Raw genomic sequence first — 144,179 nt, forward strand, 5'->3', positions numbered from 1 at the left:
ATATTCCCTTGTGGGCATGCAAAAGGACAGCTGTGGACACCACAAATGCACAGTTGTTGCTATTATTCTACTTTTCTAGTCTGCAGGAGGTTGTATCTATGTCTTCTGTGCATGCACGCTACTGCTGAGCATGTGCACTGTTGCTTTTGTGGCATATTTGCTGCAAAGACACTAATTTTGGGGTGCAGGTGGATGTCTGCCAAGTGGATAAAAGTGATAAAATTTTCGCCATGTGGACCCTAGCAGTAAAGTCCAACACCAGTCTCAGATGAAGAACTTTCACTCAGGGGGTCGGGATTCTAATCTTGTACAACAGAGAGGGAAGAGATGCAGGAGGAAGGCTGTGTATTTTCAAATTCTGGCAATTTTTTTTATTGGTTTCTAGATTTCTGCATCCTGCAACTTTAATTTTGTTCAGTAGAAAGATTCATCACAAAATGTCTGCTTCATCCACATGAGGTTTCACTGATTTAGAGTTGTGAAACCCCCACACTGACTCCCGTAGTTACCGAGGGGCTACGCTGGTTACCATGGCTGAGAACCAGAAGTTAAACCGCAAACACTTCATATATGACCTGCTGGTACAAAGCAAAAGTCATCTTTCATCTAACTGTATTTGTCTGAGGTATACGAGTGAAACTGAATTCATTGTTCTCAATCAGTTTGCTTATTTTTAGCTGTGCTAGCGGCTCCACAGATGACAAGTCAATTGATTGCCAAGACAACTGACAAAGTTAAGTTCCCCTCAGGGATTTTTGGTGTTTCGAACAACTTTTTCATGTCGTGTTTGCATGAAGTGAAAGTTATCATTTGTTCAATAGTGTGGTTTGTTTTGGCAGTGGATCAGAAAGTCGAGCGGCACATCCACTAATCACAGGGTGGTAATTACAGAGCGGCCTGATCTTCAGCTCCTGTTGTCCACAAGTGCCGTTGAACAAGGTGCTGAAAGCTGAGTTTCTACCAAAGGACTGAACATTTACATAAAGCATATGAAGATTTTCTTCATGAGCTTGCAAAAGGGAATATCGTTTATCAAATATTGGACTTTGACATTAAATTGATCAGCCTGTAGATGGCACTATAGCCCACCCCAGTCTTGTGTGCATTATGACGGCTTCAGGATGCATTCCTCTGCTGAGTGTGAAGGTCTGTGGACCACAGCTGCTACAGATAGAGATCTGCAGGATGAGGAAAGGACGCTCAGGAGGTCATTCACACACACTCTCACTCACTCACTCACACACACACACACACACACACACACACACACACACACACACACACACACACACACACACACACACACACACACACACACACACACACACACACACAGTCGCGCTTCCATCAATTCAGAGGACATTACATCGACTTAGATTCATTTCCTGGGGACATACCCTAACCACTACTCGCCTTACTCTAATGATTTACATTATGAAGACTTGCTTTGTGCCCCCAAAAGTCCCACAATGTGACTTCGGAAACAGTTTTATGCTTCCACAACATGGGTAATTCAAATACACACACACAGTTCTGTTCACATCTGCTTCTTTTGTTGAGGCTGAAAATGATGACATGGAGGAATTGTCGCACACACACACACACACACACACACACACACACACGCACCTATAGGCTGTTTTGTAGCATTTCAGCGGAAGAGAGTTGAATAGGGGCAGTTTATGAGTCAGAGAGGAACAGGTGAGGGTTGGTGACCTCGACCACTCGTATATTCTTCAACACAGAGACACACAAACACAGGCATCCCACATGTGAAGGCAGGCAGGCGGGCTGTTGTCTTTGAGAGGGGGCCTCCTCCAACTGTCCCATGTATGCTGGAGTGATGTCAGCACCACTGTGGAAAGATTCCTTTCCTGTCATACACACAAACACACACCACTTCCTTATCGGACACAATCTCTTTTCACAGAGACGCACGTCATCTTGCCATTTTACCACTCTCCGAAACAAATACACTCTCGCTTGTATAATCCACATCCACTGTTAGCTTCTTCCCCTCTTTTACTCTCTTGCGCACGCACGGACACAAACTTGGCAGGATGTGCAGGGAGAAAAAGGGGCCGAAAGACAACACCGAGATTAGGAGGCTTTTGTCACGGCTCTGTGGCAGACTTTAAAGGCCTTGGCTCCCTTCCCCTCGGCCAGATTTCTTTCTTTTCTCACCCTGTCTGTCCACATCCCTCGCTTTTCACGGGGGGGGAAGGTAAACATTTGGTACAGAGGGAGACGGAGAAAGGGAGGAAGGGTGGAAGGGTGGAAAGGGAGGGACGGGTGGAAGAAGGATGGAAGCAGCCTGTTGCCCCTTTTTTGTGTTTTTGTTTTCCCAGTTTTAATGGTGGCTTTGTGGCTGTGTGGAGGATGATTAGAGAGGGAGAGGTATGCAAACAGAACGGCGCTTCAATGCTAGCCAGGTGTTTGTGTTGTTCCCATCTGTGAGTGTGTGTGTGTGTGTGTGTGTGTATGAGTGCGACACATGCATCTGGACTTTTGTGTTTGTGCATCTGTGTGCAAATTTCCATGAGTAGCTGAGTGCACATGTTGCAAATGAACTTCACTGTGTTAGTCTGTTGTCCAGATGCGTGCAGGTATCTTTCAGGTCTCTATGAGCAGATGTGTGTGTGTGTGTGTGTGTGTGTGTGTGTGTGTGTGTGTGTGTGTGTGTGTGTGTGTGTGTGTGTGTGTGTGTGTGTACTTGTTTCTGCTATACCGGTGGGGACTTTGACCTGACTATTTGCTATAAAGGTGGGGACTTGTCTTACGGTGGGGACCTAAAATGAGGTCCCCACGGGTGGCAACACCGTTTTCTTGGCCATATTGTTGTTAATAAAAAATGTGAAAGTGCAAAAACGTTTGTTTAGGGTTAGGCATTGATTTGGTGATGGTTAAGGTTAGGGTAAGGGTTAGGAGTTAGATATGAATGGGAGTCAATGGTAAGTCCCCACCGGTATAGAAAAACAAACATGTGTGTGTGTGTGTGTGTGTGTGTGTGTGTGTGTGTGTGTGTGTGTGTGTGTGTGTGTGTGTGTGTGTGTGTGTGTGTGTGTGAGCTCTTCATGGTCACTGACTCCATTCACCTGAGTGCTCCTTTCACATTGAAAAGGCACTTGCTGGTAAAAGCCTCTTTGGACAGCGTCTCTTCATCACCAACCACAGCTGCTGTTGACTCAAGCGCCCAGGAATCTCCTCCGTGGGTTCACACCCTTTTAACCAGCCAACCGCACACCAGAACCCTCCGCCAGCCAGCAAAAGGTCTGTCAAGACAACAAGGTCTAAAGGTCTAAACATGTGTCCTGGCAACGGACAAGTTTATGGGGAAACGCAGCCATCGTATTGGCCAGAGAACGCTGGGCTGCAAAAGAAAAGAGAAAACCTTCAACCAATGCATGATCACTCAGAATGCTCATTTTGAAATGAACCTGGTTGTGGGAGCAGCAAGCAAATACTCAAACCCACATTTTTGACCTTTGGTGTCTTGGTATCCCTGAAGCCAGCCTCATACTGATATAAAGCTACTGGAATAAAAAATTATCATTTATTATTATTTACATTTATATGTTCTGCTTAACAGGAAACAATAGATTGGTTTTTATCTTTCTTTAACTGTCCAAACAACAAGCCTTCTTGGGCAAAAACAAAACTCCAGATAAGATCATTTAAAGTATGCAAGTCAAGACTACTCCAACAAAAATATTTCAATATTGAGAAATTGAAGAAATTTCCACGTTGTGACAAGCTGTGCATGTTTTCACTAAACATTTTTATTTCTTGTGGTTGAAAATACCTGGTCCAAGGATCATAAGAGAGACTTTTCTCAACAAACAGTCAAATCACATTCAGTAGATTTTGAGAAAACAAAGCTTCCTGTCTTGACTTTAGTGACACTGGATATGCTGTGGAGTAGTTGATGTTTCTATTTCTGATTTATTTAGACAGTAACTTGATGTCTGCATCAATCCTTTAATCGCTGCTCCTTTGTGTAATGAAATCCTTTGACAGATATTTAATGTTTATTGTCACTTTTACTGTATATTGACTTTTTTGCCAGATCTCTTTTGGAGAAACTTTTAATCCCATGCTTGGTTGAACAAAGGATAAATGAAAACACAGAGAAAATAATTCAATACGCTGCACTAGAATCATACATAGTACTTTTTCACTAAGTAATTTGAAGTCATTTCCTGTTAATTTCATACAAAAATGTATGAAGACTGCTTCATGTTAGAGGAGTAGATAAGGAATTTTGTGTGAGGTATTGAAGTACCAAATCAAAGTGGAGACAGATGGGACAGACGGATCGTCCCTCTGTGACGTTTTCTCCTTTGTTTCCCGTCTCGCATATTTCTTTCCTCTCTTATTTGACACTTCCACACTCTCCACTGATCTCCATGTTCTCATCTCCTCTCATCAGGGCAGAGCAGCAGTGAGCTCAGCACATCTGTCAGCAGCTCAGCTCCGTGTCATCCTCCTCCCCGTTTCTCTTTATCTGTTCCTCCTCTGTCCGTCCTCCCCATCTCTTCAAGTCAGTCACAGGAGATAACAACAAAAAGCAGGACATGGTTAATCTTTCAAATTAAACCAAAAAACTTGAGTTGACTGTAAAGGATGGAAACAACCCAAGGCAGTCACCCATTTGTCAACATCTGTATCATTTCATTCCCACATTTCAATGCTCTTATCTCATATTTATACAAATGTAAGATGTCTTTCCATAACTGCTGCTCTAGGATTTGTAAATCTGCGGTTGAGGTCATGTGAACACCAGTTACTGCAGACTTCTGCAAAAAATTTCAAAACCACAAATTCCTGTGATTTATTTTCCTTCTTTGTATATTTTCATTGTTATTTTCTCTGAACTTCTTTTCCATTCCTTCCATATATAATATCCCCTCAACCTTCTGCTCGATCTTTACTCAGTCCAAAAGGTTATGAAACAGTATATCCATATTATTGATCCTGTTTTGGGTTAAAACACGCAGCGTTCACAAAGTGCTTTGACAGTTAAAACATGCAACACAGACAATCAAGCAAGATATAGGACACAAGTCGGAGCAGTCAGTTAAAATAAATAGTAAAAATCACAATAAATCAAATGAATAATTAGCTAGATTAGCACACAAATCACACAAGAGAACTAGGCAGTTAGAAAATTAAAGAATAAGATTGAGGGTTAAAATTAAAAGTCAAAAAAATTGAAAATTACAGAATTAGAGAGACATCATCACACCAAAGAACCAGAAAAATTAAAATAAAACAAGAGAGAACATCTAAAATAAACAGGACATAATGCAGAATAAAACACTAAAACTAAACAAAGCTAAAAGTAAACTTCACATAAAAGCAAGTCTATAAAAGTGGGTTTTAAGAAGCGACTTAAAAGAAGTTACTGGCTCTGCAAGCCTTTTCTCCTCAGGCAGGTAGTATTTCCAAAAAATACAGTGTTATGAGAGTACAGAATACTAAAAAAATGATTAAAAAAATTATAATGTGCAATGTGAAAAAACAGTAATAATAAATGTATACAGGTACATGGTATTTGGTTTACTGCACAGTTGAACTGAGTATGTGTGCTTAAGGGTGAGACTGCTTTGAAAAGATGGCAGCAGTTGGAACCATTACATTATTTTTGGTTTTCATTTTTACCAGTGTCAAGGAAAAACACTGATAAACTTTGAATTAGTTTCCTGCCTAACATCAAACTGCAATGAAGATGGGGTTCTGTACAAGCTGTTGAACATACCAGAGTATTAAGCAGATAAAACACCACGTATCTCAGAGCTAAAAGCAAAATGGAAATTGAACGTTCATTCATCAGATGGACACAAACACCACTCAAAGTAAATAGTAGTGCTGCTCTGTGTCTGTTTGCAAACAAATTAGCTGTGCTGACTATTAATAGCATGACAATATGTGCATGTTGGGTCATGGGGTTGTTATGCTGCCCTCCAATGGCTAAAAAATAATTCAAACTGTGTTAATATGTTTGCTGGAGAGGGATAGATGGATGATGTGTGCCTGTCACTAGTGCTAAACACACTATATCAAGGACGCCGTCTGACAATGTCACAGTCCAGCAGCCTTAAAGAAGTAGAGCTCCAACTAAACAGACTGAAAAACCTGAAGTTTTCGCACGCAACCATTTCCAGTTATTTATCTGTATCACTGGCTGTTCCTGCCCTATGGCCACCTCTAACCTTTAGCAATGCCCGGTCCTTTCAAAAGAGTTTTCTTTCATCGTCTCGAATGAGTCAGAGAGCAGCGAGACGTTTGCCTTCACACCCTCCGTCTGCACGCAACGCTTGTCCATCTGTCATCCCTCCCTCCAGACACGCTGACAGACCAAACACTGGCTGCAGCTCTCACAACTGAAGGACTTCAACTATTTCGAGAAGGACGTTCACTTAAAGACAGTCCCATGGTACGGAGATTTATTGTACACGACTAAACTGGAATCCCTGCCTGTGTCTGTGTGGCAGCAAATGGATGCTGTGAGACAGACGGCAAAAGATCAAAATCCATCATAGGAGCTTCAGCAGAAATCAACTGGAGTTCTCTTGTAGGTTCTTCAAAGTACAATTACCATGATCTGAATGACTGAGAATCTACAGACATCAAAATCCTTCTTGGGAAGCATTTGAGTTCGGGAATATTAGATATGATGGAAGAACAGAGACAACAGCACTTAAGATTTGACTTTTTTTATGGCACCAATAACATGATTACAATGGGAGGACACAATTTGAAACCTAAATGACGATAGACTGTACAAGATTGTCGATACGAAGATTATCGATAAAATTTCGTATATTTTGTCAGCACGTATAAATACAGTATCTTACAATGACATGAAAGCAGTATTTGCTACACAGCTTACATTATGACTATAACACAAAATTCATTCATGCAGTATAATGCCCAATTATATGAAAAAATATACATGTCAAAAAGAAAATAAATTAGAGGCATACTTTCTTTTTCAATCTCTCTTCAATTTAGCATTTACAATGTTTCGTGGGCCGACGTGTTGCTCAACTTTTGCATGGTCCAAAGCACTCTCACTCTAAATCCTCTAACAGCTCCTATGATTTCAACACTAATGCCACTCCATTTAGATACTAGTGGTAAGTGCACATATACAGTCTGTCTATTGGCAGTCCATTAGCTTTTACACATAAAACTTTGACACATGAAAGAGTGAAAACTGATCATTGAAGTACCAGTGATTGGATGAAATGTTACTGTTTGGCAATGTCGACTTTGCCAGCAAGATGTTTTAAAGGAAAAAAGACAGGGAGAGGAAGAGAAATGCTATTTAAAATATGTTTTTGCAGTTAAAGCTGCTACTGGAGAGGCATTTAATTAAACGCAACAATTTACAGAGCAGAAAAAGCACACTTTCTTCTCTGTCCATGACTGAATTTAGTAGGTTTATGCAGGACGTAAGAGGGGAAACCTGATGGAAGGATGAACAAAGGAGACAATATGATTAAAATGTGTGCATTGTACACTGTTAATTTGGACTTTGACGCCTTCAGTAAGTGTCTGAATCGATTTTTGGACAGCCGCACACTGATTAAAATCACAGAAAGAACTTCACAGGTATTAAACTTTAGGGGACTTATAACTTAATAAAGAAGTAACGAGTAATATTTCATTTGCATGAATTTAAAGGTGGAGTATGTGATTCTGGAGAACAATTACTGATACATATATAGTATGTGCACACACATAACAACCAGACCACGAGGAGATGTTCACTGCATTTGATGGAAACTGCTTTGGATTAGAATTGCTGGCTCCACCTTTAAAGCTCCGACCTGCAGACCTACTAGTCCATCTGTGGAAGCAGATAACATGCCAGAGAATAACATGAAAATAAAAACAGGAGTATAGGAATTTGCTATAAAAATATACTGTATGTGTACATTGTCCTTCTTGAGTTGAAAGATTTATGTGCAAAAATAAATGCTGAAGAACAAGCACCGAAGTGACCAGGTGATGCCAATATATCACTTCCTGTCACATGGTTGTTTAAACACACCCTCGTAAAGTTCTCACAGTTGTGTTCAGCGAGCCGTACGAAAGGGGCGCAGGCTGAAACGTAATACGAATAGTCAAATCCATGGCAAGTGTATGGTTTCTTTCACATTTCACTGAAATACATTTCTGAACCTTTTATTTTCTTTTTTATGTTTAAACATTTGTGGGCAGAGTCACCCCGCTGTTTCTACCATACACATGGCGGCCTTTCAGCGAGCCATGTGTAACGCAAAACAGCTGTCAACTAAATCTTATCTTCGCATATCATTTTACAAAGTTTGCATGTAGCAGTCAGATTCACAGAAACAAGACGGACACCTGAGAAAAAGCAAAAGTCTGTGGATACTAGTTGGTTTTCTTTGAGGTTCTATTAAGGCTGAAAGATTTTATTGCAGGATGGTATCAGGAAACATCTCAAAATCTACCAGAACCTCAGAGAGCTTTTAATACACTGATACACGGAGCGATAAACGACAAATAGTCCTTCTAAGAAATGTACAAACAAAACGAGAAGAACAGTCAGTATGTGTTGAAAGAGAAAATCCAGGAAACTACTGCTCATTTTGCAGATTTAAAAACAATGTTTAGATTTTGGCTTTTAGTACCTATTTTAAAAAATAAGGGCATAAAACATTTTCCCAATTCCAAATCATTACTTAGAAAATGTTGCATTTCTAACTTGAGCTTTAGTTGATTTGCTAAACAGGAATGTCTGGCATCATTTATACAATGTTCTAATTGTGTTAGAACAGCAGCTGGTGGCCCTGTTTCCAGGTGTTTCCAGTTAAATTAGACGATTAAATCTCAAGCTCAGCGTATTAATGAGAATGACAAACTCTCTAGTTATCTGACCATTAAACTTACAAGAAAGTGACCGAAACATTATTCAAACAAACTGCCAGGAAGAGCGAAACACCTGTGGAGCTGCACTGTGCGAGTGTGGGCTTTCGATTAGCATTACCGTTAGACTAAACTGGAATCAAACAGGCCGAGGCCTAAAACGCAGACGCAAATTTAAGACAGATTTGTAGATGACAGTATTTGAAATTTCTCTCTCAACAAGATCATAAAAGTATTGTGAGACAAGTGAAGCAAAACATACATGATGCATATTCAGATTTTTGAATGCATCAAGAAATGATTCTAACTTATTGGCATTGTGCAGCACCGTGCTCGTCGTTGAGTGCTGTAATAATGATCAATATAAATTTCTGCCCCTAAACTTCAGACAAATACTGACGTTTGATTCAGTTTTATCCCATCATGCATCCCAACATTTAAACTTTTTCACATCTTCCGTTTATCTCAACAGGGTGACTCAGGGCTCTGCAGGGGATCCTAATACCTTTCTTAGAAACAAGAGACAACAGATGAGGCCTTCTCCTTTGTAACAAAACCAGGTGTGGAGAGAAGAGCACATGCAAAGCCTATTCCAATCCACCTCACGTCACATTGTGTTGAGCTGAGGACTTAAGAGTCTCATCCTGAACAATTTCAGACAAACTTCTTTCTCCTTTGAGCCCTCTAAGTCTGGAAACAGATCACCACGAATCTGCGACCTGTCTGAAGATCCAACAATGATCCATGAAATCTGGAAATCATTTCTTGAAGGCACCGATGTACATCGAAGCATTGCTGATGATCCCTTTGTGCTGTTGGCTACAGAGTGATATCCTTCATGGTGCTGTTTTTTTCTCCAGTCAGTGAGCATCAAACAAAGGCGGAAAGGGATGTGATGCAAAACAGAAAACGCCACCAGTTTCCAGAAAGTAAAGGCGCTTTCAATGACGGGACCTGTCGGTACTAACCAGAAAAGGAACAGATGGAGCGATCGCTGCTGCAATCTATGTTCTGAAAAATCACACCATAGCTTTGGCTAAAATGAATCCACTGAAGGAGATCCAAACTGTAGCTCAGTTTGACATCTGCTCTTTTTCACAAAGCACCGAGATAGCAGCTGGACATTCATCAGAGCAGCTGTCAGCCCGGTAGAAGCAAACACCAGCGGCTCTTGTCCTTGCTGAGGTTGTGGATACAGCGGAGTTTGCCATGATTTGTGTTTTTTTTTTTTCTTTCTGTGGCTCAGTTGGGCTGATGCCTGAGATACGCTCCGATATTTAGCTGTTACATTACACATAAGCTATATTTCTCTCTATAGATTACCCAGGGTGAAGTAGCATGCTAAATGCCATATAATCATTTATATACATAAGTAGCTATATTTGTAAGCCAAGTGTATTTCTACTGTTGCACAGGAGGTTGTGGTTGTGTAAAAAGTACTAAGAGAGTAGAGACAGATATATTATTTTAAGTTACCTCATACCTGCACAGTTTATTGTAGCTTCAAATAAGAGTTTTCATAGAATAAAGACTAGATTAAAACATATTTGGGGATTTTTTTTCTCATAGGTTTAAAGTGATCCAAATTGGCTGAAAATAAAGTCTTTCTTTCTTTACATTCTTCATCGTCCATGTCTTGAGTAAGTCCACACCGCATGTGTCTGCAGCAGAGTTGCACGATCCCAAACTTCTGTATGTGAATCTGCATGGTCTCTTGCATGTGCTTTCCTTGTTCTTTGCTCTGTATATCAGCTCTGTCTGGTACGAGTCTCTATGCACAGGAACATGTCCATGTAGAAATGTGAAACACCAAAGCTAGCCGCCTGCCTCGCTGCTAACACTGGTAGTGAATGTGCTGGTGCTGGTGCACTTTGCCGTCCACGTGCGAATGCGTGTGCGTGTGAATGTCCGTGTAGATCTTTGGGTAGACCTTTGGAGCCAATCCAGTGCCTCCCTGAGACAGGAGCAGCTGCTGATGGGCGATGTAGTCCTCGTAAGAAAGACAATCTTTATCCCCGTTGGCTGGCTGAGGAGCGACCGTCGGACAGGCTCGATCGCGATTGGCCACAGGCAGACGCTGAGCGGCGGGAAGAGCAGAGGAGGAGGATGAAGAAGAAGAGGAGGAAGAAGAAGAAGAAGAAGAGGAGGAGCAGGTGCGTTTTGACTGGCAGAACCAGAGGAGGGCAGTGCCTAAGATGAAGGCGACACCCGCAGGTATTCCGATAATGACGGGCCAGGGGAGGCTGGAGGAGGTTGCTGTGGGGATAGCGTTGGGTTGAGGCTTCCGATCTGCAATAGAGCGAGAGAGGAAGCTGTTTAAAACAACTGAAAATACATCATGATCTTCTAGCTAGAGGTTAAAGTAACACTTTACTTGGTATGTTATTATTTCAGCATTGTAAATCAACATGTTTGGTGAAAGTGTTAGCTGGTGACATCCCGCTCAATACTTAGAATAAAGGCATTTATCCAACCCAGTAAAAAATAACTTTAATAGATGCAACAATGCTTCACACAGAGGTGGGTCTTTGCTTGTCAGCTGTTTTTTCATAAAATATGAATTATAGGCTTATATCATCCACTGGAATGTAAAAGATGTGAAGGGATCGCAATCGTGACATTTCTACCAAATACTGATACAGAAATGGTGCCAAGTGGTGCACAAAAATTCACCATAACCCAAAAAATGAAGTGTTCGAAACACCAAATTACCTAAGGGACTACCCCAACATCCTTTTATTTTATGTGTCTCCCCCAATATTCAAATAAAGCCTTTGCCTGTGGCTGGTGACACTACCAAGACATACTGTATGTATGCTTTGTCAAGTCCCAGAGGCCAAGGTTAGCTAAACAGCTGAGGGGCTTCACAGTTTCAAAATACTTTGATTCACAGAGAACTCTCCCTGCATGTTACTTTTCTTCCGTTGCTTCCTCTGACCTGGCAGCACAGTGAGGTATGCACTCCTGAAGCTGTAGCCCATAGTATTGGCTCCCAGGCAGATGTACATGCCAGCATCTTCCTCCTTGGCTCTGGTTATGAGCAGCTTGTTGAGGTAAGATCCATCAGGACGCGACCAAACCTCCCCTGTAGGCAGGACCACAAAGCGATGGTCTCCCACCTTAAAACACATAAGGTTATTGAGTAATTCAGTTCAATACTAAAATACATCATTAGTCTGAGGGAATCTGGCAGTGGGTCCTTGTACCTCTATGGTGGAGTTAAATTTGTTCTCGTCTCCAGGTTCAACCCTTTTAAGCCACTGGATAACTGGCTTGACGTCACTGCGAACTTTACATTGGAAAGATGTGGTTCCTCCGTAGTCCACCGTGGTGTTGACGGGGTGGGTACCAGTCAGGATGGGTTTAGAGTTGGTGCGCTCTGGAATAAGAGACACAAAATGGTCAAACAGGCAGATAGACACAGAAAGACAAAATACATTCAATGTGTAGTAATAATACAGTCAGAAAATATGAATCCTTTGATTATTGTATTTTGTAAACTTGTAAAAACCAGCATTAAAACAGAAGAGTATATGCTCTTTTCTTGCAGGTTACGTGATCTTAATGAAACTAAAAAAGAATGTGTCAGAACAGAGAGTAAAAATATGATCTGAAGATGTTAACGGCTTTATTCAGCATCTCATCCTCCCTCTTTACTGTAGATACACATACAGATCCCTTTCCTTCAGCTCCCATTTCTTTCTCAGTTTATAAAGCAGAGACATATAACACTCTTTTTTTCCTCTTTTTCAGATCTGCTACAGGAACATAATCTGAACAGGTTAAATTTTTCTTTTCAGATTGACATTACTAGTCTCAAGCTTAGGCTGTATTTAGTTATGCAGCTATCAAGTATTTCAATAATCGAGCATTCTATTGATTATTCTGGCAATTAATTAATTAATTGACTGAGTAATCGTCTGTCTGTCTCCATTTTGCATTTAGCATGCACGATACAGCATCAAAAGAGGAAGTGAGCGCACTGTGCAACAGAAAGAATCGTCCAGGCAGACATCTGCGCTGTATCATATATATCTATATAGAACAGAGTAGATTTTATAAAAGGCTTGAGGAAGAGAATTTTAATAATCAAATTACTCAACGACTCATTTCAGCCCTAGCTGTATTACAGGTTCAATTAAAGATATTATAAAGTGAAAACTGCTTATTAAGGTGGCGATGTGGGAAAGTTGTAAATGCATGTATATCTCACAGCTTTCTTGGTTGTTTTCAGTGCATGCGCAGTGTTACAGACTTTGCTGCTCAGGTGTCATTTAACTATTTGAAAATGTTTATGTAGTCACACCTTGCGTTTGTAAAGACATGACAATACACTGGAAAGGAAGCTCACTACCGCAATTCATTCAGCTGACTTACAAAGATCAGAAAGGTGTGAAATCTGGGCTAATTTATGTTCCTGCTGTACTGGAACTCAAGTATGTCCATTTATCGATTGTATATGTTTTATTGGCTCTCTGACCTGGACTCCTTCTTTCCTGTTTTCTTTCCAACAGCTGTGAATGAATGACAGCAGATTGAATCTCCACTGATAGAGAAAAAGTCACATTTGACATAAGCAAGCAGCGGTTTGATTTACTTCCTTCTCATTTGTGTGTGCGTGACTGTGTGTGTGTGCATGTGTGAGAGTGTAGCCGCCTTTCAGGAAAGACTACAGCTGTAGTTTAATGTAGAACAGATGTGGCAAGTAAAGCGAGAGTCAAGAGAGCCAGTTTGAGCCTCTCAACAGAGCTATAACATTTATTTGCACACAGCTGAGCACACGCATACGCACACGTACACACCAATCCAACACCAACTCTCCACCAACTAGTTCAACATTAAATCATTCAGTGCCAAAACAGCTTTTGCAGCCTTCCTGCTACATCAAAAAACACCCACAGGTCATCATAACACACATTGTGCGCTCAACAGTAAAACCCGACCTTTTTAAGACTAAAACTGCCGCCAGCTCGCCTTCCAAACTGAAAATCCAGCTAAACATTTCTCGCCTGCTTGAATGATGTTTATTGACAACACTGGAGGAGAACACTGAATGGCACTAGGAGAAGGCTTTTAAAAGCTATTTTAAACTTGCTGCAGCTGCTAAACCTTAAAGACGTGAACGTAACAAGAAAAGATCTGCTGTCACGATTTTCACAGTATCTACCTCTTCTATCGCTACTACAGGTGAACACTTTGACATAGAGTAGTAAGAGAAATCTGCTGATGACTAAGATATACGACTTCAAGACTTTTACTCATCAAAGAACAAGTCTATACTCCTTTCCAAGAATAAGAGATTGCTCCCTGGCAGCAGACTCTCTGCCAACAAATCATTCAAATGCTTGAAAAGTTAATTATGGTGCTCTTGAGCATATGATCTTAAACGTTCTACATAATCATCGTATTGTGAGTCAGAATGGAAACAAAACCCATTTCAGACCCTGCTATTTAGGCACACAGGCCTCTCAGTAAAACAATAATAAACATACTGTGTAAAGCATAATGTATATTATTGTTTGGGTGAGAAGCATTCCTGCTGGTGCAGCACATACGAGCAGGAATGCTCAACAACTCACACATCATAATTCCACAAATGTTCTGTCCGATACGTCACGGCACGGAATGACCGCATGCAGCCACGTTTCACATATATTAAACATTTTTACAAGAACGTATTTAGGATGCTATGTCTCTTTAATGTAACACTGAACACACTGGATAAATGACTTAATCAGCTGACCACAAAAAAGGCAAACAAGCCACCATTTTTCTCGTTTGTCTAACCATAAATAGAGGTTCTTTGGGTTTTTGGCTGTTTGTTAGGCAATAGGAGTAATTTGTTGTGCCACATTGGACTCTGGGAACTTCATATGCCATTATATAAATTAAATAATAAATTGATTCACTGACTAATAATGAAAATGAAAAGTTAAGTGTCCATTGCTGTTCTACTTACAGTAAAAAAAACAAACAAACAAACAAACAAATTTGCCTTTATTTAAATTCATCCAGAGGCAACATTTCTTAATAAAAGTAGTTATTTCAAAGACTAGTAACATTCTGGAAGGAACAATGAAGAATTCTGAGGAAACTCAAACTCTATTGAATGCAATTTAAAGTATTTATTTTCTTATTACATCTAAGGTATTGTAGTTTAAGAGTGAAAATCCCAACCTGCTTAAAAGTATGTCTGTTCAAGCAAATAAATGAGTGATTTGAGAATGTAAATCTGAAAATTACACATAGAACTCTATACTTGCATTGCAATTACGAAATTATAATGTCTCTCTACTTTATTAAACCTGTTTGATATGGTTCGAATTGCTTTAATGCACCCCATAACGACAATGAGAAAAGACCCGTGATTATTTTCCCTAGTCTTGTTTATGATGACATTACAACTTTTTTAATACCTCCATGAAAAGTCTCAACCAGGACATTTCAACTAGTGGGTACCAAAGTTTAAAAATGTGGCACAGCATTACCTTTTTGTGGTTTGATAACTCTTAGCCCTCTAAAGGTCCAGATTGAGACCTAGTTTCTCTACAATGCACTTACGTATGACTTCCACTTTGTAGGTGGCGTTGATCTTTCCTGCTCTGTTGGAGACGTGACAGGTGTACTTCCCGCTGTGCTCCGGCGTCAGGTTCTTCAGACTCAGAGTCCACCTCTTCTTCTTCCCTTCTCCTCCTGCTCCACCTTCCTCGTCCATCAGCGGCCTGTTGTCCTTCAGCCAGATGATGTCGGGGCGAGGGTTACCGCTTGCCGTGCACTTCAGGCGCACAGAGCTGCCTACTGGGCGAGCGATGACACGTTTCCTCATCTTTGCTGGCTGTGTGAAACGTGGACTAACTGCAAGCATAAGAAGGAGAATTAGAACTAATGATGTTGACATCTAGTATTTGAAGAAGCATTATTGTGGTGCTGGCTATTTGTCAAATATAGGAGCTTGATTTCATGCTGCTCTGGATAAAAATCTAAACTAAAACTGCCACTGCAGAGGTAGATAACAAGAAGAAACTTCCTTTCTCCGTCACATTCAGCTGCAGGTGGGAAACAAGAAGGGTGGGAATGGAAAAAAAAAGAACAGACAGTTATTAGTAGAGGTAAACGGTTTATGGAGCAGGTTTATATTTACAAGCAGTCCTCTGTTCTTCAGACCACTGAAAGGAGAACAGATTGAGGAAAAAGGTGGAATTTTGAACATTCTTCTGTGACACTTTTATTAGACAAAAGGAGCAATCAAAGCCGTGTTATCTGAAAAGACTGTGACACAGAAAGAGGGTTCAGAAATGTTTCAGGCCTCCTGAGTTACAGTATTTATTAGCTTTCCATGTCAAAAAAGAAGAAGCTATACTTGCTACCAGTATGGAAAACTTTCAGCATTTTGATGACTGCCTTGATTTTACTTTTAACCTATTTTCTATCTCTATTCCTCCACATTTTTGGAACTGTAGCAGTAAAACTATGCTGCTGCAAAACACCAACTATCACAAGATGGAGCACTGTGTACTCTCCAAAGGGTCTTTGGGACTTTTAGAAATTCTTATTATCACTTGCAACGTACGCCTGTTTGTTTGGATTCATGAACTGTGTGTTTGCGTTTCCTAGTTACTAAATTGGATGTTTGGCTGTTTGAGCCCTTGTTTGTGCATGAAGGCATCTGCAGCAACTAATGTGATTACAAATATTCTGCAATGGTGCATAACCTTCCATTATGCATCATGAAATCAATTTCTTTTCAGTCACTTATAATCTGCATCTACACGCAGCTGAGTCTTTTTCACACCAGGCATGAATATGCTCATGAAAAAGACCTTGTTTTTACGCGTTACGACACAATAACATGTTTCTTTGAAGTTTGTGAACAAGAAAAATGGAATTTGGAACAAATTGATTAAACTCAGCATTTAAATAGATTTGAGGAAACTTAAGGCCCGAATGCATAACTTAAAAATGACATTTTTTACAGTGTGAGGAGCGACACACAGGCTGAGGTCACTGCCGCGGGCGGACCAGGAATTCCGTGTTGTGCTACAACAACAAATGGCAGCGTGCCTCTTGGTATATACAATCTAATTTACTGTAATAAACCATAATTGTTTTGTTTGAGAAACATTTTTGAATCACTTCCTCTTCCCCCTGACACAAAGCACTTCCATGACCTGGGACACACACACACACACAAACACATGCACAAACAGACACACTGAATTCCTTATTTTCCACTGATCAAGCTTCTCTCATGCCACATTTAGATGCTTCTTCTGCTGTAATAGTAGTATAAAGTCACAAAATAACTCTCTGACATCATTTTAAATACTGGGTCATGAATGTACAAGCCTTCAAAAGCTAAGCAGTGACTTAACATCACACCAAACATGCTTTAATCCATGCAAATACTCTCTTACAAAGCTTAAAATGCCAAGTTAACCCCATACGTCTATTCAAACATCCACAGCCCTCCACCAGATGCATAGCGAAACTCACTGAGCCATTCAAAGTTACATATTCCTCCTTACAAATAAGAAGTCTGGAAACCAGCTCAATCTAAATGCATGAGTCTTTTTACATGCACATATTCTCTTTAAGAACACAACAATCAGTGAGCAAAGACGGAAAAAACAATCCAGTAGGGAGGGAGGAGAGGAAATCATTCACAGGAGCGCTTGATTTTATGGCCCTTGTGTTCTCGCCACAGCAGATAGCCATCAACCGGGGCGATAAATCACCCTGAAACTACTGCAGTTGCATCTCTTTCTTTGGACACAGTTATTATTCCAGCTCTGGGTAAACAAACGGGAGAAAGAGTTACGTGACGGGTTTGTGAGCTCAAATTTGGAGATTTCACTTCAGCTGCATTACTCAGTGGAATATAGCTCTCTGCAGACAGGCCCGAAGCTGGGCAGGATGACAAAACAAACATACCGGAAAGGCTTTTAAGTCGCGGCTTTGTGCCCCCTGAGTCTGAGAAAAGCTACTGGACTACAGCTGAACTGTGACCAGACAGAGTCAATAGATCTAACAGAAAGCAGAGTGGATGAGACACTGATTCCTAGTTTAAGGTCTGGCTTTGATAATTACATAAATTCAGTTGATGCATGGGCTTAGGGTGAAATTAAACGTAAAGAGAACAGAGGAGCCAAAGCAAAGCACAGCTGAACAGGACTGGATGAAGCCTGGAGACGGAACATAGAAAGGTGTAACTGAAATCAACTGATTTATACTGCCTAAGCTGAACCAAATCAAACAAAAGTAAAGAAAAAAAACAGATGGAAAAAAGGGCAAGTGAAGTTCATGTCAAGGTTAGCACCTACAAAAGACTGACGGATTGCTAAAAAAAAGACAAATAAAATTTGAAGTGATGGCAGAAAAATTGAGAACAAAGAGAGAGAAAGAGGCTGAGTTAAAACAATAAAAAGTAAAGGTAAAAGAGGGGGCATGCGAGGAAGTCAAAAGAAAGAAAAACAGAGAGAGAGAGGAGATGCAAGGGCGAACTGAAAAAGCGGTGACAGAGAGAGGGAAGAGGGGAGAAGGTGAGAGCCAGAGTGAGCGAAAGGGCAGGCTTGTTCTGGGTCTCAGGGGCCACTTCAACGCCACACTTCACAGTGTAAAAATACTGCTGACCCTCCAACAGGCTGCCTTTGATCAGACGGTGTGCCAGAGACAGACCGAGAGGAAGAGAGGGAGTGTGAGAGAAACAGCCTTGTGAAATCCAGCACGGATTTTAGATACTAAGATAGTGGAGATTTTTACAAACTGAAGTAATTTTGTCTCGACTTGACTCCAGTAGTTCTGATGAGGATTTGAGCAGTGCTATAGTAAGAATTAGGATTACATTTATCTTTAGTTAAGGTGCAGATTTAGCTCAGGATTTGGACTTTGGTTAGTGTTTAATACACCTTATACTGTATTTCACCGAGACTTTACAATTGATTGTATTTCCGCCTCTGTGCAGTAAATATGGAGCCAAGAGGCAGTTAAACCCATGAACCCTGTTTTCAGGATAACTTTGCTACATTTAAGCTCTTATCTCGGTCATTATAGGGGCTACCCATACATGTTGTATCTTGTTTTTATCAGAATAGTCTAGACTACCCAGATCTTTCATCACGCTATGTGATAACACTTGCAGTTTTTTTTACATTAGCTTTTACATCAAAGAAAAAAAATGCATAATATGAAATCCTTACATTCTTACTTGCATATCAGAATGAAGCACTAACAGCACAGATATCTTTTCATAATTGTTTAGAGGAGAATGTCTGGAATCTGGTGATACTGGAGCCATGATGGTAGGACACTGCATGACTTCAAAATGCAAAAATATATGTCTAGTGCCTAACGGAAATACAGTCCCACACAGTTGCACCAACCCCCCACATGAGGTAAACTTTGGTTGTCTTTTCACCACAACTCTGCATCGTCGTTATCATTTCTATGAAAAGCCAAGTAATTATTTTATGTTTACTGCACATCCAAAGTGGGATGTAATGTCAGGAGTATGAAGAAATCAACTGTAATTTCAAAACCAGATTATTCTTTGACACACAGACAGAAACAACTATTATAATCGGAAAGACTAAATTCTGTAGTTAAATTATGTGCAGTACTTTGTCAAACAATAAGGACTTTGTGACTTATTCTAAGAAGCAGGAGTGAAAACTGATAAAGAAATGAGGAATTACTCTGCAGAAGTTTTCTGCAAAGCTTATTTAATTTTACTTATTCTACTTTCTTTATTTTAACATGCATCAACGTGGGACAGTTCATTTATGCGTATTTATTTATTCTTAACTATGTGAATGTATTTATGAGTGTTTCAATGTTTTGTTAACAATGAAATTCTTACCTGTATGTCTTGATGGATTGAAAGTAAGTTGGTTAAATTTAAGACTATTTTGTCTCCTGGTTTTTAATTAAAAAAAGGTCATTAAAGAAAAAACACATTTTATGGTGATAAATGTCTATTTGCTCAGCTAAACTGACACTGACATAAGAATGGTGTCAGTACAATTTTTTACTTGTAGAAAGAAAAGTGAATCAGTGTCTTATGGAAATGGTTGAATGGTTGGGCTGATAAGTGTGGTTAAGACGATTTATGGTCGTCACTGTAGATGACATGCAATAAAAGGTCCTTGTAAGACATAAGAACAAGAATGTATGTGAATACCGGTGTGTGCTTGTGTAACCAAAATCAGTGTGTTTGAGTGAGTACAAAGATAAATTTGTGAAACTAAACGAGAGTGCAGTATAAGAAAGTGTGCATCAACATTGCTGATAGACAAAAGAGAGAGAAGAGAAGGAGAAAGAGCTTTATAAAAGGACAACAAGCAAAGAAAGAACAATTAGGCTATGTGACAGGAGGGTCCAGGGAGCCTTGGGAGGGGGGGAAGGAAGGAATGTGTCCCACCAAATCACACCTAACACAAATAGATTGCTCTCCACTCTATCAGAGCCAATTACTTACACAAACAGCCACCCGTTGTGTGGCTGTGTGTGGGCTTATACCCTCACCTTCTCCAAAGTGCTTATTGTACAATCTGCTACCATACTTTTTAAAATGTTACACAGTCTCAGATATCTCAAGTGTCCCTTCAAGGCTTCTTTCTAATTTTCAAATGGATATGGTGATGAGATCAGAAGTAATGAGTGGTTACCCAGTTTCCCTGCCAGCTCTGGGGTGTGCTCAGAGTCACCGGTGGCTGCTCCCGCTCCATTTCTTGAACTGGAGTCATCTGATGGGAGAAAGAGAAAGAAAAGAAGAGTGATTGGTAAACTTGTAAATATATACTCACGTGTCATACTCAATTTTTATTGAAAATTGTTTCTACACCTATTTGTTGGAGTTAAACATTATTTTGTGCAAAAAGCTGAGTGTCAGAAGCTAAAAGATTAACATGAGTTGGAAAAAGGAGGGAATTTTTCTTTTTCTTTTTGTCAGCATCTGATAATTGTTTTATACGATGCAGCTGCTTCAGCATGGGGCCATGAGGTATGATTGCTCGTTAAACATAAAAATCAAGAAACTTTTGTTTGATTCCTGCAAATTGGAAGCAGGCTGCTACGGGGTAGAATGTGGATTGCAGAAGCATCCCTGTTATCGTTTCTGAAACTGTTCAAACTTCAAGGTTTTCAGGTAGAAGTTCTGCAAGAGTAAAAATGAAAATAAAAACAGGTGCATGAGCGGTTGAAAAAGCAGGCTGATGATGTGCAGACGGCTGACAAGTAGGTTTAAGTCAGACGACACACTGATAAAGTTACAGCTCTCTGAAACTGAATGTGTGAAAGTTTGGGAATGGGGATTTCTGTCATACCAATAATGCAGAGAAATAACTGCACAATGCACTGTGCCTCTGGATTCCCACCCCACCATGCAATTTTAAACAGCACAGCAACGGACCAGCAACCGCATTTCTTGTCAAACCAGAAAACCAAATGATAAATAATATGATACAGTATGTCTGTCCATTTGTGTCACTGTGCCAGAGGCCTGCTGCTGCAAATCACTGGCGATGAAAGCCATAAAATTAACGCTATTCAACAACCATGCCTCCACCCTTAACCCTAAAATGATTAACTCATGTGTAGGAGGAAGTACGGTCTTAAATTTTGTCCTCAAACATTATTGCAAAATGTTTTTTCAATCGATATACACTATGTACATTAAATCACACAATACAGTATAATATCGCCTTCACGCTGGTGTATTAGGTTTCATCCCTCAGCACGTCTTCCCACATTGATTATCAAAAAGATACAAACATCTGTCTGGACCTTCACGCTACGAACCACTTCAAGATGGAGCCAATGCAATCCAAGGGGCCCTTAAAAGGGATGGTGTGGAGGTAGGAGGGCTCGTACAGTCTAATATCAGGTCTGTCAAAATGCATGCGGTTAACTTGGCTTGAACCTGAGACTTCAACCAAAACCTGATGGTAGTTACTGAGGGAAAGAAAAAGGAACCAAACAGTCTCAGACCACCTGCAGAAAGTATGCGTGCAAGTGTGCACGTAATTGTAAATGGATATGTTTACCGTGCATGCCGGTACATATAACGATCTTTTTAGGATTTTAGAACAGAACCTGAAGGCGCCGAGCGTTTAATGCGGTGCCAAATGTCTTTAGAGCATCACTATTTGGATGATGGAATAAAGGATGTATTTGAAATGCAAATACGAGGCACGACTTGCATCCTCAGGGCTGGTATTAATAGCACACCGGCAGGCCACGTGGTGCAGGCCCTCTGTATGTGTGATATGAATTCCCCTATGGGTGTGTCAGTGCATGTGTGGGTGTGTGTGTGTGTTCTGGCATTATTTAACTAAATGGTAACTTGAGGTGCCGGTATTCCCGTCAAACTTCGCTCCTGTTTCTCCCTTTCGAGCCCCTCCCTTCATCCCTCCCTCCTGCCACATGCACGGCGAGTTCTGAGAAAGGGCAGCGCGTTTGAAGCAGAGTTCCATGGGGGTCTAACCTAAAGGGGGAACATGGTTTAGCACTCGTACCAGAAAGCAAACCCTTCCCCCTGCCGTGTGCGAGACTGTAAACCTCTCTTGGCAGACCTCCTGCAGACAGAGGCTGAACCGCTTCTACTGCCCACACAGTGCAGCCACGTATCGGCAGTTTCAAAGTATTTTCCCAAATCAAATCATATATCAACTGACATGCTGACTTTGTGTGCTCGAACGTGTGTGCACTCAAGTGTAAATACATAAATCAAAGAAGAGGTGTGTAAAGCTTGTATTTGAGTTTTTTCTTACTGTAAACATCATATTGATTTAGTGAACAGGAGGAAAAAAGCATTTTTTTTTTGCTCATTGTGGGCTAATTTTTCACTGCAATATTAAGTCACACACCTCATTGGAAACAGCACAACTATGGCTAGAAGTCAAGAGAACTCAAAAATGTCTTCAATGCAGTATGGCACAGTTAAAAAGCCACACACATTAAAAAAGCAAAAAAACAATAGTTGAATTTCTTTGAGTGTTACTACAAAACTTTTTAAAATGTGCAATCAACATGTCGACCTGTTTTTCAAATACCCACTAGGTGTCCTACATACTACAGACATCTTGCTACCTACGTTTCTAATTTGTTTCCATAGTGTTTCTTATCTGCTGCGTGTAAACACAGCCTGCAGTTCAGCCCAGTTCAGCTGAAAGTTCCCATAATTTGTGTCGCATGAGTGTTGGTTACAGTTGCATAACCAAAGTCTTCCTGAAAATTTTGCTTTTACAGACTCAAATTATGACAAAATGGTTTATTTTTTGGCAAATTGCAAGTGAAAACTAATTTGAATAAAATAACCCGATGTTAGGCTTAGATTAGTTCACAGACAGAGGCAAAACATCAGAAAATATCTGTTGTGTCATTCAACAATCAGCATGTAGCAGGAGTTGGTCCTTTCGATTTTCAAACAAGTCCAAATATGAATTCAGTGTTTCCAAAACCCACCTAATCTAATAACTTAATAACCAGAATCAGGACCCTGTTTGATCCAAAAATACACAAAGCCCGACAGTGGAAACCAGGCAATTGATACCAATACAGAGTTAATGTCTATCAATAAACACACAAAGTTGCACAGATGGCCTGCTGACTCCTCCATTATCACTTCAGCTTTGACTTGAAGAGGAAGCTTTTATCTAAAGATGTTCAGAGAGCAGAGAGAGCGTACTGAATATGTGTGGTCTGGCTAATTATAGCAAACTTAACACTATGCTACTACATGCCCAATACTCCTGCTATAAACATCATTGCTTTACATATATATAGATACATATTGTTTTGGATGCGACACCTTTTAAACTCTTCCTGCCCTTTCGTTAGTGAAACTGTAGATGTATCTTCCAGTGTGTAACCTGCAATCTGTCAGCATGTTCGACATCCAGGCTTTAGAAAATGTTGGTGCCAGTGGAGCCAGTTTTACAGCTTTCTTCAGCTCCGTTATACGAGTGAAGGGTTGGGGGTAACGTTTGGCTGTTTGTTTCAAGTTGAACACACACATCGTAGAAAACGTATACCCTCCCCGCTTCAGCTGTTTTTAATAAACAAAATGTTTTCTTCTGATCTTGTTCCACCTTCTAATGTTCAGCCAGATACTTTGCCTGGTGCCTACAACAACTAATACACACTTGCTCATACACATTGTCGAAAATACCCTTTTTCAACAGCAACTGCGCACATGATGTGGGTCAAAAAACACATGTTCAACTTTTATTAGACCCATTCATATCAAACTGCCTGTTGATCGTCAAATTGACGTCTTTGCCCTTCATGCAAGACTGTAGGTCCAACTCAAGTCCTCTACAGAATTATCCATGTCTGTCTCTGTCCAGCCCTGCATCCAATACTCTGACAATGAACTTGTAAGCTTTGGGGATGCCATTTATGAAACAAATCCACCATCGTCATCCAATTCTGGTTGAGAGGGAGATGGTGAGAGCCGGTCAGTTGACTTTTGCTGACCCATATAGATGGTCCCCCTACATGGGCTCAAGGCAGCTGTATACTACCTTGACCGGTTGGGATGAGAGTGGTGGTGAGGGGTGATGACCAAACTGAGACAGATCACATGTAAGGCATTGAAAGGAGGCAACATCAGTTAAATACACACAATACATTCACCAGTGAAGCTGCTCCTGCTGGCCACACAACAACACGAATATATTCATCGACAAATTGGCATGGCAACATCAAACTTTATCTGGATGCTTCTTGGGGAATGATGGAACACAGATGCCAAAAGTTTGAGACAGTTCAGACTGACTTAGATGAATTCTGCCAACTTGTAATTCACTTTGAACAAAAAAATGTGTAACTAATCAAGTTATGAGTCATTGCTTTATCTTTTTTGAGGGATAGCAGATAGAGAGTGAACTCGCTCTTTACAAAATGACATTTCTTGATAACAAAACTGCATTCTTGGTTAAATTTTAATGAATTTGTTTCTGGTGTAAGCATCTGAAATCAACACATCTTTGTCATTCATTTTATTCGATTTTTGCCACTCTTTTTTAGCCAAACAGTCATATATATAAGATGAGGAGGGACTCATCACCCCGATAAATGGAGGAGAAGCTTTGTACATGTTGTTAAACTGACATATTTTAAGGGACGTCATGACATTTGAATTTTAGTGCCTAATCTTAACTAAACTTCTACATGTACTTATCAGTGTAGAAGTCTTATCAAAAGCTTGATTCTTCTAAACTTAACCACATAGTTTTGCTGTCCAAATTAAACCACACAGTGAGTGAAAGGTGAAAGTAGACCTAACCCTATAACAGTCCTACATGGCCTAGTTTTGTGCCAACTTATGCCTACATCCTCTCCTCCTACCTTCTTCCACAGACTTTGTGGCTCTTTCAAGTTGGAAGTCTTTTCTGGTGGGTTTTAATCTGACTAGTAGCTGATAAACAAGTAAAAGCAAAGACAAACAAACATAGTGTGCCTTCTTTCAAACAACTGAAAGCAGATCTGGAACAAACAATGAAGTAAATATGAACAAAAACTCTCAAAAACACAAACACCATATCATTTAATGTTGTAGATTTGCCCTGTCTTTTGCTTTTCCATCTATATTTGGACACGTTTCTTGTTAATACTACATGTGTAACTATTATCTTTAATCCTGTCCCAGCTTTATCGTTCTTAAGATTTACACTCATTGCAAAAGATGTTATTTTTATGTCTATGCAGGCACTGAATATAAAGACTTTAAATGTCCCCTAAAAGCACACAATTTGCAAAGTAAAAACATGTGTTCAAAACTGCAAGCAGTATAAAGTAATTTGCCATCATACTTTTATTAGTCATGAGTGTTGTGCTCCTCTCCTCACGCTTGTACTTTCCATCCCCTTTGTTTCTTTTCATTTGCCCCTCTCTTAATCTACGGGGGGGGAAATGGCTCAACAGCGTGCTACATTTCACACATTCACTGGCCGGGTACCCCTGCGTGAGTCTGTGTGTGTATTTGTGTAACCTCTTCTTGTATTTGCTTATAGGTCTGCAGAGAAAAAGGCAGCAATTGGACGTGAGCACGCTCAGAAATATGAGTCTCCACAGTCCAGTGTGTGTCTGTGTTTGTATCTATGAGGGTGTCCGGGGGGCAGTGTTTTCCTAAAGGGTCATGTCCTCCCAGGTTTTAATATAGAGACACTGGATATGTGGACAGAACCTCAGTGTGTGCAAGTGTCAAAGCTGATGTGAGTGTGCACATGAGGGAGAGAACGAGATGTTTCTCTGTCAGCTTCTACTGACCGCCGGTTGTTGCAGCATCGGGCGCCAAAACCAGCAGCCCCGAAGTGAGTTTGTGTATCCGACAAACCCTGTAAACCACTGTTAGTCCTCTAAAATTGAACATGGTCACAGATTCAGGCTTTACATAGCCACAGCTGCCTTCACAGACTCACTGGTTTACTTCACAATTCAGACAGGAGCTACCACATCGAACAAGTTTGAAAGAAGACGCATTGTTCAGTTAAACCTGCATCCCAGGAGGGTTTATTTTTGCTCAAGCGTTCTTTGAATAGTTAGTGGTTTGCAGTTTTGACCAAAACACGAATTTAACCACACTGCATGCTGGTTAAGCCCAGAAATACCACAAAGTAATCTTCAAACTTTATATAGATTGTTATTTGGCTCCAACTTTAATTTGATAAACACTGTGAACAAACATATTGTAGCAGACTATCTGACAATATACTTGTTTGCCTGAAGTGCAAAGTTGATTCTTGATCAGGGGAAATATTATCTGAGAAAACAGTATGAGCACATAGTCCATTTATTAGCTGTAGCTTCCAATCATATCTGAAAGCTTTTGAACATTTCATGCTATTTTCTTCAACAGATGTAGTTTGTTTTGGTATTCTGAATATGAGACTTATAAGACCTTTGATCCATGTTGCCTTAAAAGCTGAAACTTTCACTTTTCAAACAGGTTTTTGTGGGTTTATTCTTTTGCTTTTTCACCTATTAATACTGCTGTACAAATAATCAATTTGGAGTTTTGAAGATGGTAACTAAAAGCCACTATTACAGAAGAGGCTCTTCATCACAATTATCAGAGTAGATTTTGCACTTCAAACATTAAGTAATACATTTTAATGTTTTAGGAGAAGCGGTTCTGTGCCTCATCTAAAGTAAAAATCTTCATTGTTGCTATTGCCTGTATATGACAGTTTTGACAGGAATTTTCAAAGTCTCAGACTTTATTTAGCAGAATAGCTCCACAAAAAAAGAGAAAACACAAGTCAGTGGGCCTTTAAATCTGGTTAACAAGTAAATCCCGGATTACTATTCTGAAAGAACATGCGTAAGAGGGTAAACTTAATAATTCATGCATTTGGGTGTCCGAAAGCTGAACTCTCAGTACAGTTCTGCTAGGATCTATCCTCCAAACCAATATACTATGGCAACCGGCAGAATAAACATCATTTGTCCCTCAGCAGTTGGTTGACTTGTCAGCTCACTGACCCCCTACTAAAACAGACACTGTCATTATAAATCCATCAGTTCAATGATACTCTCAAAACAATCAAACCATATGTGGCGTGCTGCTTTTTTAGTCTAATATGTAATGCAGGTAATGGAATAACACAAGATCTCACATTTTTAGCTTTTTTATCTGGAAAAATAGAGAGAAAGACAATCCAAAATCTCTCTCTCTCATTACAATCATGTTTGTGTGCCTCTCTTTCACAAACTATTGCACCACAATTGTCCGGCCTTTTGACCCCTCATTCCAAAGACATTTTTCTAACCAGCAACAGTCAGTTTTAAGAACATTTATACAGATTTTATTGCAGTGTGTTGCAACATAGCACGGTCTCATTGTAATAAATGGATTGATTTACACACTGTAGCACCAGATACCAGCTCTGGATACTCAGTCTGCACTAAGGGGTTCTGTTTAAATATGTAATTAGCAGCTCATGTAACGCTCCGTCATCAGTAAGTGTAATATACAAAACCTGGGAACAGCCAAACCTGACCACAGATATCAATCCAAAAGTTATCCGTTTAATCGTTAGTCTTCATTAGCCAAAAAACTAAGTCAATGAGGCAAAGCATTAGCACCAGAGTTCAGGTTTATAATACCATCCATCTATACATCTATTAATCAGTTTTCTTCCACTTATATGAGGTTGCATTTGAAGCATACATCCCTCTCCCCAGCAGCATTTTCCAGAATTCCAAGGTCTCACCAGGTAAGATAAGATAAGGTAATCCCTCCTGAGAGTTCTGGGTCTACCCAGAGCTCTTCTTCCATTTAGATGTGCCCTGAAAACCTCCAAAGGAAGACACTTAGAGGACATTTTAATTAGATGCCCAAATCAGCTCAGGTGGCTCCTTTTGATTAAGAGATGTAGCGACTCTCCTCTGAGCTCCTTTACCTTTAGCTAAGGCTGAGCCCAGTCAGTCACACTATGGAGGGAACCCATTTTGGCAACTTGTATCTGTGATTTCATGCTTTCGGCCTTTTGCGATAAATCATTGTTAGAACGTAAAGCGACCAATAAATTGAGAGCTTTGTCAGCTCACTCTTCACCAAGATGCCCACACTGATGCTGACGCTGCACATCTGTCCACCTCAGGCTCCATTTTCCCATCACTTGTCAACAAGAACCTCAGATACATAAATCCTTCACTTGGGGCAGCAACTCACCCCCAAACCAGAGGGAGCAATCCAATGGTTTCCAGCAGAGAACCGTGGCCGCAGACTTGGACGTGCTGACTCTCATCCTGCTGCTGCTTTACACTCGGCTGCCAACCACTGGCTGTGCAGCAAACGTCGCAGTTTGATGAAGCCAACAGAACTATATCATCCGCAAAAAAGCAGAAACACAACTCTGAGGATCCTAAACCAGGTACTTGAGGCCTAGAATAACTACCCTGTGGTTGTATTTCACCACCAACCAGTCAAGTAGTAGTTTACATCCGGGTCATTCCAGGTGAAATGACCAGATATTCCTTGGGGGTGTTGCTGCACCATCTTCAAATTAGTCCTAAATTTGTATGCCATTAGATAGTCACAAAAGTACTTTCTATGCAAAATTGTAGGGCTGGGCGATATGACGATAGATATCGTCTGAACGATAGAAAATGTCTATCGTTTTATGTGAAGATCCTATCGTTTATATCGCAGTGTCGCAAAACACGCTTTACGGCAGTATTTTATGTCACCGGCGTGCCTTACGGCAAGCCCAGACACGCAGCAGTGTTGCCAACTTAGCAACTTTCTCGCTAAATCTAGCGACTTTCCAAAGCGTCCTAGCAATTTTTTTTTTGTCAAAAGTGACTAACAACAAATCTAGCGACTTTTTGTGCCGTTTTGGAGACTCTGACAGGAAAACTCGGATCATTCTGCAGTTACTGTCCTCAACAAGCAGCAGGTGCTGCTGTGAGCTCCTCCCCGTCCCAAAGCACAGGCTGTCAGTCCAGTAACCCCGCAGCAGTCCCAGTGTCTGATTAGAGGAGATCCATATCACTCCGCGGCCAGACGGCAGGTGAATCGCGCATGCACAAAGTCACTACAGATCCCATCCAGACTTACGGAGCGGAATATAAATGAAAATGTTTTCTTCACTCTCATACTAAAATAAACCACATCATTTATCCTCTAGTTCAAAAACATATTTTGGGTGTTTTGTACTCACTTTTTGGTCTCTTCCACAACGTTATTCCTCTCTCCTACAACGTTGATTACAATTACATGCAAACTGGGAAATATGCAAACGAACAACCAGCTCAAACCGATGAGCTTGTACCTAAAAGAGGGGGAACTTCTGTCATATGGCGGTGGTTTGAATTTTAAAAGACCGACAAGGATCAGACTACTGTACTTTGTAAGGTATACCGCTGCCCGGTCCCATTCATTCATTGAATTTACCAAAAATATGCTATATCGTTATGTATATCGTATCGGGATATAAAATAAGCTCTATCGGGATATAAAATTTTGGTCATATCGCCCAGCCCTATCCATGTCTGTCTGAACTTTATCTTTAAAATGTATTCAGTTTATCATTTTATTCTATTTGACATTTGTGAAATTTGGAGAAAACTGTCTCTAGATGTTCAGGAGATATTGCGTTTGCAGGAATGGGACTGGCAGACATACACACGTGGACAAAATTGTTGGTACCCCTCAGTTAAAGAAGGAAAAACCCACAATTCTCACTGAAATCACTTGAAACTCACAAAAGTAACAATAAATAAAAATTTATTGAAAATTAAATAATCAAAAACAGCCATCACTTTTGAATTGTTGATTAACATAATTATTTAAAAAACAAACTAATGAAACAGGCCTGGACAAAAATGATGGTACCTCTATAAAAGATTGAAAACTATTTGACCAGAGTGACATGATTAACTCAGGTGTGTCATTTAATTGACATCACAGGTGTTTCCAAACTCATAATCAGTCAGTCTGCCTATTTAAAGGGAGACAAGTAGTCACCCTGCTGTTTGGTGAAAAGGTGTGTACCACACTGAACATGGACAACAGAAAGCGAAGGAGAGAATTGTCCCAGGACATCCGAAAAAAAATGATAGACAAACATCTTAAAGGTAAAGGCTATAAGACCATCTCTAAACAGCTTGAAGTTCCTGTGACAACAGTGGCTCATATTATTCAGAAGTTCAAGACCCACGGGACAGTAGCCAACCTCCCTGGACGTGGCCGCAAGAGGAAAATTGATGACAAATTGAAGAGACGGATCGTTGGAATTGTATCCAAAGAGCCCAGAGCAACCTCCAAAGAAATTAAAGGTGAACTCCAAGGCCAAGGTACATCAGTGTCAGATCGCACCATTCGTCGTTGTTTGAGCCAAAGTGGACTTCATGGGAGACGACCAAGGAGGACACCACTGCTGAAAAAAACTCATAAAAAAGCGAGACTGGAATTTGCAAAAATGCATGTTGACAAGCCACAAAGCTTCTGGGAGAATGTCCTTTGGACAGATGAGACCAAACTGGAGCTTTTTGGTAAGGCACATCAACTCTATGTTCATAGACTCAAAAACCAAGCATACGAAGAAAAGAACACTGTCCCTACGGTGAAACATGGAGGAGGCTCAGTAATGTTTTGGGGCTGCTTTGCTGCATCTGGCACAGGGTGTCTTGAAAGTGTGCAAGGTACGATGAAATCTGAAGACTATCAAGGCATTCTGGAGAGAAATGTGCTGCCTAGTGTCAGAAAGCTTGGTCTCAGTCGCAGGTCATGGGTCTTCCAACAGGACAACGATCCAAAACACACAGCCAAAAACACCCAAGAATGGCTGAGAGAAAAGCGTTGGACTATTCTAAAGTGGCCTTCTATGAGCCCAGATCTGAATCCCATTGAACATATGTGGAAGGAGCTGAAACATGCCATTTGGAGAAGACACCCATCAAACCTGAGACAACTGGAGCTGTTTGCTCATGAGGAGTGGGCCAAAATACCTGTTGACAGCTGCAGAACGCTCATTGACAAATACAGAAATCGTTTAATTGCAGTGATTGCCTCAAAAGGTTGTGCAACAAAATATTAAGTTATGGGTACCATCATTTTTGTCCAGCCCTATTTCATTAGTTTGTTTTTTTAAATAATTATGTTAATCAACAATTCAAAAGTGATGGCTGATTTTGATTATTTAATTTTCAATAAATTTTTATTTATTGTTACTTTTGTGAGTTTCAAGTGATTTCAGTGAGAATTGTGGGTTTTTCCTTCTTTAACTGAGGGGTACCAACAATTTTGTCCACGTGTGTACATAGGTAACTTATGAACAACACAAAAACATAATGTCTCTCCACCTGTCACCAGTGGAGGCATAACAATATTTGTCAAAATCAACCTTTTTCTCCTGTGTGATTTCATATCAATCCATATCTGCCCTTTTCTGTTTAATACAATAAAGAGTTCTAGATGTTAAGTTTGCTCTTTTGTCAAGGAGATACATCTGACAGATCTACAGTAGCTTCTTGAAAACTGATTAAACCTGATGAACACCATGTAACACAACAGAAAATCTCAAAACTTCAAGTAAGTGGCACCTGGAATTGGGACATTTTTTTCAGAATACTGTAGGTGAGGTCAGAAATGAACTTGGTGCTTAAAGCTCGTGTCCGGAGTTTCCGTTTGTTTTCAATTTATGTATCATTGTTTAACAAAGCTTAAATGTGTTAGTCTAGTTCGATACTATAATATAATGTTAGTATGACGCGATATGAAAATTTATTCATGAGCTCCGCCTTCCTCTCATAGACCCCCATGTTATTCCAAAAAGCGCCGGTCGCTGCCGACCAATCAAGTTCGAGCTTCAGCTTTGTCACGCTGTCAATCAACGGTTACGCGCACAGCAAGCAAGCCCATGCAGAGGTGGGCGAGCTACGCACTACGCAACCGCGGACACATTTGTTTTGCTTGTGGAGGAGAGAGCATCAGGGCTCAGCAACTTCCAGAAAAGTTACCAATCCCACGGCTTGTCAGGCCAAGAGACTGCAGGACGTTTTTGGTTCGGGGTGCTCGCGTCGCTCCCCGACCACGGCCTCCATAGCCCGGCTGACGGCTTCGTTTAGATGCCCGACCTCTGGAGGAAGATGTTGGGGCGTCTGGGACATACTCTTCGTCAGAGGAGTCATGCAATTCTGAACTCTAGATAGAAATAAATAAACAATGTAACACATATACACGCGTAAATGCACTAAGTTTGATAAACAACGTCATCGAGAGGGATACACGAGTGTAATCACATATTGAAACTTTACTAGTTCGTCCTAGCAGATTCATGTTATTTTGGTATTAGGACAAGTTAGACTCAATACAGAATTCTAACGTAATTCCTTTATTATTTACTAAATGTACTAAATGTAGAAGAGTGGAAAACAGCAAAACAGGCAAGATGCTGCAGCACTCCGGGCACTCCTTTCAGGTACTGCGTGCGTGCACAAATAAAGGGGCGAAATCAGAGGGAGGGAGGGTGGGACCAACAGTGTTTTGGGAGACGCTACGATTCAAACTCCGGACACGAGCTTTAAGGATAATGCTATCTGGAGCTGACTGACACTGAACCAGCATCAATGTTGATCAAGTAAACTATAAAAATTAGCTGCTTTCAACTTGTAAAATGTGATGATTTGCTGCTTTTTCTTTTTATACCATTAAACATTTTCTCTTCATCATATTTGATGTTCTCTACTTTGTTTTGGACCTTTGTCACTAATTGGATTATTTGGACAATGCAAAATCATTAGTTTCAGCCAAAAAAAAATCACTATGATTAAGGAGGAACGGTTCTTTTTATGCGGCCTTTATGTTAGAATACCGTTAATCTTGAAGCCATTGGAGAGTCTTTGATTTTCTTTGCCTTTGTACGATAAAAAATTACACATCCATTGCTTTGACACACTGTCCACAGGAAAAGTGACATTCTTTATGTTTACGGTTGTCATGTTCTCCAGAGAAACTGTAAGATGGATATTAAATGCACACAAGCGCCCACGAGTGCACACGTGTACTTTATTCTGCAGTCCACACACACACACATGTCCCTGTGATTTACACTCTTGGCTGTCAAGAGGCTGTGTAGCCTTATGGAAATCATTATAACTTGTGCTGCTACATAGTCGTCCATGAACAGCATGAGAGAGACACTGAAAGGGGCTGTGATGGAGAAAGAGAGCGAACAAGACGTGCTCTGCCTGACTTCTAGAAGAGGTCAAGAGGCAGCAGGACAGAGATGAAAAGACAGAGTGGGAGAGAAAAAAAGCAACAGTGCAGAGAGATTTATTAACTGTAAGCACAGAACAGACAATCACACACTACAGTTAACTGCTACTCTCTATGAGCGACAACACCGACTTACATGACAGATTAACTGCTTGTATGTGTGCAAGCCCAGAATACTTAGTGGCCAATGATCACATTGGTGACGTGTGCTTGAGGCGAAGACATTTTTCCTGCAGTCACTAAATCCCTGAATCACACATGTACGCACACAGAGCACTAATTTCGGAGTTAAATATCCTCATAAGGTAAACGTCTTTTTCTCTGAAATGTTTCTGGAACATTTGATCTCATTACCCCTCATCATCATACCCATGCACACACTAACACCTGACAGCGTTTTCAGTTCCAGCTGCTCCCACCCGCTCACCCCTTTCCCTGGGCCCCCTCGGACCGCGCCAAGACAACAACAAGCATTTTACGAGTGCAACTTTACAACGCTATTTACAAATGTGATTACACGACGTGCCATTCTGAGCGCGGGCTCTCTGAAATATGATGAACAGACGTCAACGTTCGGCCGGGAATTGCTTCCAGCTTTCTGACTTATTTGGTGCAAACCTACGTGTGTGAGCAAATCGCACACACACAAACACACACATATAGCACACATGCATACTTCATATAGTTATCTGGGTATGTGGTTGATTATCCAGCATTCTTTGCTGACAGGAGTTTCAGAGCAAAGGCAAGTTTGAGGAGGCTCATGGTGTGTGTGTGTAGATGAGCTGACATCTAGAAAACACATTCAAATCTTATACTTAAAAGACTAAACAACACAAAGGTCTTCATGTCCTGACCAAGTCCGGACTAAAATGAAAGTTTTTAAACGTGGATCTATACCTGTGTGTCCTGATTTGGAAAAGAAGTGTAGGTGACAGGTCGACTAAGACACCAACAGCAGCAATTTTCAGTTAACAGAATGCAAAAAGATTGTCTATGTTGATTCATATCAGTTCTTCAGTGGAATAAAATGCACCACATCAACTCACAATTTAATTATAAAACAGTTTCATAAGAAGCACTAAAAGTCTGAAGTCATATTAAAATTTCCAGCAGCTTAACTGCAAAACAAAAAATGCATTGGACTGGAGACAGAGCGAATGGAAAGCCCACACATAAAACCATTCTAATACATGCCAACCAATACCCAAGGGAAGTGGTTAAGTTTTTTTTCTTCAAATATCGCATTAACTATCAGAAAGACAGATCAAAAAATGAAAACAAACAGAAATAAAACCTTCTTAGCAAAACCCAATATTTACAGTTGCGTGCCAAACATATGACATTAAATGAAGGACGTGTAAAGTTTAAATGACTACCATATGTGGGTTTTTTTCTGGTGTGGCTCAAACTGTTAAACACTGTTCATAGTTCAAAGTTCATAGTTAAAATTAATGCATTTTACACATACGGATGGAGAACAAAAGCAACACGGACTGGAAAAAGAGGCTGTCTACCAAATGCTTGACCATTAAGGTCTTCACCAGGCTCACAAAAACAATATTCAATCCAAGTACTATTTCTATTGCTCAGTCACATGGTAAAACCACTCATTATTTTATTAGAAAATGGCCTATTCTTTTGTCTTTAAGCACTTCCAGTCACGCCAGTATATGTAACAGCCTGGAAAAGGTCAGGGGGGACACAGGGAAACCTGCCTGGTCATCAATAAGAAAAGCTGACCAACCACTCATAGCTTCTGGTTTTTCCTCCAGCAGCATTATTCCTGCTTTTATAACCTTGTGTCCAGCTGCTCCGTCTGTGCAAGTCCTGCTTACATCCGCAGCAAAAACCAAGTGTGTGTATTCTTGAGGCTGATTGGGGATGTTGAACATTTCAGGCTTATCTGACCCCTAATCCCCTGCTCTCCACCTTCTCCGTCTGTATTCTCTCCCTGCAGAAGTAAACACTGAGGGTGCAAGCTTGTAAGTTTCTGCACTGAAATCAAACAGAGCTCTGTTTCACTTGCAGACTAAACAAAAACAGCTTAGGAGGGGAACCTTTTGTATGTCGGCATCACGTTAAAGAGAGAGCAGGAGAAACAAAGAGTAAAGGTGCACGCATCTTTCAATGTGTGTGTGTGTCTAACTCTAAGCAGAGCTCTGTATTTCCTGCAGCTGAGCGGCTCGCAGTTTGATCTCGTGCCATGAATGGGCTCTACACACTAATTACAGCCACCTGTGTGTGTGTATGTGTGTGTGGTTTGAGTGGCTGCATGAAGGAGGCGGACGACTGTTTGGTCATGAATAAAGGCAACCTGCTGTTTCCACCACACACACACACACACACACACACACACACACACACACACACACACACACACACACACACACACACACACACACACACACACACACACACACACACACACACACACACACACACACACACACACACACACACACGAGCAGTTATGCACACATTTTTCAGAAAAAAACAGCATAGCGTCATACTTTGAGGAGGCAGAGGGACTGTGTTGCAGTCTTGGGCTTACTCATATGTGTGTGACTGGTCCAGGTCAGGTCTGTTAGGTTCACTCGGTTTTGGCTGTGACTCACAACCAGGCATGTCTGAGTCTGTATGTCCAGCTGTCAGTCACTCACCAAGGCCAGGAACACACCAGAGGATGATTAAAAGTCTAAACTCAGATTGATCAGGCACAGACAGACACAGAATTGGACCACAGCTTCACCATTTCATGAAATACATATTTTGCTAATCAGAGTCTTTCCAACTCTTGGCAGCAGTCTAGTTTGAAGTTTTATTTTACATGTGTGCAATAAAAATAAATGGCTACTATTTTTTCTTAACTAGTGTGACAAATTGCCTTATTTCCCAAAAGCAACTGCTGGAATAATATCAGATAAACTCCAAGTCTAGGACAATATGACATAAATATTCAAAGTATGCTGACATCTTACTCTTAAAAATGCCATTTTTCTCTCATTTTATTAATCTATCATCATGATATTTGTCTTTATTGGCTTCCAACAGCCTTCCTGCCATATGCTTTCACTTCTCACTTTAAACCTCTGAACACCAAAACCCACTAGTGGGTTTAAAAGGCATATTATCTTTAAGAATTTGCCAGAATTGCAACATTTTTTAGAGCAGGAAACTGCTAAAACAGATAAGTGTCACACAAAAACTGGGATATTTCATCAAATTCACCATGGTCTACGTGAGTCATTTAAAGATTTGCCACAAAAAACTGTTTGTTCTGACCAGATTTTTTGGGAAAAAAAAGCAATAAAAAAATGATGTGCTTGTGAATGCAACCATGAAGCTGTAAGTAACTCAGCTGTCACCAAGTACAATGACAAAAAATCTGTGTATTTTTGGATGAACAAGCTGAAACTGATTGATTCCATTTATTTTCAAAAAACTAATCAAAGAAATGCAGCTTTTTTTTTTTCCATACTCTGATTTCTGACACTGCATTTTGAGTTCTCTCTACTTCTAGTCATGGTTGTGGTGTTTCCATAGAAGTGTAGGACTTTATATTGCAGTGAAAATGAGCTGACAGTGAGCAAAAATGTGACAGAAGCAGAAAACGCACAGATACTGCTCATGGTTCACAGGGTTAAAATCTTCTCTCAACTTCAGGTATTTTCACTTCACTATAACAGATTTAATTAAGTCAACAGAGTATAACATTTACATGTGTTTATCTTTGGGCCAGTCAGTTATTCAGCCAAAGTATGTTTCTCCTCATACATCTTCATTTGTCTCTGTTCTTTTCGTGTAGCTGAGAAAAGCTCTGTGTTTTATAATAAAGACAGCAGGCAAACACTTGTGCTGTTGATTAGGACACTACAAATTACCGGCATACAATGTCTTTGAAGCTAAAACAGGAGGCTTATAACAAAGGTAGTTAATATTAGTCATCAGCACATCTGGTGTTCTTGTGTTTCACCCCTCAACAAAGTAACTGTAAAGTTTTATTTTTTAGGTTGAGAATATAAACTGGCTTGTGATGAAGGTGGAGCTTTCAGAAAAAAAAAATGCCACTGAGAACAGAAAAGCCCCCAAAGTTCTCAGCTCCATTTGACAAAATACTCAATAGACTGATGCTTCCAGGTAACTAATTTAAGCCAGAGAGCTGAGTTTGGCTAAAACAATAAAACCCTGTTCCAGGAAGTAAAACCTACCACGCTACAGGCTGAAAATAGTTTCTAGACCGCTCAGCAGTGCAACTTTTATAGATCCTCAATACAGCTGTATTATATCGCACTGCTCTCTCTGTTACCATGGCCTTTAATAAATTAATTCATAATCATTTTTAACTCTGCGTTGGCCATTTAAGAAGATCAAGCAGTACTCATGAAGTGACAGCTTCTGTCAAACAGGGATTCCACATTGATCTGCATTTATTGGCCTGTCACTACCAGCTAATGTTTGCTTAGTAACTTTACCCCTTACAGAGTGTAATGTAATTTGTAGATATTAACTTGCTCATATGATACAAACTAAGTGGAAAAAATTGTGAAAAATTTCCACAGTGCTGTGTGGGATCCGAAAATTGAAGACAGAACAATCTGGAAATTAAACTGTACACTGTGTAGGAGGCCATGCTACTAAACTCAAAACTAGCTTCTACTTTTACATTTCATCATGGATTCTCCTGTGTATGATAGCGAATGCCTAAGAAATGAAGTGTCTTCCTGCTTTCCTATGCTGACACCTGTCTTTGCTGGTGGGAGAAAAATAAATGAGATTATTCAACAGGGAACAAATAAAGCATCACATCACTGTATATACCGATTCTTAGTATTTCAGTTAATCATTTTGCATCTGCTGCTTCACTGTAGCATTGAAAAGAAGGAAGAAAGAGCTCCACTATGTCACTTCCAGCTGACAAAGCACAACCCCTGCTGCAGTCAATCTCCATCTGATATTGTCCAAATACACAATATGTGATTAACATGTCACGTTTTTACGAGGCGTTAATAAGTCCAGATCCATTTTCCAACACAATCATTCGAAGGTTCAGCTCTGGTATATTTTCAGACGCTGTGGCCAGGCACGGGCAATTTACCCTCTGTGGTCAGCTTTAGGTTAACAGTGAGGCCTGGGTTTGGTTATGACAAGAAAAATGCACAGAAAACCAACAGTGAGGAAATGGATGAAGCACCTTGGGCTCCTCCAACGCTGAACATGGACTGTTTCAGAGTGCAAAATGTCAACAGAGCGATGAAATAACATACAGGCACGAGGCAAAAGCGGTTCCACACACTGGCTCATAAACATCACACAGCTATGGGGTTTATAAGTTCTGAAAATATACAGTTAGGGATCAGGATTTTACTTTTCTGTGTGCACTCCTATTGAGATATATGTGCGTGCGTCTGTATAAAAGCAGTCTACTAGTCTTCCTCCTCTACTTTTTACTCTCTTCTGTATACACATGTGCTGGACTGTGAGAGTGAATAAATCTCTGCATGTGCAGTGTGTGCGTGTTTATTCACGTAGCTGTTTTACATCACTGTTCACATTTCACTGGTGGAGCAGCGGGGTCAGGCACTGAACACAAACTGAGATTAGCCTAAAATGGAGACGATATGGATGCCACGCAGGAATCTGGCAACACGCATACAGCTGCAGCCTAAAGCCTTGGACGAGAGGGAGGCGATCCACCCAAGGTCAGAAATGATTCAGTGGAATTTGTGAATTACTTCATGTCCGCTGCCCACAGTGGGGGGGCTCTGAGATCACCGAAGTGGAAACAGAGTGTGTCAGTGTCTTATATAGGCACTACAGGTCATGCAGGTTACATGAAACATTTCACGACACATGTGAAGAGCTGCACATAGTCGTGTGTGACTAAAATGGAAGGCAAATCTCAAAACTAACCAAAGATGTAGTTTTAAAAGAAGATTTAGATGTTAAAGAATACAGTGGTACTAAGTCCTGCCCAGGTGTGACATACACTATGTAACAGCACTCCAAAGCATAAGAATTTATGACTGGAAGACTGCTTTTCAAAAACCTTGACAGCGTGAGATGCTACATTTTTCCCAGCATGACTTCCTTCTCCTACGCAACTGTTGACCAGGTGTAGCTCACACGAGCAGATTTGGGTCACAGTTGAGGATTTTCATCCATTTTTTTTTAATAGAAATATCATCTGTAACTGGTAACAAGGCAAAAACTTTAGTAACCTCTGCTACAGAGCGTAGTGTAAACCAATAAATCAGACAGACAGGGAGAGATCTGATAGGATGCAGAAGGTGCACTGGCTCTTGAAGTCAGATATATTTAGTAATTTGCTCCAACCTCAAATCATCCTGGCACATAAAAACTACTGTCACCACCCAAAAATAGATGATGTCCCCATCAGTGAAGTATTGCTTCTCTGCCATGTGACGGCCCACTGCTAACCAGAGGGCGGGAACGTTGCAGTAATTCCTTAAGAATGATGGATGCTGAAACCACTTGTGACCTCTCTGTTTGTTAAACTGCTGTGTTGAGTTAGAAAGCAAAGATGTTTGGTCAAAAAGCAAGTCGATTAATCTTTATACTGGCTGCAAAGTGAAGGATTTAATGAAGCGGGCAACAGTTGTATAAAAATGTGTCCTTCGTAGATCCACATGGCTCTATGGTTTTGCAAAAAACATGTGCGAGTATGACTGTGTGTCCCAGATCTGCAAGCACCTGCATGTGTATTCGTGCATCTGCCTGAAGTAAGGATAAAATGCTATAATGTGTCCTGCAACTGTACCTGTGTGTGTGCGTTTGAGTGCATGTGCGTGTCCGTCCAGCTGCTGCCTGTGTAACTTTAGCAAACATCAAGGCAGTGCTCTGGTTTGCTGAATTAACGAATCTCTCACATCCATCGCCACGCGCCGCCTTTGAAACACACACCACCGGCCTCAGCTCAGCACTTTGAACTCTCAATCATTCTCTCGCTCACCCACCCTGATCTTCCCTGTATCGAATTATACTCCAGTTAAATATCTTCTCATTAGTACTATTTCTTCCCCCCCATTTGACCTCTTCCTCATCTTACTTCACTTAATTCATTTTTGCAACAGGCCATAGGCGGATCACAGCTGCTGCGTGGCTCCGTGAGTTGGAGAAGACGGAAAACAACATCTCTGCTTTCAGGTTCCTCCTCAAATCTCACCTTCTTCTTCCCGTACTTACTAAAACTGCTCACTCTTCTTGAATCTTGCGTTCAGCCTTAATATGTTAAACTGATAAACCAGTCACCAGATGAATCAGTGGAAAATCCAGAGAGAATCTAGTTTGTTTTTTTTAACCTTGTTAACATGTTCATGTGGTATTTTCTGAATGCTGGAAAAAAGCAGTCAGCGTCTCGTCCGAGTATTTCCACCTTAACACTGCAGCCTATCTCAAAAACATAAATTTAGACTAACAGAGATTAACATATAACAAACCTAAAGAACCAGTCGAGTGTGTGGCTTTCTGTATTATTGTTTTTTTAAGTAATTCAAATTAAATTAAGTAAGATCTACCATCAAATAGGCCAGTGTGCCAAGTGTATATGTTTTTAACTGCATATGATCGGGTATATTGGTTATTTTTTTAGAATTATATCTATATAAAGTAACACATATTTTCCTATATGTCACAGCTTACTTGACATCTCCTGACACATGCATTTTAATATTGAAATGCTAACATGCACTCAGGTCTGCCTACTGCTGCTCCACTGCTATCCCTGCAGGAATGTAAGAGAGGCCTTAAAACAGCCACACTTCAAAGCAAATACTGAACCCGTGAAGTGTGAGGATGTCATGAGCATGCAGGTGAGCGTGTTTGTTATGCACATACTGGCATGAATGAGAGTTTCTGCAGAGATCTGCATGTGCGCTCGTTAAGTGTTTGAGTCTCCTTTGTGCATGTGCTGAACAGTGTGTGTGTGTGTGTTGAGAAAATGTGGTCGTCTTGTTGAACTTCAAAGATGCTGGCGTGCTCTGCTGTGTAAGGCAACATGCTGACAGGCTGTCTTTGATGAACAACTATTTACAACAATGTAAAACTAACCCGCTCATCATGATGCGCCGCTGGGCCATGTTTCAACATGACTCACTCCGATCCCTGCTTTGTTTAACGCTCATTCGTCTCACTCAGAGCTGTTTGTGGATTAATAATAATGCTACTTTTTATCCGCTCCCAGTGGGAAGCTCTCTTGCCGATTCTGTCCTGTTGTCTGTCCAAGTCGGCACCAAGCACACAATGCATGCCACTCCCAATCGGATACATACTGCAGTACATTGCAAAAGTGAAAATAAAGGCATGTTTCTTCTTAGCGTCCCAGATGTCTGCAGTAAAGCGGCAGTAACACAGTAGAAGGAGAAAGGTTTGATGGGCTGACAGCAGCTTAACTTTGTGGCTTGTTCTCATCGTTTAATGACATGTCTAACAGCAGCAACATATTCTTCTCTTTCCCTTCCTTTCTAACTTCTTTTTTTCCCCGTTTGCTGAGTATACCGACCTTTTGGGCCAAGAAGAGTCGCACCAGCTTAAATCGGATAAATGTTGGCGTGAAGGGCTCCAAATACGCATCAAAGCAACGTTCGTGGACACAGAAATTGCCTAAGAATGTTGCCCTTGACTAAAAAGCGTGGACAATCTTGCAACCACTCAGCTGAAAGTAATTTAAAAGGTGTTGAATTTAGTGTGCTCAATTTGTATAGAGCCACAACGGGCACAGAACAGAAACTTGAATAATGCATTCCAGAACCTAAACATGTAAAAATGCACATACAAATACAAACTAATGTCAGAACTGAGGAATGTAGAGAACATATTGTGGTCGAGGCCACAGAGCGCGTGTGTGTATTTGTGTGAGTGTATCAGTTTTCAGTGTGCTGTCACACTGATCAAACTTCAGGCTGATAGCAGAGGCGCCGCGGAACGACTGCTGTGCTTGTCTAAGAACTGTAGAGAAAACCTGCACATACACACACCTTATCCAAGGAACACGGCGAAAGCATACTGTGCATGCATTTATGTGAAATATAATGCGGTGGAATGCCGCAACATTATGCAAGCGAGTGCATGCAGACGCACACTTAATCTGCTCCAGTCTGTTGGAGCTAATTTTGTGTTTAACAGTGACATTGTCTGTTTCAAATTACAAAGAAATCTCACAGGATGTGTCTCTCCGCAGTGATTTTTTCTCTAATTACATTGTTTTGTCAGCTTATTTCAGCTCAGCTGTGTCGGACATTTGGAAGCATACAAGCGATAAAGTATTTTATCAAACTTCCTGGAGCTTAGATATGGCATAGTGGGAGAATACGGTTTAGTCTACAATCCTTTTATAACTACATGGCACGAAAACTGAATAGACAACAAGGCTTTATCAAAACCAGATAAAACGCAGGCTTACACTGGAATACATAGCTGAAACTGCGATAAACCTGTTGATAAGTGAACTGTTTTTTCCATGCCTGCTGCTTTCTCCTGCTTTTATCGTCCTTCTGAATGTGAGTTTTTCCGTTGCATCCCGCCTGGTTGTTGTCAGTGAGGTGAGATTGGAAAAGCCAGATGTAACTGCTGGAATCTGAAGAGTGACAAAAGGAGCATGAAAGGGGGAATCTCTGAGCAGAATTCGCTCTTCACGTTGTCATTAAGACATCAAAGCGGCTGCAGGAGATACAGGGCTTTTCAGCGCTGACACAAATACATTCTCGGGGAGAAGAGTAACGAATAAGAGAAGAACAGAAGAGGAAAAAAAAGAAAAGTGGGTGAGGGAAGAGGAGGTGGGACGTTGTGTGTTGAAGAACCAGTCTTTGGCTTTGATGACGGCACAAGAGCGAAGCAGCTAAAAGCAGACAAAAGTTTCTAAAACTTCAAAAGGAAGCTTTTTGTAGCGCAGGTCTGCTCTCTCTCCCTCTCTGATTCTTCCATTCTTTCCCCTCCCTCCTCTCTTTAAACATGTCTTTGCTAATTGCCAGACCCTGCTCTGCCCTTCTTAGGCTCTCCACTCCTCTCAGGTCTATTCAGCAGAGGGGAGGCGGGTACAGAGGGGAGGCCTAATAACTCGCTCTGAGTGGGACAATGGAGCCTGCAGGGCCAGCGACAAAATCCCAGCCCTAATGAGAAAAGACTCGGCAGGTCTGTCAATAGACTGGCCTATTATGGAATTACAGGTTGGGGGGTGGGCAGGAGGCTTGGCGTGTGTGTGTGTTTTTGGTGTTTAGGATATGGGTGCATCAGTCTATGTCCATCTATATGACAGAGACGGGGCAAAGGAGCACAGAAAAACTACTGTATGAAAGACAAGAAAAGTAAAAGAAAGAAATCGTGTGTGTGTGTGTGTGCCTGCATGCATTCATTTGTGTGTGTGCTGCTACCTCCTGAGGGTGAACAATGGTGAACAGCACTAATCCTCCAGACCGTATAATGGCCACTAAGCTGTCTATTCAGAAGTACACAGCTCCCCTGCTAACTGCTCTGATCAGACACGAATACCCGCACTCACTCATTTTCCTTCCTTCCTTCCTTCCTTCCTTCCTTTCACAGAAACCATTTTTTTTTCATAAAGTCTTGCTATTTTACCCACTAAACTGCCCAAATCTTGGGTTGAAAGGCATGCTATTTTTTTTTTTTTTTTTTACCTGTTGCGCTTCACCGGCCCGCCCGCGGGACGCTTTGAGATCTGCATAAGCATTTCCTTAAATGTCTGAAGCTGCAAACGCAATTATACAAACACTATACACCCATGGAAAGCTTAGATTCTCATGAATCCGCCGGTATAAACCACTTTCAGATGTGATTACCATAGCGGGTAATATAAACACATTTGTCCAACAAATAACGTAAACAGCACAACTCACCTTTGAAGGCTCATAACTGGTCACAGATGAAAATATTTCACAAAAAACGGCCATAATCCAACCTTGGACATCCAGACAAAACAAGCCAGTAAAATATTTTGTCCAAAACATGTCTTGAAATCAGTAAACAATCCACAAATAGCTAGTTTTCGTGAACGTGCACCTCGCGCTGCGCGTCCCATATTTGGGATAGGCTACAGCACCCCCCACAACCCTAGTGAGGATAAAGCGGTGTATAGAGAATGGATGGATGGATGTTAGCGAACTTCAGTAGAAATTTCTGGTGGAATTGACTGCAGTATATAGGGCTACACAAACCAAAAAATACACCATTTATCACAGCAACAGAGTGTAAACACAAACAATTACTGAATTTTAAACAACAAACTTATCATGTGTGACTTTCAGTTTTCTCAACCATTCTCAACTATATCTCCAGAGATTTTATCAAAATCATATATTCTACATGTCATGCTTAAAAATGTGCAGAAAATAAATATTTGCACTAACCAGATTCTGGAATAATTAAAAAAAAATATCTCCACTATGAAGCTGTAACTGACAAGAATTCTGGGAATTTAACCCTGAACTAGGCTGAACTGCAGGCAGTGTTTACACAGAGCAGAGAGGACACAAGGATGGAAGCAAATTAAAAATGAAACGGTAAGCAAAGCTACCATTTTACCCCCCAGTACTGGCAACTCTTCTGGCCACTTGGAAAAAATGCTGTGAGTGTTGATTACAGTTTTTTGCTCAACTTTTGTAAAACTATTTATCAATCATAAAAGTGCAACTTTGGTTTTAATTGTTTTTACAATTTAGAGCATTATAACTTTGTATAGCTGCACAAAGGACATGTTTGACTTGAGTCTACTTATAGCCATAGTTGTGCTGTTTCCAATATATGCACAGAACTTTATACTGCAATAAAAAATGAGTCCACAGTGACTAAAAACACACAGTAACTGCTTGGGGTTCAGAGGGTTAAAATACTGTTTGTGTATATAATCATTACAATACATAACTTTCAAATATCAAGATTAATATTCCTGGTAAGTATTTGATGAAGCTTTCCACTCAGTTTCTCCATCTGTCATGCTCCATGCCTCTCTCCCTTGTCTTTCTTAATCCTTCCTTCCCTCTCTTCTTTTTGCCTCTTCTCTTTTCCCCACCTTCCCGCCATTTCTACAGCGAGTGTTTGCCCCAATGAGGTTTTGGAGAGGTTACCCCACTGCTGCAAGAAAGCAGATTCGTTGTTGTTGCGTGCAAGCTATGCATAGAAGGAAACTGAAGCACCTTGCTTCTTTTCAGTAGTCGGTGGCGTGAGGTTTTGGAGTGGTGGTGGGAAGTTGTTAAGAGACGGGGGTTGCAGGACGCATCTCCCCAAAACCAGCCCCTCTAGGAACAGTGAGTGTCTCCTTGAGAGGATTTGTCAATGCCCTTCACATGTCTCAGAGTTCTCCCTGCTTAATGACCTGCTCACATCTTAACATGCTCATTATCCAACGCTGCCATTCAGTTTTTCCTGAAATTAATTTGCTGACTTATAAAACTGTAGTTAGATTTCTTGTATTTCAGCCTGATCCTATTTTTGTTTGTCAAGTTGTTTAACTGTCTCTGTGACTTTTGATATTTAGGCTAGGTATTGTTGAAAATTAACTAGCATACTACTGCCGCTTGGATACCTGAGTTTCTGTACTGATGGCAAATAAATAAAATAATGAGTATAAACGAAAGAAGATTTCGAAATCCTCAAATACTATGTAAATGTTTTCAAACATCTACACAAATATCACTTTTTTAAAAAACTGATTTACATATCTGAGTCCCAAAAGTCATTATTAGAATTATTAGAACTAGTAATTGTAAAAAAAAAAAAAAAAAAAAAAAGGAACTTTGACAACAGTCTGTAAACACATCATGTGTGGCATGCGATTTCATTTAAAAACAAGTTAAAATAAAATGGGCAAAAATAAAATATTCTGTCAAAAGAATAAATAAATAAAAAAATTGGCATTCTTAGTGTAATGGAGAAGGCATTGGTGACTTCTGATACACCAAATAGTATTGAGGTTTAAGTAAACTGGTCAATTTAAAATAGTTGAAACATCATAAATTACATCAACATTCATAATGATTCTTATGTTTGCCAATTCTTCAACTCAAGGCTCACTTTGAGCTGAGGCAGGAGTTGACACCTCCTCCGTATGACCCCCTCATATCTTGTAACTGAAGCTCGATTGTTAGCGAAATGCATCCTCAATTTGTTTGTCATAACCTCAGTTCTCCACTCCTTCACCTACCAACTCAACCTCCGCAGCAGTTTTCTCACAGTCAGTTATCACAGTCAACTCTCTCTGCCATTACTTCCTCACCCCCTTCTGCTCCTGCTTCTCCCTTTCTCGGATCTTTTGTTACTGTCGGACTCACACTGAGGAGGTCAGTCTTAATTGCATTAAACAAACTGAGAAACTTTGATACTTTGAAGCAGCAGCATTCTAAAATATTCTTTTTCACATAGTTTTACTCATACTTGGGGATTGAGTGAACTTCATGACATGAGTAAAAGGGCACCAAATGATACGTGCTAAATTCTGCTACATTTGTTACTTATTAAACGAGTATTTTTTTTCACTCGGAGAATGCAGCTCTGCCAAAACACACAGAGAAGTAAAGTTACACCTCATATTAGCTATGGGAGAGTTGCTGTGGCAACCCAGAGTGAAAACACGTTCACTTCTTTAGACTTTGTGAACAGCTGGCAAATAAAGTTAAAGGTAAATTCCACCTTAAAACTGAACTTAGAAAGAATGGAAAACGAAGGATGAGACAGAATAAAGGACAACTAGCAAGGAGAGGTGAAGAAAGTGAAGAATTTAGGTAATGCTAAACTGCTGTGCAGTACTGTGTTGCATTTGCTGAATAGTTGCGGTACACTCTAAAAAACAAAGAATCCTGAACTACATGTTGCAACAGTGAAGCCACGAGTGAGTGCTGTGACCAACAGTCATGTGGCAAAAATGCAGGAACTTCATGAACTGTAGGACGTGCTGACACACAGTAGATATGAGACAAGAACAGGAACAAAGCACTCAAGTGACGTGACACTCGTAATACTTACACACTTTAATTCAAGTGACAGTTTCACTGTAGGAGTACTTTTTACTTGCACGTGTTGCTACATTAAATGAGGTATTTGAATACATCACTGCACGTAGGCGACAAGGCAAAAGCAAAAATATGATGATCTTATCTTTACAACCAGGCACAAATTCTTTCAACTTATTCGTGATGCATTAAAGTAATTTCAAACAGAAAAATAGAAACTACATTAGTGTTAAAAAGTGGGAAAAACTAGAAGCAGATGTGAGTTTTCCTTGTTTGACATCGTGTCTGTACTTAACTCTGACACACAACAGTAAAAAGAATTGATACTTAATGAGATTTCAAACTTCAATCTGAGCCAATAGAAATGAAACTCTCCACAATCGAAGAAAACGCATGCCACACTTCTGTTTTTCTGGTAGGTTCCCGTTCAAAATGAGTCACTACTTGGGCCTTGAGAAAAACCCTCGCTGACTGACAGATGGCATCTAGTATGGGGAATTGAAGTGAAAGCTAGCAGAGGTTATTTAAGACCCATTAGGGGTCTGTGAGAGCTTGACTTGGCATACAATCAGTAGAGAAAAGCCATACTCACTCACACACATACACATACACAGATGGAAATGGAGCATGAAAGCAAACAGGAGGGATAGAACGAGGAGGTGAAAGACACTCTACAGAAAAGACATCTCCTTTTGACTGGTAATCCAGAAGGAATACAACCACAGGAGGGCTGTGGGACAAAGACAGAAGAGTTGACATGGATGAGAAAAGGACAAAGAGAGACAAAGCTAAGAGAAGGTGTGAAAAATGAGATGTAGTTGTAGCAAGGAAGTGAAAGAAGACAACATTCTTAATGTTTTGGTTGTGGTGATATTATCCAACATTTTCCAAAACCACCTCAGTGCCAGGTAAGAGATAATACGAGTTTCTCTCGAGACAGTCAGCACATGTCTCTTTATCCCTTCAGTGTTTTGGCCCTTAGCGTGACATCTCAACCTGTTAGAACATGGACTTCAGCAACTTCCATTATTAATCTCTTTTATTCTTCAGACTTGTTCGTGACTTTAGACTAAAGCCAGGAAAAAACACGAGCTTTGTTCTTTTCTGTTGCTGTGTCTCCGTCCTGTCCATCTTCTTTCCATCTCTTGGCTGGAAGTGAAACGAGGCAGAACGAAAGGATGTGGAACAGACAGCCGTGAAATGGAGGCCAGGGCCCCTGAGGAGTGTGCGACCGTGTGGATGTGTGTGTGCATCTGTATTTTTTTTTTTTCACATCTGTCAGTGAGGTGTGTACGTGAGTTAGTGGACAAATATTTTCCCGTCCTATCTTGCTGATATGTATTTGCAAAAAGATACAGTAAATATATCTTTGTGCATCTGTGTTTACTGCATAACAACAAGGTGGAAAACAGCTTTTGAAACTTGACTCCACTCTGTCTTTCCCCCATACCCTTTCATATGTGCACGAACACACACACACACACACACACACACACACACACACACATTGTACACACCAGCATGTTTACATCTCAGTTTTCCACAGTGCCACCCTGATTTCCGCAGGAACAGCTTTGTCTACCTCACTGTAAGGGCGGCATGTTGTTACAACGGCGGGACCAAAGAGATTGGAAAAAATCTGATGCAGAACGGCCCAAAATGACTGTGACAGGGGCAACAGATACATATACATTCGCTCTCTCAAAGCTGTTTTAACTGTCTTCAACTGTTAACAAAATCAATCACTGCGTTTTGCAAAATTCTGGCCAGTCATAAAGCAGTCGTGGTTTTCAAAGCTACATTTTTGGAAGGCTGGTTTGATTACTGGCTTGTCATCTCCCATGTTCTCTCCTTTTGTTTCCTGGCTGTTTGAAATAAAGTCTAAATGGCAATTAAAAAAAGACAGTTACACATTTTCTTGTTTAGCTTTCTTATCAGTAAATATTAGGAAAGTCATTGCTTCATGAGATGCAGACTGTTGAGGCACAGTGTAACCTGTATCCTGCAGTCTTCTTACAAGGAAGTGAATCTGATGATGTTTGTTATGAGTCTCTAAGTTTTCTGTTATGAGAATGCAAAGAGCATCTTTATTCGAAGGTTGTGAAACGTTGCACATTCCCTGTGACTTTATTTCTGTTGCATCAAGTTTGGTAGAGTTACAGCTGTTTAGAACACCAGGGTTTACTGATTTAGTTGTATAAGTATGCTACTCTTTGTGAATGGGCAAAAGTTAAAAAATTTTGCAGGTGTTTTTCAGACCTACTGAAAAATCTTGTGATGGAGCAAGGAGACTTGCTGTATTTCAAAATTCTCACAATTGTCTCTGAACTACACAGTGATTGATCTTACATTTGTGGACCTGTTACTGGCAGACTGACAGAGTTGTTTTGTCAGGTGAGGGTTTAAGGAAATAACCATTTTTTTTAGACAGCCTTGATCTTCCTTCTCCCTTTAAAAGCCTTATTTTTCAATAATGCTTACTTCTTTGAATGACAGAATGTAACTGCGAAAGTTGAATTTTTCAAACAAAATAAACTTCTATTGAGCTTTATTAGTTTTAATCTAAGTGGCAAAAGAGAAACAAAGGCAAAGAAACAAAGGAAGGAAACCTCTACTGGGATCTGATCCCAGACTAGTAAAGGCAGCCGTAGAAGAGAAGGTGGGCTAGACCACTCGATGATTTCTAGGCTCCATTTTAAAATAACATCTTTTTCATGTTCTGTAAATCTTGACTGCGACCCCCACAAAATATCCCCTGCGAGGCCTCAACCATCTGAGGAGTTCCTTCAAACCCTCCAAAGCTGCAGCTCCAGATTCACTCCATGCATTTTTCTACGATTAGTGAGAAAGTGTTGAGTGTAACCTGAGCAGAAGTGGTACGTTTGCGAGTAGGTGGGTGAGGTTGTGTGTGAAAGACTCTGGGTTATTTGAGATTCATTTTAGGCTCTGTGCAATCACACACTCTCATACAGTTCTTTGTGTGTGACTCACACCAATTAGGCTGCAAACCTTGGCCACCTCTACATCCTCTCCAGATGAGGCACCAGACATCTCAATTAAAAACTAAGAAATCCGAGAACACAAAAACAGAGGAGGAATGAGGATGGAAGAACTGATGGATAGACATGATGTTGTTCTGCAACGTGATCTGATGCGTTAGCTTCTGGCCGGAAGACAGCTGCAGTCTCACACATGCAATGCAGTTAAATGAAGAAAGAACAAACCTGGGAGGAGGAGTGTGGTTTGCTTTCAAAGAACTGTACATCTACCGGGAAACAAAAGCGGTCTGAAGCAACAGTTTTAAATCATTTAGTCTGCATGCAACTTCACGTTAAATTGTCATGACAAACAGGACTGAGCTGTGTGACGTGAGGATGTCAATGCCTATTAAGTGAAAGTGATTTTAGTTGAGATCAGCGGTGTTAGCAGACTAATCCTGGCAAACAACCACGGAATATCATTACAGAAACTATAAAACAGAATTATTTTTCTAAAGCAATCCTCTTCCAAGCCCTGCTTTGTCTTTTTTCCCATTTGTCATGTTTCATGTTGTGATTCCATTTTTCTTATTGCAGCATTCATTACATATGTGCAGCATGATGAATATGAATCACGTACAAGTTCGTTTATTTAAACATACAATACGCCGAGTTTCGTTATCTTTCGCTGCCTCTCCTTCCTCTTTGTTCTCCAATTATGACCAGATGTCAGCTTCTATAGTTGAGCTCTTAAATCACCTCAAATCATCACACCAGTCACTTATGAATGGCCCTGGTCGCGTGCACAGATAGTGTGCAACTCATAGACGCATTTTTACATTCACTACCTTCAAGGCATAGACACATGCACAAGCTGAAGTTGAAATATACACACACACACACACTCCAAAACCGCTTCCTTCCTTCCTCCCTTCTTACGCACAGCTTCCCAACTCTGCTTCAGACACGCTCCCATTGTCATCACATCTGGTTTGAACTATAAATCTTCTATCATTCAGTCTTCTGGGAGGAGAGAGAAACATTCAGAATTTCATACAAACGATTTGGAAAGACAGACACCAGAGACAAAGAGTGAAAAAGAGTGGGAAAAGAAAGAAAAAGAGTAGGAGGAAGTAATGGGAGCTCGCCGGGCATTTTCAGTTTTTGAAGGACAATGAGCAGAAAAAGAAACATCTTTTTCATTTTCACTTTACTGGTGGTCCCATAAATCTTCTCACACCAACGCATAGACACGCATACGTACACAAGCTCTCAGATAAACAAGCATGTGCACGCACACACACACATGGGCTATTTACTCACGCAAACATTTGCCAACCTACACACAATAAAAGAACAAACACTTCAAGGAATCTTCAAATTTCCCCCGCCAACAAAAGCCTGCCTTCACAAAACGTCTCTCCATCACTTCCAAGCGCTGGGCAGGAGTACAGTGGATGTTTTACGGCAATAAAACGCTATTACATCTGGGGAAAATGGGAAACTGTGAAAATATTGGTAGAAATTAAAACGCGGTCAGAGAAAAATGAGCCAGCCTATTGAGGAAGGAGGAATGAGGGCCTGAGATTGAGTGCTAATAGGAAAAAGGTGTTAAAGACACGTTGGGTTAGAAATTGAGAAGGAAAGACAATAAGACGCAGGTGTGGGCTCATTACTGTGAAACGGAGCGGTCATAGAATAATTACCACTGGACCACACAGGAGAGGAGGGCAGAGGAGATGAAAGCAGAAAAGAGGAGGAGAGAGGGATGTGAGGAAGCAAAGCAGAGCAGCAAAGACAACAAAAAAATCATTTTCATCCACCTATGAGCAGAGCGAGAGTGTCCATCACTTCGTAGACGGGGACAACTGCACCCACACATGCATGTATCCCTCCCCGTGCTTTGAACATCACTGCAAATGCAGATTGTTCCAGCTATGAAAACACTGCTTTCCATGCTAACTGCCTCTCCAAGGAGATGCTGTGGCATGATTCACGGCTTGAATTACAGGGAGGGGTCATCTCTGAAGGTTAACTTGGTGGACCACAAAGTATATCTGGGCGCCATTTGTTTAAAATAGTTCAAATACTCTTGATGCCAGCTTGCCAGGGATATGAAGTCAGTGTGGATCGTAATTAATCAGATTTATAAGCTTTCTGAGGAAGTAATTCTGACTGATAAGTTTTTAAGTGAACCATGAAGCACTTCAGGACTCCTGTTGTCTTTACAACATTGTCAAAATTACACCATTTATCAGAGCCAGACACCGATAAAACAGAAAGAATCTGACAGTCCGGTTGTTTGGGAAGCTTATTCAAACTCAGTGTAGAATCATATTTCATCTACATCACTTCATTCTACCCGGCTCATTCGAAAATATCCCAATAACTAACCATTCGCTGTAGTCAGGGTTAACCATGAAGCTATTAATGACTCAACAGTGGCCTACAGGTGAAAAAATATGGGACATTTCTGCTGAGCTGGGCTGAACTGTAGGCTGTGCATGAGGAGTCCCCACTTTATAAGCATTGGTAAAATCTCTGAGAACTTGGAAAAACATTGCACATGATGATTCAAAGTTTTAAAAACTTTTGTAAAATTAATAATGAAAGAACTTCAATTTTCTTTGTTTCTGCTTTAGTGTTTTTTAAATAAGCTATGGCATTACACCTGTGTCACACTGTATAGAACATCTGTAAGTCTTTTCTACTTCCATCCCTGCAGCACATGCAAAATAAAAAATGAGCCCACAGTAAATGAAAATGTGACAGGAGCAAAAAAACTCAGAAATATCTTCGGGTTCAGAGAATGAACTCATCCACGCTGGCCAAAAAGATGAGCAGAAGGATAAGAATAGTCCAGACAAATGCAAGTTAAACCATGCAGGAAAAGTCATTCACTACGCTTCATATGTTGACAAAGATTGTGTAATGACTTAATTCTCCACAATGGATACTGACATGGGACTCTTAAACGAATCTGAACAATGTTGCGTTACGTTTCAACTCAAAGCACTGGTCCTCACTGTCCAGTAAGACTGACTCATAAACTCATGATTTGTTCATTTGTTCATGTGGATTTGCACAATTGATTGTCTCTGCAGCGTGTGTGTGTCTGCATGCGTGAAGTGAATGAAAGGGACAGTAAATGAGGGAAGGAGGAGGAGAGGCCTTCTTTGAGGGGAGGAGGGGCAGCAGCTGCTTGCCTGGGTGACCTCAGCGGCAGCTGTTGCCCCCCCTTACACCCACCCTTCTGCCCTCTGTATGCCAGCTCGCCTTTGAAGTTCAGGTCAAGACCGATGCAGCTTTGAATCACATACCGATAATGATTACTGGAGAATACTAGGATATTATTCACTGGCAACATGCCAATTTGTTGCACTGACTGGAATTAAAATATTCTTGCAACTTTAACTGCAGTGCAGGCTTGACTGAACATGTAGTTTCGCGTTACACACACGTAAAGAGAGTTGTTTCACTAGTGTAGTTAAAGCATCAATAAAACACCAGGATAATTTGGCTGCATCTCGTGGGAAAACCAACATGAACCCCTCTTTCATAGTCCATCTCAGCAGAATTCAGAAAAATCATTGTCAAAAACAAACAGGTGCTTTTATAACCTATAATAAACATAAATAATCGATAAAGTATTGTTCCACCAGCAGTTCGTCACTTCCCAGCAGAGCTCGTCAAGCTCCCACTCTGGTCATTGATTAAACCACAAAAATCCATCCCTGTTCATCAAAATTTATATGGTTATACATTTTTGTAATATTGGAATAATTCAGCCATACAGGGTAGAACTGGAAACTGATTCTGAAGAACAATGCTGTACGTTTGTGAGCAGGTGGAATGACAGGATGGAAGTTTGAATCTGTTTTTGGCTTGTCATCGGTACACTGCAATTTCAAGATGGAAATGCTCAGCAATTGCACTGACTGCTCATTTTGCTCAACAAAAGCCTTCATATGAAAAACACTACAAGGACAAGTTAACAGTTAAAAAAAAAAAGATTTTCATTAGAGGAAGTCATAAAGTTTCCCACTTTAATAGAAAAAAAACTGTTGAATTGTTAGCTTAAGCATCAGCACTGAATCTAAATTTAACACAATTTTTTTTCAGTAAACTCTAAACACATGTCATCTACAATCATTGAGATGCAAAAAATATTGGCTGGTTATATCTGTATCGGAGCGTTTTACGCAAGCCTGTCTTTGAAGTGCCGACACTGGGCAGAGGGCGATGCTTTAGTCAGATTCTCTGGAACGCTGTGCAGCTTTAATCTCCCTGTTGGCATCCACTCTACTGACTGAAACCTGACACACACACACACACACACACACACACACACACACACACACACACACACACACACACACACACACACACACACACACACACACACACACACACACACACACACACACACACACACACACACACACACACAGTGGCATGTGCACAAACACATGGAATGATGGATGCACGCACAGGACGGGTGTGGAGATACTCCGGCACACAAGTAGACAAACACAGAGGCTTGCATGTGTAAGTGTGCACTGACATACTGTCCTTCCTAAAAGTATTTTGTTTACATGGATACGAGCTGAGGGAAGTGACTATTTGAGTCCCATTATAAAAAAAGCACACCTGTATTTGAGAAGCAAGGTTGTGAGAGTCCACAGGGTCATGGACTACAGCCGCTACAACTCACAGTCTGTACAACTGAGACAAAGACATGAAAATATACACACCCAGACATCAACAACAGATATAGCCTTCTGGGTTCTGAGCTAAAGGCTCATTGTGCTGAAAAAACAGAGGAACAGGGAACAACAATGTCTCTTTTATATATTGAGATGCACGCACAGACGTGACATCCCACACTGATGTAATGTCTTACGAACATTGCAAGAGAAAAATACACAAGCATCTACTTTAACAAATGCCTCATTCATTATTGTACAGGAACACACAAACACAACAGTTGTGGTCACAAACACTCACACAAGCATGAGGACTCAGACAACAGCAGTGCTTCATTGTCTGTAGAACTGCACGAGTTTGATTGCTATATAATGATCCTGCCAAACTAACCTGGCTAATTATATCTTAGAAACGCTCAGAGCAGTCATTTGGAGCAGACGAGCATGAAAAATACCAAGAAAGACAAAGAAATAGAGTTAAGACTAAGGCATGTGTAATGGAGATTGAAAGATGTGACTACAGGAGACCAAATGCAGAAGAAAATAAACAATTTGACACTATTTCAACAAATGATGTGTGTAGACTTCATGTATAACTAATGACATTTGCACATTTATGAAAGCAAGTATGTAACGTCTGGGGGACCAAACTGCCTAAACGCAGCTCTTTAGTTATACATAAAGTCTATTAAAATTGCTTGATACAGTTTATTACAGATTTGTTGACTTCCTCCAAAAGTTTGTATTGGTGTCTTGTGTAAAAGTAGGAGTTTTTACAACACACTTACCTATGACAATAAGTGTGTAGTTGATGTTTACGCTGCCAAATCCATTGGTGGCCTTACAGATGTAAGTCCCTGCGTCATCCGTCTCCACTTCTTTAATACGGAGAGCGTGCTGTAACACCCTGAACCGTGTCCAGCCACTGTGGATGTTGCGGCCATCTTTGGTCCACATGATGAGGGGCGGGGGGTCGCCCTCCACAGGGCAGGGCAGCTTCACAGTGCGACCCAGGCGGACGCTCTGACGATGGTTCACCCTCTCTGACACCCTGGGGGGACCTTACGAGAAGAAAAAGACAGATTTACCACCGGTAGCAGCAAAATCCATCTGGTATAATTTGGAAGAACAGGCAAGTTATCCTACATAATGTCCCACTAGCAGGGTTTCCATTTAATTGTCAAGTAAATTTGAGGCAAACATTTGAAATGTTTCAAAGAAAAAAACAGAAAAAGTGGATTAAGCTTGTTTCCATTAACGATTGGAGCGAATAAGCTTGACTGCGTAGTGTCATCAGAAATTGGCAATATAGGTAAAGTTATGCCTGGCTGTAATACACAGAGTAGACGAAGCCAGAAGCAAAGCAGTTGTCTGCCAACTGCTAAAAATCCTCAAAAAAGACGAAGAAATTCACAAAACTTTGGCAATCTATGACAGAAAAACGGACAGAAGTCTTCAGGAACTGCCTGGAAATTTGTAATTACCCTTTAATGTCAGCTGAAACTGGCATCCTTCATGATGTCTGACAACAAAAGAAGTGGAAGGACATAATCAGTCATGTGTGTTCAATGTTTGCTTCATCAAAACTTACTCAAAAAAGGTGACTAAAAATTACTTTAAAAAAAAAATTTGTGCCATGTCCATAATATTAATTCTTCAAAATGCACATAAAAATATGGCTTGAAAACATTGCTACTGTTTGACTAAAGACTGATTTCCTGAGAAAGGAGCGCATAAACACATTGTTTCCTTAATACGTCATATTGAATCCCACTGGAAAAGATACAATACATTACATAACATAACCTTACATGTAAACCTTAAATAAAAGTCCTAGTCACATTTACATCTCATTCCAGATAGCCTGTTTACAGGTTCAGATTTTATTTGTGATGTTCCACTTTGTACTCATCATTAACTTTTTTCTGATTTCAAACTCAACCTTTGCTCACATCATGGCAAACAAACAAAGAAATTCAAAATTAACTCTATATTTGAAGAATAAACCTTGTGCTCGATTTTAGAAATGTTAGTAAACCAAATCAAAAACCAGTGCAAAATATGTGGCATCCTTACATACTGTTAGCAGCTACTTCAGGAAGTATTTCAGCAAAAAGAGATGCATCAAAAGATTTAGGATCAAGATAAAGATGACCATGTAGTTCTTCTGCATTAATCCATATCTCCAAGTCTACAGTGACACAATCACTTCACATCCAAATAAGTATGTGAAATGCACAGGAGTTTTTCTTTAGACTTTCGTAAAGATCTTAATAAGACGCTGACATTTTAACACTGACAACAATAGCATCCCCTGGGAGCAAACACAAAGCCAAGCAGTAGGTTTAATCTTAGCTGAAAAGCCGTGCTGACACAAAATTTGGTGTGACCTTGACCGCTCAGTAGCTGCTCTACTGTGAAACAGCACACTAGAAAAACAAAGAGGGTGGAAAAGTAGCCTGATTGAACTGGAAAGGTGGGAGGAAATGATGGAAAAAGTGGGGGTGATGGAGAGAACAAATAGAGATGTGGAGTAGGGGGAGAGAGCGAGGAAGGCGGGAGGGTACGTAAGAGGAGAAGCAAGAAGGAAATGAAGGGAATAAGGGAGGATGGAATTTAAGGGAGTAGAGGAAGGGAATGAAATATGGCCCAATAGGAGAGGCAGACAAAGAAAGACAAACAGGAAGATCGAGTGGTGGAAGCAAGAGGGGTGGAGGAGTTAGCGAGGTTCAACGCAGACTGTACATCTCTCTTTGAGCTCTCAAATCTCCTTTAAGGTTAAGACAATACTCTCCAAATAGCTAAAAAGCACATAATAGGCCACCGTGTAGCAAACAATGCCCTGACAAATAACAAGAGGCCATTGTAAGGAAATCCACCATAAAACAACCCCTGCAGGTCATGTCCTGTAGGTTAAACATTTTCAAGGAAGGACAAAGGGTGTTTCATATTAACAGTGTGCCTGATAGAGGCTTATCAAGCAGAACACATATGCAGCCTGATACATGGTAGAAACAGCCTCAAATAAAGCACAAATATTTGTCCACTTTATTACAAATTTTGTCTGATACTTTTATGCCACACAGAAGAGATGCTGCTTATGGAGAACTTTAATTTGCCCTTGTGAAAATGGTTTAATAACTGTGGTAGAGGTCATCTATTGTGTATTGTTGGCGTCTGATAGTGTTCTTCTCGATTGTGTAGGTTGTGTTAAATACAGTCAATATGGTGTTGCTATATAAGAAAACACCAGTTTCACCCAAAGGTACAGACAGAACTTTAAACAGAGTTCACTCATTTAATTAAATGCCACATTCCAGTTGACTAAAACACAGGCTTTTATTTCTGAGAGCTACATCTTTGTACAAAAGTAATCACTGAGACACAGGAATGTTCCAGCTGATCTAAATCACTTCATGTGGAGGGAAACCAATGTCTAAGTAGTCCTGAAATTTTAGTAATAATGCCTCATTTCTCACAACGAATGACCAAAACGTCCAAATTAATACCCAGCTGTAATAGACCAAACTTATCCTTTAACTTCAAGAATTCTAAGTGTGTGACAAACTCACAGGTCTTTCTCAAGAAAAATCCTGCAGCACTGGTAGGTGCATTTACCTTTATTTATTTATGTTTTAGTTGGCATGAGCAACAGCCATCATTTGCATAAAAGTGCTTCAAAGAAAAACAGATGTAGACGTAGGAGATTAACAAGACGAAGCAGAGTACAAATTAAGCTGAAAAGGTGAGAACAAATTATAAAAATGGGGGAGCACTTAAAGTAGTTTGTGTGGTAATGATGGGCTGTTGTTTTAACAGGGGAACAGTAGGTGGACACAATGATGGATGGATGGAAGTGAAACGTGTGAAAAAGGCATTAGTCACACAGAGGTATTCATGGGAGCCTTTCCTCCTCTCTGCTCCCTCCATTCTCCTCATTTCTGCTGTATAAGCTGTATGGCTTTCTCATCAGGGGCCCAACAGCTCACTCTTGCTCCTTTTCCCAGCCCTATTCCTCTATTTGTTTTCTTTCCTTGCTACCTGGCAATTACTGGTTTCTTTTAAGCCATTACCATATTCTTCTATACCTATTTCTTTCTCTTCATTTCTTCTTCTCATCTCTTTCTCCAGCAGATTGAAATCACATCTTCCTGGACTCCTACTACTCCCCTGCTACCTTTTTCCTTGCTCAGAGCTCCTCTCTTTCTCCTATTACCACCTCCACTCCTCTCCTTTTCCTGGTTATGATTATTTTCTCCTTTCCTCTCTGCCTGTCTCCATTTTGCTCTCACTTTTCCTCTTTCATCACACTCATTCACACCATCCTCTTAGTCCACAGCAGAATCTTTTCTTTCTCTCAGGAGTGATTTACTCGTCTCCTGCCATTTTCAGATCAGCACACACACACACACACAACTTCCCCAGTTTCTTCCCCAGAGGATCACAGGAGCAGGACCGCTAACTGAACCTCTCCATTTTCAACAGTTAACCTCTCCTACATCTTCCTCCTCCACCTCCCTTTTTCTCCTCCTTCCCTCCCTCTCCCCTAGTCACGGGAAAACATGAGCAGCAGCCCGTTTACCTCCTCCTCCCAGGTCCATGACTGAAGTAAAGATTTTTTTAAATCTGTCTGATGGGGGTGAAACTGAAGCAAATTAAAAAAATCTATTCTTTTCTTTCATGACACACGGGGTCAGTGTGTGTGCATCTTTATGTGTTTCTGCACATGGGAGGCTTCAATTGAACATATGTGACGCTGAATGTTAGGAAAACTGCTACACATACTGTACAGTAAATACTGCAATATGAATTTGTACTAAAATACAGCCAGAAATTCATTTAGGTGACAGTTATGAACAAATCAAACAAACACAAATTATGGCATTGTTCTTTTTCATATTGAATACATCACTCAAACATTCGGATTGGGAAAAGTATGTGAACTACAATAAAATAACCAAAAAGAATCTAGAATCAGTATTTAACAAACTTTAAGTCCAAGTCCAATCAGTGAAACAAGATTAAAGGTATTGGGTTAAACCTGTTGATTTAAAAACCTTCCGAGAAGCATCAACTGACAAGAGCAATGCCCAGCAAAGAAGAGATCCCAGAAGATGCATGACAAAGAATATTTGTTAAAGCTGGAAAAGTAGTCTAGACATTCTTCAGTCAGACAGACTGTCTATAAATGCAGATTTAGTACTGTACTCTACTCTCTCTAGAAGTGGGGATCCAGCTAAGACGAATTAAGGTACCATCCAGAACGTTCAATGAGCTAAAAAAAAAAAAAGCTCCTCTTCTGCTAAGTAAAATCCCCGTAAGCCAGCAATTTGTGCTGGGAAAATGGTTTGTAGTCTGATGAAACTAACAATGGTTTGTTTGAGAAACTATGGTGTGAAAAGGCTTCAGCATACAATCAAGACAAAATCCCCGAAGTGTCTGGACAGCTTCCAATCATCAACAGGAAAATGAATTACCAAATTTATTCGGGTATCTTACGGCATTATGTCAGGTTGCTGTCCACAGTGGAGTTGGTAGATATAGCGGTATATTAACCCTCAATAATTAAGCATATTACTGAGTGCAGAATGCTGTCAACGTAAGTAATTCTGCCTTTTCGAGTGGCAGTCACATCCAAGACCTCAACTCAAGAGAGGCGCTATAGAATTACCTCAAATATAGCTGTGCCGTCAGAACTGTTGAGATAAACATTCCAAAAAGGGGCTCCTGAACTTTGTGCAGCTACCAGAAAGGCTTGTTACTACTGCCAAAGGAGGTTTGACCAGTTATTACATTTAAGGGATCACTTACTTTTTCCACCAGAACTGCAAATGTTTTATGGTTATGTTCAATAATACCATGAAATATCTCATGTGGTTGTGTGTAGCTTAGTTGAAGCCCATTGTTTTTTGGCTTAGACGAAGAACTAATTAAAGAAAAGCAGGTCATCGGAAAGAGTTCACAAAGTTCTTCTTGATAATGTATATAGTCAAATTACACTAATTATGGTTCTCTGACTGTTTGAGCACTGCTGTCTTGTATATGTGTGTGCATTGTGTGTGGGAGCAAAGAAAATTGCAGGGCTTTAAGATGTCTGTTTAGTGCATTTGGGCTTATAGTGCTCCCTTGCCCACAATTGACGTCCCACGACAATCTAAAGCACCTTGAAGATAGTTTATCTGCCCCCACATGCACGCCAAGACACATGTACACACCCTCCGCCCTCTCTTTCCTTTTATACAGCAGGGAGTATGCAAATAGGTTGGACATGCATGTCTGGTATTCTGCAGCCAACAACAGGAAAATACAGCCCAAGTCAGACACACAGTACTCCTGCAGAAACAGACCCTACGTGCTCAGAGCTGCACAAGCTCTGCAAGGAGAAAGTCTGAAGGCCAAATAAAGAAGAAATCAGTTCATACATTCTGTTCTTTTAGCAGTTACTCCCAAAACAAGGTCTGTACTGCTTCACAAATTAGGTTTTATCTGGAGCAAATAGACTTTCAAGTACATCACTCTCTTCATTTTCAGCTTGTACTCCTCCAGATACAATCAGTAAATTTATCCTGGATTTAATTTTATGTACTGAATGGTGCACAAGCGTCCAGTATCAACAGAAGACTGGGCTGTTTAGAAGGACTACAGCGGCAAAATGATCAGTTCTTTAGGAAATCCTGCCCTATCGTAACCACAGGATGACCTTGTTTACAAAAAATAAAGGATAAATTGGCTACAGTAAAAATAAATGCTTCTTGTACTCTACAATGAAGTAACATTAAAACTCAAAAATGAGTGCCTAAAATACACGATATAGTAGTTTATAGCACAACCTCATTCACAGTGTAACATGTCACAGTAGACAGGAAATACTTCAGAGTTCATTCTTAACTTTGGAAAAAGCGTTTCGACAAAATAACCTCAACTTAAGGTCAACTGATTAGCTTTTCAGCTATTCCAACCATATCATGTCATCCTCATGGATTTTGCTCAGTTGTCATGAAGATGCATCTCTTTACTGCAACCAATTTCTCTTATTGCACTGATTGACGACTTACAGCAGAAAAGCTGCTAAACTCACAATTTGAGAGTCACCTCAATGACAAGTGAGCAAACTCTGCTGAAAGATTGCTTTATACAGTTAAAAGATTTAGTCAAACTACTGAACAGTGGTTTCTTATGGTCTATTTCAGTCCAGTTTACCCCAATATGGTATGGTCTAGTTCATCCAATTGAGGTTAGTGGACTAAAGTTCCTCTCCTGACATGAATTTAGGACCTAAATACTCACTCATCTCGGATCAGAATTTCATATTTAGATGTTTTTTCCAAATTTCCGCTACCCTTCCCACTGACCTGCAGTTTGAGCTACATACACACCTGTGACTCTGCTCAAACACTGTAAATCTACTCTACACAATGAGAAAATGTAGTATTGGAGTAAATTAGCCTAGTAGAAACACTTGCCCACTACATTGAGCGTTTGCTTTTCTCATAATTTCTTCTATTTATTTTATTTTTATTTTATTTATTTATTTCATTCATTAAAAACAATACAACACAGCATGTGTTAAATGAATGAAAAGGAGCAGAGAGAAGCTATGGCTTATAATTTCTGCCCCTTATCAATAATAATTTTAACACATTTCAGTACTGTTTGGCTGTCACACACAGGCCTTTTAGCCAACATTCTACCGTAGAAAAAACATCATTTGGATATAAAAACATGTTTAAAAAAATTACATTTTCCGCAAATGGATCTTTTAATATCCAGATTAGCTTGATGTAATCAAGTTTAAAGTGGTCAGATATGCTCATACACTATTTAGTAGTTCAGTCCACCGCTGCATAAACAGTTAAGGTTCAGATTTAGGGAGATTTTCCTGATTTGGTCTCATCTACATCAATCTGCAGTCATTTCTTTATAATATAGATAAAAAGAAATAATGTAAAGTTGCTACACAAGTACATACAGACGATACAGAATGCTTTCTTGATTTGAATTGCAAATACTAGTAGTACACCTTTGGATTTTCACACGCTAATGTTAGCAAATATAACCCAGTAGTGTATCAACTCACAGTTTCAGTGTGTTTTCTTTGGTTCTCTATTCTGCATTCTTCCTTCAAGATCATTGCCAACACAGTGCAGTTAGTTCAAATCGGAGACACTAACGGCTTTCACAGACATGTCCATGGGTAAAATTTTGCTAGATGAAAAACAAAAAAACAAAAAACGAAACCAATACCATAGCTGACTAACAAAGCGGGGTTTGTAGCATATTTTAAACAAGGTGAACTGTAAATGCCAACTCTCTTCACAATGACACAACTGAGGTTTCTTAAAAGCAGTTTTATTCTCCAAACACGTCATTTTTGTAATTGCTGAAAAAATACTTGCTAATTTGGTCATTTTTTCTGTGTTGCATATTTTGGCAGCGTGCGATGGCTGGGACTGCCCTTTATGTTTTGGCTCGAGAGTTTGGTCTTTTAACGCTCTTAACGTTCCACTGGTCTTTGAGTCAGATGGGTCTGCAGAGTCCAACACAACGTTGTTGTTGGCAGGGAAGTGAGACTGGGGCGAGAGGGGAGAGCCGAGGAATGCTTTTGATGGAGAGCTCCTAACAGCGGGACACAGCGTTGATGTACTGCACAAGGTAGAGGTGTGTGTGAGTGTCGTTGCGTGCGCTGCTGTAACACAATGTGCGTTTCTCAAAAGTTTGGAACACTAGAAGACAATTGGGTTCTCAAGAGTTCTTGTTATTATTGGATGAGTTGTAAAAGTAACATCTTTACTTCTAACTTGGACCTTTAACAAAACTCAATATATAAAGTGAGCACAAGGTTTATCCTCTCATTTAGCTTCAGTGAAAATTTTTGTGTGCTTTTTAAATTATCCCAATACCCACAGGTATACTATTAATATAATGTTTTTGGTGAAGCCCTGTTTCAACCTGCTGTTACATTTGCATGCAAATAATTTTTATAAGGTCGAAACCTGTTATCAGGTCCATACTTATTATGAGAAGCAGGATTGTTTGTTGCACAAGGCCACCTTAGCAGAACCAGAATCAACACATAAAAGCTGCCTGTGGTCTCACTGACTGTTTATCCTTCTCTGTCGCAGACAAACAAATTCTCAAATGCAAACTTGATTGTCTTTCTGTTGCCTGAGGCAACAGAGGCAGACTGATGTGTGCATATTAAATTGTCTTCTGCAGGTGTACACACACACACACACGCACGCACACACACACACACACACACACACACACGCACGCACACACCAGAGACAGACACTCTCTTGTTCAGACCCAGTCACTTCCATCCCATCAACAGGTCAACTGCTGCTTGTTACTCCATCCTGACAGTTAACACTGGGCCTGAGGCTGGTACAAATCCAAAAGGCTGCATGACACACATACACGCACATCCACACAAAAACCAAGGCCTACATTTCTTTCACTCTCTCACACACACACACACACACAAAAGAAAAACACACAGCGGCCAGAAAAAAACTTTGAGGAATCTGCTGAGTGGTTGGTTCAGCAACTTGATCCTCTCAGCAACTCACACCATTGGCTTTCTGAGAACACACACAAACACATGTACCCACACACACAAAAAGGTGTCAACCTTGTGTAATCCCTTTTATATTTTGCTTTGATCAGATATTTTATGGCTTGATTGACCTTTCCGAGAAATGTGATTTCCCCCCCCCTCTTACTTTCTTCTTATTCCCTCCATCTTCACCCCTCTCTTTGTGCTCCTTTCACTACAGCTTTTCTAATAGCGGGTTATATTGTTCCAGCTTTCCTCTCTATCTGCTGCACCTGTCGGCTTTTCCCTGCAGTAAAAACCTTCTACAATCACAATTAAGAAGCATGAGCCAAGGCTGTTATTTAGAAGAAACTTACCAAACAAGTTGCTCTGTTGCAAAACCAAAGGGGAAAACATTACCTCAAATACAACTACAGTACTCAAAGAGGCTAGAAGCAGTCTTCTTTAGAACAATTCACACGTATGAACGGTGTCTTAAATGACGTCCTAAATTTGAAATGCGATCTAAAATTACCACATAATCACAGTGTTTCTTCCAAAAACAAAGATCATGGATTCAATATCATGAAAATGTTCTGAAACCAGCAGGGCAAGGTGTGAAACCTAACCGCAGAGCTTTTCCTGTTCGGTTTATACTCAACAGTAAATTTGCTGAAGCCCTGGCCTAAAGAAAAACATGAATCATTTTTTGTGACACGCCCCACCCCAGCGGATACTGGAGAGAAGATTTATGAAAGCAATTAGTTTATTTAACGAGGATATAAGTCGAAGGTAAAATGAGATCATATTTTCTCTTTGAAATCTTGTTATACATTTATACAACTGTGGGAAAATGTCATAGATTTGCTCTATGACAAACTGCTAAGACTGTCACTCTTTGTATAACTCACTAGGTAGCCATTCACAATCTAAAGCTAGCTTGTAGCTACTGAACCCTACATAATTTAATAAAAATTGCTAACACGTCATTCCAAAAAGAAGATTCATCTTTGTGTCATATTTTTATTTATTATTAAATGGCCCGGTCTGACACCATTACAATGGCTTAGCTCAATGCTATAAACTCATTATCTCTCATGGGAACATAGTAATAGTAAGCACCGTTTTTCAGCTGCAATTCAAATCCAGTGATTTTACAAAAAGCACACTCAACTAAAATGAGGACGTGTAGTGACGACGCTCTGCTCTGAGTATAAATACATGGTAGAGGTGGCAGTAAATACTGACAAATTTGGACTGATGAAGATTCTGAGGCAGTATTTGTGGGCATCTGTTGCAGCTGAGCAGCCGTTTTCAGCAGCTGGACCAACATTAACTACAGAACAAATCACTCCAGCTTATAAATCAGGTGGACTATTCAAACTACTATGAAGAGATTAATGAGATTACAGGTTATCTACTGTGACAGACTGCAGTTTGTTTATGCTGTTTATCAAGTAGTTTGTTGGGCCAGTTGTTGCAGCAATTTTAATTCATGCAATTATGTGTTTTCTATTTAAATTCTAATTTAAGTAACCTTGTGTTCACTTTATTCTAATTCCGAATGTAGCTGAAGTGATTAATGACAAACATAAGTGTCTGCCATTAAAGCTTCCATTCTATTTCATTCATTTAATGCTTAATTGTTTATTGGCCACCTATCGGCTAAGTTGTTTGAGTTGTTAAAATTGCCTCTCTAATTAAGAATAATACAGTGTCTTTATTAAAAACTGGTTCCAAAAAGAAACTCTGTGATCCCATCTGTTTTTGTCCAGAGGGAGAATGAAGCAACTAAATTAACATTTACAAAGACCAAGGTCTGTGTTCCTAACAAAGTCACGCTTAAACGCATTTTTGAAATTCAAAAGTCAAATTCAGAACAAATGTCAACACAAACTGAAATTGCAGCCTGCACATCAGTAAACACTGTAGTAGTTTAATCTCACAAAGAGAAGACAGAAGATACTGGAACATGGGAAAAGCGGGAATGAGGTTTTCTGAAGAAACCGTTACAGGAAACATAAAGTTCTGCTAACCACGAAAAACCTGAGGGCAGTTTAAATCTACAGCATTCTTTTAAAGCTTATAAAGGGCTTTATGAAAACCACATCATGCACAGTATGCACTTGTGTGGGCGAGTGTGTAGTAACACCGTGGGCCCATTATATAAAGTACAGAAAGGGAGGAAGCAGAGTGTGAAAGACAAGAAGAACATGCACCTCAACAGAGAGTTAAGGGATGAAGTCAGGAAGGGATAAAGATAGTGGAATTAATCCACATAAACAGCTACCTGCTACATTTGAGAATTTACTGCTAAACTACAGACTGGACAAGGAACTGACATTTTAATAACTACCTTGAACAAAAACCGTAACAGAATAGACTTTGCTTGGTGTAACCTTTTATTACATTCACATCCTGCGAGACAAAAAAGAAGTGAAAAGAGTGACAGAGGTGCAGACATCCGCTAACAACCTACAGTCACGACTTGTTGAAAACTGATCGGGGTAGCTGCTCACAAATGAAGACAAGGTTGTTTTTTCTGTCTTCTGTCTTTCACAGACGGAGGAGAAAAGAAGATTAGATTCAACATAGTTTGACAGTGAGCATATTTACACATGACACGTCTCCAAAATGTCCATCTCACACGATGAGGTTTGCTTTAGTTTTTTTTTTTAATTTTTCATCTCAATTCACAACCACACAGCAAATGCTATGGGTAGATAAAGAGTGGGCTGCAGCATCATCTTATAGCTTCTTCATCAAGAGGTAAGGAACAAAAGTGAAAGAAGGTCAAAAAGGTGAGCAAGAAAAAGACTCAACAACCAGAGCAAGCAGGCCAGCTAGGTCTGAAAGTAGATCAAAGGCCAAAAGTACTATTCCAGTACAGAGCGTGTTTGTGAGTGTGTGCGCATCATTCCTTACTGGTCAGTGTATGGAAGCTGGGGACTGGGTTACATTCTAGTGCAAAGTAAGACCTGACACAGACAGGGGGCAGAAGCTCTGATCTAGGGTCAGTTATCAAGAAACATCACATTCATCTTTAATCAAAATAATAATAATAATAATAATAATAATAATAAAATAAATACATAAAATATGCAGCAATGTAAGATATGCTAAAAACAAGTGGTTTGGAAGTTGCAGACATCAAAATCTGTGGTGTATTAGTGCTACTGGGAATACAGAAACAAAAAAGGAAAAAAAACAGAAATGTAAGAACTGCCTGTTTCATGCAATGTATATATTCCTGGCAGTCATTAATAGTCTAAACCCTAAGTAGTCTCTGGGCATTTTTTGCTCCTGTCACATTTTTACTCACTGTGGGATCATCTTTTGCTGTATTATAAAGTCCTACGCCTCTGTGTAAATAGCATTACCATGACTAGAAGTAGAGGAAATCCAAAAATGCTTTTCTGCAGTGCAACAGTTATTATGGCTTCAATCATAAAGAGAAAACAAAACTTGAATTTCTTTGATTATCTATATAGTAGTCACACCTCGGAGCAATTTTTGTAAAAAAAACAAACAAAAAACCAAAAAACATTGTACTTCCTTTTTTCATCACATGACTATTGGTTGCAGCTGAGTCTTTAATTGGCATCATGACTGTGGCAAAAATCACAGCATTTTTTGTTATTGAAAGAACCAAACTATTTATTTTCATCATTTTTTAAAACTAGACAAATGGAATAAAAGGAATTTTGATGAGATATCTCAGTTCTAAGCTTACATTGGTTTATTTTTCTGACAGAACTGCATGTCACAGGTGATTTATTCAAAGATAATTAGAAAGTTCAATTTTTGAAGATTTTTTTATGTTGCATTTTCTGGCTCTGACAAATGGCAAATTTTGACAGTTGTTTTTAAAAGACATCGTATTGGAAATTGAGTTCTGAATTTAAGGTGGTCCAGCAAAAAAAAAAACATTAAAAATTACTCAAGCGATCAGCAGTAACCCCAAAGAAACATTTGTTAGGCTGCAAAGTCTCTCCAAAACGGCAGCAGTGGCAGGTGCTCTGGTTGCATGTGAGGAATCTGAGGCTGGGGTCAATGTACTTATTCGGTCACTGTCAGGTTACAGTCACCAGCTGTGGACATAACTTAGCAAGGACCCAGTTAACCAGTCACTGACAAAGAGAAAAAACACTTTGTACGCATGCTTTCTGAGGTAAACAACCACATTTTAACTTTAGTCTACTAATCTCAACAGACTGATGATGGCAAATGACCACCTGTGAGGTAAGAGTAGTGTGTGTGTGTGTGTCCTCGTCTCGTGCCTCACAGATAAGGCGGGGAATAGTTAGCATAAGATAAGAAATAGTTAACACTCCTGAGTGTGTGCGTGTTTGTGTGCATGTGTGCGTGAAGCAAAGCGGTGTCCTCGACCTGACGTTTATCAGCATTCTGGAGGCAGACACTGTTACTCATTAACAGCAGTGATAACACACAGCAATACACATGCACACATGCACAGTACCACCACCTGCTGTGCTCCACCTCAGCGATAAAGAGGTGAATATTTGCTGCAAGGGAGCCATTCATATTTGCATAACACATATAAAGAGTAAAGGAGTTAGAATGCGGGAGAGACTAGCTTTATAAACACAACAGATGGATTTGGTTTCATAGCAATTATATAATTCCAGATAAAATTTGAAAGGGATGTATTGAAGTAAGTGACCCTGGAAGGCCAATGCTGACACAGACATTATTAACACAATTTATATGAGATGGAAAAGTGTTAGCACTGTTAATTGTGCACATGCACAGAGTTTTGCAGCCACATGCGTGCAATACGCGCAGGCAGTACCTATCATCTGCGCTTTTGTGACCACTAGTAGATGCCTATGAACAATTTTTCAAACTGAAAACATCTTATTCTGTGTCAGTCAGCAGCCAGGCTGATCCAACCTTCATTTTAAACATCATCACTGCTGAAAAGAGGTGGGTTTGCAGCTACCACCAAGAGAAGAAACTATAGTTTGCATAGTAAAAGAGCTTGCACCTCCTGAAATTGGAGTCAGAAGCGTACCAGGAGCATCCTCGTTGGCTTCTTTAACAACAGTGTCATACATTTATACATGGTTGTACTGTGCACTAGTACACAACAATCTGCTGCTGAGAGGCAGAGTTCTGAGGCACCTGAATGGGAACATTCTGCACAAACAAACTGAACTGTTGTGTGATGGGTGCTACAATGTGCCCTGTCACAGAGTGGGAATTTTGCACAGGTAATTTAGCCACAACAGTACAATGACTCCTGTCCTACACAGAACAGAATAGAATAGAATAGAATAGAATCACTTTATTCATCCCCGAAGGGAAATTCAGTTGTCAGGGTTCTTATCCGTTTAATTTTGAATTGAATAGCCTGACTGCTGATGGTATGAAAGATTTTCTAAATCTTTCTGTCCTGCAGCGCAGGGATAGGAGCCGTCCACTGATGTTATGTTGTTCATTGAGGAAGATGTGAAGTGGATGATCCATGTTTGTAAGCATGGCCTCCATCTTGCTCAGTGCCCATCTCTCCACCTCATCCTCCAATGTGTTCATTGTGATTCCAACCACAGAGCCAGCTTTTTTAATCAGTTTGTTCAGACACCTTGTATCATTGTTTGTGAGATTTGACTCCCTATTAGTTCTTCCTCTTTGCCAACATTAAATTTGAGCTGGTGAGTCAGTGTCGTGACAGTAAAGTGCTGGTAGCCAGCCCGGTATTGAGGTGCAGGGAGAAGGGGGTGGCAATCAAATTTAAAATAAATACTTTGAAAAAAAATATTTGTACATGCACAATCTCTGAATTTCTTGATCTCATTTCATATTCTATATTCAATAAACTGGGTCACTGGTTCTTCTAAGCAGTCGCTAGTTACTTTGCAGTAACCTGATATTAGTCATCAACCAAATAAAAATGATTTGCAAAGAAAAATGTTACAACAGCATTTAAATGAATATATTTCAGTGCAAAGTGAACCTTGCATTGTAATGTGATGATGTATTTGTGTAAGATGGCTTAGGTAACCAAGGAATCTAAGGACCCAGTTCAAGGTTTGATGTGTAGCTGTCCCTTCAGCTGCAACTCATCACACCAATACTTACTGGGTTGCCATCAAAATATTTGCTGTCTTTGACATTTTATTTAGTTTTCCTATGTTTCTGAGTGAAGCAAAGATTATTGTGTTGTTTTTTGCACATTACATCCCTGTAGTCATGTAGATTGATGTTTCTAAAAGAACTGATGATTCAACTTCAAAACAAACAGCCAAACTTGAAGATACATTTCACTCCATGAACGTAATAATCCCGTATTCCTATTCTCCTCTCCCTCATTCTTCCTCCTGTATTTCCTCCTCCTCTCCCTCACATTTTCTCCACCTCCTCCACCTGTGTGTTTTCTGGTTCACTGGGTGGGGAGTCAAACATTCCAAGCGTGCACATAACACACACACACACACACACATGCACATATACACACACTCATGCCCCCGTCCTACATTCCACACCAATCCTCAGCCGTGACTAAGTCCATTTGTTCAGCTCTGGTCACTGTCTTAGCGTACCGTGTGTGTGAGAGAGGGCATAAGGTGTGTGTGTGTGTGTGTGTGTGTGTGTGGTTTCATGTGCTTAGCCTGTGCCTCCTTTTTCTAATCTCCCCATGTCGACTGACATCTAAATGTCCCCCAAAGCCTTAAATGGAAAATAATTCATAAAGAAGAGGGGAAATACCCAAATGAAGATACAACAAAGCTTACACAAACCTTTCACCTTCATGAAACAAGGGTGGTGGCCTCAGAAAGTAATGTTTTGACTGAAGAACAAATAACGTATGTTCAGCAATGACATTTTCCTAGTTAAAGTTATACTTCAGCTTACAAATCTACATCACATGCATATTGGGAAAAAAAGTGGAGTCTAAGAATGTGTTTAATCACTGAGACCACATCGCCCTTTCATTCAATTGAATTATGCCAGTCTGTTCAAGCAATGTGCATGTCAACACATAGACAGTAAACTAAAAACTTTCTCCAACTTTAGGCGGACTGCAACATGATGTAATATGGAAAGGTGATGCTTTGGCCATTCAGATACCTGCAAGAATTCTGTCTTGGTTGGAAAACCTTTAAATAACAGTGAGACTAACATTATCGTGACCTGAAAATACTTTTGGAAAACTGGGCACAGCTCGGTTAAAAGTTTCCTTAACTAGACCTTGAGTATATGAAAAGAAGCTCACTAGTTGAATCATTCATTTTATAAACTGAATGTGTGTGTGTGTGTGTGTGTGTGTCCAGGCGCATACAGTATTTGCCATGACGCACACAGTGAGCCAGGAACAGAGTCTGAGAAGTGTTGATTGATGGTGAACACTCTCCATCAAACACACACACACAGGCAAGTCCAGATTACTGCCTGAAATGAATCAGTCATCATGTCACTTATAACTGTCAGTATAGACTAATCGCTCCGTCTCTCTCGGTCTCGCTCATGTGTTCGTCATTTCTAGTTCTTGTTTTCCTCTCATGATTTTGTATATATGTGAATGTGTGTCAGAAATATGAGGAAAAAAATAAAACTTATAAGACGATAGCTTCCCATTGGTGCAAAGATATCAGTACATCTGAAGACTTCATGTAAAAATTGCAATTAGTAGCAGAAGTTACACAACATTACATTTCTAAATTTACAGTATTCCTTTTATCTCAGCACCTTTTAAGTGTTTATTTAATGTCTACTGTTGCACAAAGAGAGAGTAACGTAATTTCGATTCTGGGTATGTCATGCACATATTGAAGAATTGACAATAAAGCTGACTTTGACTATTCCATTGGTTATAATGCCTTCAGTTTGGAAGGGTTTGGATTTAAATCTATTCCATTTGTTTTGGGGCTAAAACACATAACCAAGCTTCTAACACTTAGATACTGAGAGTGAAAACCAAGGGAAGGTGTTTTCATAAACCTGATGAAGTAGTTTTAGTGCTTACACAGACAGCAAATAAAACCAAAACTTAGGTTGAAGGATGGCTCCACATGGGACTTAGGACCCGATCTCCTGGGTGGTGGTTCTGCTGTTGACTTAGACAACCATCCTCCCCTCTTACCACCTACAAAGACTTTCCTATTACAGCATAGTCTTACCTTTTGGAGAGAAAATGTGTTGAATGCCATTTAGTTGTATAGGAACCAAATTTTTTGGGAGACAGAGTCAATTAGAGGTATGAATTGTACACCCTAACAGGTGGCAGGAAAACTACCAGGGGATTGAAGGAGATGTCAAACAAGTACAGTCTGTACAAGCCCACACAGTGCTGAGAAGTTTTCTAATCGGGGATATTAGAAGGAAACACCTGTGCAGGTGTGCTGTGGGTGTGTAGGAAGTGGACACAAACGGCAAAAGGAAAAAAAATGCTCACTTAGACAAGTACTTCAGAATGCTTTTTCAGTACGAAACTCAAGAACATTGTGCAACTTGTTTCCACTGAGAGGTACACACAGCAGACAGAGTACACTAATCTTTATGCTCAACTAAAACTTGCCACATGTAATCCAGTGCGGTTAAAGCTACACCTCAACTCCTAAACCACCACTACGCTCTGATCTGAGAGCTTTCTTTTCCCCCACCTTCTCCATTTTCCACCACATCCCACTGCCTTCACTAAAGCTCCGACAACACAACAGTTAAATCCCAGAAAGCAGCCCATAAGTACTTTTGTTAATTACATGTGGAAGAATAGGCCTGTTGTGTCCTGGTGTGATAATGGTGCCAGCACAAACAGAGGGATTACCTTCGGACAATAAGTACACTGAGCTGACCAGTGTGATGGAGGGCCATGTAGTGGGAAATGATTAGCACGGCTAACTTGGTCTGCAGGCCTTTCAGCTCTGCATCAGCAATGTGTGGTTACTGGCAGGGGATTAATGTCCTGGGATATTTCACTGTAGCTGTAACCAATATCTGTTTTTGTAGTTTTTTACAGATCTAGTCAATGTTTTGCCTCTTGCTTTGGGAAAAACGCAAGAAATGCCATCCTCTGTTGCTTTGCAAACTATGAGCAATAATCAACACAGGATGCACTCTCTGCTTCAGCTGTATTTGAAGTTAGAAAATAGTTGAATCGCACTGTGTCAAGGTCTGGGATATGAACTTTTGGCTTTTGGTAGTCGTCTGTGAGCACAGATGTTTTGGCTCAGTGTAGACTGTGTTTGCATGAAATCAGTTTCAAAGTGACATAAAGTAAATTATATTTATGTAATCCAAAGTGAAAAAACAAAAAAGGCTTCATAGTGTGTATATCAAACTCGCATAAAACTCTACAGCACAAGAGGAGGAATCCCCCACACTGTGGACTGCGCTCTTCCTGATGTTTCTCCTGGAGTTGCAATGTTTTGCCAAATTCTCAGGTTCACTAATTTCAGCACTTGGTTTAATCATTTTAAAGCCAAACTAGCTGAACATATTTCCTAGATTTAATGCCAAGCAGAAAAGGTTCAGCTATGGCAGATTAGAACCAAAATATGCAACTTTTTGATTAAAAAAAAAATTACTGCTTTTACTGACAGATTCAACATGTGGAAGGCCAAGCATCAGATTTAAAGCTGGACTGACAGCACTTGAAGTGAAATTCCCCATATGTAAAGCTAAAGGCTCAAATTATAAAAGACAGACTAAGGGTGCCAGTATATTTCATCAGAACTGCTTGTCAGACGTCATAACTTCAGAAACCCGCTCAGCACCTGACACTGGCTATTGTGTCTCCATTTAAACAATTATCTGACCTCCATGATGGCTGACTTAACTCTGAGCACAGCAGCTCAAACTCTACATACTTGACACCGTCAGACAAATGATGATATGAACTTTTTTCTAGCATAACCTGATCCTAAAAGTTGTCCACAGATTATCACAATTGTATGTTATTCTGTGTATGTAAATGATGAATGATGTCAAAATAGACATTATAAATACATTATACTGGGATTTTGAATTCTGAAATACCACAAATTCTCTTAAGGAAAATAAATGAGTAAACACCAAATGGCGGAAATACATCAGTTTAGCAACATATTCCAAGTCACCATTGTATATGTCGCTTTCGATATGCCTGTTTTGCTGAACTGACCCCCAGATCTCCGGTGCTCCTCTCACATTCCTCCATCAGTATGGATTCCACATCGACAGCTGGCACTGAAGGAAACGATTACTACGTTTATGTTCACTCATGTGTGGTGGTTTTCAACTTTGTGTCATGCTTTAGTGTCACTTTTTCGGTCTTAAAAAATGCGTTTGAATCGATAATCTTATGCATCTAAGACTTTTTCTGTCTTGACATAGAGCGCGTACATTTAAAGTGACACAATTAAGAGCTCAACAGGATTCCCCAAAGTGTCATAGCTAGGAGCTAGAGAAAAGGCCTACAAAAAGTATTTCCTAAAGCTGTCGGCCTTAATATCCTGGCCCAGATCAGCCTCCACTTCCTGGGGTCAAACGTCACCTGTATGTCTGACAAACAGTCAAGGACAGAGAGATTGTGGCCAGCTGTCTTTAACACGTCAATCACATTTGACACTGAACTCGAAATGGTGATATTTTGTTCAGGCTAGTTATAAGGTCCTGTTGTTCTGTCAATCACACCCATAGACACAAGAACACAACTGCCCTAAGGGCTGTATCGCCCCTCACCCGACCCAACCTGACAGACTGAAGCCCAAAGAAAACAACGGTCTGTGTCTCCTGTCCCAGCGACCACTTTTCAATGTCTCATTTGTAACGCCATCAGGGAAAACAGCAGGAGACTGTGTGTGTGTGTGTGTGTGTGTGTGTGTGTGTGTGTGTGTCCGAGTGTGTGTGAGTGGTAGGTGGGGGGTGAAAGGGGTTTGACTAAACAGTAGACAAGGGAGCGAGAAACCGGCAGAGACAAAGAAAGTGGAAGAGGAATTAAAATGTCACAGGGAGAGAGATAGAAAGTGAGAGAAAACAGATGAATCACAGACAGCAGAGCAGAGACAAGTAGCGAGTGAAACTCAGACTTCTGTGTAGACAGTTTATACTGTTATGTCTCACCTTTAGAAAAAATACAGCTTTGGATGAAAAGCACTGACTGCAAAGTCTACCGCTTACCCAACGTAACTTGGAACATTGTTTTATTGGTTTGCAACATTTGGTAAAAGGAACCAATCTGTTTTAACAGTCAGATAACGTGAAATTTACTTTGACATACTGAATACCAAAAAGTCAGCATACCGTGATAAGTATCATAAACTTTCAACTTCAATAGTTGTTTTTTTTAATCTTGCCTCTCTTGACTGCAATCTCAAGTGTATCTATAGCTACCTCCACACTTAAACCTTTTTTATTTTAAAACGGATCACTTCTGCAATGTCTACATGTAAAGTTTTAGAATCCATACATATGGAACTAATATTCAAGGCCACAAACTCCATGGAGATTGCTGCTGGCCACAATTGCTAATATAAACACTTTGTACATTCAATATACATTATAGGCAGATTTGAATAAGAGGACACATTTGGGACAAATTTAAGCAACAAATCGTTGAGAAAATTGTCATAGCGGTTTGCATTATCTAAATCGAATGTTATACTTGCTGTTTGGCAATTCTCTTGCTGCCATGTAGGGGAGACAACGTGGTGAAAAAGGAGTGAAAGCAGTATCTTCTGTCCTGTGGGGTTCCTGGTGTGTTATTACAGTCTCCTCTGGTGCCAGCATGTGCTTTCTCTGACCCTACCTCACATACAGACGCACACACTCACAGTGTGGGTGCACAAACTGATGCACAAACTCTCCCTGACCCCTCCCTGATCTACTAGCTGCCCTTTGACCCGCTGTGCTGTAGCGTTGACCAAACATACCCCAACCCCGCTGAGACCACAATACGGCACTGTGGCGCCACGACCCACACAATACTATGTTGGAGGCAAGCAGAAAGGCTGGAGGAGAAACAGAGTGTGACAAAGAGTGAGGAGAAAGAGGAAAATTTCAGAATATGTAAAGTCATAATCAAAAGAGAAATGAAAGAATACAATTATCTGCATGTGGCAACAAGTGGAAACAAATAAGAGATTGCGAAAGGACAAGACATGCAGATATGCTGTGTTATACACAGGTGCTAGAAAGTAAAAAAAAAAAAAAAAGAAGACAAATGAGCAATGAGCAATTGATGACTAGGAAGCATTTAAACGCCTTCTCTGCTCCTCGCTTACCTTTTTACCTTCCTGCTAACAACAACTTAAGCATTGCCCTGTAATTATGAGCTCATCATATACTGCAGTATGCATTTATGTTGTGCTTGCAGTGAAGTTAAAACTACTTGATCCCTCAATTTGCTTTTTATAATCCTCTAAATCCCAAAAACCATGGTGGGTGTGAAAAGCATGTTGTCTTAATAAAATGGCCGAAATTACACCATTAGTCAAAGCCAGGACGGAATTTTCAGAACTTTCCGAAGGTCTGTCAACTAATCAGGTGTGATGTGCTGTCCAATTGGAAAATTTAACCAAATCTGAGATTAAAAAACATAAAACTAGTAATTCAGGCAGAAATTTAAAAGACTTTTTAGCTGAACTGGGCTGAACAATAATGAAAGAAGTAAAACTGTCACTTCTTCACTTTAATGACTCCTGGCATTCATACTACGCAAAAGAGATTTTTGAGTTTTCTCTACTTTTAGCCATGGTTGTGCTGCTTCCATAGTAGTGCAAGATTTTATACTTCAATCAAAAATGAGCCCAGAGAAGCAAAATATGCCACGAAGCTGCTTGGAGTTCAGATGGTGGCTGTTCTCTTTCGCTAAGAGTTGATTTAAACTTTTGGATTCCAGACTTTCACTGTAAAAATTCAACACATCCTGAACTTAATTAACTTGAACGAAGAATCCTACAGCTACAAAATATATTAGACATAATCTTTGGAAAATACAGTGTACAATTACATTCAGGATATCTTAGATGTTTACATTTGAAGAAGCAGTGCCACCATAAAAAGATCTAGAGAATCTTGAGTTTAGACATAAAGCTACTTTGAGGTAGATGGGAAACCTATGTGAAGGGGTTAAAGTCAATGTTACATTTTTTTGTCTCTCACTATTTCTTGCCACAATGCCTTCTTTTGCTATCTTATCTTCTCCTGTTGCTTTTCTTTCAGCTGCTCCCCCTCCACAAACACACATCGCATCACTGTGACACGCCGTCAACCCCCGCAGAGAACGTCCAGACAGGCCCATGAATATCCCACCATTAGCAAAGTCAAAGCAAACATTGACTTTATCTAAATGTGGGCTAATAGCCTTTAACACTAACAGACCTTGTAAAACTCTGAGCTGCAGAAAGGAGGTGTAGGAGGTGAGGCTGCCTCACAAGGTCCCCAGTCTGTTCCCTGCAAATGTGTCCAAGTCACTGCTGGCTGACTGGCATGTTATGTTATATTGTACGACAACTTTCAATCAAAGGTATGTTAAGGAGAAAATAAAAGTTCTGAACAACTTGTAAGAGAGCCATAGAGATTATCAAGGTTATTTTGTTGGTTTCATTTAAGTGACAAATTGTATTAGTTGGCATTTGGACTGCTTTGACAGTCACAGCTCTACTGGTCCCAACAGCCAATAAGACAACATTTGGCCCTGACATTAGGATTTAACAAGAGGAACTAAAAGGGTCATTTGGAGCCTTTGAAGCTTCCTTTTGTCTGCTAATCACCACATAATCAACTAACAAAAACACACAAAGTCTCTCTCTTCTCTCATTAAGAAGACAAAAGCATCACTGTGAGCAAATCATAAATTAAGCTGCAGACTATCAGAAGCCATCTAAAGGGTTTCTTAATTTTTAGCTATTCGCTTTAAGCATGTGCCAATCAAAACATAATACAAATTTCACTGTCAGAGACATGAAAATGCTTTTTCCTCAGTAAATATTAAGACTTGTAAGTCTGTCCAATGACAGAGAAACTCCTTTCTGGATTCTGATGAACATTTTTCCCATTTATGGAGATCTGGATTCAGCATTTCCACCACAAACACTGAAACTGGCAGGTGAATGCCCACAAGGCCATATAATGGTTATCAGCATGTCAAATGGCATTTACGATATTTAGCTGTGACTTAGAGCGCGTTGCATGCTTCAACAGCAAAAGTAAGGTGGAGGAGATTTACTGATGTGAGCCCATGAGCGCGTCTGTTTACAATGAAGTAAAGCTGTCTGTTTGAAGCATCTGTCTGTGGTATGCAGTTGTTTACTGTGAGGAATCATGATGCTCTTCTCCTGCGTCTCCCTCCACAAATCTTCACACAAAAAGACAGGCAGATGCTTACCATTATGCATACCACAAAGTTGGTTTTTTTTTTATTACAAAGGGTAGTAGTTTAGCTTTCTTTCATTTTCGGCACAGTGTGTGGGCACATACAGAACACAAAGTTTAAACATAGGAAATGAGCTGATTTATGAAAATTTTATGCTTTTTCACTCACTGGTCATCTTGTGGTCGACAGATCAACTAACACCAGAACCAGCGCTTTCCATACTGAAATATTTAGCTTCAAAATTCATCAATTCAACTTGCCGTGATGGAGGTCTTCATAATAACTGCATCAAACCCAAAGCTATCAGATTACAATGATAGAAAACGTATGATCGCATGCTTCATCTTTCATCTTTCACTTGTTTTCTTAGTATACTAGACTGGTTGTTGGATAAAAGAGACATTTAAAGACGCGTCGTTGGAAACTCTGGGAACTTGGGATAGGAAATTTTCAGTTTGATATTTTCTAATTTAGCAACAAATTAATTGGTAGACAAGTTAATGGCTAGTCGTGGTCCTACTCGTGTGTGTGTGTGTGTGTGTGTGTGTACTCTTGTCTTGCTATCTAGCCATCTTTAATTTTACTTGAAAGCATAGTTATTTAAGCATTGCTTGTAACTCTGATGACTATGTGCCTTCTTCTCCAGTTCTTTTTACTCAACCACAATTCTCTCCAACATATCGTTGTTAGTGTTAGCATGCTAATTACATTCCTCAGTAATGAGTGTGTGCAGCACAGGGTCATTAAGTGATTGTGGGCAGTGTGTGTGTGCGTGTGCTTACATGTGTTAAGTCATATTTATGGCTAGTGTCTTCTATTTGTATACGTTTGCAGCATCTGTGTATGCGACTGTTTACACTCCGCACTTTCTGTCTGTCATTGTCTGCAGTGACGATGAGCCGCTCTCTCGCTCCGTTTCTCAACGTGTGTTTGTAATGTTGGCTTTTTTGGCAGCTTTCGTGGAATGGAGATGCATTTTTAATGAGTTTGTAACTCTTTACACTTATTATAACACCAAACAAACCCTCTGATCTCTGTGTCAGTTTCTCTCCCCTCGGCCATATAATGGGTGGTCTATGTGGCACCACCACCTGACAAACATGAAGCTGTTTGGACAGAACGATACTTCAGGAAACCATGAAGCAAAACCTGCACTCATCTGGGTATAGCCTTTGTTTTCTGAACCAAGTGTGTAGAAGAGGCAGAGAATGTGATGTGTCATTTCAATACAAAACAAAACAGGAACAAACTCTGAATTAACTGGATTAACTTTGACAATCACATTATTATTGTTATAAATGTCATCATTTCTAATCTGCTCCAGTTGTGTGAAGCATTTAACAGCTGGCTGATGTAAATACAATCTGACATGCTCACAACCATCTGATATGCACATGACACTTCACATCTCATAGCTATTGTAGTTCTGCGTGTGTGCAGAGTCGTGCACCTCTGAGGCTGAAAAAAAAGCATGAAATCTGCTCAGAGCTTTCCAAGTATCTATCATTTCTAGTACACTGTTCCTCACCCGCCGATTGATCACCCCAGAGAAACAAACAGAGGAACAGAGAAACAGAAGAATATGTAGATTATGCAAGTGTTTCCATTTACAAGAAGTTTTTTTCAAAAAGCAACATCTGCTCCTCAGAATGTCTTTTCAACATATAATTGTTATATGGTGATGGAAATTGGACTAGAAGGATGCCATTGCTCTTTAACTTGTAGAAGACTCTTGAGGAATATACTTGAAGCTACAGTAGAGATATCTGACGTAGTAGTACATCTACATTAGGTCATGAGGACAAGTACACCATCACATACCGATGGCTCAAGAATAGTTAAACATTTCATTAAATGTAATCAATGCCATTTTAATGTATGTACATTAAAGACAAAGAACATTGAGGAGAAATTTAGTTTATACTTGGACCTTTAGGCATAACTGCACAAGACAGTAAGTACAATAATCCACATACATTGAGGGCAATGGGTCCGTGTTGCCTTCTTTGACAGAAATCTTTGTGTTTTCTTGTTATTTCTGACTAAACGATAAACAAAATGCTTGAGTGAATAAAACTCCAACTAGCCAAACCACTTAACAGAACAAAAAATGAATAGATAAACTTTTTCTTACCATTTGTGCTGGTGAATTTACTTTGGCGCCTGCTACAACCTCTTTAGGTGGCACCTAAAAGCCCTGGTTTAAGCTAGTATAAAGACCAGAAATAAAGAGAAGCAGCCAGCCTGATTCTGTTGAACTAAGGCAACAAAACCAACTAAAATGCACTTACCAAAACGCAACATCTTGTTTGTTTTAACCGCATAAAAGCCTAACAGTTATTGCTTTATTTAGAGTCATAAGAGTTGCCAAGACAACAGCAAAGTCTTCAGGAAGTCACTGTCATTGTGTGTAACTGCCCCCAACAACCAACAATGGTTGTATCCTTGTCTTTATAAATTAAGCTAATTGTCTCTTGACTGTAGTTTTTAGCATAAAAAACACAGCTCTGTTGCTTTTACTTTGCCAAACATATTTTATGATAGACAGGAATTAATTTTTCACTCTTGAGCTTAAGTCTGCCCAAAGCTGCAAGTAGCTCCATGTGCACTGGTTTGCTACTAGTTTTTGACCTCTGAAATCAAGCTCAGTGCTGTTCAGGTAACAGGGGAGAATGCTAATCTCTCAGCTGCTCAGTCTCATGCTCAACTACACACACAGAGGCCCAGACACTGGTTCACACAGTGCTGTTGTGTAAGCCTCTGGAGTGAAGTTTATGTGAGTCTACATCTGCTGCAATAAGGGCATAAATGTTGCATCTTTATCTGTCTGAGTCTCTGGGTTTATCTGTCTGTCTGTTTGTCTCCGTATCTCTTCCACTTCTAGACTTCTCTTCATCCCTTTCCTTTGCAGCAGTTCAGTAGAGCCTGTAGCTATTTTATTATTTCTGCTCCATTTGCCAATCAACACTGGAAAATAGCCTTCAGTGCCACATGATGCTCAGCCCCCACCAATTCCAAGGACACCCAGAGAAAAGTTACTTCCAGTAAGACTTATTACAGCTGTTTAGCCTTCACAGTTTTATTTAAACTCTGATTAAACTACACAGTTACACTACTTGTGATTTTATAGCAAGCACGAAAGTACAGTTCAACATAACCTCCAGGCCAACATTTACTGTCACTAAATCTTGTGTGCAAATGGGGATTGCCCTGATAGATGAAGCGACAAAAGAGCCAATGTTTTCAATTTTAAATGTCACGCTGTGTCCTGTGATATTGAGGTTTTTAATTTTTCATTGCTTAGACAGTTGCCCTGAGTAACCCGCTTCTGGTATGCGTCTATCTCTGGGATAGTAGTCACCAAGTCACAAATAAAGTGTTTCTCTGTGTCATTTACTCGAGTGCAGTGTAGAAAGCAGCAAACCCGCTGGTACAAAGACGCTTCTATACTATCAGTATAATCAAATTTGTCAACCCTGTAATGCCATTTTGCTCTTAAAACTCATAGATTGTAATCATGAGTTCATCTTACTTAATACCCATCTACAGTAACATACCAAATACAGCAGAATATCTTATGTTCAGAGGCTTTGCTTTTATTATTTGAACATGATTGCAGTGAGCCATCCATTGACTGGTTCAGTTGCTAGTTCTAAAACACATCATAATGTAAACATCCTCTTTCTGCAGAGTCGCACTTGGCCCACACTCTGAGCTGGCTGTCCAGCTTGTCACTTCTTCCCCGAGGGCGGTTTTGGAGGGTCTTTAGCGTAACGAGTCTGAGGTATGCTCTTTTTCAGTTCTTCTGATAATTATAGAGATTACAGAGCTATTCATTTGGGCTACTGCAGTCTTGTTCTTTTTTTTTTCCTCACCAGCTATTGTTCAGGTGCCACTGAGTTATTAAACTCTCACTGTGCAACAAAGCTGCTCAGTGGGCAAAGGTAGATCACTGTGGGGTACACTTGGCAACTTCTAGTATTGCTGACATTGTTCTACCAAAAGTCTCGCTGAAACAGTAGGGAATTTGCAGAGCATTTGAAAAACATGCAGTACTTTTAGTGCCTTTTTGTGCATTTTTTTCCCAAGAAGCTATTGATACATCTGCAAGCAAGTTAGACTGTTAAGCAGATTTCACTTGACCTTCTAACTTGGGTTCTGATTTGGATTATCGTATGCAGAAAATGTTGGTGTTTGGATAAACTTGCAAGCATTTTTTACTTTGACCTTTACGCTGAAAATAATCTTGGGATTAGATGAAATTGCAGGCAAATATTGCAGCAATCTGTTGGATTTATCTTGAAAATTGCAAAATTGTCAACACATGGAGATGCCAGTAAAAAAATCTGTTAAAAATCTTCATGTTCTTGGATTCTAATCACCCATTTCTAATACAATTAATCTGTTCAATTTCATACAACGCAGTGTAAACAGGGGGCCCTACATATGAAATGCAGGCAGAGAATACATAACACGCTGCATTACCGCAAGCCCACAAATTCACAATTACAGAAACATGCACCTCAGCCCACAGGGTGAGCAAATCCCAGCATCTCTCTCATCATATACGCCCCTATACTGTAAGGGTGTCTTTAAGCTGCCTTTAAGTCTTCAGTTACTGTTACACATCCCAAAAAAAAAACTAAAGAACAGAAAATGGACCTCTCCTTTGCAACTGCAGTGCACAAAAGCAAGTTATAAATTCATTTTCTAGCAGTTTAAGTTATATTTATCTTGTGCTGATACTGTAGCTGAACTGTCTGGCAACTCTACCCAAACACAAGTTAAGTGAGAACTTAAGTTTCTTTGAGATACATAATAGAATTTTGTTCCATCTGTCCCTTGCATGATCTTCTGCCCTCTCTCTCACACGCCTTCCAATAATCTGTTTCCTTGTCTTATCTATTTCCCCTCCCTTTTTCCTCAGTCATTCCTTCTCCTCTCCTTGCTTCCCTTCTGTCTCTTATCATGAATTCTTATTCCAGTCTTCCCAACGAAATGGTACCCCTTTTTTTCCCCTCCTTTACCCTCTTTTCTCTTCTCTGTCCTCTCTTCTCCTTTACCCTTGCCTTCTGTCCCTCTACGCTGCCTGCCCTGGTTTCAGTGACAGACTGCAGGCAGCAAGGGGGAGGAAATGCTGTGGCATTGTACAGCAAACATCCCTAATAGGCTAATCTAATCTAATCTCTTTGCGGTCTATGGCCCTGTGTTTACTTTCGGCCCCGTGTCTGCATGCTGGCTCTGCTTCGCCTCGCTGAATGCAGCTTTGTTCCCACTGAAAACTCATCACCGGTGTGATCTCAGGAACGGGCGCCAACTCCACAACCGTCTGCTCATAAAGCCTGCAGGCAGGACATCATTCTCATCTACGTACAGCTTGTGTGGCTGTTGTTGTTGTTTGTGGCAGTACTGAGGGTTCCTCCCTGGAGCTGAATCTGAGGACTGACCTTTCTGTGCGATTTTGCAGCTTAGTTTCGGAGTCAGAATACTAAATTTTACTCTATTCCCAGCATTGTAGCATCTGTAAATAACGAGGAGGGAGGACACCACATGACAAGGTGCAAAAGTGCCTGACAGCAGCTCAAAAACCACTCAAAAGTTCACCCAAGGACAAGTGCTTGTACATACTCCAAAATCTGTGCAAAGATATCAGTAAGTTTTCAAAATGTGCAATTTATGTAAGCGAGAGAAAGGCCATGAAAGACAAAATGAACAGATGTGAGTTTAATATAGCAGCAATGTAGCAAAGATGCAAGAAAACATCACCAACCTTTAAAAAACTCTTTCATAAGTACTGCTGGATTGTGATTTATCCTGCTGGCATTGTTTTGCAGTCGATATTTTTGACTGCAGCACCTTAAGTCTGTTGAAATCAGTGCTTCTGTTACTCACCTCTGACAGCTGTGGACATCAGGATCATCTCCAGCAACAGAAAGATCCAGAAAAGCTCCATTTTCTTTAACTAATGTAGATAAATGCTCTGATCTGAAGGAAATGAAATGAGAAAAAAAAAAGCATGAAAATGCTGATTAAAGCATATCCAGTGTCTGGCTCTATATATCTGACCCTGTAAACAAATCATCACTTGATCAGAATTCCTGCATTGTTCTCCGTCCTCATAGATTATCAGGCACATTCATTTTGACTGTATAAGGGTGTTGGAAAGTTTAAAAAAATGTCAAGTTTCCAAAGACAGAACTGATTCAAGCACTCACTTCTAAAATGTTTTGTCTTAATCTCGTCTATTTCTTGTATTGCGTCCTCCAAACGGCTCCTTGATCGACTCCGTGGCAGTCAGAACAAAGTGAGGTGTTCATCACTGACCAGACACAGGTATAAATCTGAAGATTTTCTGGAAGTCAGACTGTACTTTTCTAGATTTATTCTGTCCACATGTCTCTCCTTGCAGTGGTTTTAATCTTTCTGCCACATAAATTCTTCCCCAAACCTTATGGGATTCTATTTCAATGCTTCACATGCTGTATCTTGGATCAGCATCTGTCATCCTCAGCATCTCAGCTCCGCGCACACTTTAACGTGCAGGTTAACTGATTTGGCAGTTTGTGACAATCGAGTATAAGTTTTCAAATGGCGTCAGGTAAAACTGTTATTTAATTTGCATGAAGTAATGTAATGAGCCACTGTGATAAAACAGAGAATAATCATTATTCAAGTTCACACCGAGCATTTTAAGAAGAAATTTAAAGCAGCTGCCAATCGAAGATTAAAGGGTTCTTGAAAAGGTAGAAAAGCATGACTGGAGGATTTATGCATTTTATATAGGGAACCTGTTTGATTTCAGTTAACATTTTAATTAAAAAAAAGAAATGTATCTGAATATCATATAGTCTGCTTCTCGGCATTCATACAGTGAGATACACTCACTTTCCTTCATTAAACTGAGCTGTAATGTGTGAATGTGCTGCTTAAAGTTGTGCCTACTTTAGTTTATGTGAACTTTAAAAGTGTTGGAACAGGTTAGAAGTTAGTTTTTCCATCTACTCTGTTATTCTTAACTTTAAATAAAAACTTCTGTAGAGTAATACAGCTGAAGACAGGAATATGACACAATCTGGAGTCCGAATTAAACGTTGAAACTTGTAAAAACACCAACAAAAGGCAAAAGAATAAACTAGTTCACAGATTAACACAATTTGATAGTAGACTCACAACATGCCTTTAGTAAATTATAGATATATTACAGGGACTTTGGTTAAAAAATGAAGGAGGACTTACTGTTCAATTCCCAGCAGTAACGAGAAATCCTCAGTATGCCGTTATTCCGCAACAAAACAAAAAGAAAGTGCACTTTCTTTCCAATGACTTTAAGATTTCGATAACTTAATCCGTCATTCAAAGCAAGAAAAACGTGTAGCCGTGTCTGTCAGTGAAGCGACAGCTTGGCAGCAAATGAAGCGGACCTGGACAAAGTGCACAAAGGAGCTAAAAGCAAAAACAAAAAATAAAGTGAGAATAAACGCGGAAAAAAAATTAAAAATATATACACACAAGCTCGGTCAACATGTGAGCGCTCGAAATGTATCTGTCGTATTTCTGAATGACAGTCCGCATGTAAACCGCTCGGAGGAACAGAGAGAAAGACAGACCCACGAATCTTATCTACATTCTCGTCGTTTTAAGGAAGTATTCACACGAGCATGTGTACAATTCAAAACTGAATACTACATCCACATTGCCTCCAGGAGCGTTTCGCCGTCTGAGTTTGAGCCGCAGGCGAGAAAACAAACTGCGACGACGGACGGTCCCAGCACGGAACTTTCAGCCAATCAGAGCGCAGGCCAATCAGGGGGCGGACCAATCAGAGAGCGGGACAGTGCAGGACAAATTTGGAGCGGTTCATGGTCTCGAGGAGAGGAAATTATTATTATTAATCATTTATTAGGAGCAGCAGTAGGCTACTCAACGGAGCGATGTGCACTTGGAGTGTGTATTAAGATCTTTATATACAATAAAGATTTTTTATATTTCTATAAATAAAATCAGAATTCATATTTATTAGTTGAATTCAGTGGGCTGTCATTATCATAATCATAGTCATCATCTTCATCACCATTGTCATTATAATTATCATCATTATCGTTATTATTATTATTATTATTGTTAGCTGTAGTAGTTATCATAGTAATAGCACCATTACAGTAATAGCTATATTATGTCTGGGTTCTTTAGAACAGAGACAGCCTTTTGTTTTATATTCTTTTCTAGTTTTTTTTCTTTTATTCATGAATTCTAGTGGTCATGTGGCCCAGCACAGATTGCCCCAAGCAACATTATAGACCTACACTGTCACCCTGTGGCAGTTTGACTTTATTACAGCAACAGGCGTTCGAAAAATGATCTCTGGCATCACATAAGCTACTGTGCGTGTCTCATAAATTCACAATGTCTTACTCTGTTTTTGGAAAGATACTGGATAAAAGAGTTGTCATATTTTATCATATTCAATTCGATCAAATAAATTGTACATGCAAACAACAGTGTGTTTGCATTTTAAAGGATGTGAACCTTTAGACCATACAAAATTCTAAACGGTCTTCCTTTCAGACTTAGAGAAAAAGCTAAACTTTTAATTTCTATTGCTATGGTGAGAAAAGGTTTAAATTCAACCAATCATGCACAAGGATTTTTAACCTGTTCAACTGGTAATCAATTCTTGACTACTGATTCAATCCACACATTAGTCAGGTTTGACTTTAAAGGACAATGATCAGATAATGTGACCGGCAAACAGGCACTCCTTTGACTTGTGACTACTAAAGACTACCTTAAAATTCAGCTTTATTTTAATGACATGATGCCACAGATGACAAATGACAGATCAGAATGGCTGCTGGATGCTGGCATGTCAGTTAAGGCCATAGTTGGGCACTTAAATGTCCAAAACTCCACTTCTTTGGCATTTAAGAAATTGTTTCAGGTTGCATGGCGTGACAGACAACCTGAATGTGTCTGAAAACTTGACCTTGTCCCCCAAAATGTCCGTCGCTTCCACCAGGCCCTTGAGAGTGGGAGAAAATTTCACAAGTCAATGTCATAAACTCCATAAATGCCTTGCAAATTCACTGACTTGTAATTTCAAGTCTATGAGTCCACTCTACTCTCTAATACTGTTTGTTGACCATCATTTGGCTGTAGAGATGCTGTGTGATGGATCAACAAAACACTTTTCCCCCTCTGTTAAAAAATAATCGATAGAATTTAGTAAAATATTACATGCTGCGTTTTGTACAGTATGTGTTTCTGCACAAATATCTCCTAAAACTTAATGAGATTCTCACAGAAGCCCCAAAAGTAGATCAAGAGAATCCACAAAAGGAAAGAAAGGGGGGAGGAGGGGGGAGACTTCACGGCCATTTATTTCATGAGAACAATAATTTAATATTGCTTTTTTGTGAGTGTCAAAAGTACGAGAATCTCTGAGATTAGCGGTTAATTTGAAGGTTAAATTAGACTGTTTTCAGTCAACAAGAGGACAATCAGGTATGAGTCAGAAGTCCGTTTTGTGAAAGAACAGAAACCTATCAAAGTTTGATCTTCACAATATGTTTTTTTGAAGTGTTATGGCACCAAACAAAGGAGATTTCTGACAATCTCAAGAGAAAGAAAGTTGCAAAAGCCACTGTTTTCAAAAAAAAAAAAATGCTGCTGCCCGCAAGAAGTTTGCTAAAGATTATGTGGGCAAGTCAGAATGCTATAGGGATTTTTTTTTAACTTATTACATTTTCTGTGGATGGATGACACCTAAATAGGACTTCTGGGTTGAAATGAGAAGCATTATATTTTGAGAAAGCAAAACGCTGTATTCCAGCATAAGGACTTTATCCTGTCAGTGAACCGCGGTGGTAGTATCATATTTTTGCTGAATCTAGGCCAGGTGGCTTACCGTCATCTCACTGAAACAATGAATTTTAAATTATACCAGAAATTCTAAAGGTAAATGTCGGGTCTGTCTGTGAACCAAATCTGTAGAGAAAGTGGGTCATGCAGCCAGACAATGACCCCGTGCACACGAGTTGTTCCAGCAAAAAGCAGTGAAAGCAGCATAAAGTTAATGTTTTGGAACGACCAAGTCAAAGTCCTGAGCTTTACACAATAGAAATGTTGTGGAAGGAGCTGAGGTGAGCAGTTCATGTGAGGAAACCAACCAATCTCCCAAAGCTGAAATTGTTCTGTACGGAGAAATGGGCTGAAATTACCCCAAGCCAATGTGCAGGACTCATCCACAGAAACCAGAAACATTTAAATACAGTTATTGTAGCACAGAGGGGGTCTGACCAGATACCAAAGCAAAGGTTCACGCACTTTTGTCACCCACAGATTTGTTATCTTGGATTTTTTTCCTTCATTAGTAAATGACCAAGTGTCTTATTCTGATCTTGTTTGTTTTATTGTGTTCTCTGTATTTACTTTCATGACTTGTGTGATAACCTGATGATGCATTCGGTCTTTAATTAAAATGCACACACTTCAAAGCAGCACAAATAGACTTCTGATGAGTCTCATCGTTTTTTTTTAAAAAAATGTCCTCCTGTAATATGTTTTGGTTGTGAAGAAGTCTGATATTTATCAGTAAATTCTCCTGCAGACTTTGCATCCACTTCCTGTTCAGTGGAGCTGAAACTTCCACTTCCACTTCCAAGCTGAAAAGTGGCTCATTGTTGTCAGCTTATGCTTTGTCAGTTTCTGAGAACCTGTGGAAGGCCTTGTTTCTTACTGCATATACAATGCTGATTCAGTCATAAAAATAAGGTGTCCTACAATTATAATCTTATATATAAACAGTAGAGTGTATTATGTCTACAATGGCCTACATGTACTACAGTTTTCAGATGCATAATTACATTCATTCATTCTGTTACTGAAGAACTCAAAACTTTTCATCTGAGTGTTTATTTGTCTTCTTGTGAAATTTTGAAATTTAAGCAACTGTGTCCAATTCCTGATTATGAATATCCTAATGACTATAGACCATCTGCTTATGCAGTTAAATTCAATGTCACATTTTAAAATTGAGGGGCTGCACAGTGGAGTAAGTGGTTAGAACTTTCGCCTTGCAGCAAGAAGGTCCCTGATTCAAGGGCCTGGGATCTTTCTGCATGGAGTTTGCATGTTCTCCCTGTGCATGCGTGGGTTTTTTCCGGGCACTCGGGCTTCCTCCCAGAGTCCAAAAATATGCTGAGGTTCATTGATTACTCTAAATTGCCCATAGGTGTGAATGTGAGTGTGATTGTTTGTCTGTATATGTAGCCCTGTGACAGACTGGCAACCTGTCCAGGGTGTCCCCTGCCTTCGCCCGAGTCAGCTGGGATAGGCTCCAGCACCCCCAGCGACCTTAGTGAGGATAAAGCGGTGTTTAGAGAATGGATGGATGGATTTTAAAATTGTAGTGCCATCTCCTGGTAATTAGAGGAACAGCACATCAAGGTTTACTCAGCAGTCTGCACCATAGACTGCACAGTCACTGAGCTTTCTAAAAATTGAAATTCAGTTAGATTCCAATCACAAGTTATGAAAGAACGTGTTTAAAAGTGTGAGTTTTCATGGAAAACATGTAATTGCCTGGGTGACCTCAAACGTTTGAACAGTAGTGTAAATATCATCATTACTGCAAGGTTTCTTAAAATAGAAATTCATTTATTTAAAAAGTATTTTCTCTCCACTGTCTTAAAGTCCCACTAGTCAATATTACATTAGTACTGGAATAAATGTGTAATGTAAAAAGGTCAGTTTCTAGTGACATAAATACATATTTTATTTACATTGATAACATATCTCTATGTGTTTTTGTTTGTATGTTTTTAGACAAAATCAACAACATATATATATATACACAGTATAGGGAGAAATGTTGCAGTTTGTGGTTCTCTCCATGATATTTATTCACGTTTTTCATTTACAGTATTGACATTAAGCAGATAAATGTGAGGAGGAATCAGAGTTCACAAACAAGCGTACTTCATTCAACTGTCAGTTATGCAAAACAAAAGTAGCTGTATACAAAAACTTCATCAATATTTGTTGTAAATGAGAGTTGATAACGTCTGTCGATACAATCCAAACAGCCCTGCTCAACATACAGGTGAGACTAGCTGCATATGATGACATCTTCTAACATTCAATGCTTAATTTAGCATAAAGAAAGAAATATATCTCCAATGTGCTTTTGCTGGATTAAAAGAATTCCCCTAAAATCAAGATGCATGTTTGATCACTGGTGGGGATACAGCCAGCTTGCTTTTCAAGAAGGATTTATCCATTACTTGACCTTCAAGTAATCAGAGCGACCTGAGGGAGCAGTGTAGAAGAGCTTTCTGGAAATGCTGGTGGAGATTTTGTGCAAGTTTATTGGAACGAAGCAATCATGAGACACATTTCATCTCTGGCCTCAGTTGCCCCTCAAGACGAAAAACACGGCGCACTTACAAAACTAAAAGAATTGAAACTATTGAAAGAGGTGTAATCTCTGTGATGTTCCAAGCTTTGTAAAAACACACCTGAAGAAGGTTTAACCATGAAGTTCTACAGTCCTAAATACACTTAATTGCTCTGAAATTAACAAAAATTATTTCACTTCCAGCTTGTGTTTAGGCACCAAGCAACCCCAGGTATGTTTGAAATGAGCTGAAGGAAATTCTAGGATGTCCAGTACTGTATATCAGTCGTCCCACCATTTAATACAGCTATCTCACAACAATGATAGGGTTTAACTGTGAAACACAGCAGACTATTGTCTATGGCTGTGTTCCAGTTCTATGGCTTTAACCACTATGTTTTATTAAGAGTGGGCCAGTTGGAAAAAGAACTATCTTCAGATTTCTATAGAGCAAACTTAAAACTCTTAAGGATATTTTAATGCTACCTGGAAATGTCATAAATTTCAGATGAATTCAAAAACCAAAGAATAGAAACAAAGCAGGCCAGTCACACAGTCTCTGAGTAGAAATATGCTCACTGAAAGTATTAAGTATAACTGAGGATTGAGGTTGAAAAGGACAGCAAAATTTACAGAGGCAATAAGTAAGTTGCAGTTTATAAAAAAGAAGAAAATGACACACAAGACACATTTCAGCTTAAAGCCTGGCTAGTCAACACTGCTATCCCTAAAACTCAAGGTTTGTTTTCATTAAAGGAATCACCAAAATTAAACCTTTTATCAGAGCCAGAAAATATAAAAACATAAAGAACAGTCTGATTTTCTACTTTACGATGATCATTGAATTAATCATAATCAAAAATTCCAAGACTGTTTGGCTGAACTGCAGGTTGTTTTTACACAAAGTTACAGAGATTCAGAGGAAAATACAACATTAAGCAATAAAATGAATGCAGCAAGATTTCACAAAGAAGTGAAATATGTTTATAGAGCCCAAGTAATGTGTAAATTTCCTAATTTGTAGAGTTTGTAAAAATGTACACTACTGTTCAAAAGTTTGAGGTCACTTAGAAGTCAATACTTATACATATTCAGCGTAATTTTTACCACCAGATGGTAGCAGAGGATCATATCAAGGTAAGAAAGCCTCACATGGACACACACTCACAACCATACACATGTCTTTTATGTTTTAAACACAGCTGTAAGTGTAAGAACCTGCTTTTCTTTTCAAATCTTCATGACAGATGGTGGGAATGTGGCTGAGTTTGCTCCATTGAAATCCATGCAGTGTGACAGGCGGTAGGCTGGAACTATTTCTGGTACAGACTACTGTGTGTGTGTTTTCTGTCAAGCTACCAGTCTTTGAGTCCACAATGGAAACTGTAACTGTACCTCGGTCTCAAAGAAAGTGGTCACCAGAAGCCCGAAACCCATTGTTTTTGGGGTTTTTTGTGATTAGAGGGACCAACAGAAATGTTCAACCAGCAGCCAGTTTGTTTGAAATGTGATGGTCATGATCATAACTCCACTTTTATCAAAGATAAGCTGTCAACAGCAAATTAAGTACGAGCAATCCAGCTTGTACTGACGATTAGTGAAACACCTCTAATGAAGCATAGGGAAATCTGTCATTTGAAATTATTTTGTAACTCCAGTTTCAAAACATGCTGTAGACATAAAGCACAAAATTATTAGTATGGAGCTATAAAGTAATTTCAGGATAAAGAATCACTTAATTCTTCACACCTTGTTTTCAGTAGCTATAATTTTTTTCAGTATTATTTATCAGTTGACCAATATCTGTATTTGATTATCTTTCTTCACATTTGTGGGGATGATTATGACTGCACAAATGCTAGAATTTGACAAATTAGAAATGTATGTACAGTTACTGTGTGTTGCAGTACTAGACAGTGAGAGAAATGTATAAATACATTAAACGGCTGCAGTTTTACTGTTAAAATCATCATACATGACATAGTGTTGATGCTCAAAGTTGGCTATATAATATATCACAAAAGATTTCAGTCATTTTTGACTAATTTAGAATAAATTGCCAGTAAATTTGAAAACATTTATGTCATTTTGGACAGTTTTTGAGTTATTTTGGACATGTTTTTTTCCCCCAATTTTGGCAAATTTTCAAGTCATTTTGGAAAATCTTTTCGGCATTGTGGACAATTTCATTTCAGGCAACTTTCTGTCATTTTGTAAAAGTTTCAGCGTATTTGGTATATTTTTTTGTGCTCATTTTGACCACATTGGAGCCTTTTTTTCTACAAAAGTGGAGCAATTTTACCCAAACTGAAATGAGTAACACACCGAGGGTACTAATGTTCATTTATATGACTCGGCATCATAGACATTAAACTACTGTTGTGCTGCTGTTATAAATATTTGTGAGGTAATGATGAAGTATGTGAGAAGTACTAAACAGTTTACAAAACAGACTCAAAACATGTAAGAGTAATTGCTCCATTTTTTCAGGATGCAGAAAATGAGTTGACTTGACTTTAAATCAAACTTTGCTGATGATTTTTATGGATTTTTAGGTTGAAGTGGAGAAAATTTAAAGGGCAGCTGTCTGTTGTGGGCAGAGCTTCCTCAACGTAGTTCCGTTTGACTGTATTTCAAGCACATTTAGCAACGCAGACGATCCAAAATTAAACTGCAGCAGCATATGAGTGAGAGCGATTGTACCAAACTGCAAGTAGTATTTTTGCAAATAATATTTTTACTCTGTAGGTCAGTGAATATAGTCTTCCAGTTCAGTTGAAGCACCAGTTAGGACATGGTTGTTTTCATTATTAGGTTTTACTGGGCTTCAGCCAGTGCAAGAGGGCGTTTATATTCTGCAGACACAGCAAAATGTCACATTCAATCTGTACATTTTGTTTTCAAAAGGTCATAATTAGCTAGCAGTTTTGAAACAATTATGGCCAAAGTGCACCAATTTCCCTCCAAAGCAAAACATAGAATTACTCATTGAGAGCGAAGCTGAATTGCTCGTATGTGTGAAACACTTGTGGTTTGGTGTTATTCCATTCTTACTGCTTAGTCCAGCATCACATGCTTTGTCTCTGCATCAGCTGCAAAACTTAAACTCACTATAGAGAGGCTGGATGTCCACCTCCAATTATTTTCTCTCTCCTCTTTTTTTTTCTTCCTTTTTTTGCCTAGGTTGAGTGAGAGTGAATGCTTTTTCATTTGGCAAATTTACCACTTTTACATGTAGGAGCAGCTGAGAATAATTACAATTTATTAGCCAGGTTGTGGAGGATTTGGTGATAGAAGGGCACACAAGCAGACACACAAGGGAAATTAAACAGCAGCTGCTGAGAAACAGGAACGTGTAATTGATTCACTGTCACCATACCTGCACTAATATGAGTTCCAATTCCAAGATTTGGAAAGGCAATCTGCTGAGTAGTCATGTGTGCTATTGGAAAAATTCCCTTTATAGATGTGATAATCATTTTTAGCACACAGAAAAACTATTCAACAAGTCTTGAAAGACCCTTTAAAGCTCTATGGGTCACTTTTTTCTGAGTAAAACAGCTACAGATCATAACATAATAACAAATGAGTTTAAAAGTTCTTAAAACAACTGTGTAAAATAAACAAAAAATGTTTGATTTTGTCAAGATTTGTTTGTGTATTCGACTTCTATGTGTGAGATGGGACTTTCTTAGGGTAATTGTATTAATGTGCTGAAGTCTCTGTAGGTCAGTGCATATATATAGTGAACAATACGCATTTTATGTAAATATACCTCTGGCTGTTTATGTGTACACGTTGTGTGTGTGTGTACTTTGTAGTGTGGCGGTCTCACCTCCAGCCTGAACCCAGTGTAGCCGGTGGGAGGGTTGGGCATTTATGAAGGAATTCTGTAATTTTCAAAACTGTGGTTTGAGTTTCACTGTTTTTAACAAGCTGGTTTGGGCACTGATAATGGAAAACGGCTGGAGAGAGAGAGAGAGAGAGAGAGGGAGAGAGAGAGAGCGAGAGAGAGAGAGAGAGAGAGAGAGAGAGAGAGAGAGAGACTTGGCAGACTTTTGATCTACTTCCCATTTCTCAAAATATGTTTTTTTGCAGTTTTTTCCTTTGGGGACTTCCTGCATTTTCTGGACTATTTAGACAACAAACTCTGGACAACAAGAGCATGAACTGTAGAAAAAGTTACAAAGAAAGTATATAATCCACTTCCTAAGCGGAACACATCAAGCCCACTGAGCCCAATGAACTCGGCATCGGTCTTAACCTCGAAAGCACCACCAGGTATGGCTGAGTGTGCAGTCTAAAGACTTGTCTGCTTCATTATTTAGAAGTGAATTCTGCTCTGGGAACGATCCCTCAAAACTGGATGTGAGTGTAAATTTCTTCTCACCTTGGCAGCTTCATGGTCTGTTGTGGTCCCATAAAAACTGACCTATTTACAAACTTTTGTCTCCTTTCCAGGAGAATTTTATGACATCCTCCACACTACAGATCCATAAAATGAATGGCCCTCACAGAGAATGTCTAATTTATTTGTTTTTGTTTCTCTCTTTTATCAGGTAGGAACAACTAATAGATGCAAACTATAATATACACTGACAGTCATTAAAAACTTTGAGACCATATTTTATAACATAGTTTTTATTTTGAAGCCTGAAACTGGATTTTCTTCATATGAATCATTTGTTTAGCATATTGGCATACAGAAACAAAAATCTAAAGTTTCAAGAGTGATTTCAAAATGAAGAATTTCACAAAAGAAAACTGCACCTGCCAAACACAAAGTCACAACAGTCAATACCGAGTATGGCCTCCATTTGCTTCCATGCAGGCAGCAGTCCGTCGGCGCATGCTTTGGACCAGGCTTCTGATTGTGGGTTGGGAACAGCCCATACACCTGGCTACATCACTGTAGCTCAAACCGGCCTCCACCATACCCAGTGCCCGGAGACGTTGTTCATGTGATAGACGCGGCATGATGCTGTTCACTGGACTAACAATGGTGGCCTTTTTTGGGCCTTTATATAGGCCTTCAAAACCCATTCTCAAATTGTGCAGATACTCACTGAGTATTGCTTGGTGTGTATTTGGTTCACTTTTGCAAAGTGACCAACCCATGTGCAATGAATCATGACAAAATGACAACTCATCATTATCTCAACTACCAGGGCACTAGATCATCAGTAAATCCACAATGAATAATTACAACCCCCCTACAAGTAGAATTCTGCGTACATTTCTACTTCAAAGTTTCTATTGACTGTCAGTATACTTAACCAGAAATATAGAAGTATGTTTGGAACTGCACAGGAATTGGGTTAGCAAATACCTGCATTTGAAAAACATCACATCACCCCAGATTTGAGAGTTGATCTGTACCAAATTCATTGTTAACACAGTGTTTATTTTATGTTTTTCTCCTTTTTTCTGGAAATATATATGTTCAAAAAACATTTTCCAACGAAGATAATACCATGCTGATTCCAGAACTGCGGATTGAAAGCATAGGAACTCTTGTTGTAACTGTTGAACTTCTCCAGATGAAGTTATCCTGTGTGAATGTTGAAGTTACTCAAAGCCAGAAAGCACTTGTCTGAACTTGGCTCTGATATAAGATAGACATAAAGAAAAACAAACATAGACGGAGCTTCTGAGTGACCTCCACCGTCTGGACAGAGTGTTGTGTGGAATTACGTTAACTCATTTTATTCTTTAAACAGCGATATTAGTTTGGTAATCACAACATTTGCAAAATTTAATAAAAATCTGACCTCATATGATTGTGTAAAAGTGGAATTTGGGCCAGTAAACATATCAAACTAGTCAGTGATGTGCAGGGAGATGACTCACCATCTGTGGCCAGATCAGACAGTTTTAGTGATCCCTGGTCAACATGAAGCTCTGGACGCCCTGAGACGTGAAAATTTACTGCCAAATATATTTCATGGAGCAAAGATTTGTTTGCTTTTATTTTTGCTTCCTCATTTTTTCCAAAGTTTCCAGGTAAAAAAACAGTTTTGAATGGCAAATGATGACTGTATTTTCCACATTTTCTGGAGCGATTTCTTGGTTAAAGTGCCAAAACAATGAGACCCTTGTGAACACAGTGTCATATAAGGGTTACCGGAAGATTATTAGCGAAGTGCCACCGCAGTAATGGAAGGTTACTGCGGCTTGGAACCTGAACTTATCTATAAATTTGTTGACATGAGTTTAACAGCTATTTTTAATCACCAAAAGTACTGGAACATCCCCACAAAGGTAAAATCACTGTTATTTAACTTAACTGATTACTAAAATAAGATTTGTAAAACGAATAAAAGCTTGAAACTAATCCATGTGAAGGTTGAGCTGAGGGACACTTACGTATCTACACATGGTCACTGTGAATGGGTCACTGACAATGTCACGGTTCATAAGGAGAACTTTTTGCCAACTAATCCCACCCCAAATTCAGAGATGATCCCCAAAGCGGTCAAGTTTTTTTTCTTCAAATGTCTTGGTAGACAACTTATTGAATTTTTCAAAAGAGTTCAGTGTAATCCTGTCATATTTCGCTGCTCTCTGAGGTTGAAAGTTTCTGTTCTGTTTCAGCTCATAACACCAGTAGCAACAGATGGTGGCTACAACCTTTTACAAATAAGAACTGCTTCCTTTTAATGTCACAGGGTCCAAGAGCACACCTGTATTTCTATCCTAATCTCCTTCCAAACTTGGCCTTTGTCAGGACTCCTTGGCGTCACATTTGAAAGCACTGACTTCCCTTCAGTGTCATTTTTCAGAGCCACTCTCAAGACCTATAAAAAGCGTGAACGTCAGAAATAGACGCCATGTATGGATTCATTGCCAAGGGTTCTCTGCTGGTGTTGTTACGGTCACTAGTTGTCAAATGATGAGGAGTTTAAAAGGTGGAAGGGTGTATTTGAACCCAAACCATCATCTTTTCTTAACCCAACAGGTTTGGTGCAGACACTTAACCAAACAGTCAATGAAAACAAGGCTTGAGTTACAAAATGAAACAAAACTAAGTAGTAAAGTAATGGTCTGATTGGGGACATGAATGTAAGTCTCCTGGGAAAATGTTCCATTACGTCGACTGCCTCCACCCCACAAAACTCCTTAGGAAGCTTGTTTTAAATAGAAAACCACTATTTCTCAGTGTCAAATTCTGGGGTGGGTGACGTCAACTCCTCAGGTAGTATTTGATGCCCTTAGGAATGAGAATGAGTTGGTCCCCCAACTGTAGGAAGGTGAGAAGTTAAAATATTGATTAGAATTTTCAGGTGGTCTTAAGTTACTCTTTTGATATATATGGAAATATGTATGGATTACTAAGGCTATAACTACAGGATACATGGCAGTTCGAATCTTTGTTGTGCACAATACTTGATCAAATATGCACGTCAAAAAGGTCAAATCATAACTTTAGAATAAAACAAAATATAGTCAGAATAACAAATTTACAAATATAATCATCCATATCACATGCTTGATCCCAAATGGATTTTGCTAAATGTGGCCTTTTGCCATCAATAAAGGTGACGTATTACCATCATTACTGTTTATTCAGTTATTCCTGGTGTGCATTTATGGTCATTTAGTCTGTCCTGTTATACTGGAAATGTCACTCCTGTTGCTATTAATTCACCTGCCTTTTACAACAATAGATGGATAATAATGACGACTACGATAATAGTAATATTAGAGGAAAAGTCTGCATCACAAAGGGTGACCACTTGGTGAAAACAATGGCTGTTTTTCAAGCAGAACCTTTGTTTCCACATCTGGATGCCAGGTAGGCTGACCCCTGCAGATTGCACCACACAATCACATACATATACACACACACACACACACTGGTCCAAGTGACCGAGGGGGCCTGTTAAGCTAAATGGAGATATTTAGCCCCCAGACTGGGGAAAATAAAAAGTGTAATGTAATAGAGCCAGCTGTAAAAGCACTGAATGGTACAGAGTAGAATACAACAGGACATTGCCTAAATGACTGTAATTTAACCTGAGAACAGATTCGGGGTCAGCGTTGGCCACGGCATGTCCAGTGATGACATCAGACGTAGGATGGAAGTAGATTGTAACAGGAGTGTATGGGATTCTCTAACGACAGTCACTTAATGAGCTGTTCTTGGATAATTCATTCATGAAGTCTTTGTGGCTGCAAAATGAGAACAGTCAGCATGTATTTCAAGTAAAATATGTTGATTTACTGGTTGCAATAGATTACAGTTAGTTTATTTCCTAACGACTGTCTTCACATTTATAAGGCTTTCATTGATGTACACTGTTTTTATGTCTGCCGTGGGGATCGCTAGAGGTTTGGTCAACCCTGTACAGGAACCTTTGGGCAATTTAATCTCCAACTAACCTGCATGAACTGCACAAGAGGAAACCAGAGCAGAAAGCCCACACAGTAATGGGCAGAACATCTACATATAAGGGCCCCATTGCCAGCCTCTGTGCCACCCACAGGTAAGGCTTTATAAAGCCGCTTGAATACACATTTCAAAATATTTTGAAATTCTTGCAAACCCTGTTCATCATAAGGAAAAAGAAGCTGTGAGAAAAGGTTTCTGGCGAGCATTTAGCATTTAACTCCTTTTTAAGCAACTCACAGAGCGGCTCTGCCACATTTATGATCATCTGGGGGCAGCCAAATACAACATGTAGAGGATGAGGAGAAGCTCCGGCTGCACATACAGTACAGTGGAGTATTTTACATGGCAGTCGAGCCTGTGTGGGCCACTGGAACTGCAGCTAGTCGTGTTTGGTATTTTCGGTGCTGCTGTAAATAGTCTGAATGTGTGTAAGTGTGAGTGTGGGTGGTGCTGGTGGCTTTCTGACGTGTTGTTTTCTACGTTTTCCTCCACTTTGTTGTGAGACACTCAGTCAGCGTTAAATTAAAGTTTTCATAACAGCTATATTATTAAGCCCATTTCTCGCTCCCCGCACTCTGAGGTAATGCAGTGCAAAGAGTTTTTACGAGCACTTAACACTAATGTTACACTATTGCTGCAGTCATGAGCTCATGTTCTGGGCCCCCCCACCTTTCACACTCCGTCCATATATATCTCACTTTGCCTCACTCCCTCTGCACTCTTAAAGGTGTTGAACTCTGTTACAACTTTTGGTTATGTAGTGTTCCAGCTATGCAATGCAGTGAGTCCAAACTTGTTGATTCTTTAATTGTTTTTTTGCCATCTATTATATTTTCTGTCGCCTCAAGGATGTAATTGGATAAATATGCTTACTTTGGACACATATTTAGGTTAAAGATTTTGCTTTTTATGCTTCTACGCATGTTTTAAATTCAGTTTCTTTTCTCTGTTGCAATCCGCTTTCCATTTCTCTTCTAATCTGTTTTTTCTAGTCTCCCCAATCCGCTTTTTTTCTGCCACTGTCTGTCTGCACACTAAGACCTCCGCAGCGCAATTTGTGGTTGAGAAACTGAAGACACTCCCCTCTGTCACACTCACAGGATTTCATTATCCAACAGCTTCCGTCCTTTTATTAATTAAAACTTTTCTGCAGTGTGGCTGGTATACAGCATCATTTTATCCTGAAAAGGTTGTTAGTCACAGCAAAAGCTCTCGTTGTTTGTAGCTCTACGTGTGCTCTCACCATCTTCTCAATAAGATGGAAACAAGGGAAAAGAGAAAGTCAAACATTCACTTCTTTTAAAAGACACAATCGAATTTAAGATCTATTTAACTTTAGGTCAGAACCAGATGTTCATTTACAGCTAATCACTGGTGACCAGGCAAGCTGCACATTAACACTGCTACTATACACTGATCAGCCACAGTGTTAAAACCTCTTGTTGCCATTGGATCCTTTGGGTCTTGTAGGTTGAGAGGTCGGGCCTCCGGGGATCAGTATGTTCCGGCACATTCTACAGATTGGATTGAGATCCGTGGAATTTGGAGACTGGGTGAACTTTTTTGCGCTCTTTGTTGTCGTTCCTGAGCAATCTTCACAGTGTAGTGGGATGCATTGTTCTGCTGGAGCTGCTGTTTGGGAGTGCTGTTGTGTTGTGCGTTTGGTCTGCACCAATGTCTGCGTGTTAAATACACACCAAAGTAACATCCACAGAAGACCCAGAAGACCATTGGATTATATCAAGATGAGCAATGTTATTCACCTGTCTGTGGTTTTAATGTTTTGACTGATTAGTGTACATTACATCACTCATGATGTCATAAGTAAAGCACATTTTTTTAAAATCTTGTTTTGTCCTTTATCCACTCTAACACCAAAGTCTCACATCCACAGCCAAAGCCCAGAGTCACTTTGTCCTTGTCCACCTGTAAATCACAATCCTGGGTAGAAGTTATCAGCCGGGCTTAACAGGCTGTATTTATTGGCTGTGAGCGCGGCTACAGGTCCACAGGAATTCCACAGAATTACTGCAAGTATGACTTACTGCCTATTACTCGCTACACATGCACACTTGCAGTTCACACATGAAAGTATATGAATGTAGGTGAAGTCACACACATGAGCCCATGCGGAGAACCATTATTTTTTATACTGTTTGCCATTCCTGCAAAGGCCTAATCAGTTGATTTACAGGCTCCCTCAGCCTGTATGTATTTCAGCATTTCTGCTTTTATATTGGATTCAGGTTTCTGTTGTACCTTGTTTTTTATGGGCTAATTTAGAAGCAGTGAGCTGCCTCTTGTTAATGCTTCAACATGCTCTGCAGCTCAGGACCAAACTAGTAACGCTTGTTTTAATAAAACTCTCTGGTGACAGAAGAACCGCTTGACAAGCTGAATAACTGCTGCTGCTGTTTAAGTCACTCTATCAGTTTACATTACATCCGAATTACAGAACCACAAATAAAGACATGTAAAGGAAATCTGGAGTGAGGTGGGGGACATGAAACTGCAGATAAACAGTATGAGGGTTAAAATTACTTTTAATATGAAAGTGAATCAAAGAGCTTTGTGGTTGATGCCTCATCTTTCAAACTTCTGTCTGGTTATTCTGACTGTAAACAGAAACAACATGATATTGATCTTCATGCAAAACAAATCACATTATGGAAGGCCGAATCAGGTGACATTCTTCTACGATGACAGGTTCAATAATCTGTAGATGTAAATATTTGCAGTGTGTGTGTGGGCCCCTTTCACTAAAGACTCTGTATTAAAAAACACAGTTTATTTTAGGCTGCCGGAAATGTGGCAACACAAGTCCTCTCTCAATGAAGTCATTTCTTTAAAGAAAGGTTACAACAGACACACAACCTTACTGCCTTTCATTGCTTTATTAAAAGGTGCGACCCTGCAGCCTGATGTGTTGGCGAAATCCTCATTTTCTCACCTTCATGAAAAGCGTTTTATGAAGCTCAACAACTGCTTCCTTCCTTCATTTTATTAAAAAACCCCTTTTATATTCAACTGTGAGGGTGTTTTGTAGGAACTAACACCCTAAAATGATGACATGTCTGTGATATATTAAAACATGAAAATGTGCGTTTGATGGAAATTATGCACAGAACTTAATATTGGTTTGTTAAACAAAAAATATATGTGATATTTTGGGATGCCGTGTGATAATACAAGCACCAGGGCCTGAAGTGGGAGCTGCTACACTGGAACATTGCAAGAGATGAGCCTTTTTCCCATGGAAAGTTTAACCAAAATATCACTTTTGACCGAATTTGATATCCTCCTACAAAAAAGATAAGCAAAAAAATTTTCTTGAACTGGAAAGACAACACAGCAAATTAAACAGCAAATAAAATGCTGCAGGAGACATTTATTATATATTGCTTTTTTACCCAGAATTTTGTATAATTGTCTTTTTCCACAATTCTAATTCAGGCCTTTTCCTACATGCTATTTCTGTCATTCATGGTTAAGAAATTACAACAAATCTTTATGCGGATACAAGTCTATAGAATACTTCCCACTTTGTGTCAACAGCCCCTTTTTCTGCTTCACTATTATAATGTCTTTTGGAACACAGTGAGGTAAGAAATAAAGAAATAGTTTTTCGTGTTTGTTGTGGTAGAACTGGTCTCTGCAGAGCCCTGACCTCAACCCATTCAGTTCCATTTGGATGAATTGGGAAGCCAACGGGGAGCCAGGCCTTATTGCTCAGCATCAGCGCCCGACCTCACTGATGGTCTCATGCTTGAATGAGGGCAAATCCCTGCAGTCAGGTTCACAAATTTTGTGGAAAGCCTTCCTAGAGGAGAGGAGAGGGTTTCACCATATTAACCTTCTGAACCCCAAAACCAGCCAGCGGGTTGGAAAGGCATGTTATCTTTTTAAAACTGCCAAAATGACACCATTTACTAGAGCCAGAAACCGTTAAAAACAGAAAAAAAATGTCAGATTATCAACTTCCCACAGTCTTTGAAGTAATAACATGTGATGTACAGTTCCATCAGGACAAATAACTACATCTGAGCCTAAAAGGATTATATCTATTACAAAAATTGCCTGTTTTCACAAATCAAATTCAGTAAAAAAAAATGAAGTTAAATTCGGTGATTTTCGAGCAACGGAGAAGTCATTAGTGACTCAGCTGCAACCATCATTCAAATGAGAAAAATTCTGGGGCTATTCAGCTTAATTTCAGACTTTGTTTACACAGAGCAGATAGAACACAAATGTGGAAACAAATTTCAAATGGAAATAATATATCTGTAATATGCAGGTCTACCATTGTATTCCAATATTACCTACATCTATGGGCATATTAAAAATGTTATATGTTAATTCCCATTTTGTTTGTATGGTTTGTGGAATCAGAACTTTGTGATTCTGAAAAAAATAAACAAAAACTGCTTCTTCTACTTTTCCACTTCTCGTCATGATTGTGTTGTTTCCATACAGATGCAGGACTTTGTATTGCAGAGAAAAATGAGTTGATAGTGAGTACAAATGGGTCGGGAGCAAATGAAACACCCAGAGATTTGTGGTTCACATGGTTAGACTTGTTAAAACATCTTTTCAGTTATTCTACATTCTTGATTGTGCAATAAGGTGCTGGTTCATATACACCTGTGATTTTAGAATGAGATGTTCAACGGTGGCAGATGTTGGGATGTAATGTTCAGGAGTCCACATAGTTTAACCATTTCGTGTATAGTTAGTTAATGACCATTTATAATAATCCCAGCATCATGGAAGGATCTCACTCTCATTCCCAGACTGTGTTTGTTTACTACTTATCTACTGCATATGAAAGCTTCCTTTGTACTGAGACTCAGAAAACATCAGGAAACTCATGAATGACACGATGCTGCATGACGACACTATCTTTTTTCCACCTCTGCTTCTCAACTTTGCGCAATCGCATACACAAACACACACAATGTTTCTGCCCTTCATACCTGTTTAGAGAGTCAACAAAGACTTGTTCCCTTTCTACAATCTGTCTCAGACCCTTCTCTGTGGTAAGATGAAAATCTCTTGTCTGATACAATCTTTATTTTTTCAGAGATCAGCTTCCTTAATGCTACACCTCTCACAATAGGCCGCCTGTCTGTGCCCAACATAGGGCATCACTGCAGTGATAGTTGCCAAGCAACCACAGTGAAAACATCCTTCTTCTCTGATGGCGAAGTTTAGTGACCCCTGAGATCAGCAGCATGGATCTGCAAAGGCAAACATATATTCTGGATGCAAAGTACAAAAAAAGGAAGCAACACAAATGCTCCAAAGGTGGAGAAAGCCATGTTGAGGGAAAGATTAGACGTTTGCCTCCAGCTGGTTGTGTTGACACTGCAATTTAAGTACATAAAGTGAGAGGAAAAAAAACACAGAATGCCTACACAGAAGAGCAATATGACTTAGTGATATTAAAAATATTGCTGGCAAATGGAAGAGTTATTTTAAGCATCCAAAACTCAAAGTAAAAGTTCCTCATTTGTTTCTTGTCCTCCCTGTAAAAATCTTCAGACGGTGCTGCTAAATAGAAAAGACGAGCAATCAGAGAATATCTGGTTTTGATAAATAAGTCATTTGTGGTACAATGCACAAGTTTCAAGCCTGTGGACATAAATGCCAAAAAATAGATACCAACTATGACTCCATTCAGAATTTTTGGTAAGAAACTACTTTGCTGATTGCAAGATGAAGCTGAAGGGGAAAAAGCACTGAACAAAGATAATCTTTGGGATTTTATTTCACTTTTGTAAAATCAGGCCATTGCAGCACTATGTTCTGTCCCAGCTGTGCTCTGAACTGACACTTCTAAAGGTTGTAAATCATTTTATTACAGATTTTGAGGGAAACAAGTCACAACAGTGTGAATGCTTTATCATGGTACATTGTTGAACAGCTACTTGTGTGCATGATTTTTAAAGGCCTTGCCGGCAACATGCACACACACCGATAACCCAGACGGACACATGTGACCGACTGGAGACAAAGAAACCTGCACAGATACTGATAACGTGCACATGAAAGCACCCACACACGCCTTGGTGTGTTTGTTGTTGTTTCCATAGCTACTGCTTTTTCATCTTGAATGCTGCTTCTCTGTTTGCACCTGCGACTGAAGATTATTAGATTAATGACACAGACACACGACATTTTTTCTCATTCTTTCTTGTGAGGCCAAACTGTATGCTCATTTAGTGTAATTGGGCATTCTACCACATGCTGCTGTCCTGATTATTGTCATGAGAACCAAGTATATTGTCTGATTTACAGAACAGCAGCAATGGAAGCGTGATTCTGTGGATTAACATGCACCTCACTTGTTTCTGCTCTTTAAAATTAAACTCTAAATCAGCTGATTCTTGTAGTTAGGTGCCTTAACCATATGGAGAACATTTAAAACTACTGAGGAAAAGTCATAATGTTAAAACAGAATCCTTAAATACCATTGAAACAGTTCTTGGCATAGATGCTGTTTAGAAGGTTTTCTAATGCTGCCAAGCATAAAGTAAACAACGAGTGTCACTTTACTCATTATTTGAGAATGTAGGATGTAACACATACAGAGCAGAACATGAACTAACCTGTATTTAGCTGTGCTGTAGGTATGACCAAGTGCCCAGGAACCAACAGTAACCTACACTCTGGCTTCATGGAGCTTTATCGACCTCCCACTGTGAATAGGTGACACACTCCTGCTCACTTTAAATGCTGTCTTGTCCTTGTTTAGCACTACTACCAGCTAACATACCTGAATTGCATTTATTCCAGTGAAGTTATTATTCTGACAACAAATACTCTAGATTTCCACAGAAGAAAAATAATTTTAAAACTTCCAAAAAGTCCACACTTGTTTTTGTTCCCATTATTGTCAATTATTTTGTAAGGGCCGGGAAAAGTTTGCCTTTAGTTTGGCACTAACAAGTTCCAGTCCAGCTCTGAAAGACCAGTGACAAATGGTCATGTCAATAAATGCCTCATGCTTGCGGAGTGTTAATTAGACATGCGCAAAAACACAGACTTTATGGTGGATGGATCCAAGACCAGAAAGGCAAGAGAATGCAGAAATGATTGTGTATATGAGGCGTAAAGGGAAATTCACAGTCTGTTCTTGTTGCACGTACAACAGGTGCTAACAGTAAGTCTCACGAGTAAGGATCCTATGTGACGTGTTACCAAAGTTTTTGTGGCAGTTAACAGGTGTGCATTTGTAATTTCACCATGGACCTGTAGAAGCTGCACCATGATGGAGTCTGTAAGGATACCCATTACCATCCATTCATTATCTATATACTCCACTTAATCCTTATTAGGGTGGCTGGAGCCTATTCCAGCTCACTTAGGGAGATGGGGACACCCTGGGCATGTAGCCAGTCTGTTGCCGACCCACATAGAGACAAACAATCACACTCATAGTCACAGCTATGGACAATTTTAGACCTAGGTATCTTCTAGTTGCAAGGCAAAAGTGCTAATCACCAAGCCACTGTGCAGCTTACCCATTAACATGCCCAAGACAAACAAAGCATTCTGCTCAACCTGCAGCAACTTTAAGATACGCTATTGGAGCTGGAATTACCGCGGCTGCTGGCACCAGACTTGCCCTCCAATTGATCCTCGTTAAAGGATTTAAAGTGTACTCATTCCAATTACAGGGCCTTGAAAGAGTCCTGCATTGTTATTTTTCGTCACTACCTCCCCGAGTCGGGAGTGGGTAATTTGCGCGCCTGCCTTCCTTGGATGTGGTAGCCGTTTCTCAGGCTCCCTCTCCGGAATCGAACCCTGATTCCCCGTTACTCGTGGTCACCATGGTAGGCACAGAAAGTACCATCGAAAGTTGATAGGGCAGACAACTAGCTACACTGTTATGAAGTCATGGCAGCTACATCAAGAGAACCACACACAGCCTATTTAATTGAAAAGACAAAAGTTTTTTGGCATTGTCAATGTAATTATTACTCCACACTCATTTACCAGATCTGGCTCCCAACAACTTCTTCCCTGTTTTGGTGCAGTGAAGAGATCTAGTCGTAGATGATGCTTGCTTCCTACAATAGGGGCCTTCCAGGAAGTACTCCAAGCGTGGCAGGAGCACTGGGAGCAGTATATCACCACACAAGGAGACTGCTTCGAAAGGGACATAAATCAGATTTGGATTTAGCTTTTTTTGGAGGGAATTTTATGATCTCATCTCATAAAGTGTCTGTTTTCTGACTTTTTGGATTTTCAGGGACTTCTGATTTCTGATTAAATAAATGTTTGAAAGATTACAAAATGTTACCCCAGTTTTAGTTTCGAATTTTTTTTATGTGTTTGACAATATGTTTATGTCATAAGGTGACGTATCCCCAAATTTTATTCACCATGGCTTTGTGTTTTCTCTGTTTTACCAGGTTAATGATTTTATTGCGTCCTTCTCTTGATTATCGTCCTTCTCCTCACCCCTATTCATCACTCCTTTCTCCTCATTATCTTTTCCTCTTCACATCCTCCATTATATTTTTTCATGTTTATCTTTGCTCTTTTCTCACTCAGCCTTTTCTAATTGTTACACTGTTTACTTTACTGCTCCGTTACTGTTGTTGTAAATATTATTGCTGCTGATTCGGTCACTCACTGGAGCCTGTTGTGCATTTTCTGCATTTACGTATACTGTGCACATATGTGGTCATCCTATTCATTTATCTCATTACTGCTGTCATGACATCATTTACGTTTGTTTTCCCATTTGCACTATTTCACACAGTCAAGCAGCTGCTTTGATCACGTTGTCATGATACTTTATGTCCTTTCGTAAAATCATTTATTCTTTTTCACTACCTTGTCTCCTCCTGCTGCTTCATTAGACTTTAGAGTAAGCGTTGTTGTGGCGGTGCTGGCAGTTGTGCAATTAAACTAGTTCATAATGTGACTTCTAATGGAGAGTTACTTCATGAACCATTTGTTTATATTACCTCAACTCTGACAAAGCATGAACTTGGCCTGCAAGACTTCCCTGACTAATTAGACCAAATGTTACCCTCGGTGCTACATTTTTGGATTAGCATAGCCTCCGAGGAGAAACTATGACATATGCTTGGATTTATGTTATTTCTGTTTCTCTAATTGGGAGTAAATCTGGTCAAAAATCTTTTAACGTGTATCCACCCTGCCTCTTGAACTCTGAGTGCTTACATCTGGGTGTAATCTGTTATTTTTTCTTTGATGGCGATAATCGTTGGAAAGCAATGCGACCAGAGAGAAAGAGAGAAAAAAAATGGGAGCAGAATGAGACAGGGAGAAAATGAAGGAAAACAACTGTTCAGAAGGAGAGAAATAACATGAAACAGAGGAAATAAACTGTGATTGAGAGGACTTTTAAAAGAATGTTTTTTGTTCCAAATCATATCCCCGCCTCATGAGATTGGCTCACGGGTTGATTATTCTGATTTGTATTCTTTGTTTCTGCTTTGTGCTGAGGCAGTGCACCAGAAAATGTCTGTATGCGTACAGGTAGATGGAATAAAAGCAAGATTAAAGTGAAATGAGCTCATGTGTAACACTAATCCCAGTACCTTTATACCAGCTGAGTAACACTATCTGTGACAAGTCTTATTCTTTCTTTGAGGCCAGTGATCTGTCACACCTGATGAAAACACACAAAAAAAAAAGAAAACGGAGCAGGAACAGAGAAAGAAAACATGCAAAATGAACCGCTGATTGTAGATGTAACTTGAACATGCAACATATGGAGCGAGCTGGTCTTTTTTTTTTTTTTAAATGCATTGGCAGCTGCTCATACATTTAGTGTTTCTCCTGCTTCACGTTTAACTGCACACAGTTTGTTGTTCATTCACATGGTGTTCACCCAAAACGCATACAAGCATTCAAATCACCCCTCTGTCTCTGCATTCATTCTGTTCAGGCTGTTTTTCTTTGAATTCAGTGCTGATGTACTGCATGAACTGTGCTTTCATCTCTTTGTGGAATTTGTTGGTAAAGACCCTTGATGGGCTCTAATCCTGCCTCATCCTCAGTTCTACTCTTGCCTCAACAAAAGCTACTCAGGCTGCATTTTAACAGATATTATGTACATAATGACCTCAACCCTTTCACTATTTATTGTGACAAGCAGCATTTCATTTTTATTTATATTTATTTTATTCATCTTGGAGCCAAAATATATGCAAAATAGTGCTTCCCAGACATATTCATCATAGTGATCAAACTTTCTGGCTCACCATTCCGTTTCCCTGGCAGCTTTGATCAAAATCATTTTGGAGTTTTCAGGTGATTTTCACAATCTTTTGAATAACCTTTCATTGTTGACCAGGCCTGTAATTCCTTGTGAAACAAATAACTTTCAATCCACTGTAAATCATTGAGGCATTGTTCCAATGTTCAAAGCATCTTCAGAGGGTTTGCAAACTTTAAATGAATTTGGAATTTTTACGAGAATTTTACTTTTTTAAAAAAAAAATTGGGTTTTGGACTCATTTTACATACCTACACAGTAACGTTTTTGGGAAAATATAGTAAAAACAAACAAACATGTAAAATAATGTCAGCAATACATCATAGAATCCAAAGTAGTATATTTGTGTAATGAATACATTGAATTACTCTGAATGAAGAAAAAAATACAACTGCAATTTTAACAGTCAGAAAATATAGGATTTTTATTTTTATTTTTTACTGTGAAACTATAAAATCCTGGTAAAATATTTTAGAAAATACAATGATGTCATGAGTAGCGTATTCCCAAAAATGACTCCTCATCCAGGTCTCTCTCTCAAGCACCTCTGAGCACTGCACCCGTCTTCACTCCAAGTTCTGCTTCGTCCATGTTTTCCTCCTTCCCCTCTTTCCCACTCCACTCTTCCTCCTCCTTGGAAGGCCTCAGCTGAATTGATTTTCTATGATTTGTGTGATTTTATTTAAATTAATCTGATGTGACTTTGATCTAATCAAATTTGACTGAATTTATTTGTTTTGCAGACTAAATTTGAATTGATTCAATTGACTGATTTCCTACTCTTCATGCCGTCAGCTGCCAAACATCCATCCATCCATTCTCCATACACCGCTTTATCCTCATTAAGGTCGCGGGGGGTGCTGGAGCCTATCCCAGCTGACTCAGGCGAAGGCAGGGGACACCCTGGACAGGTTGAAAAATACATTTGTCCTTTAGAAAAATCTAGACTAGATCTGGTGTGCAGTTTGTTTTCTGTCAGCATCAACTTTGGATGATTCCAGGAATCAAAATGGAAAGAAGACTGAAGAAAGGACCACAGTAGAAGAGAAGTGGTGAGACACAGCTTTGGTCCCACCAGAAGAATTTGCAGCCTTTGATCAGAGATGGAAAATCAAAATATAGCTACACAAATCACAAACAAGTGAAAATACAAAATAACAACGAAAGAAGTAAAAGACGTATCATCCACAGTACAACTACACAACTCTAGCTTCTGCAACAGTACAGCATTTTAACAGTACCAATTCTCAAGTGGAGATACACTGAGTTCAACGTCATCATACTGAGAATAAGCTCTAGGAGTAAGATTAAGTCACAAAAGCAGTTTAGCATTCTTTGCTAGCTCTTGCGTCATCTGAAGGCTAAGCATTGCTTGTTCAATACATGCTGCACACTTGTCAGTACAAGAAGTATAGAAGTATGTTGCATTACAGCGCAGTTTTACAACAATAGATAAACCAGCTTGGTCACCTTGCCATTTTTGTATCAAGCCGATTTTATCTATATTGGCTTTTAATATAATTGTGATGAATAGGATGATTTGTGCAGCCGCTGGATGCAGGTAGCAGGTGCAGATAGAGGTGGTCGTGACTCAAGCTAGATGCCACAATTAAGGTGAATACAGTGTAGCACATGCTCCCACTCTCAGTTTTGCAAAAAGAAGTGTAAAGAAAGAAAAAATGTGCTAGATGTTCTCTGTGTTAGTTATAGTAGCAGGAGTGTGCATGTCCTGTTTGCACACTGTCAGACAGAAACACATGAGCAGAAATCATTCAATTGGGAAAAACTGGTGCATTTCAGCACCAAGCGACATAATTATTCAATTCCGTTTAACGATACAGTTTTCGTAAAAAGAAATATTTCCAGCACAACAAAATCAACAAAGGGAAGGGAAAATGGAAGGAATCCAGCAGTGGGGAGGTAGTCAATTACCTTACAGTGTTCCAGGAGTGCCGCAAACTAACAATCACTTACAGCAATTCACAGCCTCTACAAACTGGTGTAACACAAGGTAGGAAAAAAACACAGCACAGTGTCTAACTACCACCAGTCAACAGTTCAGCTCCAACACAAATTCAGATTCAGAATCTGAATTGCTGGAATAAGTGCCAAAAACAACAACAACAACAACAGCAACAAAAGCTAATCTAGGGATGGCATGGATCAGTGGGTAGAGTGGCTGTTGTGTAACCGGAAGGTTACCGGTTCGATCCTCGGCCTGTTGAGGTGTCCCTGAGCAAGACACTGAACCCCTAATTGCTCCTGGTGGGTTTCTTAAAGTTTATCTGTGATAATCTGTACCTTGTTTTAAGATGAGCTTCATTTGTTACCTCCTTTGTACGTTGGTGTATAAACAACATACACTGATCAACTCCTTTTGTGCTGCATCGTTCTTTTTTACTGCAAAGTTCTGGCTACCACAGCTGCTAATATCCATCCATCCACCCTCTATACACCGCTTTATCCTCACTAGGGTCGCAGGGGTGCTGGAACCTATCCCAGCTGACTCTGGCGAAGGCAGGGGACACCCTGGACAGGTCGCAGGTCTGTCGCAGGGCCAGCTGCTAATAATTTACTGTAAATTTGAGCTTTTCAATAAAATACCGTAATATATCATAGCTTGTTTATCACAGATTGTAATTAGGTTTACATTCTGTCTCTGTAGTTTCAAATAGCTTTCTGTAAAGAGGTTTAGTTGTATTTTTTTAATGCAAACTACTATAAACAGGTTTGCCATACATCTTTATTTTAAAAATTATTTTACAACAAGACGACATGGTCATCAATATCCCCCGCCACATGTGATGTCTATGAGTCTATATCCAAAATAGTGATCAAGGGCCATAACTCTGCTAAATATTATCACACAGGTCTCATTTTCGAACTTGAGCAAGGTGTCCATGGTGTGAAGCTACACACTAAATTTCGTAATCCTAGCTGTAATAGTTTCCGAGAAAAGCTGTCCTCTTCATCTCGGACGGACGCACGGACGCACGGACGGACGGAGGCCAAACCTATATCCCCCTTTTCCACTTCGTGGAGGCGGGGGATAATAAACAAACACCAGTTAAACTATAAAATCTAAAAATGAAGTTCTGGCAACCATATCTGCTGCTATTGTAAACTACAGAGTACAATCTTCCTAGTTCCACAAGACCTTTCACTGTCCTCTGCCTGCATAAGGCCATGCCATTTTCCTAAGATGACAAAGACATTATTACACAACCTGCTACATTATATGATACTACCATTTTGGGGAAATTTACACACACAGAATACATGAAAATATATTTTATTATACACATATGTGATCATTTATCTATAGAAATTATTTGATCATACATTTTTTTGTTTTTCATAGTCATTCCCAACAGCCATAACAAACAAGAGCAATCCGAGATTTCTGACCTCCGCCAAGAGAAGAAATGATACGAAGTGGGAAAATCTAAATCCGGTTCCAGAATCCAGATCCTTATCCAGATCAACAGAAAATTTGAATGGAGTCTTCCTTAGGCCAAGATCCACCTCTGGTGAAAATTTCATGAAGATCCGACAAGTAGTTTTCGAGAAATCCTGTCCACAGACACGCACACAGACAGACAAATAAATAAACGGACCCGATCGCATAACCTCCTTGGCGGAGGTAACATTGATTCAATGCATCAGGCATGTGGTTCAGATACAGCTGCCTGTGATTATACACTTGACCAGTAGGTGGTTTCGTGTGCTCATGAAGCTTCAGGAAATGAACCCTTTCTCGAACCAATTGTCTCAAGTGGTTCAATGCCTCATGAGGCTTCATCTCACCATCACTATTATAAGGTTTGCAGGGACCTCAGTAGCTACCTAATGCATTCTCCACATTGGCTAAGACAACATTTGTGATTGTAGAAACACTGTTCAGGTTATTTCATTCCCACCTGTTAGCTGTTGAACGCACCTCCACAGAACTGAGTTGACTCCTCCCACAGTCCAGCCACCTACCTGAGGGTATTTAAAGCACCTGTGGCATCAGGGCCACCTTTTGTCTCTATCTGCTTCCACATGGGACCATCTTTACGACTCTCGGGTAGGTGATACAGTCAAAAAATTGTTTTAAAGACTGTTTAAAGTCCATTTGTATGTACATAGTGACTGAGGTGCATGTGTTTGCAATAGTCTGCTGTCTGCCTTGTTGTATTGATGTCTGCTTGGCTGAGGCTTTTGATTTGGAAACTTCCTGTCTGACTTTGGAAGTGGATGCTGGCTGCCTAAATCCCCTGTTATTAATGTGTGTGGGTTTTTTTTTTCATGTACTGTAGGCCTTTACTGGCTGCTGTTTTGCCTTAGTTCTGCCTTTCTACCCTTTACTCCAGTAGTTGCCTTGCATTTTTAGACTGATCCAACTGTTTTTTGTAGCCATTTTTTTTTTTTTTTTTTTAATAATGCTTATCCTTCTGTGGAGGATCTGGTTGCTGATTGGTGGTAGAGCCGAGTTGCTCTAGTGTTCTTCCCTTCACGGGTTATAATGCGAAGGGCACTAAGATGCAATATTTTACACCTGTTTGCTTTAATTGCTAATTTCAAATAGTTTACAAGTCATGGGACACTCCTGGAACTCACTTTGCTGTTTTCAGATTCAATTTCAAAAGATTCATTTTATTTGTATTTTAAACAAATTCTCTCCATCGTCATCCAAAGAATTAATCTTTTTTTTTTTTGTCTTTTATGTCAGTAATCAAATGGGTATAGCTTGTGTATTGCCAAGGTGATAGTCCAGGTTTATATAACAGAATTTCTGGGTGAGACTCCCCAGATGGAGTTCTTCCACCTCCTCCTCCCAGGCTTCACTAACAGCTAGAAAAGCTAGCGGTCTTATGTTTTCCCTGGTGAGCTACAAATATCTTTCAATGTGGCCCTGATATGCCATTATTTATTTTATCCATTACCACATCAACTGTGAGTCAGCTTATGGTGTTTGTATTTATTTATTAGGATACAGGGTGAGCGGTCCTCTCTTCTGGGGGGAAAAAAAAAAAAACATGTTTGGGATCCAGCTTTTGTGAGCTTTTGTGATTTATGCAATGCTGCTTTTTATCTGGAAGACACTGATCCTCTGATCAGTCATTTAAAGGCATTCTTTTGACTTGGCAAGCTTACAGTTTATTCAACGCTGCTTTGCAAAATACTGACCGGTCATTTATCACATCTACTGGTACAGCATGCCGTTACTTGTTTTTTGTGTTAAGGATTCGTGCAAGAAGTTCACAGGCATTCTTTTGCCTTACTAAGTTTACAGTTGATCCTATAATGTGTCACCCAGAAAACACACTGATCTCATCAATAATTTCATGTCTATTTTTGCTCTCTCTTTGCCCTTCACACACTGGATGCTATTGCTTGTTTTAAGAATCTTCACTTTATGTGTTTTGCTTTTGGAAAGCCACTTTTTGAACATGTTTCCTCCCTTTTAATCATCAGTGGTACACATAATCAGGAGCGTGTAAAGCTGGATGGTGTATGATTGACTGTGGTGGACCATTGCTCATATTTTTGATCCCAGTCCAGTCCTCCCTAGATTACAGCAGATCTTTAAGTGAAAAAGATCCCAGCATTATTGTATAGGAATTGGATCATTTGAATGACAGGTGGAGTTTGATAAGGCTTATGTATGGAGAGGAGAAGGGTTCAACTTTAAAGTGGTGAAAGGTTTAAGGGCATGGCTTGATCATTTTGGTTTCATCATTCCCCTGTTGTTCTGTATTGACAGAGAGGAGAGCGTTTTAAAAGGATTGTGACAGAAAAGGGTCAGATATGCCGATATAGAATGACAGAAAAATGAATTTGGATGAGGTGTTGTCTTGCTCTGGACCTCAAACTGGAGCTCCAATAAATGAAAGATTACCACAAGTGTTTGACCTTATTGCAAGCCTGTATGTCGTCACCTAACTGTGGCAACAACTATATGCTTTCATCATACACAAATCGTATCATAGGATGGAAATTTTTCAAACTAGATGGTATACGATTTTAGGAAGAAGACAACAGAAGGAAAAATGTAGTATTTTGTTGTGAAACAGTTCTCCCAGCAATGAACCCCATTTTATTTCTGACATGAGTACCAGATACCCATATTTTGCAGTTTCTTATCAGTTAGGATCCTCTTTCATTGTAGTGGGTGTGTGATCTCTTCACCTCTCATACAGACCTACCGTGGTAAGAGGAGTACTGGAAGTTTTGATTTCAACATGTTCCCTCCATCTGATTCACTGGAGGGAGACGCCAGGCAGCTGTAACTTCTACAAATGCATTTGTTGTTGTTTCAAGAATACGATCAGCCCTTTGATATGCCAGATAGTTTCTGGAGATACTGGTGTAAACTTGCATGTTTAATATCCGAGTGTAAATCTTTGAGCTGGGTGGTCAGGAAACTCCCTGCAGGAGATGCATGATATTTGATAAACTGCAGTAATCCTGTTTGTGTCTGGTTATTTCATCTCATCACCTCCTTCTTTAAGATACAGCACATGAATAAATGTTCTTTGATATATCTGTCTTTCTCTGGTATCAGGATTAATCTCTAATTTCTCCCCCCAAAAACGTCTCCTATAATAATTTGATTTATTTTTTTGCTTTCCATTTCCTCTCATTGACTTGCTGCGTTCCTCTTCTGTGCTGTGAATCAGATTACAGGCTGCAGCATTAATGATTTCAGTAATATTGTGCAGTTTCTGGTGAAATGCACTGACCAGCCTTGTTTTATTGAAGAGGTCAACAGTTAATGAAAACGTAACGCTAAATGTCTGTGACAGAAGCCGGCAGAACTTTTCCTTCAAGCTGCTTTTATGGATATTTCGACATTGAGGTGAATATTGGACTATTGGTGTCAGTGTTATAGTTCCGGAACTCTATAATCTGAAATCCTCATATGTCCAAGGCTGCTTTAGTCCTTCAGCGATTGTTGGTTTGATGGTGTACCAAGATCCTCTTTGTTTGAGTGGAGCTCTTTGTCTTGAAAGAATTGTCTATGGGACGGCTTGGGCAGAAAAAGCCACTAGATTTGGATGAGGCCAGTTTGTTTGTCCAGTCTTACATAATCAGGCCAGTTTTGGAGGAAAGTATAAGCTGTCATCACAGTGAAGTGGTTCTTCACCCTCTCACCGACCATCTGCTCTCCACTGGCCAAGTTCACCAAATCTGGGTAGTCCCACTGCTTTTTTTCTAGATTTGGGGTGTTTCCCATTTTAGTAACAGATTTGACATCAGTGAAGCCACATTGTTTAAACAAAACCACTCTTCCAGTTTGGGTTTCTCCCTCACAATGGTAGAGTTATTTTTCAAGGATTTGGGCTATTTTCGGTCCCATTAGTTGTTTTTTCTCTGTGTCTTAAGTGGGAACTTTGAGACTTTTTTTTATTAGATTAAGGGCAATAAAAGCTTGGACATTAACTACAATTTTTAAACACGCTACAGACTCCTTATTGTCCCAATCTGCACAATATTGTAATACTCACAGGTCAGTCACTAACATAATAATCTTCTCTTATTTAAGCCTAATTTAAATATGTTTTCACATGACATGGTTTCTACTGAAAGCAAATAGTGTTTTTTTTGTTGTTTTTTTTTGGGTGAAAAAAAGTCTAAATTATGACATGTTGCTCAGCACTGACTTCACTGACCTCTATTATGTGCTGTAATACTTCACAAGCCTCATTCATTCCCAGGTCCTCGGGGCCCATCTGTTGCTGTTTTTTTGGCTGCCATGATGCCAGTTTATTCAGGTTTTTTCTTTAGTTTAATTGCCTTTCAACTGGCTCTCACTGCAGGCATTACAGCATGTAAAATAATTAAGATACCTCAACACATTGCTCTTGGATTGCCATTGTGTCATGAAACATAAACCTGTTTTCTTCCATATGAGGGAAGGAAAGATAATCTTCTTAAACGCACAACATGTCATTGCTTTCAGTTGGTGTCATTACCCTGAGCTGTGATTTGAAGAAGATCCACTATACACTGTTGCACTGTATTGCCTGTTGCTAACCTTTGAACAATAGTTAAAGATAACAGTGAGCTTTAGCGTTTGATAAAGTGCCAGATGTGCCATTCAGTTTTCTCATGCTAATCCATGTCGTAAAATCATTAAATGACTGTTATCATTGCACTTCAATTTCAAGTACAGCTCTCCTCCACCATCTAGTAGGAAATAAGGTGTTATCATTCAAAAGCACTGCTTAAAAGTACAGTGACTGGGAAGTTTAGGTGATCTCTTGCGTTGGTGTGATCAAGTGCATGTAAAGTCTCCGATTGCAACCCTGGAAATGTCCAAAATGGGGCCTGCCATGCTGTAATTGTAGCAACAGGATGTATTTCAACCCAAACCATGGTCAGAATCCTTGTCAAAACCTAACAAAGTAGGTTGTCGCCCAAACGTAACCGACTCCAAGTAAAAAGTGACTGAAAAATAACAAAAATGCTCTCACAGTCTAACTCAGTAAGCAAACTCTAGGTTCCTGGTTAAAATGCTTACCCACTAACTAACCCGTCCCAATGCAGGCTTTTGTTCTTCTGCGTGTAAAATCACAGCTTCACTGCCATCAAATGAGGTGCTAACACAGCAGCGTTACATGAGGTAATAATGGCCTACTGTGCCTAATAGAGGATGGAGGTCTCTACTGGTTCTTATGTATGAGAATGATGTGCAATGATCAGGGCCATTTATTGGTTTATTAACATCTTAAAGGGATGCTGGGGGTCGCAGCAGCATAGAGTTTTCCCAAAATCATCATTAAACATGTCTGTCCTGCACATAGCTTTGAAAGATTGTGACTTTAGAAACTCTCTGTGTATGTTTAATCACAATAGTCGCACAAACAGCACAGCAGATCACTGACAGATGAAACTACAGCTACAGTACCGGCAACCTGGAACAATCATGCATGCCTGAAACTTCTGTTAAAACTTTTACTGACATAAATGCCTAAATCTTAACAAAGCTCCAAGTGACATAAAACAGAAACTGCAACTGCAGAAAATCTGAAAATATAAGGAGTGTGAGGGGGGAGATATGTGTATTTGTTGCGTGCTTTACATGAGAATGAGTGTACAGCACAGAGAACCCTGTGTGTGTGTTAGCTGGGTGATATGTGTGGGCTTTTAGTTTGACTTTCTTTATTTAAAATGGATGCAATGCAGAAACATTCCCTTCCTATGTGGTCTACATCACTCAGCGTACAGCGAATTAGACACAACTTCATGTCTGCACACTGAAAGCACGCGAGTGTGTATGACGTGTGTGTGTGTGTGTTTGCAGGCTAAATATGTTTCTGCATCTCTGTTGTCATACGTGTTTGCATATATTAGACGTGTGTGCCTGCATTGTGGAGGTCTTGGCCTCATTTATGCGTGTCCGAATGAAGCCCTCCCTTCCAAACAGATACAGGGTGTTGATAAAGCTTTGAGATCAAGCCAAAAAACGGAAAGAGGGGAAAAAGCTTTTAAATAATTTCAGCTAGGATGGAAACTCATTAGTCATCCAGACATCAGGGCACATTAAATCTTACTGAGGGAGAGGCGGGCAGAGGAGCCATCATTTCTTAAAAACATTTTCCTGTACAAATGTTATGACAACCACGCCATTTTTCACATATTTTTAATACCTCAAAAAGTCTTAAATATTCTCTCTCAGTGTAGATAATCTGTTGGTCTGAGTTTTTGATTAAGTGCCAACATTTACAACGGCTTTGACCTTTCTCGCTGCAGAGCCTCCTTCCATCCTGCCTGTTTACCTTTCTTACTCTAACCTTCCTGTTTTCACCCCACTCTTCTCTTTCCTCCTCAATTCTTCATGTCTACCTCCCTGAGAGCCCACCTCCTCCTTTCGTTCATCCTCTATTTGCACTTTTTTACACTTTTGCCTTGATCTTCTCAGTGTTATCAGAATTTTTTCTTCATTTCTTCCACATACCACCTCTTACACCTCTCTCTTTTCTTGCTTTTCTAACAAGCTCTGGCCTCTTGTCTCTGCTGACTTCTTTTCTTGTGTTTTAGCCTAACTCTACTTCTCGTTGCTCTTTCCTTCTCCCTCTGCCCACATTTCTCCTCTTGTGAAATTTTACAAGTGCAATTATTTGTTCTTTACTTCAGGCCTCAGGCAGCTCAAATCAGAGAGATGGAATACAGAAAGCAGGGTGGAAGGACCAAAGGGGAAAGGTCAGGGACAAAGTCAAAAAAACTTCCCGAAAGAGGAATGAGGAGGTGAAACGGAGGAGGAAGGTCAGGATTAGCAGAAGACATGAAGATGAAATTAGAGAAATGCATAAAGAGAAAAATGAGCGTTGCCAGAGAAGACCGATGTGAAGATGATTTCTCTTGGGATAGACGTAGCGGGAGATGATCCACACCGATAATACAGATATTTAGACAAATGATGAGATTAAAGCAAGTAAAGAGAGAGACAGGAACTTAAGACCCGAAGAGGTTGCAAAGACAACGAAACTGACAGAAAAAGATGGAACAAAGGAACACATCAAGAGAGAAAAATAAAAGTCTCCCTTTTGATCCTCCCCAGGCTATGGCCAACCCTCCCAGTAATCTGAGGACTTGATTGAGAACCATTCATGTGATTGACGTAATTTTAGCCTCTGCGACCTCCCTAAGCACTTAACGAGGAAATACCGCCACACTCTGGGTAATTTGTGCCAATTAACTACTATAGCACCACTGGGTAAGGGTATCAGTTGACCTTAATCAGGCTGCAGGATTCATCTCAGGTAATGCAGAGAAACGTGAGAATTTATGTACACATGTTGACTCATAAAAACACACAGAGAGGCTTAGTGGACATTCCAAGATGACATCAATTGAGGCAAAGCAGGCCAATAAATGTAGGATTTCTGTAGCATATGCATGCAAGTTATGACACGAGGTACTATTTTCTAGCTTTCCTGGATAAACAAGGAACCTTTTCAATAAGATTTGCTTTTTTTTAAAACTTTGGTCTCACTCTCCTAGTTTTGGCTTTTACTCGGTGGTTATTATAACCTTCAACTCACAAAGTAATTGCAGCAGCAACGCTGTACCAAAGTTCGATGGGGCAAGAATCGGGCTGCAGGAGCTCAGCTGTTGTGCAACGATGGAGGTTTTTTTCATGAAAGAACTGCTTATGACTTGAAAAAAGACATTTTGCCTCTGGTTGGTAAATGTTAATACATGGCAGTAAGGAGAGAAGCAGAATCTGTCCAGCATGTCTCTCATAGAAACACACGAGTAATGACTTAAACCTTGACAGTCAACAAAAAACTCTGGCTGTTTTGAAATACACTACTGCTCCACTGGTTCGTTTGATTGGATCAGCAAGTAAGCTAGAATTCTTCTCTCAGTCTACATGCCAGTTATTGACATGCAGTAGGAGCTCTCTACTTTTGACCCTACTTATGCAAAAACACATATCTCACATTACAGAAACCTGAAAATACATCAGCATTTTGTTTCTCTGACAATAAGGAAAACATAGCAAGTTGATAGGTGATTAAAATCTAATAAATGATAAACCACTGAACTTGCGATCACGTTTCCTTTACCACAATGATCAAATCCAGCAAACCATTTTTTATTCATTTTTGTTTGTTTTTTTGCCCTAATGTTGTTTCAGTATTTAATTGTGAAAGTAAATTAGCTTGCAGCACCAGAGGAAAATATGCATCAAAAATTAGTTACAGTCATCCTCTGGGGATCATGAATGTTTCAAAATTCAGCTGCATTACATCCAACAGTATGTGAGATATTTTAGTCTGGAGATGGTCTTACAATTCCTGATATCAGCCACGGTCACATGCTCCCTTTAGATAATAAGTATGTTGGGCACAAATTACTGAATGGTAAATGCACCATGTGACATTACACAACTTTTGTGCCTCACTTATACTACCGTGATGCTCCGTACATGATGAATTTAACTTCTATGTCCAACAACACCTTTCAGCGACATTTGTGAGGTTGGCTTTTGGCACTTAAAACCTCGCCGCTGTCATGGGCTCCCGGTGCACATTTGTATATCCCTGCAGCAGTTTGTGCAGTTAAAGTGTGTTCTTTCCTCCTCAAGTTCATAAAAACAACATTTTTGTCATTTCCAATTCAAATAAAACGATCTCGTAGATGGCTTCCATGTGTAAACAATGCCATCTAGTAATGACTGTCAACAATTTAAACTGCTGGATTTCCTAACGGCTAAAGAGAAATAGCTGTAGCCATAAAATTGGAATTGTTTTATTGTGCACATTTTGCACGGCTACAATTATTCAGAATGACAGTTAAACTTCTGGAGCAGGTTGTTGCTGTTATCAAGGGCTGTTACTGGCTCTTTCCTCATTCTTACCTCTCCCAACTCTTCACATGGCACAGGAAGCAACGGGGGTTTAAGAAATGTGGTCTTAATTTGAGAAGCAAAAAAATGTTACAAGTAGCACCTTAATATACTTTATGAGCGCCAACTAACACCATTGTTCTTAACAGTACAAGCCTGCCCATGTGGTTTGTAGCTGGAGGAGGCCAGCTCAAATCCCAGAAACCCACTGTGGAAATGCGGTGCAGGAAAGAATAAGAAATGGCCTCGCTTCTTTCTGTGCAATAATATTGAGATGAGTGATGCAGGTAACCCCCGGCATCTGCAGTGAAGCTGGTTGCTTGGTAGAAAAAGAGGGCTGTGTGATATGGAGCTTGAAAAAGGACTGCATATTCAGCAAGCGTTCCCCGAATAAATAAAGGTTAAAAAGAAAGTCAATGTCCCAGTGTTTCCACTCTGGCCCTGACTCATCTCTGCTGGGGTTGGTCGTCCTTGTCAGCTCATCTGGTGTCTGGTGGCATGAAGGGAGGGCAGACGGATGACAATTCAGCATTTTTTTTGGCTGCTACATCCCTCTTCTCTTCCTCCTCGTCTCCTGCTCCGGAGCCCTCCACATGGTTTTCATTTTCTGTGCAAGCCGCAATGTGAAAAATCCATGCATCTTTGGAAGTCCACGGTGGCAAAAACTATTTGTTTTTTCTTCCTTATTTAGGCTGCCTCTTAGTTTTCAGTCCACTACTGACAGATGTGTTACAGACAGAGAAACAGAGACCCTTTAGGTATTTCCAGTTAGTTTTATCTCCTCTGCGCTTCTGTCCATTGTGACAGAGGGGAAGTGGTTTCTGCAGTGTGGGCCATGTTGGCTACAAACACCAGAGACAGACAGATAATTATCCTGTCAGACTGGGGAGGTCGTCCAATTGTGCAATGTGTGTGTATGCAGACACATTCACAGTCATCTGTTAATTGCTTTTAAGTGATACAATTTGTCTGGGTTTTGTTTTTATCGCAACCATTTTTTTCACACTGAAATTAATCCTGGGCCAGTGACACTTTGGATCCTTTTAAGTCTCAACCCTGATTTTTGTCGTGATTCACACAGACACAATGCTTCCCTGGGAGACTCGGCTCGCTCCGACTCTGAACCACAGTGTTGCTAAACCCAAGCAGGATGGGAGGTGTCCTTTTTAGAAGAAATGCACAACTCCTAGACAGCTCCCATGAGATCCTCTCCAGCTCCACATGCATTATGTGGCTTTTCAACACATGACAGTCAGTGTTTGACCACACTGGGTGGCAATACGTTCTTTCAGAGCAGTTCGAAGGAGCATTGCAAAAGCTTTATTGCAATCCTATGAAGACAGTTTGATCAAGCAGGATCCAGTGGTTCCATGTGTTCACTGGTTGAGGATCAAATAATAATAGTACAGACATGGATAATGTGATGAAATGCAAAAAAGTTAAATAAATCAGCAGAGGTTTATTTACCACACTTGTAGCTTTATGTTGCTTTTTGAAAATGTGGGCATTTTTTTAAACATGGAAAAGACTGTCAATAATGTCTGAAGTAATTTGACTGCTTAGTGACCAACAGAAGACTGGTCCATAAACTGAATAACGTGCACAACTGTAAAAACATGAATGGTCATTTCATCTCAAATTAGTACATTTTTTAGAACAATTTCTGCTCAACTACCACTGATTTACCTAAAATTTTCCGTAGCAAAAATATGGATGTTTTTAAAGTTATTTGAAACTTTTGTCTGATACGTGAAATATTTCCAAGATATGTTTATTTTTAAATGCCCTGTGACCCACTTTCAGCACATTTAAGTGTTTGTTTAAGCAATAATATCTCAGCAACTACTAAAAATAAAAGCCTGAAATTGTCTATTATTTCTCATCATGTGACTGATTCAAAATCTGCAATATTTGATAAGTGTAATAAATAAGTGTCTGATTATGAATGAGTTGAAGCATGAAAAAAAAAAGAATAACCATGGACCACATGCACTAGCAGCATGTACCACTAATACAGAACAAACCAGAAATAATATTTTTAAAATATGAAATACTTGGTTGCAAATATGGAAGTTATTTTCATTGAACTTTCATTGCTGAGGAGAAATATCAATTTGTAGCACAAATATTGCTATATAGCTGAATTCAAGTGGAGCAAAGCTTAAGACCTACAGAATCAGTAAAATGAGAAATAACTGTAAAAATGTCATACTTTCATCTCTAATAGTTCCTGAGATATTGACATTTTAGCATTGTCTCGTATTCCAATGTATGCGGACATGAGCTGAGAATGGGTAAACGGTCAAATAAAAGCACATCTAGGAAAATTTCACATTTTAAATATCCATACTTTATGATAAAGTTTCAAGCAAATCAGGAATGGTGGAGCAGAATTCCCCTGATAATGTCAGAAGGAATAATTCTGAACTGAGAAATTGCTTTAGAGACCAAGAATTCTCAGTGTTAAATGGAGGTTTAGGATGTAATTTTCCATTCTGATACAGCTAGGGAGGTGCAGAAAAATTCTTCATGCCTTAATATCCACCTGGAGATCCTTTCTTCTTACTCTGAATGAGTGTGATCCTGCAGCTAAACATTTAACATGGACATTCCTGCAATTCAAGATTTCTCCTTTATTTAGGTATAATTTTGTTGTGGATTTCAAACATGTTTTGCATTTGTTGACCAACGACAAGATCAGATAGGCATTAAAAGATGCCTTTTAACCTTTAGACTTACTTTTTCAGATAGTCTGGCATCCATGTTTAAAAAGCACAATAGTCCCATTTACTGATTGGTTTTATCCCGTCACAGTCACACAAAGCTAATGGTTTGATTGCATAGTTTAAAAAAAAAAAAATTAGGATCAGCTTGATGTACCAGCTTTTGTAATGCCTACTACTTTATTCTCCATTTTGTCTTTGTTTCTCCCGTTACGATGTTCCATTACGACCTGAAATGTGCGACAGGCATCACAAGAAGGGCTTTGGTGTAGGTCGCTGGATAATAAAAGTAGTGCTATTATTGTTACCATGGCTAACAGGGGTCAGTGACTAGTGTTATGGAATGAAAAATGTTGAAATACCCTCACATCCTAAAGCCATCATTTTGTGATCTAACTCCTCAAGAAATGCCACACTTTTTCTGCCAAGCAGCACCTTGGTCACAAAGGTTTAGCCGGTCCAACCCTAACAATGGTCTGCGCTGTCAAGCGTAGTTTCCTCCTGTCAGCTTGCATGCAAACGACTGGTAGGGAAAACACAGAAGTTGCGTGCTTTCAGGCCTTTCCAGCCGCGTCCACAGTAAGTGCAGCTACAAACCACCACAGGAAGGAGTGTCCAGCCAGCGGTCCTACTGACTGGATGCATATTAAAATAAACAAAGACATTCCTTATTGGCATAACCAACAAGTCGAAAGATGGACCTCGGGAGAAAGGCCTACACGTGACATATTCAGCTTTCAAACAGCGTTCCAGGACACAATCGATCGGTCTGGATCCTCCTGAGTGGCACGTTGGTCCGTAAAAACTGCAGTATCCATTCCAGGACAACAGACCAGGATCCAGATAATCAGAGCAATGGCCGATCAAAAGCAGGACTGTTTACTGTTTAGAAAAAAATAGAATTTATAGAAGAGAATAGATCTTTATTGTCACTGTTTTGGAAAACAATGAAAATAAGTTTAGCATTCTCCGTATAGCAGCATTAAAAGTAAACTATTTAAGGCAATATTAACACACCTAAACACATATACAACTGAAAGATAAGAGCAAAATATACAGTGGTGGAAACTGTTTGTGGTAGAGACCTGCTCTACACATGCTGAAACGGTTAACATAGTGAAAGATACAACCGTAAACTAAGTTGTTGCTAAGAATATTGAATTGCATTAAAAATATTTATTCAGTAGAGCACCAGCAGATTTTTACAGAAGCGACCGAGATGCAGTGTATTGTTTCGAGAAGTTTCTTTCAAAAAACTGTTTTAAAACTAGTTTAACATCAAAGTCAACTTGCCAAAGAAATCATTCTAGAGGCACATCTACATTTTGAGAAAGTAATTCCTGAATGATCCACTATCATAAACTGTGAATTCTGCTTCAATCTGCAGTTAAATATAAAGCCTCTAAAGATGTTTTTGCTTGTGTTCTTGGCACCTATTTTGTTCTTCAGATGTAAATCACTGATGTATAATTCAGTGTTTATTTAGATTCTCATGATCTTGGTATTTACATTCTTACCTACAGTAGATTTACAAAGAAATATGCAAACATTTTGAGCTGTAAAGAGGAAAGTTTTACTTTTGTTGGGGTGCCAAATGTATTTGGTGGAGGGCCAAATTTGGCCCAGAGGCTGCTCTTTGCCTCCCATAAGCTCACAGAATGACATGAAACCAATCTAACACTGACTATGGCTTCATTTTAAGTTACCCATACCAGTCCTCGGTCAGACGAAGAATCCCACTGTGCATTATCATTGGCGGTTAGGAGGTATCTGCCCAATTCATGTGCTCTGGGCAGCTTATCTCTTGTATTTATCCAGTGCTGATCCACTGTAGGTCTGCCTGGAAGCTGTAGCCTAGTCAGGAATTCAGAGTTGTGACAAGGTTTACGTTGGCTGAACTGCCTGAAACTGGAGCTGAGCGTTGCAATACAGTCAAATAAATCATCTAAAGAGAGGGATGGCGCACAGAAAGACAAACAAATAGCTTTTTACAAAATAGGCTTTCCAGCAATAGTTCTTCTGCCAAGACAGCGAGAGATAGAAGGGGAGAAGGGCGGAGGGAGGCAGTGACACACTGGAGCAGAAAGAGATAGGGTCCACAAATGAGAAATACATGTCAGGTACTCTTTATGTGAATTTATAGTAAAGGCTTTAGTTGAAGATTGCATTCCAAAGTGTCATTATGCGGTCGACTGTTTCATTCACAGCCCTGAGCTGTATAGCACCAGAAAGACAGCCAATTTTCACTGTGTTTAAACAGTGGTTGATTTTCTAGGAATCATCAACTGAAGGGGGTTGGAGGGAAAAACAGAGACAAACTGACAAAAAAACAGACGGAGAGGGAAAACAGAGGGATGGGAGAGAGATTGAGATGCTGATGTGGCTTTCTAAAAATCATACTGAAACATTTTTGGGTATCAATCGGACAGCAAGAAACATGGAGACTAATAAGCGATGAGACTTGATGTACAGAATGAGCAGAGGGGAGAGTTAAGAGAAGAGAATGGAAGACAGACAGAGGGAAAATAAGCATGTATAGGGTTGTGAATGACAGCGCAAAGCCAGAGGCTGGTGTAACAACAGCAGGTCTGATTGGAGCAAATGACTTCCCTCTTTTCCAATCAGTTTGAGCATGAATAGATCTGCTCCCTCTGGACGGTGGCTGTCAAAGGCTCAACACTGAATTTTCTTTCCTCAACTGTTGTCAGCGTGATGATGTGCATGTCCTGATTGTTTCAGATGTATCAAGTATGTGTGTCAGACTTGCTATATAGACAAGTCATACTGTTCATGTTCCTGGAGAAACCATTTCTGCAGGCAACACTGACACAGCACAGAAGAAAACACTGTTGTCTTAACACTAGCATCCTGCTTATCCTGACTGTGTGTGAATGAGTGGATTACACTAAGGAATATGAATATGATTTTTTTTAACAGTTATTAATGTTGTGATTGTTTGAAATTGCAACATACAATCCCCCCAAAAAAAACAAAACAAAAAACAAAAAGCAAAAACAAAAAACACCCTGCTGTGGTGCTGTCTGCTTGTTAATTGACTTTACCAGAACATCCTTTCTGTGCAGAAGCTGCACAGGTCTGCAACATTAAATGAAAGACATTAACCCTTCTTTGATGCAGGAGTGACTGCTTTAAATAAAACTGATTCTTCAGTGATGTTCAGGGCTGCAGGAACAACAGGGGGAGCAGCAGTAGCCTTCTCCAGCTCCCTCCTCTGTTCTTCCCAGGCCAGCGGAGAGATGTAGTTCCTCTAGCAGGTCCTGGGCCATCCCCCAGGCCTCCTTCCCTGGTGTACCTCCAAAAGGAAGCCCAGGGGGTTTTCTTATCTGGTGCCTTACTCACCTTAACTGTCTCCTTTTAATGTCGAGGAGCATGGAGTCTATTCTGAACTCCTCCTGGATTTCCAGTCTCCTGATGTCTTCCTGCAGACAAAAATAAGTTCAAATCATTTACAGCTTTGTTGTTTTGGTCATCATCCATTCTCTGGATAAAAGCATCTGCTAAATGAAATTGTATAATTGTAGAATCCAAAGTTCATGACCACAGGTGAGAACACGGACGTAGACCTCCTTACGCCTCCTTACAATCAGTATCATGGTCCCTCTTCATAAACAAGATCCCCGGATACTAGAGGTCCCCCACCTGGGAGAGATTCTGCCTTTTGACCTGAAGGGAGCAGGACAGAGCTGTGATTTCAGATTTGAAGGTGCTGATACACATTCCAACAGCATCGCTCTCAGTTTACCTGAACACTGGAAGGCCTGCCATGGAGCCAGGACAACATTATCTGCTGAAAGGAGAAATGTGATGTCCCAGTCCTCATGCCCGAGGAGGATAACGGAAATATCCAGTAAGCTGCTTCAATGCTATTCCAAAACAAAACTTACAAAAGAGAAAAAAAAACTTAATTCGCCACAATACTGTAGCAAATCAAAACTATTTTCCAGCTTATTTCCAGAAAAAAAGGCCCTTTCAAATGGTCTTCTTTGCTATTGAAAGTGCATTTTTAACAAAAGTTGGAAACAAATACTGATTTGGTTCTGGAGCATTTCTCTGCTCCAGTTTCTTCCCACAGACATGCAGGTGAAGTAATGAACTTGTTTCTCTCCCCCTCAAGGTGCACTCAGTGGACTGATGTTTTTGCACTGAAAGGTTGCAGTTTGGAATCTGTAAATGTGGTAGTATTTCCCGAATAACTAATGTGTATTTAGTGTGTTTTTCATCCTGTTAAGTTCAATTCAAGCCCTGACACCACAGCCTTGTCCTATTACTTCTCCACCATATTTAAACAAAGCCTGGATTTATGTGGTTTTTTTCAAACATCCACTGATGAGGGTCCACAGAGACAGACAGCCTGACTGTTCCCAAACATTGTTCACTCCACGCCCAGCTTGGATGTGATCTGAGCATTGATAAAACCCAGCCACAATGTGTTTTGACCCATTTTCAATAAAACAAGAGCAGAGAAGAGCAATGTGGTCACATCATAAAATAAATAAAAGGCAAAACAGGGTACAGGTGTTCCCAGAACATCTGTCTAGAAATTCTAATCATCTTGAAAATCAGAGTTGCAAAGGCTTGTTTTAAATTACATAAGACTGTCTACATTTTTGAATTTAGAAAATATCTGAACTGGATTTTATGAGGTGAAGAGGTGATTTTTTTTTTTTTTTTAAACTAAATGCACATTGCTGTTCTCTTGCTGTCACAGTTTTTTTTAAGTGCAGAGACTGAACATAAAGTAAGTGCGTGCTGGTTAATGTGAATGCATGAGTGTTATGATTAAGACTAATTTACACCATTACAGACTCACATTGATCGTGGTCTGTGCACAATTACACTTTCTCACCATTTTTAGCTCTTCCTCATAAATCTTCCCGTAGCACCTGAAAGATTTATTTTAATCATTTGCCCTCTCCTACTCGTACTCAAGTCCTCCAAGTTTCTTTCATTTTGTTTTTATTCCAGGAATGTAACAAACTTCCACAAGAATAACACACTTTTTACACTTGACTGAAGAGTCTCTGACACAAGCACAGAAGACAGAGGTCTGTTTACCTCTGATCTCTGGCAAATTTTAATAATTTATTCTTGTTCCATCATGCAAAAGTTGAGAAGAATTTTAGTTCCCTATGTCCATATTTCTCACTGTTTTATGTCAGGAGTACTTGCAGTAAAATGCATGAAACGGCATTCTAACAAATACTGCATCTAGCCTTAATCATACGTGAACAAAAATAGAGACGGCTCTAGCATACTACGGTACTTGTTTTAATCAGAGTGGCAAATGCATCTTTTGTGAGTTTTTCAGAACATCTAACAGTGTTACATTGTGTTAAAACTAACAATGCGTTCCCTTTTTAATCATTTTTACATACTAAATTATTAGTGAATGATGCACAGTAAATAAGAGTAGCTGCTATGGAGTTGGATCCATTCATGGCTTTCTTTTTTTTTTTTATTACATTGGTACTCATCCAAAGCAGAAAAAAGATGTAACAATAGCCCCAAACATTGTGCATTCTACTCAATTAAATCTCATTACATGTGTGTAAACAATAAAAGTCAATAGAAAGTGTGATTAACTCAGTGTGCAGTAGTATCTGACTGTGGTTGGGGTCTGACGGAGCTTTCACTGCTGTAAACTCAGTTCAAGGTCATGTTTTGCAGGCTGAGAAACTGGATGTGGGCTGAGAGTCTGAGCAGCAGCTGAAAGCAGAATTTATCTCAAATGGCTGCTTCTTTCTTTTGGAAACTGATGATCAGTTAATCAAACAAATTAGTTTTTTCTGGATCAGGGCTTTCCTTGGTCCTTGGCTGACACAATGATCACACAATGCCCGGCCTTGCTAATGGTATTTTTTTCTTCACTTTTACTGCCTCAAAACGTCTCCTTACTAAATCTGAAAATAATGTTTCTAGCCAGCCTATTAAACACCAGGCTGTCACCATTATGCTCATACAGTAGCGTACATAAATACTGTGTTGTACATCTGTTTGACTGCTGCATCAGTATGAACCATGCAGGCTTCTGTTCCACTGGTGTGAAAATATTTGAAGTTAAATAAAGTTCAAGTAGGTGAAGGAGAAAGAAATCATTTTATTCCACAAGTGTTGCATTAAATTCTTTGTGTAACTCTGGGTGGAAATGAGCCTTGCATGAGCTTCGGCCTCTTCTGTCGCAGGAGACTATCGTGGAGCCAGAGTGCATTTAGTGTTTCTCTTTCTTTACTTTTTTTAAGCTTTCTTTTCACGCCATTTCTCCTCCTAACTCGAACCATTCCACCTTGGCTGCCGGCTACCAGAGAACAGAGGTCGTTAATTGTGCTCTAGATTGTAGGAACTCACTGCACACACACACACATGCACAGATAGAGGAAAGGGGGGCACACACAGAAAAGTGCATTCACACACACACATGCACATACTTGCGCACACACGGCAGAGTGATAGTAATTGAAATAAGTGTGGGTTATCCAGGAGTGAAAGCAGGAAGAAGGTCTTAAAACTCTTCTCTCCTGAGCATCCTAAAATACTTTTATTGACTTTTATTGTGTTTGTCTGTGTGAGTGTGTGTGCACATGAAAACATGCATTCATATTGTTTTTTTTTTTGCCTACACAATGTGTTCTGGCGTTGCTGTGTGCCCATGACAGCATTTAGCTGTAAAATATGAACCAGAAGGGCTTGGTATTGTTTGAGGGCTAAACAAAATGTTTCCCTTAGGATCACAGACTGACTGAAGAGGCTGGCAGAGCGGCTAAATTACAGAGATCACTTCGCAGACCTCATCTCGGGGTGCAAAATCATTCTGAAAACAAATGATGTAGCAACATTTTACATTTTATGAACCCACAAGCTTATGGTTACCGCCTTAAGGAACGGGTCTCCAGCTCATTTATTAGAAAAGGAAGAATGTTTTTTTTCCCTCAATGACGTAAGAGATTTTTAAAATATATATTTCATAAGGAAAAAGCCATATTTGTTTTTCCAAAACAACAGCAAAATGTTTCCTGAGCAGCACTCCCGGGCTTCATACCTACTGTAAGTTAACTCTCCTCACACGTATGATATCCACACCACACTATGCCTGACGCTTTCACAGATTTGCAGTTTCACACTTACAAAACCCATCAGGCTAAAATGCTGCAGTTCCCCCAATCACAGTGCAGAGGTTTTAGCCCCCACAGGGGAGCCAGCCAATTAGAGAAACCGGTAATGCACCACATATGAGCAGGGGCTTCTGGGTAGTCCCAGCAGGTGTTGCCTTGATTATGATCTGACACTCTTGTTGGCTGCTAACTAGAAGCATACCTGACACAGAGGAGGCAGCTCAACAGCCAGCTCTTGATGGGATGCATTTAGGAATCGGGTAACGCTTGTCTTCTCAATGACATGTCATCATAAAGCCTTTCAGACCGCACATGGCTCAACATCTAGACTTTAACACTGGTCTTGTTGTTCTTATGCATTAAAAAAAATGTGCTAAGTGTCACACTACTCAAAAAAGACATCTTTTTTTAGTGAATATGTTTGGATAAATATGGGTTCAAACATCCTAACTTACTCTTCTGCTACCAAACTGACTTTGGAATCCTGATCATAAAACCACACATCGCTTTTAGTCTCTTGATTTCTTTTATTCATCTCCTGTGTTTATATTTAATTAAAAGTCCCATCACATTGCTTCTTCCCGCATCGTCTCTCTGTTTACATTTTATGTCCAACACAGTGTCTGTAAACAGAATTGTTTTTTCTTTATGGAAGAGAAAACAAATGTGTGCTATCACGTCCATGCAGCCGCAGTGATAACGCACATCGCTCTGCAGTTTATTTGCAAGAATATGAATTGTGTTGGCTTTCCTTCGTATGGGTTTTGACATGCGCTTTTTATTACACACAAGGAAAAAATAATATGTTCCTTCCCGGTGGTTTTCGCCACACATGAAATGAGGAAATAATGAGTTTTTGTTTAGATCCTGTTTTCCATCTTTTCCCACAGCATTTCAAAGCGACGAAAGAAAAAAGATTTAAAGTTGAATGTCTTTATCTTTAATCTTCGGTTTATTTATTCGTACACACCATGGAGACACTGCCACGCAAAATAACAAATCCTTACATGTTTAGCAATCACATATTTTTTTTCTTAACCCTCATGTGAGAAGATCAGACAGTACATTTTAGATTTTAGAAATGTCATCAAGCCACCATGCAAACAAAATCAAAGACAGATCAGCTGTGTTTAAACAGCTGCTGCTAGAATATAGTTCTGAAATGGAATTAATTCTGAGCTGAGTTTTACACCAAAACGCCTTTGAAGGAATAATTTGCTTTCTATTTTTAGAGCGAGTCTGCTCTATACTACTCTTAAATCATATACTGTCTACTTATGGTTTCTTTTTCTGAGAAAATGTTATTGCATTTTTAAAATATGCATTTAATATTTAAAAACTGACTTTTTTTTTTTCCATTTTTTCACAAACATAGTGGGGACAGATGAGCATCGTTTGGGCACAGTGGTCATCCCAAGGAGAAAAGCACCTTGTGGCCAGACAGTCTTCAGTTCTGAAACCTGCATATTAAATATATAACAAAGTGGCTCTCACTGTTGCTGTGCATGTAAAGCAGACCTGCCATAGTTGCTGTAGTCTTGATTTTTCTGCTCTCTTTGGCAGATTGTGTCCCCTTTGGCTTTGTTAGTTATCTGTCATGTAAAGGGATTTTATATTGTCATGCCATAGCAGCCTGTTCTGTCTGTTCAACAGTCTGTTATATCAGTTGTATATGTTTTGCTTTGCATGTTCCTTGTGCAGTATTTTAAAGCCTTTGCATGCTTTTACTTTGTATTTTATTCTTGCTTTAGTGGATAATGTCTCACCAAGATACAACAGTTGGAAATTTTCCTTTTGGCTAAAACCGGAACAGTCACAGTGATGCTAATGACTACGCACTTTTCCTAGAAATGTGAATACCAATGTATGAAAAATAGCTATATGGTAAATATGAAGCTGCATTTACATTTCAATGTATCTTATTTATGAGTAATATTTTTCTGTAAGAATGCAAATAGGCATCTGTACAGAGAAACAGCAGTTGGACAGTGTTTTACTCTGATAACTGAATAAGCAATTTATCATCCAAATGCAATACAGTGTATCAAAAGCACAGGAATAGAGGTATATTTTAATGAAATAGATTTTTTTTTAAAAATAGTTCTTTCTGTAAAATTAAGACACTTGCAAGTTGCAAGTTTCATCCAGGCGCATTGCTTGGTTGAAACCCAATGAAGAATATTTTAGCTGCATGCTTTCTAAACGGTTGCATTCCTATATGTCTAACTTCAAGTGCATTTTCAGCTGTTTGGATTTTTCAGAACTGATTGGGTAAATAGCAGGAGACACCACACTGTTGAAAGCATTAAACAGATTTGTGTAGATAGTGCTTCAGAGAAAACAAGAACTCTATTCTAATGTTAAAACATCAGATTTTTATCTTCATGAGTCATATGTAAGCAGTGTTTTACATGCACAAACAGGGTTATTTTCCCTGTCTCTGATATGTGTGGACATGAATGTACCATCACTCACACTCTCACACTGTAAACATCAACAGAAAAGATGTTATCTGGCAGACATCCCCTTAACGTACAGATAACAAAACAATAACCCGCTCAGCTGTAAAGTCCTAAAATACTTACTGTAATTTCAAAGAGAATTTTCACTCCTTTCTGCACATTCCCATTTTAAAAGATAAAATGCTCTTGCCTTTGTTTCACCAGACGTTCAGAGGAATAGTCTGACAACTGGAGGGGCACCACAGCCTGTGACTATCTAATTATACATGGTGACTATGTACAGTTACAGCAAAAGAAAAGAATCCCAAACAAAGTGCAGTTAGATGTTTCTTTCCCTAAACGACAGCACTTTAAGATCTATCTATAGAAATGGCCCTTATCTCTAACCAAGGCCATATGATGCCACGAGGGGAGGTAAATATCCACTGCCTGCTGGTTTCATCTGAGGGAAGTTTGTTAAAGTCATCTATCCATGACATGACAGTCAGACCTCTAGCTGTGGTTGAAATCAAACACTCCCATCTTATCTGTACTTAAAGACCCCCTCCCTTAAGTGCTTCACTTTGATCTTGTTTGATCTGATGGGAAAGTAAAGGGGGAAGTTGAGGTGAATAGGAGGATCAGGGGACTGTTTACTTGGCTCGAAAAGAGAGAAGAACAGTAATGTCAATGAAAGTTAAAAGAATAGAAAGAGCCCTTGGCCTGTTTATTACTGTTGTACATCTGCAACAACCCAGTGGTATTTTAGACAACCATGGTGAGGAAACTTTTCACCAATTCTTCCATCCTACAATAAATGTCCATTTTTGTTTATAAAGCCATGCATGGGTTGGCAGCTGGGTACATTTAAGAACTTTTTTCTACTTCTAGGACCTTTAGATTCTGAGAATGACTGCTGTTAACTCTTCCACGATCAACTGTATAACGAGAGTTGTGTCTTAGCTTTGGAACAGGCTTCTTCTTTAAATCTAATGTTGCACCTCTACTGGCATCTTTAAAAAACATCTTTTTCATTTTCAATGACTTTTAGTTGCTCTAAACTGTGTTAAAATTTTAGTTGTCTAAATTAATTTTATTAGAAAATTTGATCTGATTTTTTTTTATTTTATTTTGTTTTGAAAAAGGTTTAACGAGTCTTCTGTCTTGCTTGTTGCCCTTATTAGCATTGTTCACAACCATATAGCATGTACATGGCTTTTGTCAACTCAGGCCATGTAACATGCTATATGATAATAAGAAACCTGATTGGATTTTGTTATTTTTTCATTTGATCCTTAGAGGAACAACAGTACCACTGATTGTAATGATGGCAAAAGGTATGCCACAGATCAGCTGAACAGTTTATGATTCTAAATTAACCATAGGTGGGAGCCTGTATGGTTGTCTGTTTCTTTGTGTTAGCTCTCTGATGGACTGGTGACCTGTACCGGTTGCACTCTGCCTTTTGCCCAGTGTCAGCCATTATAGGCTCCGTGACCCTCCATGGGATAAAATGGGTACAGAAAATGGGATGTATTGATGGATGGTTGGGTTTAAGTTTGGCCCAAATGCATCTTTGTCAGAGAGATCACAGTTGAGGCTATGGAGAGGTCATGGTTAACATGACATGCACTTTGCTTGAAAATAAATGGGAAATCACCAGTGGCCTTCTGTGTTAAGGTTCAGTTCATCCATCTGTCACAGCCTTCTTTCAATCAGAGCATTTGTGGCTCTACAACTGTCAACTGACTTCCTTCTTGGCTCCCATTATGATTACTCCTGCCACTAGAGGGTGCTGTATCTAGACAATTGCTTTGTACCTTGACTGAAACAGCAAATTCTGTCACACTGACTTCTTATAACATGCTGCTTGCACAACCGACCTATGGGGCTCATCTGTTATGGAAAAGCACCGTCTTTGTGGCTGAGGATCAATACGATCAGAAGGGCTTTTTGGGGCTGTTTTCCATTGCCCTTGTTTGTAGAGACACTCATACACAGCATTAAAACTTTACATGTTTTCACTTATGCATCTAAAAGATCAATTATTTGTATTTCCTCTTATTTGTGGACATGTTTTGCAGTAATACAGTTAAAACCAATCAGAACAGACTCACTCTGTGAATCTGGGTTTATGTAGTTGTGTTGGTTGGTGTGAAATCCTTCTCAATGCAATCACTGCTGCCTCACAGAAGGGTTCAAACCTGCTGGTTGATTGGGGCTTTTCTGTGTGCGGTTTGCATGTGGTTCCTGTAGATGCTCCCCGCTGGCCCCACAGTCCAAAGACACGCTCTAAAGTGCCTGTAGGTATGAGTGCGAGCGACTTGTTCAAGGTCTACGACTCTGTCTGCTGGAATAGGCTTCAGCCTATGGGGATAAAGGATGGATGGATGGATGGATGGATTCCCTTCATTTCTGTGCATAATTGCCTGAAAATTATTAAATGCAGCGCTGCTTGAAGGTTTACAATGCCCATTGAAGAAGGATTCTGATCAGGTGGCAGGTGCTTTATTACGATGGTATTTCAGGCTGTTTCAAATTGCTCCGGAAGGTATGTTTAATGGATAAGCACTGCAGAAAGACTTAACGCATTAAGAGCAAGCTTTACTCCAGTTTCGTCTTCAAAATGGATGACAACCAAATTGTTTCTACCGGAATATTTTAAGAACAATACCTCCTAAGTGCAATGATGTAGAAAGTAATGCTCACTCTAGGGGAAATGTCACTTCTTTGTTGTTAAAAGTCACTTCAGGAAATGTATGAATTAAGCTCAAATTAGATGATTTGTTTTAGCTATCTACGAGTGATTAAAATATTGAACTTGACTCACTAAAGCCAGATGAATGAGACAGAATGTTCAAAATCGCGGTAGCTGAATATGTCTGTAAGCGGCAAAACCTCTGGATTGTCAACAGTACATTACCATTTCTGACAATGCTAGACTTCCACATTTCTGATAAATGCCAACACAAGCTTTCTGTAATGTCATAAGTTCAAAACTCAAGGTAAGAAAGCTCTGCTGACATAATTTTGGTTATTTTTTTCAGATTTAAATGAAAATCATGTGTAAAGCCAGATCAGTGTCCCTTTAAAATACCTCTTGGAGTGCTTGGAATATCATAAGCTGAGGATACCTCACAGTCAAAGAGTGTCTTAGGGGAGGGGGAGGTCTGTAAATTTTAACTGGTTTAGCACTTTAGTCGGGTCTCCCCAACAGGACAGGGTTATACAGCTGCATGGCACAGTGAGCACAGTCTTTGATTTGGCTAACTGGTAGGTGAAATAATACTAAAATGAAACTATTCTTCATTTTTATTAGTAAACCGCAGGGTTTGCTTCAAGGACCTCTGATGGGTCCCTGGGCTCCACTCTGACAGTCACTTCAGCATAAGGATGAAACACATCCACCAGATGTGGCAGGGACACACTCAATTGGCATTTTTATCCATACAGACGACTTTATCAGCCATGAGAGGGCCGGTCCTTTGTGTTAGGCTATCAACACACCGAGTAGTGTTGAAGGTTTTGTTCTACGAGGAGTCTGGATTATACTGTAAGTGAACACAGGTGGGATTTTAACGCTAAGACACATGTGACAGTAAGATAAACATGTGTTTAAATATAAAAAGGAGGAACTACGCATAGGCGATGGAAGGTGAGGCGGCACTTAAAACGCACACATACGCACCTTCCTTTGCTTTCACTGCACATCTGAAAGTAATTCTCTGACCGTGTGTGTGTGTGCATGTGTGTGTGGTAGGAGGCCTGTCGGATTCCAGGGCGACCCCCCTCACCAGGATGGCGGAGAAAAAGGAGGAGGGTGGTGGAGGTAGGTAAGCGTTTTGGGAAACACGGAGGGAACGGCAATTAAAATCCCCTTTTCTCCGTCCTTTTGATGGAATTCCTGGTGGAGTTGACTCAAAGCGGGATTAATCACCAACCTTCGTCCCCCTGAAACTCACATCCCTCTCTCTCTCTTTCTTTCTTTTTTCCTTCTTCCCTCTCTTTTTCTCTTTACAAGTGTGTGTCATTTCCTCATTAATATCCTGGGAAAGGAAATCGAGGGCTTGGGCAAGTCAATGTAAACTTTTTCTTTCTTTCTTTCTCTGCTCTGAGTTTAAATAATTTTAACAAATGTTTGGTTGAACCTACAAAGACCTGGTCTCCCTCTGCTTACATCAGTGAACGAATACAAAAGATTATCACTGAATCGAGCTTTATCAGGCATTTGCAGCAAAGTTTATGGCGTCATTTCGAACTTGACAGTGATTTGTGTGTTTGAGAGCGTGTGTATATGTGATAAAGACTTGTGTGCCTGCACATGAGCACCGGCCAACCCTCTGACTTTTTCCCTTGTAGCTGAATGGCCTTGTTATCAATGTAAGCCATGCATTGTATTACAACCCGTAATTTAGTTTACATTGTGCTTGGGAAGGCAGTAAATTACATGGGTTTCTGCTCAAAATGAAAAGCCAGCCTGCTCCACATTTGAGACAAATGTCTTTGCTTTTGCTACTCAATGCAGAATTTTTTGCTAACAGTGCTCAGAAACATATAATTTTGTCCTGAACTCCTGGCTTTTAAAAGAAAAGTAGAGTGAAATCTAATAAGCCACTTTTTTAAAGGGGCTTTCTCTTGCTCTGTCGGATGAACGCTTGTTTTTTAGCTTTTCCCACTCACTGCTGGATAGCATTTCTACTTTCTGCCCCTTTTGCACTCATTCCTCCCCATCTGTCTTTCACTCTCTTGCTCTTAAACAAACATCCCAACAACCCTCAGGAAAACACTGTTTGGATGTGCATGCATTTCGTCACTTCCATTAATTGGAAGTGTGACTCACAGGCGTCTATTGATGTTTAATGGTATCAGTCATCTCGTTTTGGCCTGAGAAGAAGAGGCTGTTATTACGCCGTTTTAGTTTCTTAATAACTTACACATTGAGAAACAACATTCCGGGAACACAAAGGACGGCAACCTCTGACGCTTCACATATGTAATTAGTGACATTCAATCCTTATTTTCTAATGTACGCATTTTGATCTATTCTAAATTGTTACACTCTTGATAGAATCATTAATAATGTAGGTATAAACTGAAGCTTCACACAATAGAGCTTGACTTTGTTCCCAGAAAAGATTTACATAAATGTTGAAGTTTTCCAGTAGTGTGTGAATCATTCTGGGATTAAACTGATCATCTTCTGGGAACTCAGATCCCAGAATCAGACCACCAACGCCACTCAATAAAAACAAAGCCTTCCTTCCTGTGACCCCTTCTTTAAAGAGGTAAAATCCAAGTCTGTGTTCACTTGACAGATTGATGAGAAAAAGCAGTGGGTCTGGTTATTCTGAGGGACTGAATGGAAATGTACAATAAATATTAATATTGGACGAGCAAAAGGTTGCGTATTGTGCGGTAAACCTTAATATAATGTAGATCTATGAATATATATGACGGTACAAGCCCAGAAGCTGATGGTTGTGGATCAGACAGAAAGTTTAATTCTCTCATTTGAACCCCTCAAAGCAGTCTAAATGATGCAAATTTATTTTTGAGAACATGTGAGTTATAAAATAATAGATCTAAAAATTAGAAGCATTTTTTTAAAGAACAAAAACCTAGAAAGGTGGAGAAGCAAGAAATTATGGAATGTTAAGAAATTCACCATCAGATGAATAAAGGAGAAATATTGAAATATTTTATGGTGTCATACAAAACTTCTGAAGGCTACAATGTTAAAATTAAAAATCAATTTCACAAATTTATTCATCCGTTATTTCATTTTTGCTTGAAAGTTTAAATACAGCTGTTTGTGGTCTTTGTAGCTCAATAGCTGAGGCCAAAGTATCCACATACCTGAAATAAAAGTCTAATTAGAATAAGAACTTTTTTGAATTTTAAGTTGTTTTTAGTCCTTACTATCAAGCAAAAGCGACTCTTAACATCCTAAGTCAGATGATTTGATAATAACAATTTTAAGTGAACTTAAATCGTCTCCAGAGACTTTCATTTTAGTTGTTATATCACAGTTCTTTTGTCACTGGCAATAGTGACACTTACCGCCCTTCATTCCTGCAAAGGTTTGATCATTGATCTCTCCTTTGAACTGCAAACCAGCTCAAGTGCATTTCCAACAAAATGGAACAATGTCTCACAACGACAAAACCTGTAGCTCTTCCCCTGTTGGCTTCTGTTTATGATAGACACGTCAATAACCAAATATAAGCAAATATTGAGGCGTATTGGACCACCCCATTTCACCTCAAACACTCTTGGTTTGACCTTTATCATAAGACTAACTCTCTGGACTCTCCATTTCCTGTCTATATCCACAGTAAAATAAGGCAAAATCCCTTAAAAAAAGAATAACAAATGGCTGCTGTGTCCACACACCCCAAACTCTTTTAGACGTCACTGAAACCCCCTTAAATCTCCAGTCATGAGAACTCACTCTGGCTGAAATCTCCTCACCCGGTGCCTCAATTGTCTTTCTCAGCTCTGCTCTATCCTCCTCAGCCTCCCATCCCTTCATCCATCTCTCAGGCTTGTGTGCATACAATCCCCTCAGACACCGAAAATCCTCTCTTCCTTATTCTTTCCTCCTGCGTTCTATATTTTCATCTTTATTTGCTTTATCTGCTCACCGCTATCCATCTTTCAGTCTCCTTTATCCCCTCCTCCTCGCTCTTTCCATCCCCCCATCCAAGCTTTGAATCCTATCAGTCTTTCTACCTTCACCGGCTTCGTATTTATAATAAGGTTCCCCCCATCTGGACATTTCTGTCTGTTTTTATCCGTCCATCCATCTCTCCAGTCAAGTCTAATCTGATTTATGTCCAGGCGTTTACAGACAAAATGTCTTTGTATAAATTGTCTCGCAGATAAAAAAATGACATAATTCATATTTTCACTCGTCCATCCATCCATCCCTCCTTCGATTCATCCATCCACATCTCCACATTGTTTCACACGAAATATTTCCCCGCCTCAATGAGTGCAGGTGCTTTCCATTACGTCCACACATACAGTACGGGTTGGCCCACGGACTTTGAAGTACAAGGCTTCATCAGATCCAAACCACAGGAAGGGAGATGGCGGATCAGAGATAAGCGAGCAGCGTGGAGCCGAGCATGTTCGCTGGTGTGTGTGTCCCGCTCTGGCAGACTCCTGGTGAGCTAGCGCTGCCTATTACCAGCAGGATCGAGACTTTGATGTTACAACTTCAGTCTCTTACGCTCGCGGAGTAAAAATCTGTGGAAATTACAGATTTATTTCATTGGAGATCAGTCAGTGTGTTATTAAAATGCAATGTGATTCGTGCTTTCAGTGAAAGCTGTACCAACTGGTGGCTCTCTTTTTTTTTTTTTTTTACTGAGGCCATTCACAGTAGATTATATCAAGACAGGACTTCATATTTTACATTTCACTTCAGGAGGAGCGTGCGCTTGTTGAAAAACCTTATGAGCAACATTTGAATATTTCAGTATTATTTATGGTAGAAGTAGTTTTTATATGGATGAAATTGAATATTTAAATGTTTAAGTACAATGATTAAACATTCAGACTCTGAAGAATTGCTTTCTGTAATTCTGATATTTAACAGATCAAATGATGGCACTTGACTGATTTTGCTTCCAAGTATCAAGTCAAGCCTCTAGGGGTTCCAAATCTCAAGTGATTTAAGTCAAATCTTGCTGCACACATACCTGTTTGAAGGTGTTAAATGCTTTCTGTGAAGTGATTCGCTCCCAACTCTCAGCACCTGTGGTTTATTGATTGAAATGTTGGCGACTCAGTCTTCAACGTATAACTGCTTGGCGGTTCAGCTACCATCTGTTGGTGTGTGCGCGCACATGGATGACTGGCAGACACAGTGAATCCTTTTGGTATTAAACAGCTATGTAGAGTGACATTTTACATACAAACGTGTTGGATTTTGCAGCAAAGGTTAGAGGTGATCATGATTTGTCTGAAAATATATTGGCATATGTCTGATTCAGAGGGGGGTTTAATGCCAAACTCAGCAGGTTGTGTGTTGAAATGAAGGTTGTACAAATGTGGTGTGAATCAGGCCGATACATTTTTGATGTTGTAGAGGGTGAACCTTGCACTGCTCCTTTACTGGAATGGCTGGGGGATATTCACAGAGGAACAAGGGTCACACATCACACACATACGCACCAACACGCACACCTGGGAGCTGCCCAGTTCAAGTGTAATCTTGTAGTGCTGACCACAGAGCAGCTCCTCTGGACCATCTGGGGGTACAGGGCTTTTCTTTAGGGCAATTACTTTTTGTTGCGGGAGAGCAGAAGAACTTGTTGTTATGAGGTGGAGCAGAGCATGTCCTCTTCATTTCCTTTTCCGAGATCTCACCTGACTGCTTCTGCTTAGTATTTGCCAGCCAGTTAAGGGATTTTGAGAGTTTTTTGTTTTTCCACTCTCTGCTTTGACCAGAGGGCTCTGGATTGTTTTTGCTTTGTTTTTCTGCTGTCATTCATTACACTGACACTTCCCTCTGTATACCTCTGAATATCATCCTCCTGGCTTCTTTCAGTTTCTCTTTTGCTGGCTTCTTTCAGTTTTGTTAAACATGCATTGCAGTAATATATTTGCTGCTGTAGCGTTCGGATTAAAATCACTCGAGTTGTTTAACGCACATGTTTAACCCCTTGACCCCTGCGCAAAACAAGAGACGGTGTTGTTGCTGGCAGTGGTCCATGGAATCAAGTTGTTTGAAAGCACGAGGCCTTGCGATTCCAACTGTGTAAACCACCAGCTTAGGAGTTAAATAAACTAACATCTCCCTTAAGTGCCATTAAGTATTAGCATGTAAATAACAAAAACCTGATGGAGAAAAACCCTAAAAACTACATCACCAGCTGCACAGATGCATCTTGATCATGCTCAAAGAGAAGTAATTAAGCGGTAATTTGCTTAATCCCTGTTGACATGAATAAAACAGAACAACTGCTTTTTATTATTGTGTTGAGATTAGTCCGACATGATCACACTGATGTTCAGAGAACTGTGTTTACTCAAGCCATCCCTTATGGTATTTTCTTAAATACATTTTAATTGCTTTTGTCTATGCAAGTAAACTCCATTTCACTCCAATTTCTTCACATTTGAGTTGTAATATACAGTATATATTAGCAGAAAACCCTGAGGTGCTGCTGGCAGCTACAATGAAAAAAATGTTCTTTTATGGATGTCAACATACAAAAACACACACGCATTCTTTACACACACGTCCAGATATGCACATCTCATACCAGGCTGAAAAGTTGCATGTTTGTAATCATATCTTCATAAATGGAGCAGATAAGCATCACAGGGAGAGAACTGGGGGTGGAAA

General features: G+C 39.7%; 1 protein-coding gene across 1 annotated transcript; it reads right to left on the minus strand.

The window, feature by feature from the left end:
- Positions 1-6,700: 6,700 nt before the first annotated feature.
- Positions 6,701-86,876, minus strand: fgfrl1a (fibroblast growth factor receptor like 1a). The gene is made up of 8 exons (XM_022199187.2): positions 86,377-86,876; positions 85,033-85,125; positions 56,074-56,346; positions 20,562-20,639; positions 15,460-15,753; positions 12,105-12,277; positions 11,837-12,017; positions 6,701-11,187 (listed from the first exon to the last, which is right to left on the minus strand). Exons 2-8 carry the CDS (start codon positions 85,091-85,093, stop codon positions 10,733-10,735), a joined length of 1,515 nt encoding a protein of 504 aa, XP_022054879.1. The 5' UTR covers positions 85,094-85,125; positions 86,377-86,876; the 3' UTR covers positions 6,701-10,732.
- Between the last annotated feature and the right edge of the window lie 57,303 nt (positions 86,877-144,179).

Source organism: Acanthochromis polyacanthus, chromosome 10, assembly GCF_021347895.1.
Source record: "Acanthochromis polyacanthus isolate Apoly-LR-REF ecotype Palm Island chromosome 10, KAUST_Apoly_ChrSc, whole genome shotgun sequence".
Lineage (NCBI taxonomy): Eukaryota > Metazoa > Chordata > Actinopteri > Pomacentridae > Acanthochromis > Acanthochromis polyacanthus.

Excerpts from the sequence above, each read along its gene's own strand:
- fgfrl1a (XM_022199187.2), bottom strand. The coding sequence starts at position 85,093 with ATGGAGCTTTTCTGGATCTTTCTGTTGCTGGAGATGATCCTGATGTCC. Across the intron at positions 56,347-85,032 it reads GATGTCCACAGCTGTCAGAG|GTCCCCCCAGGGTGTCAGAG; the intron begins GTGAGTAACAGA and ends TCTTCTCGTAAG. Across the intron at positions 15,754-20,561 it reads AGAGCTGGCAGGGAAACTGG|TTAGTCCACGTTTCACACAG; the intron begins GTAACCACTCAT and ends TTATGCTTGCAG.